The sequence below is a fragment of the Plecotus auritus genome, assembly GCF_963455305.1.
Source record: "Plecotus auritus genome assembly, chromosome: 1".
NCBI classification, from domain to species: domain Eukaryota; kingdom Metazoa; phylum Chordata; class Mammalia; order Chiroptera; family Vespertilionidae; genus Plecotus; species Plecotus auritus.
Genome location: NC_137770.1, coordinates 84401185 through 84508910, shown reverse-complemented (window position 1 = coordinate 84508910; position 107726 = coordinate 84401185). Strand labels below are relative to the sequence as shown.

The 107726-nt window shown below is 50.1% G+C and overlaps 4 protein-coding genes across 20 annotated transcripts; 3 read left to right on the top strand and 1 right to left on the bottom strand.

Annotated features, from left to right (window-relative positions):
• The first annotated feature begins 14049 nt into the window (after positions 1 to 14049).
• Positions 14050 to 23707, top strand: JPH4 (junctophilin 4). Its single transcript, XM_080651462.1, has 6 exons — positions 14050 to 14437; positions 14957 to 15506; positions 16242 to 17013; positions 20107 to 20225; positions 20544 to 21076; positions 22006 to 23707. Exons 2-6 carry the CDS (start codon positions 15128 to 15130, stop codon positions 22087 to 22089), a joined length of 1887 nt encoding a protein of 628 aa, XP_080507588.1. The 5' UTR covers positions 14050 to 14437; positions 14957 to 15127; the 3' UTR covers positions 22090 to 23707.
• A 250-nt stretch (positions 23708 to 23957) lies between these two features.
• Positions 23958 to 31696, top strand: AP1G2 (adaptor related protein complex 1 subunit gamma 2). 2 transcript variants are annotated; one of them, XM_080645848.1, is made up of 22 exons: positions 23958 to 24006; positions 24422 to 24626; positions 25053 to 25177; positions 25310 to 25451; positions 25571 to 25667; positions 25832 to 25908; positions 26027 to 26122; positions 26553 to 26633; positions 26930 to 27028; positions 27167 to 27222; positions 27389 to 27502; positions 27643 to 27783; positions 27867 to 27921; positions 28004 to 28126; positions 28766 to 28855; positions 28939 to 29066; positions 29325 to 29429; positions 29753 to 29876; positions 29960 to 30095; positions 30800 to 30963; positions 31164 to 31262; positions 31350 to 31696. In XM_080645848.1, the coding sequence occupies exons 2-22, from the start codon at positions 24423 to 24425 to the stop codon at positions 31449 to 31451; spliced, it is 2358 nt and encodes a 785-aa protein (XP_080501974.1). In that variant the 5' UTR covers positions 23958 to 24006; position 24422; the 3' UTR covers positions 31452 to 31696. The 2 variants fall into 2 exon arrangements, with proteins under 2 accessions (XP_080501974.1, XP_080501975.1); XM_080645849.1 differs by lacking the exons at positions 23958 to 24006; positions 29325 to 29429 and having other exon boundaries at positions 24326 to 24626.
• On the bottom strand, positions 31636 to 76355 carry THTPA (thiamine triphosphatase). Of its 16 annotated transcripts, none has more exons than XM_080645877.1 (4): positions 76091 to 76355; positions 74484 to 74662; positions 34042 to 34325; positions 31636 to 32479 (listed from the first exon to the last, which is right to left on the bottom strand). In XM_080645877.1, the coding sequence occupies exons 2-4, from the start codon at positions 74551 to 74553 to the stop codon at positions 32444 to 32446; spliced, it is 390 nt and encodes a 129-aa protein (XP_080502003.1). In that variant the 5' UTR covers positions 74554 to 74662; positions 76091 to 76355; the 3' UTR covers positions 31636 to 32443. The 16 variants fall into 16 exon arrangements, with proteins under 16 accessions (XP_080502003.1, XP_080502005.1, XP_080501999.1 ...); XM_080645879.1 differs by having other exon boundaries at positions 33777 to 34329; positions 76091 to 76185; XM_080645873.1 differs by having other exon boundaries at positions 34042 to 34329; positions 76091 to 76185.
• Positions 38244 to 68217, top strand: ZFHX2 (zinc finger homeobox 2). The gene is made up of 10 exons (XM_080671997.1): positions 38244 to 38305; positions 54178 to 56261; positions 56471 to 56988; positions 57733 to 57973; positions 59429 to 59503; positions 59942 to 60000; positions 61595 to 61795; positions 62205 to 62331; positions 62499 to 65963; positions 66220 to 68217. The coding sequence occupies exons 2-10, from the start codon at positions 54227 to 54229 to the stop codon at positions 67197 to 67199; spliced, it is 7701 nt and encodes a 2566-aa protein (XP_080528123.1). The 5' UTR covers positions 38244 to 38305; positions 54178 to 54226; the 3' UTR covers positions 67200 to 68217.
• Positions 76356 to 107726: the final 31371 nt, after the last annotated feature.

Genomic DNA, 107726 nt, shown 5'->3' with positions numbered 1-107726 from the left:
AGGGCAGGTGCTGACAGGTGCTCCAAAGAAAGGTGAGGGGTTCAGGGAGTATGCGATGGGGTGTTCGTTTCATACAGGGCCAGGTTAGAAAGGCAGAGGCTAGAAGGAAGTGAGGGAATAAAGAATGTTCCAGGAGGCAGGAAAAAGCAAGGTCAGAGGCCGGAGGCCATTTAGTGTAGCTCAGGGAACAGCCAGGAGGCCAGTGTAGCCAAGTGGACAGACTTAGGGAAAGACCAGAATTGAGTCAGAGAAGGTCAGGCTTCCACACCACGATGAGGGCTTAGCTGTTTCTCTGAAGTCTGAGCAGAGAAATAACACATTTGATTTTCACTATAAGAGGTTTACTGTGACTACTGTATAAAGAATAAACTGTAGGGGGGGCCCAAGTGACCCCTCCATTCTTAGAACAATGTTGCTATAAAAAGGGATAGAAAATAAAATCCTACAAATACAGGCTGGTGTTCAACTGGCTGGGTACAAGAATTAAAGAAGAAAAGCTGTAGGTCAGAGTGGACCACACCCTAAACATGAATTAGTGTAATGCCATATGACAAACCAAAAAGCCAGATAATCCTGGAATATGATGGTAGCCATCTGACACGCAGACTGGAACCCTGCTCTGTGCCATGTTTGGCATATATGAGGCCTTTGGCCATGCAGCTGCCTTAGGTTTAAAATGCTTCCCCCTACCCTGCAGCCCAGGCTGCACATAGGCCTGTTCCCTCCACAAGTGCTTTTTCCCAGGGTTTTCCCTTCTCCTTTGGCAGTGCCTCTTATGCTGTCATTAATTCAGCAACTACCATGTGTAAAACAATGAAGAGTGCCATGGGAGTGTCTCTGATAAGAACGTGAAACTTGAATCTTTTGTTAATTGCGCCTGGAGAGCTACTTCTGCTATTGGCACAATTCTCTCTTGTGAGCCCCTTCTGTTTATCCTCCAACTGAGGGCTTTCTTCCACCCCTCACAGCTGCACTCTTGGTGGATTTGCTACTTATGAAGCTGTATAGGACACATACCCTGCCAGACAAAGGTCTCTCTAAAACCAAGAATCACTGGATTTCCTTTGGGTCGGGAATGGCAACCTAGTCTCAGTCTGCACACAAATGAAAGCAATCAGGGCCAGGCCTGAGCAGAATCTCATAGGGAGTCGAGGGGTCTTCTTTAACTCCTCCCCTTCAAACAGAGCCCTTTCTTTCCTGGCAAGCTCAGGCCCTACCTGATCAGAGCAAGGACAAAGCTGGAGAGCCTCACAGCCAATTCCTGTGCCCTTCCATGGTAGGTAATGGAGAAGAGAGTCCCTGTATGGCCTTAGGTCCAGAAAGAATGAAACCCGGAAGTAGCTGAGTCCGGACAGGGTCCTGAGCCACCACCAACCCTGCAGAGGCAGAAGCAGGTCCCTTCTTCCTCTTCCCAAGCTTGGAGATGCCAGCCTTGAGGATTCCCACGGGGCCTATGGCTCAGTGTCCAGCCTCCTGCTCCAGAGCCAGGCAGACACCTGGGGACTAGACACAACCAGCCAAAGGCTCAGAGAGGCCACAGTGGCTGGGGACGAGACCCCTGGCCCAGAAACTGTGACAGAGCCTCGTGGAGCTCCCTGACCTAGAAAAAGGGGAGGAGAAGGAGGCCAGGCCCAAGAACGACTGGGCCAGTCCTGGTGGCACACACTCTGCCAGGCTCTCTCCCATTGTGCAATTTAATTCTAATAACCCATGAGGCATGACTACGCCCAATTCAACAAATAAGAAAACGGAGTCAGAGAGGTTATGCAACTTTCCCAAAGACACACAGACTACAGACTACAGAGCCTGCTCAGATCCCATGCTACCAGGGAAGGCCTCCCTGCAGCCTCTTCAAGGCCCCAGCCTTGAAGTGGAGCCCGTGGACAAACCGGGGCCTAAGTCACATCTATGGTGAGAAGATGGTTACTGGAGAGTTGAATGTCAAGTGATTTCACCCCCCTTTTCAGGGGCCCCCGGCCTTCTGCCCTTCCCATCCAAAGGCCTATCAGATCCCAAACCCATCTGATAGTAGTATTAATGAACACGAATTTATTTCGAAGGGAGAGTGGGCTCAGCTCAACTTGAGCTACCAGAGGCCTCTTTCCCACAACTGCTGGAGGCTTGTCCCAGCCTCCAGGGCTTCGGGCATCTTTTTCCCCCTCCCACCAACATTTCCTCTCCTTCCCACGCCTCTGAAGCCTAGCATAAGGGACAGTCCTCAGCTCCCACCACAGTTCTGTAGTGCACCCACACACCATCTTCCTTCTCCCTGCCTGTCTCCTCATCTCCAGGCTAGTGATTTGGCTGGAGTAACTTAAGATTTGAATTTTAGAACAAATGCAGAAACCCAGTGCTCTGGTAGTCCAGTGGGGCCTGAAAAGGGGCTAGCAGCCCCGGGGTCATGTGGCAGTCTTCAGTTTCTTATTGCTCCTTGTCAGGCTTTGCCAGAACTGTCCTAGGCCCTGAGTCTATGTGCTGCTTAAAAAGTGATCCAGAGCCCTGACCAGTGATGCTAAATGGTTAGAGCGTTGGCCTACGCACGGGAGGGTCTCAGGTTCAATTCCAGGTCAAGGGCATGTACCTGGGTTGCAGGTTCGAGCCCCGGCCCAGGTCGGGGTACATGCGGGAGGCAACCAATCGACGTGCCTCTCTCATATCGGTGTTTCTCTCTCTCTCTTTCCCTCCCTTCCTCCCTTCCACTTGCTCTAAAAGTCAGTGGGAAAAAATATCCTTGGGTGAGGGTTAACAACAAAAAAAGTGATCCAGAAACCAGAGAGAATGTAAGGAGGTGAGGGGGAAGTATGTTCAAGGGTAACCTAATGAAAACAGGGGCCCAGAAACCAAATCTGAACTGAGGGCAAGGACCAGAAGTGCATATATAGGTGTGTCGATAATAAAGGTGAAATTGTCCGTCTTTCCCAAGTTTTTAAGAGGTCTCCTGAACAGAGGCCCATCCCATTGCCACCAACCCTTAAAACCACCCTTCCTGTCAACAGCCTGAGGTCACCACTGTCACGGGTGTCTGAAGTCCAGCAAGAGAAATGAGTTACTTGGCCTTCAAATGTACTTTATCTAATGCTTGATTCATTACAGATGAAACAGTAGCTGCTGGATGTGGTATCTGTGTCCCAACATTCATGTAGTCCCTACATGGTGCTTTCTGCTTACAACAGGATCACGATACCCCTTCAGGATCACGATACGCCCCCAGCAGCAAAGATCACAGCAAGGCCAGCAGCCACATTGCCTTGAAGTCAAGCTAGCAAATGACAGCCATTGCTCCACCCGTCCTCTGGGTAGGACCAGGACAGCCCTAGAATTAAGGGCAGAGGAGAAGGTGGAATGGTGTTGGTTGGCAGATATTCCTGACAGGGTGACAGAGCCACAAGGAAAAAGAGCTGGGAGGCTGGGACAAGTCTTTCCTGGTGGGGAGAAAGCTATAGGTGTGATTTGGGTGCATAGAGAGAGGCTGGCTGCCCACCTCACGCAGTTCACCCCCTCCAAGGACAGGGTTCAGGGAATCTCCATGGAAAAGTCTGTATCGAGGCAATATGTGCAGTGGTTAAAGAAAATACAGGCTTTAGGGACCAAATGAATTGCTCTAAAGACATAACTCTTCACTTAGTAGCTGTGTGGCCTCGGGCAGTGGTTCTCAAAGTGTGGTCCTTGGTCCAGTAGCAGCAGCCTTGCCTGGGAATTTACAGAAATGCAAATTCCTGGGCACCCACCCCAGACTTCAGAATCTCACTCTGGAGGTGAGGTCCTGCACAGTATGTTGGATCGGCTCTCCAGGTGACTCTCCAACATGCTAAAGTGTGAGAACCACTAATCTGGGACATAGTTACCAACCATTCCAACGCGCAGTGTTCCCATCTATAAAATGCAGACAATAGTGCTTACCTCATAGGGCTATTGTGAGGATTAAAAGAGACACTGCAACTAGCCAGTGTGGCTTAGTGGTTGAGTGTAGATGCATGAGCCAGGAGGTCACTGTTCTATTCAGGGTCAGGGCACCTGCCTGGGTTTTGGGCTCAATCCCCAGTAGGGGGCATGCAGGAGGCAGCTGTTTGATGATTCTCTCTCATCATTGATGTTTCTATATCTCTCTTCCTTTCCCTTCCTCTTTGAAATCAATAAAAACATATTTTTTTAAAAAAGGAGAGACACTGCAAATACAGAACTTAGCACAGGGCTTGGTACATAGTAAGCCTTCATGAAGGTCAGTTATTATTACTGTTATATCCCATTTAATCTGTAAAACAAAAGAATCCAGGACCTAGTGTTGCCCTCTTCAGGGCCACCTAGTCAGTGTCATTTGTGAAGCAACCCAGTGTTGACAGGTAGATAGCAGGTGCACCTGCCCCTGCGGGGACAGAGGGTGCTCACTGTGTAGCCAGGGAGGGGGAGGTGCCAGGAGGTACCTCGGTTCAGGCCTCAGCTGGGAACTACCAGCTGTGTGAGGTGTCAGGTTAAAGCTTCCCTGTGTATGTCCCACACCACGAGCAGGGACATGTTGGCTGCTCAGTCTTCACTGCAAAGAGAAATTGACCTCGACTTCTCTGTGTCTCACCACCACTACCTATTCCAGGGTTGTTGGAAAGCTATGATCCAGTAATAGATTGGACAGGCAAATGTGCTTGTGCAGACAGAGATTTGTGCAAACACAGAGCCCATGAGGGGCTAACATCATGGTGTGAACGCCCTTTTTCTCCACCTAACATTGTGCAGGGACACATTCTGGTCTCTATGGTTACCAAAAGCAGCCTTGCCCAGGAGGACCTGGAGTGTAAACAGCAGTGAGTCTGTTGCCATGTCTGGAAGGAGGCATAGCACAAGAGCAAGGGGGAGAGGGTGAAGCACCTGCCGGCTCCCTGGGGCAGATGGAAAAGCCTCTTTACCTGAAAATGAATTTTTTTTCCAAATATATTTTATTGATTTTTTACAGAGAGGAAGGGAGAGGGATAGAGAGTTAGAAACATCGATGAGAGAGAAACATCAATCAGCTGCCTCCTGCACACCCCCTACTGGGGATGTGCCCGCAACTGAGGTACATGCCCTTGACCAGAATCGAACCCGGGACCCTTCAGTCTGCAGGCCGATGCTCTATTCACTGAGCCAAACCAGCCAGGGCTGAAAATAAATTTTACGGATACAGAAATCTCCCTGCATTTTTTCTTGGCACACAGAATTATTTTTATTTTTTTTTAATTTTCTTTATTGATTAAGGTATTATATATGTGTCCTTATCCCCCTACTGCCCCTCTCACCCCTCCTTGCTCATACCCTCACCCCCCCTGATGTCTGTGTCCATTGGTTAGGCTTATATGCATGCACACAAGTCCTTTGGTTGATCTCTCCCCCTTATCCCCACCCTCCCCTACCTTCCCTCTGAGGTTTGACGGTCTGATTGATGCTTCTCTGTCTTTGGATCTGTTTCTGTTCATCAGTTTATGTTGTTCATTATATTCCATAAATGAGTGAGATCATGTGATATTTATCTTTCTCTGACGGACTTATTTCACTTAGCATAATGTCTCCAGGTCCATCCATGCTGTTGCAAATGGTAAGAGTTCCTTCCTTTTTACAACAGCGTAGTATTCTATTGTGTAGATGTACCACAGTTTGTTTTTTTTTGTGTGTGTGTGTGTGTGTGTGTGTTTTATATATTTTATTGATTTTTACAGAGAGGAAGAGAGAGGGATAAAGAGTTAGAATCAGCTGCCTCCTACATGCCCTTGACTGGAATCGAACCTGGGACCCTTCAGTCCACAGGCTGACGCTCTATCCACTGAGCCAAACCAGTTAGGGCTGTACCACAGTTTTTAAATCCACTCATCTGCTGATGGCCACTCAGGCTGTTTCTAAATTTTAGCTATCATAAATTGTGCTGCTATGAACATAGGGGTGCATATATCCTTTCTGATTGGTGTTTCTAGTTTCTTGGGATATATTCCTAGAAGTGGGATCACTGGGTCAAATGGGAGTTCCATTTTTAGTTTTTTGAGGAAACTCCATACTGTTCTCCACAGTGGCTGCACCAGTCTGCATTCCCACCAGCAGTGCACAAGGGTTCCTTTTTCTCCGCATCCTCTCCAGCACTTGTCATTTGTTGATTTGTTGATAATAGCCATTCTGACAGGTGTGAGATGGTACCTCATTGTTGTTTTGATTTGCATCTCTCAGATGATTAATGACTTTGAGGATGTTTTCATATGTCTCTTGGCCTGCTGTATGTCCTCTTTCGAAAAGTATCTATTTAGGTCCATTGCCCATTTTTTGATTGGGTTGTTTATCTTCCTTTCAGAATTGTTTTAAAATATTTTTTTATTGATTTCAGAGAGGAAGGGAGAGGGGAAGAGAGATAGAAACATCAATGATGAGAGAAAATCATTGATCAGCTGCCTCCTGCATGCTCCCCACTGGGGATCGAGCCTGCACCCTGGGCATTTGTTCTTGACAGGAATTGAACACAGGACCCTTCAGTCTGCAGGCTGAGGCTCTATCCATTGAGCCAAACCAGCTAGGGCGGCACACAGAATTTTGAACTATCGTTCCTGTTTTTCTTCAAAGATGTCACTTTTAAAATATTTTTTCTGTTTTCATCAGGCACAGTCAACTTGATGTTAATCTGTCTTTAACACATGCTAATTTCCCCTTTAATAAGGAAGCTCTGTGATAATTAGCAATTGCAGCTGCAAGAGGTGAAATTCCTCCCTGGAAAAGAAAATGGGTGAGCTACTACGTCCACAGTGAACATGAGAAATGGAGAAGCGTAAAGCTGAATGTCCTGTATTCACATACATCATATAACTGTAGCTTAACCACTAGGTCTTGACCAGCAGCTTCCAAACAGGGGTGTGGGTAATGTTCGCAATTTGCTGTATCCTCCTGTTATCTTTTTGTACAAATACAAACCATTATTGTGAGATGAAACAGAGTACTAGTGTGGGATTTAGAAATGATCAGATTTGTTTCTTCATATCTGATGTTCTGGACGACTCTGGCCTTGACTCTCAGCCTCTCCAAGCCCCAGCTCCACTTTCTGCTATGGGGCCAGCCTGCACTACTTGGAAAATCTCGGGGTCCTAACCCCACCTCCTACCCACATGTGCACAGGGGCTATGACTTAGAGCAAGTTGTGATAAAATAGACTTACACCAGTGCCCTAGCCAAAAGTAACTTGGCTGGGGTCTCTACCTCTTGAACATCTTACCCCTGCCATCACCCATGGCTCAAAGGTATGGGCTCCTAGACCACTGGCCTTGGATCAGCCTCTCTTTCCCTGATCCCCTGATCTTCCGCTCCCCTTACCGGTCCCTTAAAGTACACAAACTCATCTGTGTGAGGCAGGGTATCTCAGTGCATACCCAATCTAGTACAGCCCCATGGCTGCCCGGGTGGTTAGAGTATTTACCCACCCTATCCCACCCCAGGGAGCATCCAGGCTCTTTCTCTCACCTCCATTGGATGATGCAGAAGGCCCAACCCCTTAGCTTAACCCCCAAACCACCCCTGTTTCAATCACCAACCTCCATAGGAAACAAATGGACTTAGGAGGGAGTAGGGGGCATCAGAAGATGCTGAACTTTGAGGGTCAGGGATACCCACTCCTTTCAGAATCTCACAAAGCTATTGTCCTTTCCCCCGGGGTAGGGTTGGGGGGGGGGTGGAGAATGGACATCCATGCCACATTTTCTGAGGATTCAGAGTCCCTAGGGCCCATCTTTGGGTCCCTCAGTCCATGAATCTCAGGTTAAAAATCCCTGTCCCTTCCCTAGTTTGACTCAGTGGTTGGAGTGTCAGCCTGCAGAATGAAGGATCTCAGGTTCGATTCTGGTCAAGGGTACATACCTCCGTTGCAGGCCCAGTCCCCAGCCCGGGTCCAGAATGCAAGCAGAAGGCAACCAATCCATGTGTCTCTTTCACATTGGTGTTTCTTTCTGTCTCTGTCTCTCCCCCGCCCTTCCACTCTCTCTAAAAATCAATGGAAAAGCCCTACCCGGTCTGGCTCAGTGGATAGAGCATCGGCCTGCGGAATGAAAGGTCCCAGGTTCAACTGTGATCAAGGGCACATGCCTGGGTTGGGGGCTCGATCTCCAGTAGGGGGCGTGCAGGAGGCAGCCAATTAATGATTTTCATCATTGATGTTTCTATCTCTCTCTCCCTCTCCCTTCCTATCTGAAATCGATAAAAATATTTTTGAAAAATCAATGGAAAAAATATCCTCCGGTGAGGATTAACAACAACAATAACAAAACCCCTGCTCCACAGTGGACCGGGTCCCACAGAGAGTGTAGCGGAAAAAGCAGAACCGAGTTCCTAAACACCCCTTCCTTTTTCAGCAAGCCAAACCTGGGTAGGGCTTTTCCATTGATTTTTAGGCCGGGGTGGGGCAGGGAAGGAGAGCCATCAGAACATCCTGGAGTCATGATCTGATTAGTGGAAGGGAGCTGTGTCCAGTCAGCAGTGGCCAGACAGAGGAAATGGAGTGTCTGGCTGCTAGCCATTCTTACCCTCTCTCCTACCATCTGGATCTCTGGCCCATCCTGACCCCTGGTGGCTGCCCATGGGATGAGGTGGGAGATCTTCCCAAGCTCCTCCCTGCTCTAGAGGCAAGGGGAAGCCAGCTGGTCCCAGCCCTACAGAAAGATGAACTCCCACCCCCACAGGTCCCAGCTAGGGTCCCCAGGAGGTACCAGCATGTTTTCTAGCGGTCCTTCAGGAAGGTTCACTCCACTGCAGTCACCAGATGCCTTTTCAATATAAGTGCAGCAATCAATCAAACACATGTACATAAGAAAGCATTTTTTTTTTACCTGTCAAGTTGACAAAAAGTGTGTGTTTGTGTGTGTGTGTGTGCGTGTGTGTGTGTGTGTGTGTGTGTGTGTGTGTGTGTGTGTGTGTTTTGTTACAACTGAAGATCAATGCAGGTCAGGGTGATAAAAAGTCAGGATGTAAAGTGCAGCACAGGAAATATAGTCAATAACATTGTAGTAGCTGTGTATGCTGTCAGATGGATAGTAAACTTATCAGGGGCATCACTTTGGAAGTTACATACTATGCTGTACACCTAAAACTAATGTTGTATGTCAACTGTAATTTTAAAAATGTTTAATTTTTTAAATAAAAAGCCCAGCCAGCATGGCTCAGTGGTTGGGTGTCAAACCAGGAGGTCACGGTCAGGGCACATGCCTAGGTTTTGGGCTCAGTCCCCAGTGTGGGGTGTGCAGGAGGCAGCCAATCAGTGATTCTCTCTGATCGTTGATGTTTCTGTCTCTCTCTTCCTCTCCCTTCCTCTCTGAAATCAATAAAAATATTAAAAAATAAAATAAATAATAAAAGGTAGGTCAGAACTCAATAAGACCAGCACTCTCATGCACATTGGTGAGAGTACAAATTTGCACACCCATTCTGGAAGTGATTGTAGCAAAGTAAATCCAAAATCTTACAAAGTGTTCCTATCCTCTGACCCAGTAATTCTGCTGTTAAGACATCAATAGACTGAAAGAGGGTTGTACCTGGAATTTGAAGTAAATGGCAGAAGAGAAAACAAGGTTAGCCAAAAGTGATCATTGCTGAAGCTAGGGAATGGCTACATGGGAGTTCTTTGTTCTATTTTTTGTCTATTCTGGCATATGTTTGAAATTTCCATGATAAAACCTTTTTTTAAAGGAAAGCATCAAATATGCAAAGATCTGTATAAAAGACATCAATTTTTAATAGTAGCAAAAACTGTGCAAATGGTATAAAAATGCTATGCTAGAATGGTTAACCGAATTATGCTGCATCCAAATAGTGGAATATTATGCAGTTGTTAAAATATTCAAGGATGTTTTAAGGACAGAAAGATGCTTACAATGTAATGCAAAGTGAATAAATAGGATACAAATTGTATATGCAACATTTAACTAATTATGTTAAATAAAAAGTACATAAAAGTGAAGACTACCAGGATATGAAAACACACTAAAGTGTGGTTTTTTTTAATGCAGTGAGACTATGGGTGATTTTTATTCTTAATATTGTGCTTTATTTTCCTAATTCTACAATGAGCATTTTACTTTTATAAATAGACTCAATAAGTTGCATTTGTTAAAGTAATACTAACGTAGAAATCTGATATATATTCAAAACCAAAGACCGCCACATATTAGCTCTGCAACACTGAGCAAATTAACTTCTAGGTCTCAGATTCCTCAACTATAAAACTGGCATGATGCCATCATATTTTTCACGCCACCATTTACTGGACATTTACTATGCACTAGGCAGGCACTATGCCAAGTGGTTAACCGCCCTCCCCCCCCCCCCCCATCTGTTATCACACATACTACTCTCAAATGAGCATCTCAATCCTCACGATAAGCTCTGGAGGAGCTTTAGTATTCCCGCCTTAAAAGTATACAAACTGCAGCTCAAACAGTGCTCAGGCATAGGTCTGGCCATCTCAAAGCCCAGCTTACAGGCACAGTTTTGTTGTGAGGACTGAGCGAAGGAACGTAGGTGGAGTGCCACACACAGTGCCTGGCCCCAAGCACAGAGCTGCGCCATTTCATGTTGCCTGCCTTTTCTATGACCCCTGAGCATCAGTAAATTGTGGCAAAACAAACCAATATACTCTCAGGAAAAAAAAGGGGATTCTGCCAAAAAAGAAGAGATTATAGCCCTGGCTGGGTGGCTCGGCTGGTTGGAGTGTTGTTCTGTACCCCAATAGGTTGCGGGTTTGATTCCCAGTCCCGGCATATTCCTAAATTGTGAGTTTGATCCCTGGTCAGGGCACATACAGCAATCAACCAATCCATGTCTCTCTCTCTCTCTCTCTCTCTCTCTCTCTCTCTCAAAATCAATAAAAACATCTCCTCAGGTGAGGATTTAAAAAAAAGAAGCCTTAGCCAGTTCGGCTCAGTGGATAGAGTGTCAGCTTGTGAGCCAAAGTGTCCCGGGTTTGATTCCGATCAAGGGCACGTACCTCTGTTGCAGGCTCGATCCCTGGCCCCGGTCAGGGTGCGTGTGGGAGGCAACCAATCAATGTCTCTCACATCAGTGTTTCTCTTTCTCTGTCTCTCCCTCTTCCTTCCACTGTCTTTAAAAATAATCCTTGGGTGAGGATTAATAAAGTAAAAAAGAAGAAGAGATTATAGGACCTGTAGGAACTGATGAAAGAGGAGCTGAAAGGCTACCTTACTCAGGGAGCTATGGGGGGCTGGGACTGTGTGCTCCACAAGTTCCAACATGGTTCTGACAGTTACTTATTCAGGGATTCATCAGACCCCACACCTTAATTTGCAGCTGATAATTCACTATTGAATTACTCTACTAACAAGGCATCACTCCACCTTCCACTTACCCTGCCACCCTTCCTCCCTAAAGAACAGGGCACACCTAACCGGTTTTTGGTTCAGTGGATAGAGTGTAGGCCCCATGAACTGAAGGGTCCCAGGTTCGATTCTGGTCAAGGGCATGTACCTTGGTTGCAAGCTTCATCCCCGGGGTGGGGGGGGGGGGGGCGGGGACGTGCAGGAGGCAGTCGATTGCTGCTTCTCTCTCATTGGTGTTTCTCTCTATCCCTCTCCCTCTCTGTGAAATCAAAAGAATATATATTTTTTTAAAAAAAAAAAAAAAAGGGCACAGGTCTCACCAGGCCCATAAACTGGTCTTTTTTTTTTTTCCCTTGTTTTCCCTTTTCTTGGAGAAAAGCAGAATATTAAGGGCTGAACAAGACAAGGCACTGTGTGAAGAAGGAAGGCTTGAACACGTAGGAGTAAGTGATGTGATGCAGCTGGGCCTGCCCCAGAATGCCCTCTGGATTCATCTTAAACGCCTCTTGCCCTGAGGAGCCAGCCTAAGTTAGGTTGCATCCCTATGCCCTATTTTCAGCCCTTGAACCCATCACAGCACTAACTGCATTAGAATTGCTTGCTAGTTGTCTGCCTTCTCTACTAGATAGTAAACTCCTTGAGAGCAAGCACCAGTGTTCACCACTGTATCTCTCTAGCCCCTGGCAATGTGCCTGGTACACAGTAAACAACGTAAATGTTTGGGGAAGGAAGGAAGGAAGGAAGGAAGGAAGGAAGGAAGGAAGGAAGGGAGGGAGGGAGGGAGGGAGGGAGGGAGGGAGGGAGGGAGGGAGGAAGGAAGGAAAGAAAGAAGGGAGGGAGGAAGGAAGGAAGGGAGGGAGGAAGGAAGGAAAGAAGGGAGGGAGGGAGGGAGGGAGGGAGGGTGGGAGGAAGGAAGGAAGGAAGGAAGGAAGGAAGGAAGGAAGGAAGGGAGGAAGGAAGGGAGGAAGGAAAGAAAGAAGGGCACCCCTTCACCTCCAGTCTTGTCCCAAATGGACCCATAGCTGCCTTGTTTCACACTAAGCACTAAGATGTAGTCCCTGCCCTAGAGGCTTAAAATGTACGTTTCTCCAACCTCATATCCACCTTTAGGAAAACAAATGTAAGGGAAAGTCCTGTTGATTCCCAACCTCATGCTCTTTATTTTACCAAAGTATTAAAAACGGAGCTCCTGAATCTAAGGGAGGTTCTCAAGCACATAGAATTCTGGGAGGGATTATGGGACTGAAAAGGTCTGAAGTCTAGTGTTCTAATCCTAGCTCTGCCACCTCTGCTGTGTGACCTCCAGTGAGTGACTTCCCCCTCTGGGCCTCAGTTCTCTTCTCTGTAAAATGATGGGGTGACCTTGTACAAAAATAAAGGCAATTGAGTGTGCCTCACTATGCATGCGGTTGGATGTAACTGGACTGTGTCCTCTTCCTAGATGCTTAGGGGCAGCACAGATGCAGCATCTAAGTCAGCCGAGGGGGCAGGGAAGACAGCATGTGCCTATTCCAGCTGTGAACAGTGAGGCCCACGATGCACCACCCCTCTGGAAAGTGGTCAGGGAGGGGTCGTAGGCTGCAGGGGACCCCGCGTCAGTAAAGGCCACCAAACATGCCCATGTGCCTTTGCCTCTATATTTGCAAAAAGAGAAGACTCTGAAGCCCCAGTACCTTCAAGGCACCACCAAGCGTGACCCCTGTTCCCCATTCAAAAACAATACACCCTCATGCCAGCCCTCCCCCTTCAGAGGGACCACCCAAGAGAAATGGTTGGTGGGGGTGAAGAATGTCGAGGTCTGGAAAAGCACTGGTGGTGCCAGGCTTCCTGGCAGGGCCCCATTGCAAGTTTCCTCAGCAAGTGCTGTGGGGGAGCCTCCTGGTCCCCCTGCAGTGGTTTCTTAGGGAGGACAGTGGACTTGGTGGACACAGACATCAAAGGTTTCCTGGCTTCAGTCCAAGCAGCTGGCAGGTTCATCCTCCTCCCCAGAGCCCCACAACACCACCTCCAGCTCTGCAGCCTCTGCTCAGACTCTTCCTCCTGGATTTGATGCTTCCCCTATCTGCCCTTCCCTGCAGAGCTTTCCCTCTCTCTTCGCCTTATTTCTCTCTCCTCTCTCTCCTCTCTCTCTCTCTCTCTCTCTCTCTCTCTCTCTCTCTATATATATATATATATATATATATATATATATTTGTAAATCGTTCTTTTTCTCCCTCCTTCTCCTCCCCCGCTTCTCTCCTCCTTGCCATCCTTCACCAGCCCCAGAATGGGTCTCCCTCCCTTCCTCTCTCCGCCAGTATCTTCCTCTTCAGCTCTCACCCCTGCACCTCTCTCTTTGTATTCCTCTTGCCCTCTCAGAGCCTTGCCAGCATCTCTCCTCCCCCACCAGGCTTCTGCCTCCCCCCAGCCTCCCCATCTTCAGCTAGTCTCCTCCCCATTACTCCTCTCCCCTCCCCTCGGCCTCGCCCCACTGCCGGCCAGAATCTCAGGGCGGGGGGGTTCCACCGTGGGGGTCTCTGTGCCTCTCATTCTAGGGTCTACCTGCCGCCTCCTCACGGCAGGTTTATCGGGCATCCATCCTTTTCTGCCTGTGCATCTCCTACCACCGCTGTCGTCGCCGCTATCGCTTCTTCTATCTCCTCTCCCCACCCTCCCCTCTCTTCTCTTCTCCCTGCCCCTTTAAATCTGCCTGGCCCAGCCTCCCCCGTGATGCTGGGATGGAGCAAACATTGATTTGTGCTGGGATGGAATCGGTATTTTGATATTTTTTCCCTCTCCCAACCATAAGAAGAAAAAAACATAATAAAAACACCCCTTCTTGGTAGCCCCCTCTCCCTTCCCACCCAGCTCCCAGCTCCTCTTCCCTATCTCCATCCGAGGCAGAATTTTCCCCCTACACTATTCTCCCCTCTTCCCTCGCCACTACCTCCCCACCCCCCCCCCCCACACACACACACACCCCGCCTGGTCTTCCAGCTGGGCTCCCCCACCTTTGCTCTCTGGGTTGGAGCAGTCTCTCCGGAAGGGGAGGGGGCTTGATTTGTCCTGGCGAGGTCGGAGTGGAGGTATCCAGCCATGGACGCCGTGCCTGGGAGGCAGCCTGAGCCCCAGCCCACATGGTGAGTAACCTACCCACTCCCTCCTGCCTGTCTGCCCACCCCCACCCTCGCGTTTGCCCTGCAGAGCCTCCCCCATCCCTATCCTTTTCCCCACCAAACCCTCTGCCCACCTTGCTCAGATCTCCTCCGCTACATTGCCCCGTTTGCCTGGGAGGCCAGAGAACCCAGATAGATAGGTCTGACAGCAGCCAAGTAAGCGTAGGGCCTAAGACTCTGCCCAGCCCCCTCTCAGGACCCTCCTCCCCAAAACTGCCATCCACACTGGACACTTTGGGGTTCTAGATTGGAGAAGTGGGACTCCCGCTTGGGGTTGGGACCCAAAGTCATGGGAGGGGTCCTCTACAAGGATAGAGAGGTGAAGGAGCCCCCATGCCTCCAAAGCTTAGGAGCTGCTGTAAGATGCTACCGAAGGTGGGGGGTTGGGGGCGGTGCTAATGCCCCCGAGCCACTGGGCCAAGGAGCCGCGGGCAAAGAGGAGGGGCCTCGCTCACCATTTCCCCCCCTCCCCTTTCTCCGCAGCCACTCAGGATGAGGGTCCGGCCCTGCCAGCCCGCGCTGGGGCCCCCCCGCCCGGCCCCAGTCTAACTGCCCCCGCCCCCAGGCCTCGCCCGGCTCCCAGGCCCCCAGCCGGCTCTCCAGCCCCAGGATGCGCTGAGCCGCCGGGGGGCTGAGGCCGCGCCAACTACATGCATGTCCCCCGGGGGCAAGTTCGACTTTGACGACGGGGGCTGCTACGTGGGCGGCTGGGAGGCGGGGCGGGCACATGGCTACGGCGTGTGCACCGGGCCCGGCGCCCAGGGCGAGTACAGCGGCTGCTGGGCACACGGCTTCGAGTCACTGGGCGTCTTCACGGGGCCCGGCGGACACAGCTACCAGGGCCACTGGCAGCAGGGCAAGCGTGAAGGGCTGGGCGTGGAGCGCAAGAGCCGCTGGACGTACCGCGGCGAGTGGCTGGGCGGGCTGAAGGGGCGCAGCGGCGTGTGGGAGAGCGCGTCCGGCCTGCGCTACGCCGGGCTCTGGAAGGACGGCTTCCAGGACGGCTACGGCACCGAGACCTACTCCGACGGAGGTGCGGGCCCGGCCCCTGCTGTCTGTCTGCTCGTCCGCGCCTCCCAGTCGGTCTGGCCCGCGTATGCCTTTCCCCGCCATAGCTCCCCCACCCCCATGCCCTGCTCTCTTCCCATCCCCATCCCCATCCCCATCCCCATGGACATGCACTCCTGCGCCCATCGCTCTGTCCTCTCCTCCCCGCATCGCACACGCCCTACTCGTTTGTCAGCCCCCTGCCTGCTTTTCCCTCTCCCCAATCTACCTGTTCCTCCCTCTCCCCCGCCCCCCTCCATCTGCTTGACCCTCACACACCCCGCCTGCCAGCCCCTTACACTCCTCTCTGCCGGTCCCATACACCTCCCCTCTCCACCTACCTGTCCCTAACACCCCTGCTCTGCCTGTCCCCTCACATTTCCTTGGTCGGCTTGCCCCTCCTCGTCCCGTTTGCTTGTCACATGGCTGTCTCAAACATTCCGTCAGCCTGTCCCTTACACCCTCCGGACTCTGTCCTCCACACACCACAGCCTGCCTGCGCCTCTTCCTTTCTCTTGTCTACCTACACTGGCAAAATTCACACCTCTGCTGCTTGTCCGTCTTCACTACGCTTTTCCACACCTTCCGACCCAACCTGGCCTGTCCCCAGCCCTAGTGCCCTTCCCTGACTTCCACGCTAAGGCTTCCAAGGGTGCTTGGGGCCTGGGGTCCAAGGAGCAGCAGGTCCTGATTCGTTCTCCCCCTCCTACCCCGCCCGCAGGCACCTACCAGGGCCAGTGGCAGGCTGGGAAGCGCCACGGCTACGGGGTGCGCCAGAGCGTACCCTACCATCAGGCGGCGCTGCTGCGCTCACCCCGCCGCACCTCTCTGGACTCCGGCCACAGCGACCCCCCGACGCCGCCCCCGCCCCTGCCCCTTCCCGGCGACGAGGGAGGCAGCCCGGCCTCCGGCTCTCGGGGCGGCTTCGTGCTAGCCGGGCCTGGGGACGCTGACCGTGCGTCTTCCCGCAAGCGCACCCCCGTGGCCGGCGGCTTCTTCAGCCGCTCGCTGCTGCTTAGCGGGCTCCGTGCGGGCGGGCGCCGCAGCTCCTTGGGCAGCAAGCGAGGCTCCCTGCGTAGCGAGGTGAGCAGCGAGGTGGGCAGTACAGGGCCCCCGGGCTCTGAGGCCAGCGGGTCCCTGGCCCAAGCGCCGCCCGCCCTCATCGAGGGCTCTGCCACTGAGGTATATGCGGGCGAATGGCGCGCGGACCGGCGCAGTGGCTACGGCGTGAGCCAGCGCTCCAACGGGCTTCGCTACGAGGGCGAGTGGCTGGGCAACCGGCGGCACGGCTACGGGCGCACCACTCGCCCCGACGGCTCCCGTGAAGAGGGCAAGTACAAGCGCAACAGGCTGGTGCACGGGGGGCGCGTGCGCAGTCTCCTGCCTCTGGCCCTTCGGCGGGGCAAAGTCAAGGAGAAGGTGGACAGGGCCGTCGAGGGCGCCCGTCGAGCAGTGAGTGCTGCCCGCCAGCGCCAGGAGATTGCCGCTGCCAGGTGGGCATCGGGTGCAGAGGCCAAAGCAGGGCTAAGGGGAGAAGGTACCCTGGGGACAGGGAAGGAAGTTGGTGCCTAAAGGAGGACCCAGACACGTGGCCTGGGGCCTAGTGGGGAAGAGCAGGCCTAGGGCCAGGCAGTTGTAGCGCTGGGTGTTTGGAGTGTTTATTTCTGAGGCTACAGGTGGCTGTGGGTGTAACTGTGGGTGGCTGGGTATTTGAGGGAAGCTGTGTTAGAATGTGAGTGTGTCTCAGTGTCTTTTGTGGGGACATGTATCATTGTGTGTGGGATTAGCAATGAACACTGCCTTGTGCAGGCCCAGAAACCTCTTAGAACTCAGATATGTTCCTAGTCTTCCTCTTCTTGCAGCTAATCTAGCCTCCAGGCCTCAGATGGGGAGCAGCAGCCCTGGGCAAGGAGACAGAGCAGGCATTCCTAACCACAGTTCAGCCTGCCCACAGTCCATGGGGAGGTCTAGTTTGTACAGCTGACCTATCCACCTAAAAGGACCATATTTTCCAAGTCCCTCTGAGCTTTGCCTCCTCTGCCTCCTGTTCTTTACCCACTGATAAAGATTTGAAGGGAGGAAGCTTGCTGGTAAATGAATTGTTTTCCTGCAAATCAGATTACATTTTCATCCCTCAGGAACCTTGTTATTTAAAGCAGAGCTGTCTGGTACAATGTAAGGCAAATACATGATTTTAAGTCTTCTAATATCATATGAAAAAGAAAAAGAAACAGATAAGGTGAACTTAAATAATATGTTTTTATTTAAACCAATACATCCAAAATATTACCTCTTTAACCCATGGTCAATATATAATTATAAATGAGATGTTTTACATCCCCTCCCTTTTTTTTACTAAATCTTTGACATCTAGTATGTATTTTACACCTATAGCACATCATTTCAATTCAGGTTAGCCATGTTTTAAGTGTTTAATAGCTACATATGACTTGTGATGACTGGAGTAGATAGCCCAGGTCTAAAGAGAGCCAAAAATCCATTTGTAATGGAATCCACAGGCCCCTGATTTATGCAACTCACACTTATGAATTTTTATATATTGGATTTTATTTAAAGGGGAGGGCACAGGTGAAGAATTTTGTTTAATTTTTAGACTGTTCCAGAGGATCAGAGATCAAGATATGTCTAAATATACTTCAGTGGATTTGTATGAGTGACACGGGATGTGTGTGTACATGTCATATCCATAGTAGATGCCTGAGCCAGAGAATGTCTCTCTGTATACATGTGTGAGCATCTGGATGGTTAGAGTCCAGGGCCTTAAGCCAGGGGAGGGGGAAGGCAGAGCACCAGGGAGCACTTCAGGCTAGATGGGGAGTGGGCATGTGCAGGGAAAATAAACGGATCTCAGTAGCTGGAAGATCAAGCAGTGGGAGGAGGCTGGTTGGTCTCCCCAGCAACAGGCCTGGCAAACCTGATTGGCTGTGAGCTGCCATGGAAACAAGCAGAGCCTTAGCAGCAAATGCCTTTGCCAGGTAGCCTGAGCCTGGCTTGATGCCAAAGCACAGACTGGGTCTACTGCCTGGACTTGATCATCCACACCCTCCCCACTCAAAAACATAGTCAGTTTTGCTGGGGGTTTTTTGTTTTTGTTTTTTTACCACCAACAGAACTCAATGTAACCCAAGACTGGTATCCTCATCCCCTGCCCTAAACCCTGAGACCAGCTCAGTTTTAGGACAGGACTGGTCATATAGAGTCTGAAAGCCCTAAGATGGACAAATAACATTATCTGAGGTCCCTCCAAGCAGGCTCTTAAGGGGCTTGACCCACCAGGTTTGATGGGAGAAGGCTGACCATATTTTCCAAGGTACAGGCAGAGCAGGTGGACATAAGTCTGCAATGGACACCACCATCCTTCTCCCCACCCCCATACTTAGACTGTCTTCCTAGGCCAGATTAAAGGGGCCTGGGGCCAGAGGGAATCCTGGGTCTTGATCCATTCAAACCCATGGCAAGTATTTCAGTCAGAATTACAGAACTAATTTAATGATTACAAGGCATCTACCATTAACAACAGAGGGTGAAAGGGAAGGGAAAATTTTAAAAAGTGTCTGATACCAGAGAGAGAACTGGGAAACAACAGCAGGGAACGGATCGATAATGCTTCAAGGTAATCTGTACCTAAGGAGCAGGGCGGGATGGGAGGGGGGCTGTAGAAGGGAGACCAGGAGCTTACCCAGAAGGTAGAATTACACAGTGGTGAGAAAGCATGCCTGTTAGCAGGGAGAGAGAATAGATAATAGCAAAAGGGGGGACCCACCCTTACTCCACTTCCGAGTTCAGAAAGGATGAGATGGGGCAGGGGGCAGTGGCAGTGAGGAAGCAGAGAACAATGTAATAAATGAAGAGGCTGGGGAAAAGCAAGATGTGAGATTCTCATGTCAGGAAATCTGCAAGGAGAGGCAGGATTCAATAAGGACTAGCAGTGGTGGGGAGGGACATAAAGGCTCCTAATGGGGAGAGGGTGGATTAGAGCAGCGGCTGCCAACCAGTGGTCCGTGGACCACTGGTGGTCCGTGAGGTCCGAAAGGTTGGCGACCACTGGCTTAGAGTAAAGGCTAGGTGCGGGGAGGGCAACGCTGTTAGAAGGGCAGAGTTGAGGTACAGAAAAACATCCTGGACCCCACAAAAAGCTGTGTGATCCCAGGGAGTGTGAGAGGAGTTGATAACAACAGGAGGGACTAGCAGTAAAGAGGGCAGGCAGGCATAGCTTATAAGCACCAAGCAGGTGGGACTGCAGAGGGATGTGCTAAAAGAGTAAGGTCTCAGTTCTCAGTAGGAAGCGAGCAGGACAGGAATGGAATAATAGGGTTGAGGGCAGCAGGGGAGGGCCTCGCCTGGCCTGTAGCTTGAAGAAGGGAAGTGTCACTACATAATGTAATGGTGGAAGGGTGTGAGAGGACCAGGAGGGTATGATGACAGCAGGCACAGCCCAGGTCTAGGAGAGGAAACCAAAGGCCAGCTGCCCTGCCAGACAGGGGATGTGCTGTGGTGGGGACATGGGCCAGGGGGCTGGAACATCTGAGCAGATCTGCTAAATCCCTGTCCCTGGAACTTGACAGGGCAGCAGACGCCCTTCTAAAGGCAGTAGCAGCCAGCAGCGTGGCTGAGAAGGCTGTGGAGGCTGCTCGAATGGCCAAACTGATAGCCCAGGACCTGCAACCCATGTTAGAGGCCCCAGGTAAGGCATGGGAAGCTGGGGATGGGGGTGGACCCCATGGGGAGCTGGAAGGGAAAGAGGAAGGGAATCCCCACAGGAGACTGGGGATGGGAAAGCCAAGATATGAGGGTTTGAGAGGACAGAGGGTGGCAGGGTTGGGAATAGAACTGAGAATTGATGAAATAGGGTAATAAGGACAAGGAGTTGTGTCTTGCAATGATTGGCTGTAAGTTTGGGGATACCAAAGTCCTGGGAGGTGCCCAGTTGGAGGGATAAAGCGGTAGCTTTTGCAGTCCAAGGCAAGTTGCCCCCTCTGATTCTTAGCTATCCCTGCCCCAGGCCGCAGACCCAGGCAGGACTCAGAAGGTTCCGACACAGAGCCCTTGGATGAGGACAGCCCTGGAGTGTATGAGAATGGACTGACCCCCTCAGAGGGCTCCCCTGAACTGCCCAGCAGTCCTGCCTCCTGCCGCCAACCCTGGCGACCCCCAGCCTGCCGGAACCCACTGCCTCCTGGAAGGGACAGGGGTCCCTTCTCCAGCCCTAAAACTTGGCCTGAGGAGTGGGGGGGCCCAGGTGAGCAGGCAGAGGAACTAGCTGGCTATGAGGCCGAGGATGAGGCTGGGATCCAGGGCCCACGACCCAGAGACGGTTCCCCACTCCTTGGAGGCTGCAGTGACAGTTCCGGAAGTCTTCGCGAGGAGGAGGGGGAAGATGAAGAGCCCTTGCCCTTCATAAGGACCCTAGGGGCCTCGGAGCCTGAGCCTCTGGCCACACCAGTCCTGAGGGGACCCTCCTCAAGGGGTCCTGAAGCTGGGTGCCTGATGGAAGAGCTTGAGGAGCCAGCTGCAACCGAGAGGCCAGCCCAGCCGGTGAGACAGACACCCTTCATCCCACTTTGTGCCCGAGTCTCACTCCTTTCTGACCCTCTTCTCCTCACAGCCTTGCCTCTCCTCCTTTCCAGACCTCCCTCTGATCCCCTGAGGATTTGGATTTGGCTCCAGCTTTCTCTGTGCCTGCCCAGTCTTACACCATATCCTACCTCAAACATATTTAAAAACTTGAGAGCTGGCAGAAACCTTAGAGACCTTCATGTCCAACTCCCTCTTTTGACAGAAGGGGAAACTGAGTCACTGAGCACTTAAAGTAACTAGCCCAAGGTTACAAATGAATACTTAATGGTAGAGCCAGAACATCTTTCCCTGTTCTCCTTCCATATCATTTCCAGCTCCCAGTTTCCTACTCCACCCCCACCCCACCTCCACACTTTCTCTCTTTGGTGCCCAGAAATAAAAAAGGAAAAGTTTGTTCCCTCCCTGCCCCAACTCTCCCTCCCTCTTCTGGGAAGAAGGGAAATAGGAAAGAAGGCAGAAAACTAGGAGGGGTGGAGTTTCCCCAGAACCCTCTACTCTGATTGGACTCCAGGCCTTCTGTTTCCTAGCAACCACATCCTCATCCCTTTCTGCTTTACTGCAGTACCAGCTGCTGCTGCCAATGTATGCTACTAAGGCCAGACACCTTCTGCCTGGGCCATGTGACATGCTGGTGGGAGTAGAGTGGAAGGAGGAGGGGGGAAGGGTTATTCCTGACTTAAAGGAGCCAGAGGGAAGGTGGGGCCCTGGCTGGGAGAAGAGGAGTGTTTTGTAATCCAAGACAAAAGTTGGTGATCCCCATGCTTTGGCCTCTAAGGAGACATGTCTGGAACTCTTCTGCTTTGCCACCTTGGCCAGGGCAGGAAGGTGGAACAGGTCACTGGACCTGGTGCTCAGGGACTGAGCCTGCATTTTCCCTGTCTCTCTAGGGAGCTGCCAACCCCCTGGTGGTGGGAGCCGTGGCCCTCCTGGACCTCAGCCTGGCGTTCCTGTTCTCCCAGCTCCTCACCTAAGGCTCCTGCCTGGCCTAATTCTGGCTTTGGTTGCTGCCTCTTCACTCCTTTGACCTGCCTTTTTTTTTTTTTTTTTTTTTTTTCCCTTTTCCTCCTCCTGCTTGTGTTTTCTCCTATATTTTTTTCCCTCTTCTCCCTTTCCTTTTCTGTTTTCCTTTGTTTTTGTCTCTTGCTTTTTCTTTCTTGCTCTCTTTTCAGATTCTCTCATTTATTCTGGATCTGTCTCTGTCTTCCTCACTCCCTGTCCCACCCCAACTCTTTCTTTCTCTAGATTGTTTACATATGAAGGGCTTTTCTTGCTCAGAGTTGCTCTCTTCTCTGAGACACACAAATCTAAGTCAGACCATTGCCCCACACCCTGCCCATCTTTTCTTTAGACCTGAGCTTGGATGCGGGTGGGGTTTTGGTGTCCTGAGGAGTCTCCTGGAAGGTGAGTGGAAAAGAGGAAGAAAATGAGGAGGGCCTATACTGGTCAAGGCACTGGTCGAGCTCTGTGGCTCCCTAACCCAGGGCCCTGATGCCCCTCTGAGGCCTAGTGAAAAAGCTGGAGGAGGTACAGTCACCATCTCTGACTTTGGAGGATCCTATCTCCCCTCCAAGCACTGAGATAGGTTCTTCCCTAATTCCATCCTTCCCTGAAAAAGAGATATGAAGGGAAATGAAGAGGGATGACTCCCTAGCATCTCCCACTTTCTTTCCTCCACTGCCAGCCAGCCCCTCATCCAACCCCCTAGGGTGGCATGCCATGTCAAGAGCAATGTGTAAAGGAAAGAAAGAGCCCAATGCAGCCAAGTCCACCCACTGACATCTCCCACCCTTCTTTCTCCCCTAAGAGTTTATTTGGTTGGTCTGGACTCACTTGTGGCCTTTGATTAAATTTCTAAGGGGCCTGAAGAAGACATTCCTACTGCAGAGGGTTAGAGGCACTTGAGCAAGGACACCACTCCCCAACTCTGGCAGTTGTGTTGGGGGAGGCAGTTTTGGGGAATGGAACCCGACCAGTTGGCAGGAACTCACAGGGCAGCATAAGTTGTGACAAGCTTAATTTCTAAGTAGGTTATATCTCTTCCCGCATCATATCAGAATCTTGTGAAATGGGTAAACAGAAAAAGGGGATCACAGGAAGCCAATGTATCATACACTTTTCCAGGCAGGGCAGAGGTGGGCGGAGAGCCCTGTTTGAGGTTGTGGCTGATCCCTGGTACTAACTTTTCCCCTGGGGGCAGGAAGCCCTAGGAAGAGGGGACTGTAAGGTCCCCAGGGGATCTTTCCTCCCTCCCCTGCATGAGGCAGAGGCAAGCTGCCTGCCAAACCCCTCCCTCAAGGAATGGCCTTGCCTGGGAATGCCCACCACACACACACACACACACACACACACACACACACACACACACACACCTCTTCTTTTTTTCTAGTCAAACTCTGTTTACTCCTTGGCCTGCCACCTTCCTTCCTTCCCTCTCAACCTTTACTTCTGATTTCTATTTCATGGAATTTGGGATTGAAGTTAAACTACAACAGTGCCGCCAACACCAAGTCTTGCAGGAAAAAAATACAAAGAAATTTAACAAAAAAAAAATATATTAATAAAAAAGTTCAAAAAAGGGGGAGACTGTCATCTCCTTTGTGGTGCAATGTTTTCAAACCTAAGCTCTCTGAGGATCCCCGCGTGGAGCCCTCTTGGGGAACCTCAGGCCTGTTAGCAGTCTCAAGGCTTCTATGTAGTTGAGAGTTCTTCTCCTAAACTCCAAAGCCTGAGGTCAGAGTACCCAAGACGGCTCAGCAGGGCGGCCCAAGAGGGGCGGGGTCCCGTGATGGGGGCGGGGAGAGGGAAGGACCAGACCAAGCACCAACCCCCGCCCGGCCCTGCACCAGGAAACGCCTGGGGGAGAGGAGCGGAGTGGAGACAGAAGCCAGGTGAGGCTGGCGTCTTGTGCTGGGGAAGCTGGGGCCCTAAGATGTGAGCGCTGGGAGGAATCCCGCGGAAGAAATAGCGCAGAGCCCTGGAAGGAAAGGCACGGCTGAGCCAGGGATGGGGAATCAGGTGGGGCGAAGGGGGGCAAATAGGCGGGGTTCCACCGCATGCTCTGTAGGAGCGGGTGCAGGGCGGGGCGGGGCGGGGACGCATGCGTAGTGGGGGTCGCCTCCGGCGGGGAGAAGAGGGCGGAGTTTGGAGACTTCCATGGGGAAAGGTGAATGTAGGCTCAGTTTTAGAGTAGCTGTGGGACCCCGGCCTTCGGGATCTTGGCACAGGGCAAGCCTGGGCAGAAAGGCCAGAGACGGTGAAAGTCCTCTCCATTCCCGGGCTATGCTCCCCCCACGCCACCCCCAGGATGGTGATGTCTTCGCTGAAGCTTCAAGATCTAATCGAGGAGATTCGAGGGGCCAAGACCCAGGCCCAGGAGCGGGAAGTGATCCAAAAGGAGTGTGCCCACATCCGGGCCTCCTTCCGCGATGGGGACCCTCTGCATAGGCACCGCCAGCTGGCCAAACTGCTCTATGTCCACATGCTGGGCTACCCCGCCCACTTTGGACAGGTACTGCTCAGGGATGCCTTCCTTCTGAGTTTGATGAGGGAGGCTGCTGGGATAGGGTCTTGGACCTGCTCACCTATTTGTGCTGCCCCTATTTTTTAATTCTACAATGTTCCAAGCCCTCACAGCATGCAGCACCGACCTCCTTCCCCATTACAGCCTCTATTGGTCATCAGGTGGACTGAACCCTTCATTCTCTGGCCAGCCCCATTCAGGGCACCTCCTCTCCTCTCCCATTCCCCTCAACTTCCTTTTCTTGAAACTACCCACCAACTCTGAATTTTCTAAGCCTCTCCTTTTGTGGAAGGGAGAGTGATGGGATATGGTGCCCTGAGAAGTTAACCTGGTGTTAAGGAGGAAGATAGAAAAGGGATGTTGGTGCCTCCAGTTTCACTCTTGTCCCTTCCTGGTCTGCCTCTTTCCCTATAGATGGAGTGCCTGAAACTGATCGCCTCCCCCAGGTTCATAGACAAGAGGGTGGGCTACCTGGGGGCCATGCTTCTACTAGATGAGAGGCAGGATGCCCACCTGCTCATTACCAACAGCATCAAGAAGTGAGAGCTTCTGGGAAGCACTTGGAATCAGGGAGATGGGAGAGTGGGGAACTGGGAACTCCCAGGGGGCTGCTTGCTGTAGGTACTGGAAGGACTGGAGGCTTGACTGACGGTCTTCCCAAAACTCTGCAGCGACCTGAGCCAGGGTATTCAGGCCGTACAAGGCCTGGCCCTGTGCACTCTGAGCACCATGGGCTCTGCTGAGATGTGCCGGGACCTGGCCACTGAGGTGGAGAAACTGCTCCTGGAGCGAAGCCCCTACGTGCGTAAGAAGGTGAGATAGCGGGACTCTAGAAACTTGTCCCTCCAGAAACTGTCCTGTTTGCCATATGGCAGGGGTGGGGGCCCATCCTGGCAGACCCCTGTCCTCTCTGAGCTCCCTGACCTCTGCAGGCTGTTCTGACTGCAGTTCACATGATCCGAAAAGTCCCTGAGCTCTCCGACACCTTCCTCCCAGTTTGTGCCAAACTGCTTCGCGAACGTCACCACGGTAAGACCCTGGGGCTCCCCATCCCCTCCTCAGCTCTGGCTGTGGCCAAAGGCGGAAAATGGGACAGGAACCTTAGCTCACTGGAGAAGGGTAGTATGTGCACACACACAGTAGACTCTCCTGTGCCCCTGGCCCACCATTCACTTCCCCTGCCCTGACACCAGGCGTCCTGCTGGGCACCATCACGCTGATCACAGAGCTCTGCGAACGAAGCCCTGCAGCCCTCAAGCACTTTCGAAAGGTGGGCTGGTGAAGGGACAGGCCCTGGGCCAGGAAAAGAGGGGCAGTGGGGTTGGAATGGGGCTCATGGTTGAGAAGATTAGGAAGACTGCCCAGATAAGGCTGTGCCCTCCCTCCAGGTGGTGCCCCAGCTGGTACAGATCCTCCGGACTCTGGTGACAACAGGATACTCCACCGAACACAGCATATCTGGAGTCAGTGACCCTTTCCTACAGGTGGGCTGAGCTTCTCTGCTGTATCCCTGGAACAGAGAGCTTGGCAGTAAGCCTGTGGCCAGTGGTCACCTCCCGGAGAACACTTTGGCTCAGTTAGTGTCTTGGGCAGGGTAGGGTGGCAGGCACAGGACTGCCCAGGTCATCTGAGGACCTGTGCAGGGAAAGGATGCCTAAAGGTCAGAAAATCCAGTTTACTAACAGTAAAAAAACAGCCTGTCCCCAAATCCCTTGGCCCCACATATCTCTGGGTCTCCTCCCAAGGCCTAAGGGACCTGTGGCGCGGAGGCAGAGGGACAGGGAGGCTCTAGGAAACCTGCCAGACACCCCCCCCCCCCCCCAATGCTCTCCTCAATGTCGGATTTTTCTCCTCGGCCCCTTGGCTCCTTACCCTAAGAACCTCTCCACCTCTCCACCTTTAATCCAAACGCAGGTCCAGATACTCCGTCTGCTTCGGATTCTGGGCCGGAACCATGAGGAGAGCAGTGAAAGCATGAATGACTTGCTGGCCCAGGTGGGGGACGGGGAAGGGCGCTGGTTACGTATGTTGCTCTGTGATCCCACCTGGGCAGCTCTCACATGGTAACGCACCATGAGGTGGCCATATAATCAGGTCTCCATTTCCCTCCAGACTGTGATATCCATGAGGGACACAGCCTGCCTCAGTATGGTGGCCCTGGTACATAGTGTGTGGGGGCTTAGGGAACTTTGTTAGCTGGTTGAGGACTGAATGACATTGTGGAGACCTTCCAGAGACTTGAGGAGAGGACAGGGCCCATTTTACATGCATCTTCTGTCCCATCCATTCAGGTGGCCACTAATACAGACACCAGCCGAAATGCAGGCAGCGCGGTCCTGTTTGAGACTGTGCTCACCATTGTGGACATCCGCTCTGCAGCTGGCCTGCGGGTACCATCTCCTATACCTCCCACTGTGGCCCCACCCACCCACCCCAGCTGGGAAGACAGGTCCTGTGGCAGGCAGTCCCCACTTCTGAAGGAGCAGATTGCTCCTTCCCTAATTGTCCCTGACCTCTGCCTCCCATAGGTTCTAGCTGTCAACATCCTTGGCCGCTTCTTGCTCAACAGTGACAAGAATATTAGGTAAAAATGCCATGTGTCTGGCTGGGTTGTGCCACTGAACCCTGGCCCTCTGCCCTACTCCTCCCAGAGTCTCCCAATTCATTCTGATCCCTGCACCCAGGGCAGAATGGTGCGGGGAGGAGGGCTGCTGGCCATGGCATGATGGGGTCTCTCCCATTCTGTTCAGATACGTAGCCCTGACATCGTTGCTGCGACTGGTGCAGTCTGATCACAGCGCGGTGCAGCGACACCGGCCCACTGTGGTGGAATGTCTTCGGGAACCTGACGCCTCTCTCAGCCGGTGAGCAAGACAGAAGGCCCAGCTTCTGGTGGCCAAGATGTGGACCAGCTCAGAGCAGCTGGAGTAAGGGGACTAAGACTGGTGCTTGGGGAAGAGGAGGGCCTAAATTACCTCGTATAGACACATCTTTCTCCTGGCAGGCGGGCCCTGGAACTGAGTCTGGCTCTGGTGAACAGCTCCAACGTGCGAGCCATGACACAAGAGCTTCAAGGCTTCCTGGAGTCCTGCCCCCTTGATCTGCGGGCAGACTGTGCCTCAGGAATCCTGCTGGCCGCAGAGAGGTGAGGTGACAGGTGCCTAGGAGGCAGAGAGGGTGGAATCTGGGAGGGTCAGTGCTGGGACTGAAATGCCCTGTGTCCCCTAGGTTTGCCCCAACCAAGCGATGGCACATAGACACCATCCTGCGAGTGCTGACAATGGTGAGGCAGGGGCTGGTGTGAGAGAGCTGGGCAGGAGTAGGCAGGGCTCGCCACACTGACTTGGCCATGTACACTGCTCCAGGCGGGCACCCATGTTCGGGATGACGCGGTGGCCAACCTGACCCAGCTGATTGGCGGGGCCCAGGAGCTCCACGCCTACTCTGTGCGCTGCCTCTACAGTGCCCTGGCACGGGACATCTCCCAGGTAATGTTTCCACCACCCAGACTCCAGGCTACCCAACCCTCCCAGCCCTTCCTAAGCCAACTACTCCTTACACCTGGTTCCCAATGGTTTTTCCCTCAAAGTTATAACTTTCTACTTAGTGGAGGACATTCTCAAGGGCAGAGCCCTGGACTTCTGTCCTGGTTCTGGTACCTACTGGCTGTGTAACCAGATGACTAATGTAACTTTCTTTATGCTTGGCACACTCAGCTTTCTACCCTGCCCACCTCCCGAAACTGTCTTGCGGATCAAATGAGATCAATAAAAGCTCTTTCTGCATGTATTTGGGTTTTTGTTTTTTGGGTGTTTTATTTTACTTAAATGCTGAGTGAATTAATGGATGCCAGTCAGTATCTATAGCCCTCTTTTCATATATTAAGTAGGGACCCTCACTTTATCCTTGCTGCACCCTTTGTGGTTAGACCATGTAGTTCTGACGCTTGGCCACCAGAGGGCAGAGGAAGCCCAGGAACCAGGGCAGTGGGGGAACAAACTAACATAACTTCCTTGTGCCAAGGCCCTTTCCTTTACCCACCCCTCCAAACCTAAAGGGATGTCACAGGGTTTGGAAGTGAGGAGGGGACCCAGACACTGGCCCAGCATGTTTCTTATCCTACACAGCAACCACTGGTGCAAGTGGCAGCCTGGTGCATTGGGGAATACGGGGACCTTCTGCTGGAGGGGAGCTGCGAGGAAACTGAGCCACTTCAGGTGCGTACACTGAGGAGGGACTTGTCGGGGAAGGCAGGGCTGGCCCAGGGTCACTACCTGTGCCTCCCTCCCTCCCCGCAAAGGTGGAAGAAGAAGAAGTGCTGGCATTACTGGAAAGGGTGCTGCAGTCCCATATGTCTCTGCCAGCCACCCGAGGATACGCCCTCACAGCCCTCATGAAGCTTAGCACCCGGCTTCGTGGGGACAACAAGTAAGAAGGGGTTCCAGCCCCTCCCAGAGACCCTCTTCTTGGTGCCTCCAGTGACAATGTCCCTTCACTGTGCCCACCAGTTTCTGAGTTCCTCTCCAGGCACACACCCCATTACCCCCAATTCTTAGGTTCTTCCTTTTGAGCCAAGTATCATGGGCATCGCCCTGCTCTGTGGGGCCTCTCCCTTCCCTGCCACATCCTGGAGTTGAAGGGCAAGGCAGACTGCCATTCCCACTCACACACCACCCTATGGCCCAGCCGCATCCGCCAGGTGGTGTCCATCTATGGAAGCTGCCTGGACGTGGAGCTGCAGCAGCGGGCTGTGGAATACAACACACTCTTCCGGAAGTACGACCACATGAGGTGCGACTGGAAGTCTGCCCCAGCATAGAACCTAAATCCCTGCCCTCTCCCCAAATGCCCTCTTCCCAAAGTCCCTTTCTGGGTACCAGGGTCACAACCTCACTTGTGCCCTCCTCATCCAGTCAGAGCCTCCCACCCACAGTTCATTGGAGCTAAGCTGGCTGCCAACCCTCCTTGCTCATCTGGAAACCATCAATAGTGTGCCACCTTAGGAGCACTTCCAACCCACCATGAGCTCCATGTTCTTACTCCTCCTGCCACATGCCTCTTGTAAAAAGTGCAGGGTCCACCCAGAGGGACATACCTGCGTTCCATCCTCGCAGGGCGGCCATCCTAGAAAAGATGCCTCTTGTGGAACGAGGTGGCCCTCAGGCTGATGAGGAAGTGAAGGAAAGCCAAGAAGCAAGCCAACTTTTGGAACCAGCCCCTGTCCCCACAGAGCCCCAGGTAAGGAGGCGGAAGCCCCAGCGGGGAGAGGACTTGGTGGGGCTTCCATACCTAGCCCTGATCCTTCTGCCCTTTCCCCACAGGCCTCAAAGCTCTTGGATCTGTTAGATCTCCTGGATGGACCTTCTGAGGATTCCCAGCAGCCTCCCCCTGTGGATCCCTCCCCAGAAGGCACTTTAATACACCTGCTCGACCTTCCCTGTGCTCCCCTAGCCCCAGGTAAGCCTCAGTAAAAGGGAGATGTCGGGGCCGGGGGGTGGGGGAGGGCGGGTGTAGAAATGTGTTTCTTCTCTTTAGCCAAGCACTGAGGTTCAGGTACCCTCTTCCCTGCTGTGTGCCCCCCATCTTAGTAGATAAAAGGGTTCTGGCATGTACTCCCTTCCTAGATACCCTTCAATGTCTTCCCTTTGTTCCAGATGTCTTATCCTGGCCTGAAGACCCTGTTTCCTCCCTGGCCCATCTCATATACTTTCTTACTACCCACTCCACTGACCCCTCTTAGCTCCTCAGACCCTCTCACCTCAAGCCCTTGGCAATTCATGTTCTTTTTACATGGAATATTCTTTCCCTAGCACATCAAATGACTAGCTTATTCTTACTCTTCAAGCCTCAGCTAAAATGTCAGGTGCTTCCCCTACCACTCCTATTTTAGTTGGTTCCTCCCAGTTATTCTGGCCTAGTTTATTTCCTTCTAGCGCCAATTATAGTTTGTGATTATCTTGCTTTTCTTGTTTATTCTCTCCCCAACTAGACTGTCAGCTCCCCAACCAGACTGTCAGCTCCAACCTCTTGCCCACTTTGTCACTAGCATCTCAAGCAGTGCCCTGCACCCAGTGGGTGCTCACTTAAATTTTGTTGAATGGAAGAATGAGTGAACTCATCATTGGTCCATACAGTAAGCTGCTTCTCTCTTCCTTCTCCAGCTCCCATCCCAAATCTCAAAGTGTTTGAGCGGGAAGGACTACAGCTGAATCTGTCTTTTGTTAGACCCCCTGGAACCCCTACTTTGCTCTTAATCACTGTCACTGCTACCAACGCCTCAGAGGGTGATGTCACCCACTTCATCTGCCAGGCTGCTGTGCCCAAGGTTTGTAGAAGACCAGGATTCAGAGGTGGCCTGGGTACTCCAGGAGAAAAGGCCAATAAGTAGAGGAGGTGGATGGGAAAGAGAATGAGATGAGAAGGGAGTGCCATGCAGAGACAATCACTTGGGGAGTTATGGGAAGAGGGTTTGAAACTATTGGGTGTGCAGGGCTTGCCTGAACCTGCCCAATCTCCTATGTTCAGAGTTTCCAGCTGCAGCTACAGGTCCCCAGTGGGGACACAGTTCCAGCACAGGGTGGCCTTCCAGTGACCCAGGTCCTCCGAATCCTCAATCCTAACAAGGTGAGCTCCAGGAGCCTCCTGTGAATAAGACCCAGGGAAGAGAGAAGTCATCTGTGCTAACCCTGGTTTCCACTCTCCTATTCCTAGGCCCCCTTGCGGTTAAAGCTGCGCCTCACCTACAACCACTATGGCCGGTCAGTGCAGGAGATCTTTGAGGTGAACAACTTGCCTGTGGAGACATGGCAGTAACTCAGCCTCCACGCAGCCTGAAATCCTCTTGCGTCCCAGACCCCTGGGTTCCCAGGTTCTTGGAGCCTACGTCTGAGGACTACCAGCAGGTGGCGCTCTGGTCCTGTGCTTGCCATTGCAAAAACTGGAGGGGGCCCACCCCTCTCTCAGACAAATAATGAAAGTCCAATAAAGCCTGAGGGAGTGAGTTATATTTGTATATATTTGAGGTAGAAAATATATGAATAACAACAAAGAAAAAGTCTTAACAGGAAGTATGTATCTTCCCTTGGTCTCAGGAATCTGTTTCAACAAAGAAGGGTTTTCTTTCTACCGCTCTCTGGGCTGGGGAACAAATTTGACCCCACAAGAGGCACTTTACCATTTGGGCCAGAGCAGGGCACAGTGGCAAAATCAAACCACAATTTCTAGATTTCCAATAAGCATTCCTACCCGTATCCCCAACCTGCCGCTATTCCCCACACCACAAGGCAGGGAAATCCCTGCTGCCTCCCCTCATCTCTAACTCAGCTGTAAGGTGGTTTAGGAGCCGCTGGCAGAATCAATGGCATCGACCAAGGGAAGGGGGGTGGCAAGGGATTTTCCTGTGCTTAACTACTGATCACGGCTAAGTGGAAATCCTATAAACACGAGCGGAAATCAATGGAGGCTGCTTAGCGGCCAGGGGAGAGGGGCGGCCCACAGATTGCATCTGACGGATGAGGGAGAGAGGCAGCCTGGGAGGGCTCCACAAGGATAACTGAGGGTAGCATGAAGGAACAGGCAGAGCTGGTGAGAGAGGAGTCACAGTGGAAAGGGAAGCCAGGAGAACAGGCAAGTGAGGAAAGGAATGAACCCCATTAGGCTCAGAATTCTCTTCTCTGTTGTTGAGGAAGTGACACCTTAGCCCAGGCTACTGTCAGCATCATTAGTCCCCTCTGGCTTCTCTCTGGAGCTGTGTACTTCTAGCAGGCGCTGATAGTCCTGAGGCCGGAAACGCTGTAGGTACACGCTCAGCTTGGAAGGTGCTGTCTCCTGTGCCAACACACCTATAGGCAAAAGGAGAATAAGAGAAGCAGAAAGAGCTACAAATGCTTGAGTCTATTCCCTGCCCACACAGCTGGACCCCCAAGTTGTTTCCAAGGCAGCCCTGGGATTAAGAATGCCAGCCATCCAACCAGCTTGTGTAACCCACAGCCCACTCCCTGGTTTTGGAAGTGGGGCCTAAAAGGGCCACTTCTGGCAGGAGTGGGGCTGGGAAACGAAGCATGAGCTCCTCCTCCAGCAAGGAGAAATGGTAAAGAGGCACTTATGCACCATAAAGACAGAGGGGCCTGAGTATCAACTTATTTCAGTATATGGCTCCTGTCCCCCAATTAAGATTAAAGTCCATCTAGACAGGCCAAAGCTCATTAATTTGGTAATGAGGCACATGTAGAGATGCACACAGAGAGAAACCGAGGGATGTAGAAAGAAAAAGGAGAGCCCTAGCCAGTGTGGCTAGAGCATTGTCCAGTGCACGGAAGGGTCACAGGTTCAATTCTGATCAGGGCACATATCCAGGTTGCAGGTTCAATCCCCGGTTGGTGTGCATATGGGAGGCAACTGGTCAATGTTTCTCCCTCACCCTCTCCCTTCCTCTCTAAAATTAAAAAAGAGAGAGAGAGAGAGAGAAGCAGCTATAGCCATGGGGTGGGACTCACATAGAATTTTAGCCTCTATGTAGTGGAGCCATGATAAGCCAGTGTCTTATTGGAAGTACCTGACGGCATACTGGGCACATAACTAGGAACTCAAGTGTTGTTTGCTGAGGTGGTGAGAACAGCTTTCAAGGGCTGTAAGGCCCCATGGGATGCACAACCCTATACTTGTGTGGACGAACTGTCTACAAGGGCACTAAGTTTAGGAACAGGAAAAACAAAAGTCTGCCAGTGCCTGCCCCAGTGGTCTCTCATAAATACATTATTGCTTTGTACTGAAAGCTAACAGGACAAATTAAGTGAAGATCTAGGTAGTTGTAAAAATGAGGGGATAGGAATTGGGAGAAGGGAGGAGGGACTGAAGGACTGAAGCAGAGAACTGACAAATGGAACTGAAGGCTAGAGGTCTGAGAACTAAATCAGAATGACTGAGATAGAGACACTTGGCAGAATTAAATCAAGATTAAAGCACTACTGCAAAAGAGGAAAGGGGATTTGATAGAAAACTAAGAAAACTCAGTCTTCTAGAAAGTTGCTAAAACAATTCGCATTAGAGAAAAAACTCCAAAACCCTCCCTGCTAACTGGCGTAATGGGTACACCCAGAAGAGGAACAGGGAAAGCACAGAAGGTTCTGTCTCCCTCACCAAGCATGCTGCTGAGCTTGTTGATCTTCTCTAGGGCAGCTGGGACTTCGGCCTCCTTGTGCACCAGGGCCTCTATTTCACCCACAGCATAGCCAAAGTCGGCTGTGTCCAGGTCCACCCTGAGCAGAAGCTCCTCTTGATCAGCTCTGGAAAGCACCAGTTTCCAGGCACTACGATTAGTCACAAAACTAGCTACTTCCTGCAGTCCCAGTGGGCCCAGCACAGCAGCCACACCCTCAGCCCCCAGGACTTCAGCCCCCAGCACCTTATAGAGCTGGGCCACAATTGCAGGCTCAGCTGTGAGTTCCATGTACGCAGTGTGGGGTCCAGAGACACCTGCTGTTCCAGGACTTTTGAGCTCCCAACCACTATTTTCTCGCTGTCGCAGCCAGTAGTCAGTCCGCATGAGGTTCAGCTCAGGGGTGTCATAGTAGCTGTCTCGGAAGGTGACCCGGTGCTCCAGGGTGCCCCCCAACTCCTGCAGCCGTTCTTCTGTTTCAGGCCCAGGAACGAACTTGCGCTCCACCTCAATCAATCCCTGGGCCATTACTACCTGCAATCAGTCAATAAAAAATCATTTGCTGACCTCCCAAAGGTGCTCAGCCTTGCAGCGTGACAGCTCAGCAAAGACACACCCACCACCACCACCACCACCACCACCACCACCACCACCCTTGGAAGAACTTATGAGACACAAACACTGTCACAGAATCTCGGCTGGTGCTGCAGCCTTTTCTCCCCGCCCTGTGCTGGAAGCCCCTCCTTTCCCCCTCCCCCGCCCCGCCCCCTGTCTGTCTGATGTTTTAAGACTGTGACAGTGACAGGTCTCCAGTAAGATCCCTTGCATCGCTGAAGATGTCCTCAATCCAAAGGGCTCCCTCAAAAGCAGGCCGCATGGCCAGTGTCCCTTCAGCGCTCCCCACACACCTCCTTACCCTGCAGGCCGGTGGCTCACTGTCCGGGTGACCCCGCCGACCAGCCCTCCCCAACCACAGCGCGATCCAGAAGAGCCTCGGGTGTCACCTCGAAGCCCGAAAGTCTCCCTCTCGCGGGACCTGGAGGTGGGGACGAGAGCCCACGCCACGCCGCGAGGGATGCCGGGAACAGTCCCTGGCCCTCGACCTCGGCCCGGCTCTGCACTCCGGACGAGTCCCAGCGCGAGCGGCCATATTAGGCCGAAGTAGTAGTGCCACGGGCAGGCCGGCCCGAGAGGCCTGCTAGGGTTTAAAGGGCCGGGACCTCCGCATTGAGAAGGGAACAGGGCCGTCCCCCTGTGCTTGCTCTTCACCTCCGACCTTTCCTGGATCCCGGGGAACGGCCCGGTCCGCGCTTCAGGCTGAGCCTGGCATCCTGGGGCCTGGATGCATGATGGGAGATGTAGTTCCAAAAGGAGACTTTGCCCCCACAACCACCACCATCACCGTCGCTATGGTGGCTGCGAATAGTGCCAAGGAAACTATCTAAAGTTGATCGGGGGCTGTGAGGAGAGTAGGGTGGGAGGAGCTGAGGCCCCAGTCTGGTCTCCAAACCCCTCCCTCTATAAGCAGATGGGCCTGAAATACACGCCACTCATTCAGACACTGTCCAGCAGATATACTAGTATTATTGACTATTGCGGGGGGCGGCCACTAAATGCAGGCCACTGGCAGTGGACTAATAAAAGCATAACTAAGAACCCTAACTAGTTTGGCTCAGTGGCTAGCATCGGCCTGTGGACGGAAGGGTCCTGGGTTCGATTCTGGTCAAGGGCACATGCCTGGGTGTTGGGCTCAGGGTGTGTGGGAGGCAGCCGATCAATGATTCTCTCTAATCATTAATGTTTCTATCTCTCCCCCTCTCTGAAATTATTTATTTATTTGTTTGTTTGTTTATAAAGCATAACTAAGACAAGCTTAGTTATTCTAGAGTTTTTCATACCTCAGCATGAATGTCCAGGGTAAGGGTGGCTGGGAAACTTTCTGTCTGAGGAGGAAGTGATATTTTGGATGGGAATTAAAGACATAATGGGATTTCAACAGTTGGAGACTCAGATGGAGACAGGAACAGCCTGAGCAAAGACCCAAAAGCTGGAAAGCACCTGGCCAGTGTGGAAGGAGATGAAGCTAGAAATAAGCTGTGGAGCAGGTTGGAAAAGGCCTTGAGTGCCAGACTGAGGAGTATGTCACTGAGTTTCCAACGGACACTGAGCAGGTTTTGTCAGGAATAGGAGAGTACTCATGGTCATTTAAAATACAGGAAGACATGGGGGTGGCCCTTTGACTGCTTTGGGAAATAAAATAACCCTCCTGCTTCCTAGTCCCTGTGAGGACTGTGGTTACCTGGAGGAGTCAACTGCATGCTGGACCCTCTGGATGTGGTGGCTTGCTGAGGAACAGTGGCTCTTACCAACTCCTGGATTCCTTCTATGATTGGCAAGAAGTGCTAGGTTCTCAACACCTGTGCTCTCCCAGCATGCTTCTGAAAACACATGAACCCTCTAAGTACTGGGGGAGGACATTGGTTTACAAACATGGTATTTGTAATGTTTTCGATGCATCCACCCCCCAGTCCCCCCTGCCATGACTAGTACCAATGGGCAGGGAGGGGAGGACCCCCAGCCACTAACTCCTCTCACTGGCCTGCTTTTCATCTGTCCTTTGCTTTTCAGTTTTGTTGTCAAGGGGAAGAAGCCCTAATCTCTTCCCTGAATTATAAAACCCAATCCCAGTGGGCAGACGAGCTTAACGGAAAGGAATGACCAGGTTTGGGAGCCAGATAGACCTGGGGTAAACTCGCAGCTTCACTTTTTTGTTGTTGTTGTTAATTCTCACTCAATGATACTCTTTCCATTGATTTTTAGGGAGAGTGGAAGGGAGGGAAGGGGGAGAGGGAAGAAAGAGGGACAGAGAGACAGAGACATGGATGTGAGAGAGAGAGAGAGAGAGAGAGAGAGAGAGAGAGAGAGAGAGAGAGAGAGAGGTGAGAGAGACAAATCAAATTGATTGGTTGCCTTTTGCACTGACCCCGACTGTCCCTCACCATCCTACCGGGCTGGGCCAAGGATGGAACCTGCAACCCAGGTACGTTCCCTTGACCAGGAACCAAACCCACAACTCTTTGGTGGTCAGGCAGACACTCATTTGGCAATACTGGCCAGGGTGCCAGCTTCACTTTCGAGGCGTTTGTCTCTGGGCAAGCTACGCTGCCTCACTAAACCTCTGTTTCTCATTGGCAAAATGTGGACTGCCTCACAGTTATGTGTGAGGATTCATTGACACACTGTCACATGCTTGAGATTCTGAATGTTAGTTTCTCCTGGTTTTCTCCTATGAACTCCAGGGGTTTTATTTTATTTTTAAAGAGTAGACTATAGCAGCTAAGGCAGGCCCTGGAGCCAGACCATTTGTCACTTATTAACCCACCATGTGACCTGGGGCCAGCTAATTAACTTGTTTGTGCCATGGTTTCCTCAACTGTAAAATGGGGACTAGTTGTGAGGATTAAATAAGTTAATATATGGAAAGGTGCTTGGAACTGTCCCTGGCACTCCATAAATCTTAGCAATTATTGTTATTATAATAACTCTGGCGACTGTGATGTGTGTGTATGTGAGAGAGAGAGAGAGAGAGAGAGAGAGAGAGAGAGAGAGAGAGAGCGCTCTCAGAGACTTCAGAGTAATTGTTGTGGAAGAGGATGTTCTAGTATCCAGTGGGAAGGGAGGGGCTCATAAGGCAGGAAGAAGGAATGGAAAAAGAGGCCTCAGGCGGTTCTGGGAAGCTGGTAGAAGCCAGGGCTTGCTCCAGAGATGATTTAAAACAAAACAAAACACACATATGGTTTCGTAACCCGAAAGAAGAAGAGAAGATGTAAAAGAGTTTAAAGGAGCCTGTCCTCTTTGCAGGCACTGGCTTGGACCTGGCGCCAGAGTCCAGCAGGTGGCCAGGCCCACTGGCGGGCCTTGCCATGCGGCCTGGGGCCCCTCCCACGGTTCAGCGAGGCTGACGGATTCCGCTCGGGCTGGCGGGCGAGCGGACTACAACTCCCGGTATTCGCCGCGGCGGGCGGACCGCTGCACCTGCTCAGTGGGGTCGCCCTGGGAGCCTGGGTATTGATTATTCCATTGTGTGGGACGCCTCGGCTCCAGCCAGTGAATGAGGCGGAGGAGTGAGGGCGAAGAGGAGGAGGAGGTGGGCGAGGAGGAGGAGGAGGAGGAGGAGGAGGAGGAGGAGGAGGCGGAGGAGGCAGGGAACGAGCGAGTGCCCTGGGTGAATCAATGGAAACCCCCTCACGAAGCCGGGAAAACACTTCAGCCGCAGCCAAATAGCATTGATTATTTTCCTTCACTTCCCTCACCGCCGTGAATATATTTATTTATTTTTTCCATCTCCATCCCCGACGCCCCGGAGTGAGCGCTGGAGGGAGGGAGGAGGAGGGGGAAAAAAGGAATCAACACATCGGAGAAGTCCCTTCCAAGAGCCGCCCCCTCCCCTCCCCGCCTCGCGCTGCTCGGCGGCCGCGGTTCGACTCCCGTCCCTGCTTCCAGCTGAGGTGTAAGTGCATCGATTTCCGATGCTGCTGGGTTGGTTGTTTTTTTTTTTTTTTTTTTTTTTTTTCCTCTCCCTCTCTTCTCCCCTTCCTTGCTCTTTGGAAGCTTGAGACGGAGGAGAGAGGAGGCGCTCGGACACTGCCGCTGGAGGGCACGGAGAGGGACTGGAAGGGGCTGGGGGAGGGGACACGGACGGACGGACAGACAGACCTAGAGCCTGAGGGAAAAAAGGAGCAGGGTTGTGGGAGGGAGAGGCTTGCGAGCGGGGATGGGGGAAGAGAGAGATGCAGGGGTAGAGGAGAGACGGGGAAGGGAAAGACATAGAGGTTGAGGCTGGACTGGGAGCCAGCCGGACAACGGAGGGTAACGCGAGCCTAGACGGACCGCGCCGAGCAGTGTGGGGAGCAGGGATCCCTGAGGGAAGGGGAGGCCGGGTGAGTGCGAGGGCTCGGAGCTGTCAGCTCGGAGGGGCCTGGGTCTCGGCGGCCCCCCCGCCGGCGGCAGGATGGGGGAGAAACCGTGGCAGGCGGGTGGGCTGATGGATGGGCTAGCGCGCTGTGGGTGGGGGTGGGTGTGAGGGGGACGTAGATACCCTTAATCTTTGATCTTCTTTTTTGCCTGAAGTTGAGTTGGGTTTTTTTGTTTTGTTTTGTTTTGTTTTTTGGAAAGGTGCGAGGTGAGGGGAGGCCACTGCTACATTCAAGGTGAAGCGTGCCTCTCCTGCCCCCTAAGTCTCCATCCGCTCTGTCTGCCCCTCTCTCTGAGTAGCCCTATCATTTTTGAGTATTGACCACGCGTTGTCTCGCTGTGCCTGTAGCACAGCTGATCCCTGTCCATGTGTCCCTACCTCTTGATTTTGCCATTCTTCACCTCATTCTCCACACCCATCCATCTCTGGGTCTGTATGTCACTGTCTCCGCATGTGATTTTTCCATCCAAGTGATCCTCTCCCTGTTCGTCCCTGCCACCATGTGTCATGCCTTGGCTGCCTGACTGTTCTGCCCATTTAGGACTCCATGCCCTCTCCTTCAGGGTCCTTATGGATTTCTCTGGCCTTTTCAGGCTACTTGAGAGTTTGCTTATCAGTCATGATTGTGGTAGTCTCTGCTCAGGGGCCTAGAAGAGCAAGGGATGGAGCAGACATACCTCCCCTAAGGACTCCTTCCAGTGGCCTTTCAGCAGGGCCAGAACAGCCTCCATGTCCACCTTCACTGGGAAGCTTTGGAACTTGCTATTGCCTTGTTGACTATCCCTTTGCCATGTGTCTGTCTCCCCCATCAGGACCTCACCTCTGGCCTGTCATCTGCCTCTCCAGGTGCTCCCCACCACACACCTTGCTGACTTGATTTTCCTCCATACCCTCACTTTACCATTGTATGTTTTTTCATTTCCCCATTTTGTTTCACCCTTTTTTTTCCTTCTCCGTCTCCCATGATCTCTCTTGCCTATTCTCCACCTTTGTTCCCATAATCTGTGGTCTTTCTGTCTTTTCTCCTTGGTTACTCTAAGTTCCTTTTATCCCTTATCCTCTCACCCAGCATCTTAAAAACCCCAGCCGCAAAAGGTACCAGAGAGCAAGGGTCTGGAGGTTGGGAGTATGGTTTGTGAAGGCACATAAACAGGCCAAGAAATCAATTTAATGGGTTTCCAGGGGCATATAACCCCTTCACCAGTCAGGGCCATTATGTCCGTTAACTGTCAACTATGATTTTGGCAGGGGACATTCTCTAAGACTCTGAGCTCCACCCTGCTTGGTTGCCCCTTATCCTTCAGTTTATTCTAGTGGCTTCTTCACTTTTCAGTTTGTCTTCATCCTGCAGCCCTGCTATGATCATGTTTGGATTCAGCATGATTTCTTCTGGAGGCAATTTTCATTAGTGTGACAAAAGCTCTTATGCAGAGGGCCAGGTTCATTCAGCCTAAAGAATGGGAAAGGTGGATAAAGAATCTGGAAAGTTTACCTTGTTTTAAGCCTATCATTGTTTTTCAGACATCAGGATCTTAGAAGGATAAAAGGAAAAGGTAGATATGGACAGAAGATGGAAGGTTTCAGAGATGAATAGAGTTTCAGAAAGGAAGGAGAGGCCGGCTGCAATAAATGCGTGGGGTAGAAAAATGCATGCCATGAGGAATGTGCAAAGGAAAAGAAGAAAATCCATGTGGAATGAGAGGCAGGGGAGGAACCAATGGGTGATTAATGAAAAACTAGGAGAATGAAATGAAAAATGATTTAATAGCAATACAGAAGGAAAATGGGAGAGAAATGATAGAATATTCCTAAAGAGGAGGTCACCAGAAAAAGCAATATGAAATGAATACAATGGTAAAGTGGGGGAAGGGAGAAATTGGAGAATAAGATGAGTGTAGTACAAAGAAGGTAAATGGAAGGCAAAGGAGGAGTGCTGGAGCAGATCAGAGCTGTACAGAGCTTGGTAGGAGGAAAGAGGAAAGGGTGAGGTATCAAAGGAAACAAATGCTTCTGGTGTGAGAAGGACACAGCATGACGGATGCAAGGAGAGCACTACAGGAGGGGTGATTTGGAAAAAAAGGGCTGAGTAGAAATACCACTGGGCCAAGCCCCAAAAGAGAGAGATGCCAAAGGAGAGGGAGAGAGAGGACACAGAGCTATCTGGTGAAGAGAAAGGGAAACAGAGCCTCACAAGCATTATTCCTTTGGCCGAATCATTCAGACCCCACCAAAGGCCTTTGCATTTCATTCCTAAGCCAGGGGAACACAAGCAAAGAGATGAAAAAGTAGAATTTCTATTTACTTTAGCTGACAGGAACTTGAATCTTTCTAACCCCCTGAGAACCAAAGACCTCAAGCCTCTGATGTCATAAATTGCTGGTGTTGCCTTGACAACCTGACAGGGTTCCTCCCTCCATGATGTCAGAGCGGCTGGTGTTATCTGGAGGCACATAGAGGAACAACTTGCTGCTTTGCTGGGGAGCTGTACACTTACAGGGCCGGGGCCTGAGTCAAATCTGTAGGATTTCTGAGTCTGGTAGCATGACCTTGCCTTCCTGGAGCTGTTCCTAGCTCAGAATGAGGTCTTGTTTGTGAGTGCTTGAGGTTTGCTGGGGGGACGGGGACTTGGAAAATGGGATAGTAGGATTGAAAGACAGGCAAGGAAGAAAACTGGAAATGGCCGTTACAGAATGTGAAAGCAGGGCTTTGTGAGCAGGGAGGAGACTTATCAAACATATAAAATGCACCTCTTTGGGTTTAGGGATGAAGACTGAAGCTGGAAATGCAGAGGAGCAGGGATCAGAGCTGTGTGAGAGTGTAAACTGATGCAGGAATAGAGAAAAGGGAAGGATTCTGAATTACCAGGAGGCACAGCGTGGTGGAATTTGACGGTGGAGAAAGAGAAAAAAATGGGACTCTGAGTCAGACAGACAAAGCTGTCTGGTGAGAGACCCGGGGTTAGTCCTGATGGCTATATGAGCAGGGGCTGCATCTGTCTAGTTTCTTACTGTTTTCCAGTACCTAGCATGGTGTCACCTGGAAGATGCTTAGTAAATGTCTGTTGATCAAATATAGAGTTAAAGGAAGAGGCTAAAGGAAAAAGTTGCTTGCCTTCCTCTCAATCCACCCTTCAGGCCTAAGTCTGCATAAATGGGCAAGTTGGGAAATCAGAAACTGGAGGAAAGGGCTGGAGGAGAGTTAACTGAGCAGCAGTGAGATCTGAGAGGGCAGACTGGGTTAGGAATACAGTTGGAGGCAGCCAGAGTGGACTCTAGGGGCTGATCTGGGAGTCTTTATAGAAATAATGGGAGGAAACATGAATGAACAGTCTTAAGAGCCCAAGAGAAAGATGCAGAGGAGGGTATAAAAAGAAGGTGGTTTCCAGAAAAGGTTGAGAGTTATTTCCAAAGACAGAGTCGGCAGATTTGAATTCAGAGTAGCATCCCCACCCCACCCATCCCCAATCATGGAACCATAGTTGAATCAGTCATACCCATATTTACACACTGGTCATAAATAAAGAGTTCATAAATTAATACTAAGCCCACCCTAAACACTCTGTCCCAATCCAGGCAATTACAAGGAAGTCAGCATTGGCCAAGTGGGCCAAAAGGCAGAAAGAGGCACATCCCTGTGAGGGATGGGCTTGACACTGACTGCCTGTTGTTGAATGAGTTCAGAAGTATCTAGGAGAAGAGGGGGAGGCAAGAAATGTAGAACTCACCACAACTCAGTGAAATCTGAAGACAGAGGGGAAGTCTAAATAAACAGAAGCCAGAGAGAAGAGAGCTGCACTGAGTGGGGGATTATAACCTGTCCTGTTTCTCTGGTGATGAGTCAGAAAGACCCTGAATGGGTTGAGGACTCTAGGAAAAGCAGGAAGAGAGTGAGCGAGCTGGGGCAGCTAGAGAAGGGGCTGGTGGTTGGGGGCCTGAAGGGAGGACAGTAGCGGCTGGATGCACTGTCAGCGGCCACCATGGACTTAGGCAACTCATATTTTGCAGCAGGCGACAGGCTGTCGACACTGCAGTCCTTTACCTCACCGTTAGAAACTCATTTCATTGATTTTTCCATCTTTCTTCTCTGGCTTCTCAGTCATCCCACCACTCACTTTCCCAGAGCCCCTTGCTTCTCTGGGGAAAGCTCCAGGGGACCACCTGCCCCCCTTTCCTCCACCCAGGCTAGCCAGACAGGAGTAAAAGATTTAGAGGTGCCTTCTGGCACTCTGAGATAATCCCATTGGCTCTCAGTGTCTCCCTCATGTAGGAACTAGTCCAGAGCCAGGGCTTCCGTGTATGGTTGTTTAGGGTGTCCAATTAAAGGGTGACAGGGCAGAGGTCCACTTGCTCTCCTGTCACCAAGGTGTACCACTGGCATGTGAGCTGCATACACCTGGAGGAAGACATCTTTTTCTAATTCCTTCAGCACCACTCAAAATATTTTTTTTCAAAGTCAAATGAGAGAGCAGGAGCTCGCCTGTGATTTGGGCAGGGATATGGGATTATGCTTCCAGCCTTGAAATTACAGCACGGCCACCCACTGGAATGGTCCTTATTAGCAGGGCATAAGCAACAAGAGCTCTCTTCAGAGAGAAGAGGTTATAGGTATGCAGCTTCTTTCCTGGGTAGCATGTGCAGTCACTGGGGCAAGGTAGGTGTGGGGCAGAGATTTTTCCTTCCTGTGTGGACATTTCCCTAGTGCCTCCTCCAGTCACAGCCAACAGCCCTCAGCTTCTCCCATTGGGGCTGGGATTGGGCTGAAGGTCAAGAGTCAATTGCCAGTCATTTGGCTTCTCAGTGAAGGAAGGCAGAGGGTGGGACAGGAGTGTTGGATTGTGTTTCCCTGAGGAACTGCTGTTCCAGCCTCAAATTTTTCATTCCTTGTTTTGTTTGTAACTGCGCCCCACCTCAGTCTCAAGCCCAAGGCCCTCTGGTTCTGACCTTTTCCTCTGGTCGTGGGGAAGCTGTTTAATCTGGAGCCCAGAGTCTTGGGTCTTGGTTGTCTGAGTCTGGATTCCGTTGCTTCCCCTGACATCGCAGTTATTTTCCTTTCTCTCCAGCCACTTCCATGTTCTGCGTCACTGGCCGGCTTGGGTTATAAATGCCTCCAATCTCTAGCTTTTTTTCAGGCTACGAGGTTTCTGAAATCTAGAGTTAAATCCTGGTGCTTTAGGGAAAGGAGTGCATTTGAAGTTAAGAAGAGAGAAAAAAGGAAGGCCAAGAAAGAGGTTCAAGATGGATGGGGCAGAGAGGAGTGGGAGAAACCAGACCCGCAGAGGATGACAAGGAGAGGGAGTTTAAGGTAAAAACCATGTGACTTCCGGCCGGGAGAGAGACTGAGAGAAGGCCACAATTTAAATGAAAAAGGAGAAGGAAGGGAGGCTGTGAGGATTGTGAACCACTGGAAGAGAGGGTCCCAGAGCCTGAGCCCCTGCAGGGAAATGAAGACCAGGAGGAGGAGGACCTGTGTTTGCTGGGGAGGCCTAACGCGGCAAAGGAAGGCGGTGGTCTCAGCCTCCTTGTCAGTCCTGAGTTCAAGCTGTGCTGGCTTTGACCTTTGTGGGAGGAACCCAAGTGGCAAATTAACGACAATAATGAAGTCACTGCTCCTTGTTTGTCTTTGCTGGTTTCCCCCTTGAGATTTGTCCTTTGCCTTGACGGGGCAACGTGGGGGTGGGGAGGGACAGCCGCAGAGAAGGGCGGGGGAGGGGCACGGAGATGGGGTCGGGGAATGAAGATGGGGAGGACTGACAGACCTGCCCTAGGAAGAGGGAGGTGCTGAGTGAAGGGAAGAGGGACAAGGGATGGAGGAGAAGAGAGACAAGGGAGATGCAGAAAGAGGAGGGGAGGGAAAAGAACAATGGGGAGCAGGAGAGGGAAGCCTGGAAGGAGCAGAAGAACTGGGGGAAGAAGAAGAGGTGGACTGGGGAAGTGGCAAACGGGAGAGAGAGAACGTGGCCTGGGCTGAAAGAGCTGCAGCTGGCGGGGCCAGGGGGCGGGGCCTCATCTCCATCTCTAATGGCTGTGAAATGAGGTTAGCTCCATTAGAGGCAGTGAGAGTGTAACGAGATCACACTCATTAGGGCTGGGCCATCCCAGTAATTACCACCACCCCAAACACGCCCCCGCCAGCCGGGCCTCTGAGCACAAACAGGCACTAGGCCGCACACTCACACAGGACACCCCAGGGTACCCCACCGCTAAACGGAAGCCCAGAGCCCACACGGGTATAACAGGCCTTCGGAGGGAGGCCCAGCCCCATGTCTGAGAGACAGCACCTTCCTAACCTGGAAGAGGTACTAGACAGGGCTACACCCAGGCCCTCAGCCACAGGCACCATCAAAAAGCAATAAACATACACGGACACCCTAACTCAGTAAATAAGGCATGTGGTTGAATAATTATTGTTTTTATTAATCACATACAACATGCCAGTCTCAATAATGATCATCTCGGTGGACACAGCTCCATGAGGAACTATTTTCCCATTCTATATATGAAGAAACAGGCTTTAAGTAACCTACCCGAGGTCATTTACATAATAAGGAATAGAACTAAATTTTATTCCAGATCTGTCTGGCCCTTAAGGGCTGTAGTTTTTTTATTTTATTTTGTTTTTGTTAATTCTCACCCGAGGATATTTTTCCCATTGATTTTTAGAGAGTGGAAGGGAGGAGCAAAGACAAAGAGAAACATCCATGTGAGAAAGACATATTCATTGGTTGCCTTCCACATGTGCCCTGACCAGGGCCAGGGATTGACCCTGCAACCGCTGTATATGCCCTTGACCAGAATCGAACCCACTACCCTTCAGTCTGTGTGCTCTGAGCAAACCGGCTAGGCGGCCTAAAGGCTGTGTTTTTTATACCACACCACTTTGATGAGGTTCATATTCTGTTATGGATACCCACCTGTAGACTTTCAGCTTTAAGAGACAGCACAAATGAATATACGCATCATCAGTCAAATAACTCAATCTTTTGTATCTATCTCTACTCACCTCAACCCCAACACACACACACGATGGCCATGGCCCCTGCATAAACTATAATGTGGATGGCGCCCACTGGAGTTGCACAAAGTGGTAGGCCTGTTCTGGCCAATCTTACACTAAGAAACTAACAGGGAGACTGCCATCTAACACCTTCAAGCTCAAAGAGTAGCATGACAGTACATATGCATAAGGGCAGAGTAACAAACTCAAAGTCTTCATTCAAAATGCATGCCAGCCAGAGTTTAGAAGCTTACAAATCAACCCAAGAGCAGAGCCCTGGGGTCAGGCTACCTGAGTCCAATCTTTTTATTTTATTATTTATTTTTTGTTCTGAGTCCAATCTTTTTTTTTTTAATTTATTTTATTTTTATTGATATCAGAGAGGAAGGGAGAGGGAGAGAGATAGAAACATCAATGATGAGAGAGAATCATTGATCGGCTGCCTCCTGCACATCCCCCAACTGGGGATCAAGCCTGCAACCCGGGCATGTGCCCTTGACCAGAATTGAAACTGAGTCCAATCTTGACTCTATTTCTTTCCAAGTGTGAGACTTCAACATTACTTAACCCATCTAAGTCTATTTCCATGTTTTTAAAATTTGAATGAATAACTATCTATTTTATCAGATTATAGTGGAGGATTAGTTGATATGATGCTTGCAGGGGGCTCAACACAGTGCCTGGCATATGGTAAACATTTAAAGATGTTATTTTATTACTAATACTAGTTATTGTTGTAAAATATTTAAAAGGAGTCATTACCATCACAAGAGGTCTTGTAGAATCAAAGAACCAGAAGGATTTATTTATATACACGGTCACTTACAATGGTATCCTTCCAAATAATTCTAGAAGAATTGCATGTGATGCCTTTGAAGCTCAGGGAGATCAAGGTCTTCTACAGAGGTCCCTGTGCCAGGATCAAATAAGATCCTGAATTTGAATTCAAGAGTACAACTTCCTGTCCCTCACTCCTAAATGCTTATGTAGAAGAAGGGTTCAGAGTTGGCTTTGTGTTGTTGTCTAAGCCTGAGTCTCTCCAGTGCTCTACACTGCTGTCTTAATACTGCTGGCCTCATCCAGGGAGATGCATGGGCAAGATTCTCCACTCCTCCCTGGAGCATACCTCAACAAAGCCATGCAAATGTGGAGGGATGTTCAGATCTCAGGTTGTGGTTTTAGCCCATAGCTTCCCTTTTACCCTTGTCTGCTTCCCTGTCTACTCCCTACCCATCACCCACAGTCTTCCTCTCAGCCTCTTCTCCTCACACCTCATCCAGTTCCCTCTTACCTTAAGCATCTTGCAAGGTGTAAGACACAGCCTCCTTGCTCCATCCCTCTCATTGGGGACAGATAACTCGTCCAGTCTTGTGCCAAAGCAGGGAGGCTTCAATGAATTTCAGTAGTTAAATATGCAGATCAGGATCCAGCAAACCTCCATATACACACACTTACATACCTCTCTCTCTTCCTCCCTCTTCTCTGCCTTGTCTTTCCTTACCCTCCGTGACACTCCTTTCCTGCCATTCTCATTTTCTCTCTTTTGGACAAAATTTGTCTTGCACAAAGTAAGCACTCCCCAAATATTTTGCAGGGAGAGGAAGAGGTCTAGGAAAGATAGGTAGAATTAAAATGGAGGAATAGGAGTACTATCTTACGTTTTCTTTTAAATATAGAAAGTAAGATTTAGAGTCAGAGAAAATGGTAGTCTGAAATGCAGGGAGAGGTCATACTATATTTTTCAAATATTTTATTGATTGATTGATTTTAGAGGAGGGGAGAAATAAACATCTATTTGTTGTTCCACTTATTTATGCATTCATTGGTTGTTTCTTTTTAATATCTATCTATATAAAAGCCTAAGTGACCATTGCAACCGAACGGACGACTGAACAGGCTGTGTGGGGCAACCAGGCTGGCAGGGGGGTTAGTGAGGGACAACCAAATGACTGAGCAGCAGGCTGCGTGGGGTGATCTGGCCGGCAGGGGGTTAGTGAGGGGCGTCCAAACGACCAAGCAGCAGGCTGTGTGGGGCGACCAGGCCGGCAGGGTTAGTGAGGGGTGACCAAACGACCGAGCAGCAGGCTGCATGGGGCGACCAGGCCGGCAGGGGGGGTTAGTGAGGGGCGATCAAACGACAGAGCAGCAGGCTGCGTGGGGTGACCAGGCCGGCAGGTGGGGCAGTGAGGGGTGATCAGGCCGGCAGGGGGGCAGTTAGGGGTGACCAGGCCTGCAGGGGGGGCAGTGAGGGGTGATCAGGCCAGCAGGCGGAGGTGGTTAGAGGTGATCAGGCTGGCAGGCGGGGGGGGGGGGCAGTTAGGGACATTCAGGAAGGCAGGCAGGTGAGCGGTTAGGAGCCAGAGATCCAGGATTGTGAGAGGGATGTCCGACTGCCGTTTTAGGCCCAATCCCCGGGATTGGGCCTAAACCGGCAGTCAGACATCCCCCAAGGGGACCCTCGTGCACCGGGCCTCTAGTATATATATAATGATTTCAGAGAGGAAGGGAGAGGGAGAGTGAAACATCAATGATGAGAGAGAATCATTGATTGGCTGCCTCCTGCACGATCACATATGCCCTGACCTGCAATCGAACTGTGACCTCCTGATTTATAAGTCGACACTCAACCACTGGGCTACTGTGGCCTGGATTTTGGTTGTTTCTTGTATGTGCCCTGACAGGAGATTGATTGAACCCACAACCGTGGTGTATGTGGACTACCCTTCAACCAACTGAACTACCCGGCCACGGCCCAGGTCATACTAGTTTTGATGCAAGTATTAGCTGCTTCTGCACCCAGGCAAAGTGTGAGCTTGGTCAAAGCTTTCAATCTCTGCTCTAGGATAATGGGGGTGTCTATAAGTCCAGCAGTCAGGAGGGCCAAGTGAGAAATGAACTCTGTTGCTCAGTAGACTAGATTTCAATCCTGCCCACCCAAGAATCTGCCTCGATTGAAAAGGGCAGCAATTAGAGGATGAATCCTGATCAAGAAGGGGCAAGGCAGAAGGAAAGTTGTCAGCCTACCTGCAAACACCTTGCTCCATTATGTGGGAGGAGATAGTCAAGAGAGAAGGAAGAGAACTAACCCGATTGAACACTCAGTATGTGCACATTCACAGGTTGCCTAGTCTAGTCTTCACCACAGCTGGTTAAGGAAGTCATCCTTATTCCCATTTTCCCACGTAAGGAAACTGAGACTCAGAACTAAACAACTTACTGAGGTTACACAGCTGGTGAGTGGGGGAGCCAGGATTGACCCCAGCTGAGTCTGCATGAATCCAAAGCCCACGTTCATCCACTGCCTTAAAAAATATAGCTCATCTAGCCCAGCCGGTGTGGCTCAGTGGTTGAGCGTTGACCTATGAACTAGGAGGTCATGGGTTTGATTCCAGGTCAGGGCACATGCCCAGGTTGCGGGTTCAGTCCCCAGTGTGGGGCGTGCAGGAGGCAGCCAATCAATGATTCTCTTACCATTGATGTTTCTATCTTTCTCTCTGCTCCCTCTCCCTTCCTCTTTGAAATCAATATATATATATAGCTCATCTATATATATATATATATATATAAATAGCTCATCAATATATATATAAATAGCTCATCTAGCTAGAGTTTGTTTGCTCTTTATACCAAACAATCCCCCCTACGCAGTGTGCACACTTTTTTCTGTTTCTCTCCCCCTCCTCTCCATGGTGGCCTCCTCTTGGAAGCAACAGGCTGAGTCAGAAAGGGGAGAGAGGCAAGGGCAAAGTGAGTATGGGAGAGAGCAGTACCTCAGGCAAGAATTTCAGCGAGGATAGAGAAAAGGTCCTAAAATTTGGCTCTGCTAGAGAAAAGGTCCTAAAATTTGGCTCTGCTAGAGAAAAGGTCCTAAAACTTGGCTCTGCGTTAGGGAAAGAGGATAGACTGAACAGTTGGAAAAGTGAAAGGCAGAAAAATGTTTGGAAGGCTCTAGTGTGGAAATCATTGTGTGCAAATTTTAAGCTAATGTGTTGGTGCCCTCTGGCAGACTTTGCTGGGAAAGCCTTTGCCTTGTCAGGTTTGGAAGAGGGTTTTGTTTTTTGTTTTAAGTGGAGGCCAGAGGAGAAAGCCCATCTGTCCCCATTAGGCCTGTCCTCTCCTGTTCTTTTCCTCTCCCTGCGGCCAGAGGAGAGGGGGCTGTACTCAGTGGTAGTCCTGATCTTACTGGAGGCTCCAGAGGGTGAGCTCCTCCCTAGCTTTGCCTCCTGTTCTACCGGCCAACCTGAACCCATGCCCTGGCTCCTCTTAAGTGAGGGGCAGGCTCCTTCCTCATCCCTCATGTTTTTGATCCTTCCTTTGCCCTTTCCCCTTTGGCTTCTGTAATTCTCTGGTTCTGAAGTCTCACAGTGATCTCCCTGGCTTGTGTGGTCTCAGAGCCTGCCTTTCAGCTGTCCACACATTGAGCCTTTCTCTCTACCTCATAACAGCTCTATTTCGGTAGCTTTCTGGGTCCTGCTGTGCATCTTGGAGCCTTCTGGCTCCCTGGGTTTTCCCTGTTCTAAGTACTGTGTATCTGCCTTCTGAACAGGGAGTGCATATCAAGAAATAGGGATTCTCAGCCCGGCTGGTGCTGAGCATCAACCTATGAACCAGGTCACAGTTCGATTCTGGTCAGGGCACATGCTTAGGTTTTGGGCTCGATCCCGGCGGTGGGCAGGGGGGCGCGGGGGAGGCAGGAGGCAGCCGATTGATTATTTTCTTTCATCATTGATGTTTCTATCTCTCTCCCACTTCCTCCCTCTCTTAAATAAATAAAAATAAATTGTTTTAAAGTTTAAAAGAAATAGGGATTCTCGACCAGCTTTTTACGGGGTACCTTTCTGTCCACCTCCAAAGAAGAATATTTGCAGTTCAGTGAAAGTAGCCCTTCCATACTTCCCATCTGGAAGGTGGGAATATACCAAAGCAAAATAAAAGTATCTTCTATTTCTCTATAGCTTTCTCCTCCCTCCCCCTGTGAGGTAGGGAGCATTAGGGAGGGAGACGGAATGAAGGTACAGCAAGGGTGCTCTGGAGACGAGGGCCTTTTAGGTTAGGAGTTGGAAGATTCATCTTGGGGGATGACTATACCCTCAGAACTCTCCACCCTCCCTTGGCTCCAGGCCTGCCTCCTCCCATCCCCCTCGGTGGCAGCAGCCTTGTAATTTAAAGCTCTCTCTGTCGCCTCTAATGTGATCCTCTCGTTTTATTGACTCTCTCTGCCGTCTGTGGCGCCCCTTCACATCAATCTCCGTTCTAATCACACCGCCGCCACTGCCTGCTCCGTCTCCCCTCACCCTCCCCTTCTGCCCACCCCCCAGTCCTTGCCTCTACCCAGCTTTCCTTTTGACTGCCTTCCCGCCCCCCCCCCCACCACCCTACACCTGATCCATCCTCTTCCTCCTTCCCTCCCAGAGGCAGGAATGCCAGGGCCTTTGAGGGGTTGCCTTTTCCCTTTTCCCCTGCTAAGATGTGCCCCGAGGGAGAAGAGAGGCCCTTAAGGAAAGCCCAGAACTAAGAGAGAAATGCCAGAGGTCTGAAGAACAGGATTCTATGTGAGGGTGACTTAGTTTTGTCATCTGGGTCTGCATCATCTCCAGAAAGAGATGAAAACTGGGTTCAAGGTCGGAAGGGCAGAGAAAGGGACTCGGAGATTCAGAGAGGGAAGGAAAGAAAGACTGAGAAGGAGGGAAATGGAGGGAAAAAAGTGAAAAAATAATTGCTGCAGTTAAAGGTTTGTAATAAATAGTGGGTGATGGGAGAAGCACAGAGAAGGAAGAGGGAGGAGGAGTTGGGGTGGGGGGGTGAACTGAGGCAGAGATAAATTTGCAATTGAAATTCTTTCCTGAAGAGGAGGAGGGGCAGGGTGGGAGATGGGGAAGAGATTTGCAAGTTTAAACAGCTGCCGATCTATCCTAGGCAATCTGGGTCTCACACACAGGCCACAGGCTCAGCTCCTTTGCTTTCTAGCTATGAATCAGCTGGAATCTGCGCCCCTCCCTCCCCCTCCCCCCCCCCCCCCCCCCCCGCCCAGTATTGGGAAGTAGCAGCTTTGGAGAGAGGATTTGGGGCTTAGGTCTTCCTAGCTCTCCTCTGAAGTTTGATCTAGAGTTGTAAATCGGGGGCCAGGGAGAAGGAGTGGAGCTGGTCGATGTGATACAGGCAGGGTGGGCCAGGGGAAGACGATACACTCGGTTCTGGCCTTGGTGACAGGCCCCTGTTGCCTGGCCTCGGTTCTTCCCATTAGGTGGGGCAGTGAGTGAATGGCACTGGGCCCTGCTGTGGGAGTGGGACAGTGCAATGTCAGATCCTCACACACTTATCCCCCTGCTACCCGCCCCCCGCCCCCCCGCAGATTCTGTAGGAAGAATACCTTTCTCCCACAACTTCAGGGCTTCTTTCTGGTCATTTCTGGAGGATAGACTCCCCTCCATCTAATTCCTTTACTTCCTTTTTGGTTCTCCACACCCCGCCCCCATTCCTCCACCCCTGCCCAGGTGCTTATTTGCATTTTCATTAGCATGCGGGTCCAGCCCCGCTCGGAGCTTCTTAATGGCTTCGACTTCACACCTGGCTAGCCCCCCAGGAGGGGGACAGAATTGGGCCTGCAGGCTGGTGGGGCCAGACCAAGGACCCATTCCAAATTCAGGAATCTGGGGGTGACGGTTAGAGGTGGCCCAAGGAAGGAGAAGGCCATACACCTCATCCCTTCCTTGAAGCACTCTGGCCTGAGCGCTAAAGGTTTAATCATTAGAGATCTGCTAATATTAAGAACTAGAGAGGTTGTAGGCCACTTGGGACAGGGAGAGAAGTATAGGATGGTGAGGCATGGGGAATTGGTGAGTTTGGGAGGTGGGGTGTGGTATCAAAATAAAAAGGTTGGGAGCAGCATGCTGAGGCTTGGTACTTCTAGACCGCTAGAGGGAGCCCAGGAATCCTGATTTCTAGACCTTTGGAGGCCCATTTTGCCTGTACTGTGTCTGAGGGACAGTCTGACTGGATGGAGGAGCCCAGGCCACAGCTTTGGGATATAGCTCTGCCCTCCAGTCCTTTTCTAGTTTTACCTCTTGGAGCTGAGTGACCATCAACAGCTCGCTCAGTCTCTCTGTTTCTTGGCTGACACATGTGTAAAATAAGGTTATGAGATTAAATGAGATGATGTAAAGCATTTAACACAGTGCTAGGACCAATCATGGTATACGTAGCTTAATAGCTATTAGTAAGATTACTACTATTTTTTATTATCTTTTATCTCTTTGGGGAGGAGGAGGCTAATCAGATAAAAGCTGTTGTCTTTCAGCTGACCAGAGATGGGTCTGGAAGGTATCTCCGAGCAGCACGGTGCCTACAGGCCAATGGAAATTTCACTGTAGCCTCTCTGGCAAGAGGACCTTAACTCAGGGAAGTTACCTCTTCAGGGGGGTTGTTTAGCTTCTAGAGAGAAGGCCTGTTGGAAGAGGCTGTATTTAAGCAGAGACTTGAATGACAAGGAGCCACTAGGAGAGCATTCCAGGCAGAGTACACAGCTTAGGCAAGGCTCTAAGATAGGAATGAACTTGGTGTGTTTGAGAAACAAGGTTAGTGGGCTAGAGCTGGCCAGCCAGGCAGTGGTGGGAGGATAGGCAAGCAGGTGTCAGATCAGATAGACCCTTTTGTAAATCAGGGAAAGAAATTTGGATTTTATTTACAAAGCAGTGAGAAATTGATGGGTTTTAAGCAGAATATAGTATGATGTACATTTTAAAAGATGATTCTTTATGATGCCTGAAATTTGCTTTAAAATCATACAGGAAAAGGGGAAAGTGGGTAAGGATATAAATGAAACGAGATTGGCCATGAGGGCCATGAGGTGGTGACTGTTGACACTGGGTGATGAGTACAAAGATGTTCCTTATTTTGTTTGGTCTACTTTTATATATGTTTGACATTTTTCATAATTGAGAATTAAATGAAAGCTCACCTGGATGCTGGGTGGGAGGAAATTGGATTGGAGGGGCAGTGGTAGAATCCATTGCATTAGCTCAGGAGAGAGATGATGATGGCTGGGGCCAGGATAAGCTGATGTAGATGAAGACAAATGGAGGGATGGGACACATGTTTGAGAGGTTGCTGTCAATTGCATATTGTGGAGCAAGAGAAATTTTTGGGTTTTTAGCTTAAGCAACCAGATAAATAGTTGTACCAAATTCTGAGATAGGAAAGATGGGGAAGAATAAATTCAGGGGATGAATAAAGAGTTCTGATTTTACACATGTTAAGTTTGAAGTGCCTGTTAGACACTAAGTGAAGTTTCATTGTGGCACATGGGTACCTGGGTCTGGTGCTCAGGGAAGAGGGTGGGGCTGGAGTAGCAGGAGAGTCAGCTGCTGTCTCCCCGGCTACCTGACAACACCGCTCTCTCTGTGTTTCCCCTGCAGGGTACTGGCTGTCACGCTGAGATGAACACCCAGCACTCCTCCGTCTGCCATGGCCACCCTTAGCTCATCCTCTACTGCTGGCACCACCCCACCCCCTGGGCACAATGCCCCGTCCCCGCCTCTGGACACCTCCTCCCCCAGCATCCCCCCTGATCTTGTCACCAAAGATCTCCCTGCTGCCCCCTCCACCTCTGAGAGCATGAGGCCCTCAGAACCAGGGGGACAGCCTCTGGAGTCGGGCTGTGGCCTCATCCCACCAAAGGAGATTGGGGAGTCCCAAGAGGTGCCTGGCTGTGGTGGCTTCCCACCAAAGGACTTGGGGGTGGAAGAGGACAAGGAGCAGGAGGAGGAAGGAGGAGGACTCCCTCCTGTGGACCTAAGCAACCATTTATTCTTCACAGCTGGCGGTGAGGCCTGCCTAGTGGCCAAGCTGTCCCTGCCAGGTGGCAGTGAACTGCTGTTACCAAAGGGCTTCCCCTGGGGTGAGGCGGGCATCAAGGAAGAGCCCAGCCTACCCCACCCGCCCCCTGCACACCTCACTGCCCTTCACATCCAACATGGCTTTGACCCAATCCAAGGCTTTAGCTCTTCTGACCAAATTCTGTCCCATGATACCTCAGCGCCATCTCCGGCCACCTGTGAGGGAAGGGATGGAGCCTTCTGGAGCTACCAGCTAGCACCAAACCCACCCGGAGATCCCAAAGATGGCCCCATTGGGAGCAGGGGGGGAGACCACCGGGCACTGTTCTGGCTCTGCCTCCTATGCCGCCTGGGTTTCAGCCAGTCCCAGGCCTTCATGGGTCATACACAGTCTCATGGGGTGAAGCTAACCTCTGCTCAACACCAGGGCCTAACAGGCAACCCAGCTGTGCTCCAGGAGGGGGATGAGGGCTGCATGGTTCTCCTGAGCTTCCTGGAACCAAAACCACCTGCTTGCCCCTCTTCAGAAATGCCTCTTGACAATAGCAGCACAGTGAGCCTGGAGGCGAATGTAGCCCAGACTGAGGATGGCTGCCCTGAGGCAGAAACCCAGGCCCCTGTTCTGCCTACAGAAGACGTCCTAACCCTCAGTCCGCCTTCCCCATCCACTGCCCCAGCCACTTGGGATCCCAGCCCAACCCAAGCCAAAGAATCACCAACGGCAGCAGGGGAGGCAGGCCCAGATTGGTTCCCCGAGGGGCAAGAAGAGGATGGAGGGCTCTGCCCCCCACTTAACCAAAGCTCACCCACCTGCAAGGAGGGGGGCACTCTCCCCGTCCCAGTGGGCTCCCCCGAAGACCCCAGTGAGCCACCCCAGCCCTACCGCCTAGCCGAGGACTACACGCCAGCCCCTGCAGCCTTCCAGGGCCTCAGCCTGTCTAGCCACATGTCTCTGCTTCACTCGCGCAATTCCTGCAAGACGCTCAAGTGTCCCAAGTGCAACTGGCACTACAAGTACCAGCAGACCCTGGATGTGCACATGCGGGAGAAGCACCCTGAGAGCAACAGTCACTGCAGCTACTGCAGCGCTGGGGGGGCCCACCCCCGCCTGGCACGTGGAGAGAGCTACAACTGTGGCTACAAGCCCTACCGCTGCGACATCTGCAACTACTCCACCACCACCAAGGGCAACCTCAGCATCCACATGCAGTCTGACAAGCACCTGGCCAACCTGCAGGGCTTCCAGGCTGGGCCTGGTGGGCAGGGAAGCCCCCCAGAGGCACCGCTTCCGCCCTGCTCTGGGGACAAGGAACCCAAGACCAAATCGTCCTGGCAGTGCAAGGTGTGCAGCTATGAGACCAACATCTCTCGCAACCTGCGCATCCACATGACCTCTGAGAAGCACATGCAGAATGTCCTCATGCTCCACCAGGGGCTGCCGCTGGGCCTGCCACCTGGGCTTGTGGGGCCAAGCCCTCCGCCCCCAACAGGTGCCCCTGCCACTCCGCCTGAACTCTTCCAGTACTTTGGGCCACAGGCCTTAGGGCAGCCCCAGGCTGCCTTGCCTGGCCCTGGGCTGAGGCCAGACAAGCCCCTGGAAACCCAGCTGCTTCTCAACGGCTTCCACCACCTCGGAGCGCCTGCCCGAAAGTTCCCCACACCTGGTAAGCTCCCTGGCTCTGCTCCTCTTCCCCTTCGCTCCGCCTTCCCGGGTCAAACTCGATTCCCTGCTCTCTCCCAAGGGCCAGCCCCCTCTTAGGTAACACCAGCGCCCTCAGCATTATCCTCATTTACCCACCACCCACATTCCCACAGACCAAACTGACCCTGCTCCATTCCTTCCTTGGGCCACTAACCTGTCTCTGTCCCCTAGCCCCTGGCAGCTTCTCCCCGGACGCCCACCTGCCTCAAAGCCAGCTCCTGGGCTCCTTGTCCGAGGGCCTGCCCACCTCGCCACCCCCAGATGACAGCCCATCTCTGAAGGTGTTCCGCTGCCTGGTGTGCCAGGCCTTCAGCACAGACAACCTGGAGCTGCTGCTCTACCACTGCAGCATGGGCCGCAGCCTCCCGGAGGCCGAATGGAAGGAGGTGGCCGGTGACACCCACCGCTGCAAGCTCTGCTGCTATGGCACCCAGCTCAAGGCCAACTTCCAACTCCACCTCAAGACCGACAAACATGCTCAGAAGTACCAGCTGGCAGCCCACCTGAGGGAGGGCAGTGGGGCTACGGGCACTCCCTCGCCCATGCCCCTGGGAGATGGGACTCCTTATGGGTCTGTGCCCCCCCTGCACCTGCGCTGCAACATCTGTGACTTTGAGTCCAACAGCAAGGAGAAGATGCAGCTACACGCCCGGGGCGCAGCCCACGAGGAAAACAGCCAGGTCTACAAGGTGAGGGGGAGGAAGGCCTGAGGTGAGGGGCAGAGCAGCTGCCTCGGGGAGAGGGAAGTGGAGAGGAATGGGAAAGCCCAAGGTGGCAGAACTGGAGAAAAGGGCATGTATGGCCCAGCCAGCATGGCTCAGTGGTTGAGCATCAAGCTATGAACCAGGAGGTCATGGTTCAATTCTCCGTCAGGGCACATGCCCAGATTGTGGGCTCGATCTCCAGTGGGTTGTGTAGGAGGCAACCCATCAATGATTCTCTCTCATCATTGATATTTCTATCTCTCTCTCCCTCTCCCTTCCTCTCTGAAATCAATAAAATTAAAACAAAATTTTTAAAAAGCATGTACTATGCACAGGATAACACACTGTTGAGGAAAAAAGACACGGAGAAAAAGGCCAAGGATGGTGGACTCAGTCGAACAAAGTGAATCCAATATTTTACTCCGCTTTTCTGGTGTTTGGGGCTGGAGAGAGGACTCAGCCTCTGTTCAGCCCGTCTTATCACCAGAAGATTGAGAACAGAACCAGATTCCATTTACACATCAGGAGAGCCCAGGATGGGTAGGAGGAAGAGGAGATTGGGAAGAAAAAGCAGTAATACTCAAATGGCCTTAGGAAGGAATAGGGGAGCTCAAGAGGGTGGAAGGGCTGGGTGGGGGTGCTGCTGGTGAGGCTCCCTTGGGGAAGGTAAAGGAAATGTGAAGGTACCTGTTCCTTCTGGGCCTGAGCTGCCTTTTCCCGTTTTTCCAGTTTCTTCTGGAGATGGAGGGGGCAGTGGCAGGGGCAGAGCTGGGACTGTTCCGCTGCCTGCTGTGTGCCTGGGAGACGCCCTCCCGCCTGGCCCTGCTGCAGCACCTGCGAGCACCGGCCCACCGCGATGCCCAGGCCCAGCGGCGCCTGCAGCTGCTACAGAGTGGCCCGGCAGCCGAGGAAGGGCTCTCAGCTCTTCAGAGCATCCTTAGCTTCAGCCATGGGCAGCTCCGGACTCCAGGTGAGGCGGCGGGGATTGAAGGGGAAGGGCTGGGCAGAGAGGGCAGCTGGCATGGAGCTGAGGGCTGATGAGAAAGTGATACAAGGGGGAACAGGTCTGCTCCAGATTTCAGGAACAGTGGGGCTGCCGAGTGAAGGGGGGAACAAGAGGCTATTGGAGGGAGGAGGCAGAGAAGGCCAGGGACTTTGCTGGGTGGAAAACAGAGAACAATCCTAGCTGGTTTGTTCAGTGGATAGAGCATCAGACTGTGGACCAGAGAGTCCTGGGTTTGATTCTGGTCAAGGGGGCACATACCTTGGTTGCAGGCTCCTCCCCAGCCCGGGCTCTAGTCGGGGTGCGTGCAGGAGGCAACCAATCGATATGTTTCTCTCACATCGATATTTCTGTCTTTCCCTCTCTAAAAATCAATGGAAAAATATCCTCGGGTGAGAATTAAAAAAAAAAACAGAGAACAGGAAAAGAGGTGAGGAGGAGTCACCCAGTGGTTCCAAGTACTGACCAGTGTCCTAGCAATGCTGAATAGGGGGCATGGGCAGGAGCTGGTCAGGAAGGACAGAGGCAGAAAGAAAAGAATGGGCCAGGACATATGGGAAACTGATGGGAGCTGTGGGCACGGTCTGAAGGTAGCCTAGGTGGGAAGCCCTTGACAAGCTCCCCAGCCTTTTCCTGTCTCCTAGAAGGTCTTCAGCCTGAAGGCTGGGTTGAGGGTCCCCCAAGGCAGCTGTTTGCAGGGTGTAACTGCAGAAACTGGGAAGGGCCCACCAGGTGCCAATGATTCAGAGGGTGCAGGAGAGGGGCCTGGAAGGGGCTGTCAGAGGTGAGCACAGCGTCTGGGATTCACAGAGACCAGTGGTGGGCGAGGGTGGGGCTCGGGCAGCAGGAACCAGGAACAGGCAGCATTGACTGTGCTAATTGAATTGCCAATATGCTGGCTGGAGTTAAGTGCCGGAGGGGCCCAGATCAATAGCTAACGATCCTGGCGCTAGGCTGAATGGAGTTAAGGAACTTTAACACTTTAATTAGGCCGCCACCGAAAATAAATTCCTACACATCTGTCAATTCTTACTTGAGTGGTAATCTCCTCTCCCAGTTAGACCTGCCGCCTCCTGCTCACTGCAGCTGCTTCCATGCAACCTCACCTTTCTTCTTCAGCATCCCTCCCTCTACATTTCTGGGCTCCTTGCTTCCAGGATCAGTCAAGACAAGGAGCTGAGTTTGGTCCTGTTTCTGTCACCTACTGCTGGACTTGTTTGCTTATCTTCAAGTGACAGGGGCTGGACTCCCAGGGATGATTTAGGCTCTCCTCCTCAGTATTTCTTTTTTTTCCTCCCCTGCCTGTTGATTCATCCATCCATTTTCTCCCTCATTGCCTGGCTGCTTGTCCTGCTTTCTTTGCTCTATCTCTTCCCTTTCCTGATGCTTCATCTTTATAAGCTGACTCTCTCCTCTACACAGGGAAGGCTCCTGTTGCCCCCTTAGCTGAGCCACCCACCCCTGAGAAAGATGCCCAGAATAAGACAGAACAATTAGGTGAGTTGCTCATCTGGTTAATTTCCCTCCATCCCTTGCCCTCCCCATCCCTAATCCTAATACATTCTGAGATGCTCTTGGGAGTTTGCAGTATCCACACAGCCTGCAAGGCCTGGGATAAAGGAGCCAAAGTGATAAAAAGAAAGGACACATCAGAGGGGAGGAAGGCAGAGCCACAGAAGGCTGGGTGCTTCTGTTCTTTTCGAGGACCCAAACCTGGCCCTCCCACTAACCTGGGCTCAGCCCTGCTGAGCCAGCCTCCCCTCGCTGTACTCAGTATAGCTCTGTATGTTCCTGCCCTTTCTACCTTTCCCCAGAGCCCAGCCCCCTACCCTGGAAGCTCTGTGCTACAAATCAGGTTACCTTAAGAGCTGAGGGTCTGTGAAAGGAAGAGGGAGGTCTGGGGAGTCTCTTAATCTCCTCTCCTTTCATCTTCAGCTTCTGAAGAGGCAGAGAACAAGACTGGCCCTCCTGGAGACAGTGCCAACCAGACCACGGTCAGAACTGGGGTAACTGGGAAGAGCTGAGGGGGGTCTAGTTTTACTGAAATCTACTCATGTTCTAAAAGCTGAAATTCTAATCAGCAGAGCTTTACAGAGATTCAGACCAAGGGTAGACCTAATTTTGTCGTGCTTGTGACTTATTTAACTCAAAATACATGATTTAAGAAATCCCACTTGGGCCCAGTTATGGATGTTCTGGACCAACAGGGGGCAGAGCTGGCCCCCAGGATGGAGCACAGAGGGAGATGACAGGAAGGATGGCAGGAATTTGAGGGAAAGGTGAAGAGAGAAGCTCTACTGAGGCCAGGGAAGATTGGAGGGAGGTGGAGGGAGGAAAGAAGTGAAGAAACGAAGCAAGGCAAAGACAAAAACTAGCTGCCGCCCGGCTCTTTATTTCTGTTATGAACAAAAAGGCAACTAGACGTGGCTGTTCATCTCCAACGGGAAGCCCTGAGCCTGGAGGGGTGTCCTGGCACCCCCTCCCTGAGGGTAGAGGCACCAGCCCACATGATTCATCCAGACAGCAAGCTCTGCAAATCCCTGTCTCTGGACCCAGGCCTCTGCCTGACCTAGGCAGGCCCCAGTAGTCTAGCTCTGTGGCCTGAAAGTATTGATTTTGAGTGCCTCACAGCTCTCCCCACTGGAACTGCAATATGCAGTATTTATCATGACTGCCTTCCTTCAAACTGCTGCAGTAATAGCTTATGTCCTCAGCTTCCCCTCCTCCTAACCCCTACTGCCTCAACAGACCCACTCCAGATGTCTGCTCCTAGGCCTAGGTGCATTCAGATGAGCATCCCCTTCCTGCTGTGCAGGCCTGGACTGATGGCACAGGGGGCAGGAGAGGGCGTGCGCCAGGGAGACAAATGCAGGCTGGAGATCAGGCACACAGGTGACTCGGGGAAATAGAGGGGCCCCCGGGCTCCCCAGTCCCATCCTCCAGAGGTGTGGGCAAGAATGCACTAACAGAGTCAAGCCAGAATGTCCTGAGCCACAGAGGGAGCTATGGTTATTGTTTGCATTAAGAAGGGAAGAAAAATAAAAGGAAAAGAAAGCAGGAACTGCTGAGCCTCTGAGGGAGAATGAGCTGGCTTCCGAGCAGCCAGGTGGAGAAACACTTAGTTCAGGGACCTCGGGGAGCACAGTGGGCCAGGACAAGGGAGACTCTGGGTGCAGGAAGTGCCAGAGGGAAGGGGAACCATTTCAGGGAGAAGATACAGGCAGTATGAGGGTGGTTAAGGAAACTAAATCCCAGGGAGGGAGCTACAGGGCCATACTGTCAGCTGGAGAACTGAGTAGGGCAGCAGAGACAGGGAAAGCCAGGCCAAGGAAAGACAGACCAGGATGGAGCACGAGGGCCAGACAAAGAAAGAAGGCAAGATGGGGGCTGCCTTAGGCCTTTGTCCCAGTCCATGGGAAACCAGGGAGGAGCCAGCTTTCAGGACTGTGGCTGAGTCCACAGTGATGCCTTCCCCTTGGGCTTGCTTCTTTATTGGGAGTGGAGATTGTGCTGTGTGCAGGAACGTGAAGGCTAAGTGATGGCAGGTCCCACCTGTGCCTGACACCCCCTCCGCCCATGTGCCCCCAGGTGTACTGCTGTCCATACTGCAGCTTCCTGAGCCCAGAGTCCGAGCAGGTGAGGGCTCATGCACTCTCCCAGCATGCAGTGCAGCCTAAGTACAGGTGCCCGCTGTGCCAGGAGCAGCTGGTGGGCCGGCCTGCCCTGCACTTCCACCTTAGCCACCTTCACAACGTGGTGCCTGAGTGTGTTGAGAAGCTGCTGCTTGTGGTGAGTACAGGTTGGGTGAGGACCCGTCCAGGGAGCCCTGTCAGGCGGGGCAGAGAGGAGGCAGAGGCAGGGGTGCCGGGCAAGTGTGTGTGTTGGGGGGTGGGTGTTGGTGAAGGAAACAGCATTTCACAGATTTGCAGGTGGATTTTGGAGTTGGAGGAACCGAGTGGAGTTTATCTAGCTGCCTTACTCGCCTAAGAGGCTAAGCAATTCCTTCACTCACATTAGGTCCTGAGAAGAGCTGTTCAACAGCAGGCCCGGCTGCCAGGCCCTCTCCTCTGTGGGAAAAGCAGAAGTTAGGTGGGAGATCTGTCCAGAGACAAGACTGGAGCCATGCAAAGGGGCTGGGCATAGGCACAGCAGTAGCCAGAGGGCGCGAAGGAAGTCACTGGGATCTCTTCCATTACAGGCCACAACTGTAGAGATGACCTTTGTGACCAAAGTGCTGCCTGGGCCCTCTCTAAGCCCTCTGGGAGATGGCCCCAGGCCCCTGGCTCCCGGGCCAGAGCCTGCACCCGGCAGAGACCAGGCAGCAGGTAAGGAAGGGGATGGCAAACCTCCCAATGTGGCAGGAAAGGGGACCTGGGCTTCACAGACCAAGAAGGTCTGAAGGAATGGAGGCAGGGATCAGTTGCCCTTGATATTGAGTGGGTGGGGTCTGACTTAAAGTTCCCTTCTCATTGCAACCCCTTCTCTCCCCTAGAAGGCCTTCACCCGCCTCCAGAAGCCAGTCCCGGTCCTCTTCCTGAGCCTCCCTTGCCCTCAGCCGAGGCCCCAGATAAGCCCACAGGAAGCCCTGACCAACCCCCCTCTCCAGCCCCATCTCCAGCCCCTCGACCTGACACCCAGGCTGAAGAAATGGCTCCTCTACCCGCCATGGCTGAGGAGGAAGAGGGGACTGCTGGGGAGCCCCGCCCTGCAGAACCGGCTCCAGCAGACTCACGCCCCGCTCTGACCTATCGGAAGACGACCAACTTTGCACTGGACAAGTTCCTTGACCCTGCCCGGCCCTATAAGTGCACTGTGTGTAAAGAGTCCTTCACACAGAAGAATATCCTCCTGGTCCATTATAACTCTGTCTCCCACCTGCACAAGATGAAGAAAGCTGCCGTTGACCCCTCTGGCCCTGCCCGGGGAGAGGCTGGCTCAGCGCCTGCCACCACTGCGGCTACAGACAAGCCCTTTAAGTGCACAGTCTGCCGAGTCTCCTACAACCAGAGCTCCACCCTGGAGATCCACATGCGCTCAGTTCTACACCAGACTCGCTCACGGGGGGCCAAGACTGATGCCAAGGCCGAGGGGCCAGAGCGTGGCCAGGAAGAGCCCAAAGAAGGCGAGACTGAGGGGGAGGCGGGCACTGAGAAGAAGGGCCCCGACCCCAGCGGCTTCATATCTGGGTTGCCCTTCCTGTCCCCTCCTCCCCCTCCCTTGGATCTGCACCGATTCCCAGCCCCTCTCTTCACCCCACCGGTCCTGCCCCCCTTCCCTTTGGTGCCCGAATCACTGCTTAAGCTCCAGCAGCAACAGTTGCTCCTGCCCTTCTACCTCCATGACCTCAAGGTGGGGCCCAAGCTGGCATTGGCTGGGCCTGCGCCCCTGCTGTCCCTGCCAGCTGCCACCCCTCCGCCCCAACCCCCACCCCCAAAGACTGAGCTGGCTGAGCGAGAATGGGAGCGGCCCCCCATAGCTGAAGAGGGAACCGAGGCAGGGATAGCCTCACCCCCCGAACCAGCACCCAACGAGGCAGCCCACACTGCAGCCAAAGCCCTTCTAGAAAACTTTGGTTTTGAGCTGGTGATTCAGTACAATGAAGGGAAGCAGGCTGTGCCCCCTCCTCCCACTCCACCCCCACCAGAGGCCCTGGGGGGTGGGGATAAGCTGGCCTGCAGGGCCTGCGGGAAACTCTTCTCTAATATGCTCATCCTCAAGACACACGAGGAACATGTCCACCGCCGCTTTCTGCCCTTTGAGGCCCTGAGCCGTTATGCTGCTCAGTTTCGAAAGAGCTACGATAGCCTGTACCCACCCTCTGCAGAGCCCCCTAAACCTCCTGATGGGCCTCTGGATTCACCTGCTCCCCAGCTGGGTCTACCCTTCCTGGTGCCAGAGCCTGAGACAGAGGTGGCCCATCCCCCTGAGGAACGAAGCCGGACAGGACACTGGCCCCCAGAGGAGGAAGAAAACGCCAGAGGGAATCTTCCTCCCCTGGTGCCTGCAGGCCGCCGATTCTCCAGAACCAAGTTCACAGAGTTCCAGACCCAAGCCCTGCAGTCTTTCTTTGAGACCAGTGCCTACCCCAAGGATGGAGAGGTGGAGCGGCTTGCAAGTCTCTTGGGCCTGGCTAGCCGTGTGGTGGTAGTGTGGTTCCAGAATGCCCGCCAGAAAGCACGCAAAAATGCCAGCGAGGGCGGGCCTGCACCAACCACAGGAGGCACTGGGGGAGTCTCTGGCTGCAGGCGCTGCCACACCGCCTTCTCCTGTGTTTTTGAGTTGGTGCGACACCTTAAGAAATGCTATGATGACCAGCCCCTGGAAGAGGAAGAGGCAGAGAGAGGGGAAGAGGAGGAGGAAGTAGAGGAGGAAGATGCAGAGGAGGAACAGGGCCCAGAACCCCCAAAAGGTCCCAAGGGCCCATCACCAGAACCTCCAGACAGGGAAGAGCTGAGCCAAGCAGAAACAACAAAGCCAGAAGGCAGAGAGCCTGGAGGGAGGGCTTCTCCCTCACCTTCCCCAGCCCACACCTGTGACCAGTGCGCCATGTCTTTCTCCAGCCAGGACCTCCTGACCAGTCACCGCCGACTACATTTCCTGCCATCTGTGCAGCCCGGTGCTGCCCCCCACCTCCTAGATCTACCCTTGCTGGTGTTTGGGGAGCGAAACCCCCTGGTGGCAGGCTCTCCACTAGTGCCAGGTCCACCCCTCAAAAGGAAGCACGAGGACGGTAGCCTGTCTCCCACGGGCAGTGAAGCAGGGGGTGGAGGGGAAGGCGAGCCCCCCAGGGACAAGCGCCTGCGCACCACCATCCTGCCCGAGCAGCTGGAGATCCTGTACCGCTGGTACATGCAGGACTCCAACCCAACACGCAAGATGCTGGACTGCATCTCCGAGGAGGTGGGGCTCAAAAAGCGGGTGGTGCAGGTCTGGTTCCAGAATACCAGGGCCCGAGAGAGGAAAGGCCAGTTTCGAAGCACCCCTGGGGGAGTGCCCAACCCAGCGGTCAAGCCCCCTGTCACACCCACCCCTGCACCCTTCCCCAAGTTCAACCTCTTGTTGGGCAAGGTGGATGATGGGACTGGAAGGGAGGCCCCCAAGAGAGAAGCACCTGCTTTTCCCTACCCAACGGTCACCCCTACTGCAGGGCCCCTGCCTTTCCTGCCTCCCGGGAAAGAGGCCACCATCCCACCACCTGAGCCACCTCTACCTCTCCCTCCTCCCCTTCCCCCCAGTGAGGATGAGGGCCCAGAGGAACCCACAAAAGCTTCTCCAGAGAGTGAGGCTTGCAGTCCCTCTGCAGGTGATCTAAGCGATTCGTCTGCTTCCAGCCTTGCCGAACCAGAATCCCCTGGGGCTGGAGGGACCAGTGGGGGACCAGGTGGGGCTGGGGTTCCAGATGGAATGGGGCAGCGGCGCTATAGGACCCAGATGAGCAGCCTGCAGCTGAAGATCATGAAAGCCTGTTATGAAGCCTACCGCACCCCCACCATGCAGGAGTGTGAGGTGCTGGGGGAGGAGATTGGGCTGCCCAAGAGAGTCATCCAGGTCTGGTTCCAGAATGCTCGTGCCAAGGAAAAGAAAGCCAAACTGCAGGGGGCAGCAGCTGGCGGGGCTGGGGGCAGCAGTGAGGGCCCCTCGGGAGCCCAGCGCACTGACTGCCCCTACTGTGATGTCAAGTATGATTTCTATGTCTCCTGCCGAGGCCATCTCTTTTCCCGCCAGCACCTGGCCAAACTCAAGGAGGCGGTCCAAGCCCAGCTGAAGAGTGAAAGCAAGTGCTACGACTTGGTCCCAGCACCTGAGGCATCTCCGGCTCCCAAGGCCCCACCTGCCACCACACCTGCCTCTGTGCCCCTTGGGGCTGCCCCAGCCCTGCCTCGCTTGGCCCCAGTCCTCTTACCCGGCCCAGCGCTGGCCCAGCCCCCACTGGGCAGCTTAGCTCCTTTCAGTCCAGGTGAGTGGAAGGTTGGGAGGAGTTGGAATTCAGAGAGCATTTCCCTCTAATGACATGCCCTTCCTTTTCCTTCTTGACTCTTCCCATCTCCAATCACCTGTGGTGTTCCTTTGCTTCAGGTTCTTGGGGTAAAGAAGGGAGAAAGGGATCATGGAAGCTGGTTGTGGGAATGGGTGGGTGAGGCTGGAGGTGGCCTATAGCAGGAAAGAGGAGGGGTCAGAAGGTGGCTAATCCTTCATCCCTTTCATCTTCCTAGGCCCTGCAGCCTCCTCAGGCCTCCTTGGCCTCGCCACTTCGGTTCTGCCTGCTACCACAATGGTCCAGACTGCTGGCCCAGGCTGCCCCTTACCTCAGAGATCTGTGCCCGACCAAATCAACACCTCCACAGCAGGCACCACTGACCCTCCCCCAGGACCGCCTACTGAGCCCTCTGGGGATAAGGTCTCTGGTGAGCGAAAACCAATTGCAGTCCCCACCAACTCCTCCACTGATGCCCTCAAGAACCTCAAAGCATTGAAGGCCACTGTCCCAGCCCTGTTGGGGGGCCAGTTCCTGCCCTTCCCACTGCCCCCTGCAGGAGGGGCCACACCACCGGCTGTCTTTGGCCCCCAGTTACAAGGAGCCTACTTCCAACAGCTTTATGGCATGAAGAAGGGGCTATTTCCAATGAACCCCGTGATACCTCAGACCCTCATTGGACTACTCCCCAATGCCCTCCTCCAGCCACCACCCCAGCCCCCTGAGCCCACAGCCACAGCACCTCCAAAGCCTCCTGACCTGCCCGCTCCAGGGGAGGGGGAGACTGGGGAGGCGGATGAGCTGCTGACAGGCAGCCCTGGCATTTCCACCGTGGACGTGACCCACCGCTACCTGTGCCGCCAGTGCAAGATGGCATTTGACGGGGAGGCTCCAGCCAATGCTCATCAGAGATCCTTCTGCTTCTTTGGGCGGGGTTCTGGGGGTTCCATGCCCCCCCCACTTCGGGTGCCCATCTGCACTTACCACTGCCTGGCATGTGAGGTGCTGCTGAGTGGGCGTGAAGCCCTGGCCTCCCACCTGCGCTCCTCGGCCCACAGGCGAAAGGCGGCCCTACCCCCAGGGGGCCCACCCATCATCGTCACCAACGCCACCACTGCTGCCACCGCTGCTGTGGCTTTTGCCAAAGAGGAAGCAAGATTACCTCACACGGACTCCAACCCAAAAACTACTACTACCTCTACACTTCTAGCTTTATAAACAGATAAAAGATAAACCAAGATCTGGGGAGAGTGAGGGCCTCAGAGCTCCCTCTCTTACCCCAAGGGGTGTTTAGTGGGATCTCAAATCCCTCACCCCAACCTTTAGCTCGCCCACCTCCTGGGGATCTCAATTCCCACCCTCAGTGGGCTTCACACACCCACTTCCAGCAGAGTCCTGCCTCCTCCCCTGCCCAGACACACTCCTCCTTGCCCTGTGACTTCACAGACATCTTCATCTTATCATCCTTATTATTCACTCATGTCTGCTCTGCTCAGCATACACAGAATCTGTCCTTGATCTATTTCCCACAACTTTTTCCCCACTGAATTCCCAGTCACACCCCAACTCCTATAAACACACACGAGTACATGTTCTCCCGTGCTGTTCCACTGACTGAGAAAACACCAAAAAAAAAAAAAAAAAGAAAGAAAGAAGAAAAAAAAAAGATGAAAGAAAAAGGAAACCCCAAGACAGAGAAGGGGGAAGGAAAATAAACTGTCGCTCCTTCTCCTTCCTGCCCCCTTGTCTAGAGCGCCATACCGCTCAAAAACTTTCCAAATACCCAGTTGGCTCCCAACGTTGGAGCCTGGGATGGGCAGGGAGCCCACAAAACTAACCAAACTTTAGGTTGGCGGGGAGAAGTGCTCCCAGCTCACTCTCCTCACATCCCTCCTAACCTTGTCTGGCAGGGGAGCCCCTGTGGCCTGGACTCTAGGGGAAGCTGCCACCAGGGGTCCCTCTGCCAACCCCCACCCTGCACCCTGAGAACTGCAGTAACTTATTCTCAAAGGCTTTAAACACAGAGATCCTCTCAGCAGCCGTGGGCCTGCCCCTTGTCCCAGCCCTGCCATGTGGGGGTCCAGCCTCTGGGACCAGCGCTGCCCACCAACGGCAAATCCAAAGTTCTTTAAAAAACAAAAACTGAAACACACACACAACCAAAAAAGAGAGAGCGCACACATGTGCACAGGAGTGAGAGATGGAGAGACCAGAGGAATGAACTAAAAAGAAACAAACTTGGAAAATACAGAAAAAAAAAAAAAAAACCTGAAAACTCTCCCACCAAACAAGTGGTTTTTTCCTGTTTGTGTCACCTCCCCCCATTTTAAGGGTTTCTTTAAAGCACCTCATCTTTGGAAGGTCAATGGCTTTAAGTCCTTGCATGGGTACGGTGGGTGACCCTGGGGACAAAGTAGTGCAGCCTTGCCTTGGTCGTGCAGGGTGGGGGCGCTGGTAATGGGGAGAAGCCTGGAGATGGGGAGACACATCCTTGCCCCTGAATTGAGTATTTGTCAGGAGAGGTAACATCCCCATCCCCAGATGTGGGTTAGAAAAGCTGGTGCTGCCAAAAATACCTTGGTAGTGTCAGGAAGAAAGGGGTGGACGGGCAGTTTGATTTCTGAGTCTTGGGCATGCTTCCTTTTCATGTAGCTAATCACCATTTGTTATTCACAACTTTCATAAACCCCTACTCTTTTTCCCTCCCTAGTGGCCCCTTCACATTTTGGTCACTTCTTAAACCTCCTTGCCTTTGGGGACCCTTGTTCCCCATCTGTATTCTTCTCCCTTGTATGCCCTGGCACCTGTTCCCTTCAGCCCAGTCCCTCTAGTAAGCATCTGCTGGGAGCACCCCCAAAGGAGTCAGGGTCTGTGGTGAGCCCCATGGGGGCCAGAGCATGATTGCAGGGTGATGGGTGGGCAAGGAGATGACTAAAGCACAGGTGAATCTCTGATAGGGTGATATCACCAAGAGGAATGAACTGGGACAGGTTCCCAACTCTATCCTAATTGTTTCTGTAATCATCAGGTGGTAAGTGCAGCAACCCCAAAGCCCAGCTAAAGTGAAATAGGGTGGAGAAGCAGGTATTTTATTTTAGCACAGAAAAGCCCCCAAAACTTGCTCCTACTACCCTTGCCCCTAAGAGCTCCCCTTTCGAGGGAGTCTGCTTCCAGACTTTCTCCTTCCGGCTTCCTCCACTCCCATTCTCTGTTTCAGATGCACACACACATTCAGCCAGCCCTGTATTTAGATTTCCCAGTCTGTCACTCCACTCTGTGGACATGTTAATACCGAAGCAGTGGCTTATATGCAGAAAAGATGGAAGGGGAGAGGAGGAAGGAAAATGGCTGTCTCTAGTCCCTGTCCCCTTCACTTCTCAAATTAAAAGCTCCGATTCTAACAAAGCAGGGTGGGGTGGAATTAGTTATTCTGACGATGCCAAAAAAGCCAGTTGTAAATGCAGGCAGGAGGATAGAAACTGGCCTACTGTGGTCTTGCTCTTGCTGCCACCCTCTCTCACCTCTCAACATCTCTCTCGCATCCTTCCCTTCCTCCCTATCCCCTTTCTCTCTCCTGTTGAAATTCTGTGTATAAAACTATTTTCTTAGCAGCATGTGTATGAAGAAAGGAACTTTTTTCACTCTTTGCTTTCTGGGAATGTGATGTGTGTATAAAAGTTGAAAACAAACCAAAATTTTTTTTTGAAAAATAGGAAAAAAAGAGGAAACATTTTAAAGAAAACCTTGGCAAACACCTGGCATGGGATGATTAGAGTTGTGCTGCCATGCATTTTAGGGATTTGCAGCCAGCGTAGCTTGGCTTTAGTTAGAACCAGGAATGTTTTCACCAGGAGTTAATATAGCCAGAAATCCCTCCTCCTCTGGCTATATTACATCATCTTTTACACCCAGATACCCTGGCCTGGCGATACCAGGGACATTCACAATTATAGACAGGAGCATCTGTCTTTACCAGGAACCTGTGACTTGGACAAGAGCCTGGCTGCATCTGCTGACTTGGGTCAATCAACATGCTTCTGGAGGGTACACCACTCCATGTTCCCAGTGGCTGGAAGCATTCACCCAGCCCCTTTCTCAGACCAGGAGGCCTTAGTGCTCCCACTCCAGAGATGTGTAGTGAGCAGTTCTGATGGACAATGCTAGAGGTGAACACCTGGGTCAAATCGTGTTGCTTCTGTGCAGTAGTAAACCCAGCTCAAGTGCTTGACACAGCAACACCTATTTTGTAGATAATGCAACAGCCCTAAAGTGAGCCTGAATTGGTGGTTTCTAAGATTGGTCTTCCACGGCTTGGGGCATAGGCCTAGGGTTTCTGACATAGTGGGTCCTAAAACATCAAACTTCTGGTCCACTCTATTTACTGCCAAAGTCAGTACCAGAAGACGGGGTGGAAATGATCTTGGCTGTCTTTGCCCTAAATCGGTCTGGGTAGGGATGGCTTAAGGTGCCCAACTCTTAAGTGGGAACAAAATCAAAGTCTGTCTACAGAAGAATATGAGAATATTAGTGGCCAAATGGGGCAAAGTCTGCAATAAGACCACAAAAAGACACCTGTTCTTCCCCCGACCCTCCCCCTGAGTGGACTTAGGAAGCATGCACAAGAACAGAAAAAACTGATTATTCCAGGCACAATAGCACCTACCTCCTTACTTCCTTGTATTTGTTCCTTAACCACTTTCAGGGCTTATAGACCAGATCACTGATTCCCCAAATTGTCACCACACTGATCTGCTTTAAGAGACATTCACTCAGGCAATCATTCAGTCACCCCTGTGTAATATTCCCACCTGAAGTACAGAGCTCTGTGTATATAACTGCACCAACAAAACAAGCAAGCACACCCTCAGAAATAGCAGAACCATGTAGAGATCTGCAGGGTTACCCACAAATGTAGCAAGTATAGGGCACAAGGGACATGTCCCAAACCCATCACCAACACTCCCCTAAGTAGAAACACCCCCCTATACACATTTTCTTCACACAGCAGTAGGTAGGAAAAGGTTACACAAGGAAGTGTAACATGCCAGGAAAAGTAACCAACTGTTGAACATGGGGAAAGGACCTTGCATTCCTATGGAGTGTGACACAGGGAGGAGAGGGATGTAGAAATAAGAAGGAAACTTTGGGGAAAACTTATATGCAACACTGGCATAAACTAGGCCAGGTACTGGGGAGCATTTCTCTCCAGGTTGTGGTGGGGAGCTTAAACCACCAGTGGGGAGCAATAGTGAGAAACTTGTAAGCAGGAGGATGACATTTCTAGAGGACTGAGTAAGGAAGAAATGCCCCCAATACCAAGAAAGCTCTTGCTACAACAAAGGTATAGACTCAGCCCTAGCTGGTTTGGCTCAGTGGATAGAGTCTGCCTGCAAACGGAAGGTTCCCAGGTTTGATTCCAGCCAAAGGCACATGCCTGGGTTGCAGGCTCAATCTCCAGTAGGGGCGTGCAGGAGGCAACCGATCAATGTTCTTTCTCCATCACTGATGTTTCTATCTATCTCTCCCTCTCCCTTCCTCTCTGAAATCAATTTAAAAAAAAAGAAAAAAAAGAAAGAAAGGCATAGTCCCAGCCTCAGGGTCATTATAGCTTGGATACATTGTGAAAAGATTGAGATGAAAGAAAAGCAAGGGAGAGGTCGTGGGTAGGAGACCTAGATTACGCTCATCAAGTTTTCAGAAAGATGGGAAGTGATCCCCAGGGAACTCCCAGGGAGAGACTAACTTTATGGGAAGAACATATATGCGGTATGTATTCTCCATAAAGACGACCCAGAAAGCCTTCCACATAAATGACAGACAGGGGTAAATGGCAATATTCCTTGTCAGTGAGCCTGATGTTTCTTGCAGCTCCCCAGCCATGGAGAGGTTACCTGGCTTGAAGCTAGTGGGGAAGCAGATGATTATAAGTGGACCAGAAAGAAGGTGAGGGGGAAAGGTGACCCAAGATCGACTCATAATCCTTCCCAACCATACACACATTCCTACACAAACAATGGCTAAAACACCAGGACAAGTACCCAGCAGGCTCTGAGTACTGCCCCACATATACCTGCACCATGTCTTCTCCACTGGAAGGAGCTGCACTGTGCTCACTCCTGGACAGTCCACCAAGTGCTCAAACGACAGTATCATCTGCAACTTGCTGAGTATCGGCAGCAGGCTAGGCCCGGCACTATGCTCACCTACTTCTGAGACCGGGACCCTGACCTGCCTCGAGAGAGAAGTGTAACCAGGACCCATCCTGTACTGAGCGATAGAATCCACACCAATCTGACCAGATCCCCGAGAGCAGCTTCCTGATAACTCCTCACTAGTGGTCCTTAGTGGTGAGGTTTCAGAAACACATAGTAGTCAACCACCAGAATCCGGGGTGAGGGGAAGAAGACATTTTGAAAGAGTTCCATAGGGAGTCTTCTGTGATAATTACTGTCAATGGGAACTATAGTTCTCACAGGTTAAATCTGCCTGATTTGACCTCACAATCACCCCTTTCCTCCTGCTGCCCCACTTAAAACACACATCTCACAGCACATATATATCACATGTTGGTGAGGAAGAAGAAATATGCAAACGGCATGGTAACTCCAGACTAGATTAACTGTCCTACAAGGTGACTGACATCCCTTTGAATAGTGTTTCTCGGCCTTTTGGCCCCATGGCATGGTCACTTGAGTGCTTGTTTAAAATGCACATTCCAGGACCATGCCCACACAATCAGAAACTCCCGAAGGGATTGTGTGCTCTCTGGAATCTGAGAAACACTAATTTAGACTACTCAGCCCCATACACATCTTTGACCTGCCCCCAACTCTCAGTACCCAGGGCCCAGCCCTGCTACACCAGGGGCTGTCACCCAGGAGCCTCACATTATCTTCTTCACTGTCCTGACATTAGCCCCACCTCCAATATTTTGGAAATCTGAGTGTCTTCTGCTTATGTCGGCTGTTCTTGAGCAGGAGAAAAGTTACCACCATTGTCCACTCATTCCCTTGGCTGAACGCTTCACTGTGTCCCCTCTGCTATGGAAACCCCCTTGCTTCTTCTGAAGTTTCATTCCACTTCCAGAGATGCTGAAAGCAGAACTCCTCCAGCTCCAAGTAGCTCAGCCCAGCACGAGCAATGGCTTTACTTCTCTCTGGGCAGGTCCTATCCCTCATCAGAGCCACCCAGCCTTCCCCTACCCGAAGAGCTTCCCAGTCACTGCCCAGTCTCTGGCTACCCAGGAAGCAAGAAAAATCCAACAGCTAGAAGTTCTTCCAGGTGAAGGCCCATGGTCCAGTTTTGTGGGACTGCCGCTGGCATGCCTCTGGAGGCACATGTCTGATCTGAGTGACCAGGGGCTGGGGATTCTGTTTCGGGGCCTTCCTCTCTGCCAGGGCTCATTGCTGATCCATGTTCTCCCTTCCAGGGGTGGATTTCAAAGATATAGACATTTATCCAACTCTAATTGGGGTTCCATTGAGAAATTCCTAAACACAAAATCTCCTTAAACAGTTTTTCTGGAAGGACAAGTCCGAGGTACCTTTGTCATTCTAACACCTGCCTGTCTCTCTAGACCCAGAGCACCTCTCTATCTTTCTAGGACTGTTATGGAATATGGGCCTTTGAAAAAGGGAGAAAGAACTGGTCCATCTCAACCACAGCTCAGCCAATTACAAGGCACAGGGCAGAACGAAATCCGTGCAGGAACAAACCACCTCACACCCAACAGCAAGGCCTGCAGGTCTCTCCTTCCTACTTCCTCCCTTCCACTCTCTTCTGGAACCATCTCTGTGGCCACAGCGGGCTGGCCTCTCTCCAGGATGTCACTTCGCCCCCCTAGGATTTTCTCCTATCCTTGTTGACCACAAATGGATAGCCACTGGCCTGGAGCCTTGGGTACGGCTTTCACCTATGCCCTTGTCCCCCCGTGCTCAAACTTCTGTTGGACTAGCTGCTTAAACCGAGTGTGGCACCATCTAGATTCCTTTCTTGGGGGCTGTGAGGGTAGGCAGGAGGTGGCTGCCTCGTTGGAGGAAGGCGGAGTTGGGATGGGCTGGAGAGTGCTGATTCAGCCCCTGGATGGGGCATCGACCTCTGATGCCAGGCCCCAGCAGAGCTCCACCCAACGACTGGCAGTGCTGCCCCCTCTTTCACTGCCACCAAGTGGCGGTCGTGAGCATGTTTGGTGGCTTTGGGTTTGCCGCAGTGCCAGGATCTGAGACACTGTTCACGTGCCAGTGCAGCACTGCCAAGCGTGGCAGCATCTAGTTGGTTGGGTGCCAAGCAATAGGACTCAAGTGGTGACAGGGTGATGAAAGCGGGGTCGAGTAGAGGGACCGGGAGGAGAGAAAGGCCCCAGGGAGAAAATCAGACACCTCACTTGTTAGAGTGGAAAGTCCAAATGGGATCCGCAGAAAGGTGCCCTTCCCATTCTAGACGCCAGTTCAGCAAGCAAGCCCTTCCCTCCCCCACCACGCCCGCATAGTAACAGATACAGACCAGGCAAGAGGGTCTGGCCATCTTCAGCAGGAACTGGCTGGGGGCCAAGCAGGACTGCCAGCTTCTCCATCCTTCTTCCTTGGGGTCTTGGCAATGGCGCACTTCCTCCTTTGTGTCCTCAAGCCTCTCTCCTTCTGTCGCCCCACTCCCCATGCCTAAGAGGGATTGGGAAGGAGGTCCTGGCAGAAAAAAGTCTGTTTCTCCCAAATAACTCTCTCTCTCTCTCTCACACACACACACACACACACACACGTGTGCACACACACACGTGCGCGCGCGCACACGCATACACACACACGCGCACACACACACTTCGCCTCCTCCCTTCTCACTTCTGGCACAACCCTCTCAAGCAGATTGGCAAGAGGCACTGCCACCGTCCCCCATTCCTAACAATGCCAGAGCCTATGCCAGGCTCCTTGGGCAGTGCCAGCATCCACCCACATCACACCCAGGTCCTCTGGCCTCTCCTTAGTGCTCTGATGAGGGCCAGACTGCCACCCTATTGGGCTCTCCCTGGGGAGCCGTGGCACAGTCTCTTCTCCTGGCTCTTAGGTGCTTTCTTGGCACTTCCCTGGCTTCTCTCCACTACTTTACTTTCCCAGCCTAGAAGAGGACTAACTACCCCACAGTCCAACCGTTTCTCAGAGCTGAGCTGTAGAGGACACCAGCCAATATCCCTGCCCCTCCTTTCCACCTCCTGGGGCCCATTTCCACGGCCCAGCTCAAGGCACCAACCTGATGGCTGTGATGCCAATGGCTCCCGGGTGCCAGCCTTCCTCCCAGAGCACCAGGACTCCTGCCGCTGCTCCCCTCCCCACTCGCCTCCTTCCATCTCCTCGGGCACAAGGGTGGCAGCTGTAATGCCAATGCCTATAAGCAGGCAGCATGAAGCAGCTCATGTTTCCTCTTCCGCCCTCCCAGGCCCCACACCTCTCCCCTCCTTCCACTCCATCCCTCTGTCCTTCTGGTTGGACACTAGGTTGGCAACCGCAGTGTCAACCCCCACCCATGCCCAGGAGGCTCACATACAGCACGCACTTATGCATACATGTACATGCGCGCACACACACGCACACACACACGGCCCCATGAGTGCCAGGCAGCGGTGGCAGACACACAGCAATGCATAGTGACTGGTATACCCGAGGAGTCACCCAGATTCAGCACCTGATCCAACACCCATTTGAGATTGGGTGGGTAGGCGGGCGGGCAGGCGGGCGGAGGGGAGATGGAGGCAGACGATGGCCCTAGGTTGGCAGCCGATGGAGCCGGGAGAATGGAGGGAACAGATGCTCTTTGCCCAGCCTCCCTCCCTCTCTCTCTGAGATCAGTGCCAAGCTGGGGGGGTGGGGAGAGGGGAGGTTGGGGGAAGGGTGGCATTTGGAAAGCTGGCAGGCGGGGGGTAGGTGGGTCCGCCCAGGCTGGGCAGTGCCGGCACTGGCTGCCGCCTCTCCACTCTGCCATCTGTCTCACTTCTCTCCCCACCCCTTTTCTCTCTTTCTCTCTCTCCTTCATCCACAGCAAAACGAAAGAGGAAAGCAGGGTCCTCATTCAGCACACCCCCAACCTCTACCAGACCCCCTCTCCTCCTTCCCACAACTCACCACACCATACCACCACCAAGCCATCTGTGCTCTCTCCTCCTGGCTCAGTCACCTTCTTTCATTCGCCTTTGCCCTCACACCAAAACAGGTGCAATATTTTAAAAAATATATACATATATATTTTAAAAAGCAACTTAAAAGAAAAACTCTTTTCTTTGGGGATGTCTGTCCTTCTGCGTCTGGGTCCTCGGTGCCAATGTTTGTGGCAGGCAGTGAGGGGACCCTGTCCTCAGCTGGTGCCCATGAATCCCATGCCAGGGAGGAGGGGTGGCTGGGGTGGGCTGGGGGTGGGGTGGGGTATCGGGAGAGCGCTCTTCTCTCTGCGCCTGTGGTGGCTTCTTTTTTTTTCTCCTCTTCCACTTCCGGAGCAGATTCAAATAGACCTAGAGCCTTCCCCACCCCCAGTTCCCAGGGCCCTTGTGCCCTTCTCTCCCTGCTTTTGATTTTATTCCTCGATCACCCTTTCCTTTTTGTGTGTGTGTGTGTGTGTGTGTGTGTGTGTGTGTGTGTGTATGTGTGCGTGCCTGTGTTTGCATCCATGGCGGTGGGCACCGTGCCAGCCACCGCACAGCCATCTGCGATGCCTTCTGCAGTCTCCGCTATTTCTCCCTGCCACCTCCAGCCCCCAACTCCCTGCACCCCAGATCCCCACCCCCAGTCCCCAATCATTAATTAGCTACTGAATTAATTAAATCGAGAATGCTAATTAACATTCCTAAAGGGCAGGCTGCCAGCCTGGAGGGGGGGGCGCACATAGAGGGGATGTAAAGAGGAGATTGGGATGGGGGAGGAGGGAGAGCCTGTCTGCTGAGGAGAAGAGGAAGAGATGTAAAGAACCCAAAAGAATGAAGGAAAAAGAGGTAAGTGTCAAGGCAGGGGCATGGAAAAGGGTAAAAACTGCCTGAGTCCAAATGAGTGCAGCCCAGCCTTTCCCGCCCAAAGAAGACACAGCCAGTTCCTCCTCCCCAAGCTCACCTTCCCTCCTGGCCCACCTGGAAAAGGATATATTCATAGGGTGGGGAGCTCCGGCAGCTTTTCCTGTCTCTCACAGAAAACAAACCCAAGCCAGAGAGACAACAGCGAATCCCCATCAATCCAGCCAAGTGACTCTCAGCCCAGGTCACAAAAGAAGGGTCCAGGCTCAGAGAAGCCCATTGCCTGGCCGGTTGCTACCCCTTTGCCAAGGTGAAGAGGGCATTCTGTGAGCATCCGCTGCAGAGAGACACAGGGGATCGATATGGGGAACCATGACAGGTATCAATTCAATAAGGACTCAATAACAATTAGTAGAAAAATCACTGACAATGCCTGCAGCTGCCCAGGAAGATGGTGAGTAAAGAAGTCTGCCTCTGGGACTCCAGAGTAGGAAAAGTGAACACTCCTACCCCAGCTGGAAGGCCAAGGACTTCAGGAAAAGTGAGTTGTTGTTTTTCAAGAAAGTGAGGTGCCAGTAGAGTAAAACTTATTTTGGGGGGTGCCCTATGAAACACTAATCTGATGAGATGCTCCTCAGAAAAATGGATCCCACGATCAAATTAATTTGTGAAAGCCCTAACCGGTTTGGCTCAGTGGATAGAGCATCAGCCTGCGGACTGAAGGGTTCCAGTTTCAATTCCGGTCAAGGGCATGTACCTTGGTTGTGGGCACATCCCCAGTAGGGGGTGTGCAGGAGGCAGCTGATCGATGTTTCTCTCTCATTGATGTTTCTAACTCTCTCTCTCTCTCCCTTCCTCTCTGTAAAAAATCAATAAAATATATTTTAAAAAATTGAGAAATACTGTATACAGTATTCCATCTCTTAATTAAGAGATTCAAAATGTGTATTGGTGTGTTAAAGGCTCTGAGAAGTGTTGTAAAAAAAAAAAAAAGAAAGAAAGAAAACCTTGTGTTTAGCCCACTGATTCTCAAAGTCATTGGGCCACGGAACCCTCATTTTTTCAATTTCTAATTTAATTAATTCTATTCCCACAGAAGCAGTGTTCTGCTATGAGGAAAGCTCTCCTGAGTGATCAGGGTGGTTCTGGCCTGGAAGCTGGCAGATGGAGGAGCTGGCTCCAGGTCAGCTGAAGTTTAATGCTTCATGAGCAAAGGGACAGCACCAGGCCCTGGTCTTCCGACCATAATGCAGAAAGGCACCAAACCAGCTCCTGATGGAGAAACCAGAGCTATACTTAGAAACACAGACCTATACTTTCAGAGCTGGGAAGAGACCTTGGCAACCATCAATTTTACAGTAGAAGTAACTGAGACTCAGAGAGGTGAAGGGATTTGTCCAAGGTCACAGAGCCACTAGATGACAGCACTGACATTAGGACCAAGATTTCCTGACCTCTAGCCTAGCTCTGTTTCTCTATTTTCTGTTATTAAAACTCCAGGACAAAGCCAGCATGCGATTTATCAGTTACATTGGCTTTTAAAGAACTTTATGGAGACCCCCTTTCCCTCTGCTGACTAAGGCTGGGCCTGGCCTTTTCCACCCCTGCCCTTTGCCTCCTCCACCTTTGGAAGCCTGAAGCATCGACCTGCCTCTGGAGAGTCTATTCTGTACTCCCTGTGGGCGTACGTGGAGAAGGGGGCAGGAGTCTCACAAAATCTCCTCAAGTGTCCCTGATACCTGGATTCAGAACTTCAGTTCTAACGCAGCTCCGCCCTCTCTTCTGGGATGACCCTGCCCCAGTATATACTAGTGTCATTGCTATCAACCCAAAAGTGTCCTCCCATTGCAACCTCACCCCCTTCTGTTCAGGGAACTCCAAATGCCTCATGGGCCAACTCCGCAGTATTCCTAGACTTTCCCTTTCCGATCCTCTTTTTGGCATCTGCAGCCCGAGGCCGCTTAACTGCTCCATCAGAATCCTCAGGAGGATAGGCTTGTAGGCACAGGTGACTCACAAGAGGGAGGAGACTGGGGAGTCAGCCTCAGAGACCTGCCTGAGCTGCTAAACATCCATTTTCCTGCCACAGCCCGAGGCCATCTTTTCTCACCATGCCATTCGGGGAGCTGGAGAACAACTGAGATAGATGGAGTCTAGCTCATTTCAAAGGTTAAAGAACATTATTCAATTGCTTTTGCTTTCTGGATCCCACTGTGTGAGCCTACACCACTTCACACCCACCATCCCAGTATGCAAACCCCCCACAACTTCATAAGAATGATGACTCTCTTCACAAGATAAATGGTCAAGAGAGAATAGTTTTGCCCTCACTGGTTTGGCTCAGTGGGTAGAGCATCAGACTGCAGACTGAAGAGTCTTGGGTTCTATTCCGGTCAAGGGTACATACCTGGGTTGCGGACTTGATAGCCCAGTGTGAGGCATGCAGGAGGCAGCCAATTAATGATTCTCTCTCATCATTGCTGTTTCTCTCTCTTCCTCTCTGAAATTATACATATATATATATATATATATATATATATATATATACATGTATGTGTGTGTGTGTGTGTATACACACACACACACACACACACACACACACACACATATATATATGTCTAAGCGACCATTACGACCAACCGGTCGCTATGACACGCACTGACCACCAGGGGGCAGACACTCAATGCAGGAGCTGCCCCCTAGTGGTCAGTGCGCTCCCACAGCCAACCTCCCCTGGCCGCTTTTATCCTTGGGTGACACCTTTGTTAAATTATCCCCTCTCAGTGGTCAGTAAGAGAGGCCAAAGTCCAGATTAACAGGGTCATGGATTCCAACCCAGTTAACTTTCCCTTGTAAAGCCCCTTTCTCTCTCCAACACCCAGGCACTGAGCTACTGTCAGTAGCAGAGGCCCTCCAGAGCGGCAATATAAATGATGATGATTCTATTATCAAATAACATTGCCAAGCCTGGCCGGCTCCCCACAATGGTGGCAGCAGAGGCGAGCTACAAAATCCAATATTGATAAACTGTATATTGTCTTCTAGAACCATCACTCTGCCTGACAGCCACTCTCTAAGGCTCCCATCATTAGCAGCAAAAAAGAGGGAGAGGCTGGTTAGTAATGACCCTGGGGGTGGGACTAGGCAGAGAGAAAGCCAAAGGCAAGCCAGGAACCCTAGGGGAAGATGGAAAGTCCTCCATGCCCACCACTTCCACCGCCTTTCTGTCCCCCCGCCCCCGCCGCCCGCCCCAACATGATTCAGGCTGTGCCTTATGAGGGGTTAGTCTCAAACAAAACTGCCCAGAAAAATCTAACACTAATGAGCAGGAAGGGACTTGCAGTCTGGTCCCATCTCTGCCATATCTTTCAGCGTGGAATTCATTTCCGTGAATTTCCGATAAAAAGAAGGGAATGTGCCTAAGGTCCCTTCCAGCGCCAACCTTCTCTGATTCTGTACCTCAGCCCGTCTTCTAAGGTTACTGTCAGATTTCTTTAAGGCCCTGGACACTGAAAGAAGTAGGGTCATGGCAGTAAGTTTTCTAAGAAAATGGTTTAAGGCCTTGAGCCTGATAAAGGTACACAGCCTGCTCCCCTCGCCAGGGCCTTTGTGCTGTGTGTTCTCTGGGCAGGTGCACATTTCCCCAGAGACCTGTATGACCAGCCCCCTGCCCTCCTCCTGCTCTGTTCTCAGGAGGCCGACCCAACCGCCCTATTTAATACTGACACTGCCGCCACCCAGCCCCTTTACACTGCTCTACTCTTTTTTTTTTTTTTAAATATACTTTTATTTCAGAGAGAAAGAGAGAGGGAGAAAGAGATAGAAACATCAATGATGAGAGAGAATCAATGATTGGCTGCCTTCTGTATTGTGATTGAGCCCACAACCCGGGCATGTGCCCTGACCGGGAATTGAACCGTGACGTCCTGGTTCATGGGTCGATGCTCAAACACTGAGCCATGCTGGCTGGGCATACCCTGCTCTACTCTTTCCTGAACATGCCATTCAGGAAAACCAGATGTTTATGTGAGATATTTTCTTCCATTGCATGAATTACCTACTAACGTACAGAGAGAGATGGGTCATCATTTCAGTGCTCTCTACCTTCTGGCAAGATGGCTGGTGAATGCCCCACATCCTCTTCCGTCTCCATCACAGCCTCTAGAACATGCCATTCAAGGAGAACCAGATGTCTATGTGGGATATTGTCTGCTGAACCCAAGCAGCTGCCTGACTTCCCTTCAGTGAGGTTGCTTAGCCTTCCTCGGCCGACTTCAGTCCCCTACCGCAGGCTATTTGAGACTAAAAAACCAACTAAAGCCATGATTCTCCAACTTACGTAAGCATGAGAATAGCCTGATAAGCTTTTACAATGCTTATTCGCAGGCTGCCTTCCAGAGACGGATTCAATAGGACAGTGGAAGGACCAGAAATATGCATCTGAACAACTCTCTCCACTCCTCAAGGAGATTGTAATAATCGGCACTGATTAGGCCACACCTCAAGGAACTTTGGTGCAGACACAGTGAGATGACTTAAGTGAGCCTACTGTTGTCTCTTCTCTGAATCTATCTATCCAGTGGCTCTGCCCAGGATGAGGACCAGAAGGAATGGACTTTCCAGTGGGCTTGTCATTTTCTTTTCCACCAGAAGTGAAAAAATTAAAACAGCACTGGAGAAACATGGAAAGAAAGCAAGGAAGTAGAGGGCAATGGTGTAGAGCTAAGATGAACCCCAGCTCATAGATAAGGCTATATCCCAGAGTGTCTTGATGCTATACCTTATATTTTTGACAGCCTCTTTAGAAACTAAGTTTAAATATGTCGTCTTGAAATGTAAACAGATAAAAATGAGCATGTCTAGAATGATGAAAGCATCTCCTTCTACCCATTTTATCTGGAGAAATTCAGCATATATCAGGGGAGTAGCCTGGGACAGCTCAGTTGGAGTGCTTTCAAGTGCCAGGTCCAATACAGACTCTTGCCCTGACAGGCTCTAATTAACAGAATGAAAGGGAATCAATATGCCAACCTCTAAGGACACCACCCCTTGGGGCAACTCTGTTTGTCCAGGAAGGGCAACTACTAAGCAGATGTTCCCAAAGGGATGACACAATGACTATCAGTTGGACTCCAGCACAGAAACGCCTGGAATCTATACTAATAAAATGGTAATATGCAAATTGGTCACGACGCCCTCACAGTAACAACCGAACAGCAGGCTGCGTGAGGCGAGCAGGCCAGCGGGGGGGGGAGGGGGGGGGCGGTTAGCGAGGGACAACCAAATGACTGACCAGCAGGCTGCATGGGGTGACCAGGTCGGCAGGGGGGGCAGTGAGGGGTGATCAGGCCGGCAGGAGGGGGCAGTTGGGGGCAACCAGGCTGGCAGGGGGGGCAGTTAGGGGTGATTAGGCCAGTAGGAGGGCAGTTAGGGGCAACTGGGTTGGCAGAGGGGGCACTAAGGGGCAACCAGGCCAGCGGGTGGGGTAGTTAGGGGTGATCAGGCTGGCAGGCTAAGGCAGTTAGGGGTGATCAGGCTGGCAGGGGGGACAGTTAGGGGCGATTAGGCAGGCAGGCAGGTGAGCAGTTAGGAGCCAGTGGTCCCAGATTGTGAGAGGGATCACAGATTGGAGAGGGTCCAGGCTGGGCTGAGGGGACCCCCTCACCCCCGTGCACAAATTTCGTGTACCAGGCCTCTAGTCTCTAAGATAAAGGCCTAGGAGAATGGAAACAAGTAATGAGCAAGAAGGGATATCCTGTCTGTCCCAGGGTCATAAGAGCAGCTTGCTAGAGGCAAGCATTATTCCTACCCCATTCCACAGATAGGAAAGAGTGAGTTACTCTTTTAATTTTCTAGGTCAGTGGTCCGCACACTGCGGCTCGCGAGCCGCGGTTTGCCACTCTGTTGACTAATGAGTTTGCCGACCACTGTTCTAGGTCGAATCCCAGGACTAGGGGTTGAAAAGGAGCCCTGGGTTCTCTCTACCTCTACTAGATTAAACTCATAATCATCAGTTATCTGGAAGTCTCCCAAAGCCAACTGTATTTCTATAACAACAATAGTAATAGTGACCAACATTTACTCAGCACTTCCTCTATATCAGGCACTATATTAACTCATCTGATTTAACAACTCTTTGAGATAGGGACTATTATTAAACCCATTTTATAGATGGAGAAACTGAGGCAAGGAGTGGTTAACTATTGAGAGGAGTAACTGGGGTTACAAGCAAGCCGACTGGGTTCCAGAGCCCATTCTATTAACTGCCTTGCAGTGATTCTGGGCCTAGAGATGGGATGGGAGTTGACCTCAGGTGACAGATTTAAAACTAGGTATGAGTGTCCTGAATCCCAAAGGGACTCGAGTTCCTTACCACAAAACCAAGAGCAGAAAAGAATTCTATCAAGTCAGTAGGGCTCACATTAACTCTCGGTCAGGGGAACTTTTAGGCTCACTATCTAAGTTGTTCCCTAGTATCCTATTCTAAAAGCTCTGAACCTGGAATACTTGTAGTCGAGTGGCTCTCAACACTTATATATCCCACTATCATTCAACTAACAGGCACCTATTCTATGCCAGGAACTGTGCTATGCCTGCAAAAGAGCAGCGGTGAGCACAGGAACCATGAACAGACTGTTGCTGCACAGCATAAAGTATAAGCCAAAGATATGCAGGTGACAGATCTGGAAGGGCCTTCTGTGTAAACCACTTTAGGAAATGTGAACATTACTCTGAAGGCCATCACAAGCAACTAAAGGATTTCAAGCAGGGGAATGATGGTAAGATTTGTGCTTCAGGGAGATTACTTTGGTGGCTCACTGGAGGCTAGATTTGGATGGGGATGAAACCTGAGGCAGAGATAACAGGAGGTTGTGGCTGGTTGAGGTTAGAAACTGAACAAAAACAGTGGTAATAGGAAAGGGACGTAATATCAGCTTTCCTTAACTGATGGTATATAGGGGTGAATGGAGAAAAAAATCCAGAATAATGCTCAGCTTTGGCACTTGGAAGATCAGGAAGATAATTAAACCACCTACTAGGAAAGTGAATAAAAGAAGTAGATGTGGTAAGAAAATAATGGAATTGGCTTTGGAAATGTTACGCTGAAGTTTGTTAGATCATCCAGGTGAAGTACAACCCATCAAGCAGATGAATATGAGTTGGAAGCTCAAGGAAGAAATCTGAGCTGAAGATAGAGATTTAGGAATTACTAGGAAACTGGTGAAGATGAAGCCTTGGGAATGAATGGTATCCCCCAGAGAGAAAAAGCTGAGTGAGAAATGAACACTAAAGGGGTGGGAAGGTGTTTGAGCCAAAAGGAACAGAGAGATACAAAGTCAAATGGGAGAGTGGGGTCATAGAAGCCAAGGGAGAAGAGGCTCCAGGGAAGAGATCAATAGGTCAAGTGCTGGGCCTACTGGGTTTGTGCAAAGCCTGAGATTTTGGCAACACTCTAATCTATTTCATCCAGATTGCTGACACAACACTGCTTAGGACTGCTGTGTTTCATGATCCCCTTTTAATGCCACTGAAAAACAAAAACAATTTATTCATTCATCTGGAAGCTCAGTGGAGACTTGTGCCAGGACAAGCAGTAGTGCTCCAAGGGACACCCAGGGCAAGGTCACCTGGCAGTCTCTTGAGGGCCAAAGACCCTGAGGAAGGAGCTCATGCTATAGACTCAAGACCCTGAAAAAGTTACTGACTCTGGGGACAAATCCCCCTGAGCCTCAGTTCCCCCATCTATAAAACGGTTGTGAAATGGTCCAAGTGGTTGTGAAGGTTACATGAAATAATTTTCCTGATGAAAATATACTGTGGCTGGCACTTAGGAGTCATTCAATAAATGCTAATAAATTTTCATTTCCTTCCTTCCTTTACTGACTTTTAAAGCTATGATTTCACAGGATTCGTACAAACTAGAGAGAGACAAGAAAAGCCAGCTTTAAGAGAAGTGCCTTGTCAATAGTTAACCAGAAAATTAGCTCCAAAGCCAAGATTGGGACCCAGGACTGCTAAGTCTTAGTCCAGGGTTTTGTCATCTATAGCACATAAATGCCCAGAATCTTTGTATAAGTGAATAATCTCTCTTTCAGCAATCATTATATCTTGCATAAACCTGGAGTTTTAATACAGTAGCCTTAGTCACAACTGGGTAAACCTATAGGATTTTCTCTAGGGCAGCGGTCGCCAACCTTTCGAACCTCACTGACCACCAGTGGTCCATGGACCATTGATTGGCAACCGCTGCTCTAGGGAACCCGAGCACTCAGAACCCTCTTGGCCTCCCCCAGCATGACAGAGCCCAGGACCAAGCGTAAGAGCAAAGGAACCCAAGAGTTCTATTTCCCAGATCTCTCCTTCCAAACATTATCTACTATTAGCTTTATCCTTGATCTAGAAACCAAACCCAGCTAAGCAGACTTCTAAGATTCTTTTACTTGGCAGAATCCCTTCTCAGCCAGAAGAAAGGGCCCAAGACCCATAATGTCCAGGGCTCACTCTAATCATTATACTTCACTCCTCTGCTTCTGAAATGCCAGCCTAAAATGTACCATAAGGCAATCTCCAGTAGGTAAGCCATCTCTAAGTATATATATATGTTAAATGGTGATAATGCTAAAGAGCAAAATAAAGCAGGGGAGATCAGGATGTGTATAGGAGGGGTAAAGGGCAATTTTAAATGGGGTGGCTACAGAGGTGACATTTAAGTAAAGATCTGTCTTTGAAACAAAGATAAGATCAGCTCAAAACATTAGCTGCAAGTCATTTAGCCTTTCTCGACCTCAGTTACTTCACCTTGTCCCGCTATGAGATGTATGCCACCTGTGGCTTCATTCCAGGCCACATGGGGTCAAGAAAAGCACCCTGGACCATGACCTGGGCTCCACTCCCACTTCTGCACTTACCAGGAGAGTGAGTTTGAGAGAGTCAGCCTGTCTTTCAGTTGCTTCATCACATCTATAAAGAGGGAATAATATCTACCCTACATTAATGTATAAATATATTATAAAGTGGGACACAAGTTTCCCAATGGCATGGACCAGACTAATGATGGCATTTTGCATTTAGTTCGCCATCTCCCTCCAAGGATCCTAAAGCACTATATACTGGTATTTATACACATTTAAGAGTTGAGATGGAGGAAAAAGGGGAACATATGTAATACTTCCAACAATAAAGAATTATTAACAAAAAAGTTGAGGGAGTTTTATTTCTTCAAGTGATGCAATAACACTTCAAGAGCCTCAGACATGTCTTTTCTTTCATTGATCAATCTTAGTAAAGTATTTATCAAGGGTTTTGCTAAGTAGCTAGCTCTAAGCAAGGAGTTATGAGAGTACCTATTTTAAAATAAATAAATAAAATAAAAAATATGTAATTATTGGTAGCTCAATTTCTGCACTAAGTTGTTTTAAGAGTAATTTCTGAATCACCTGTTCTTCCCTGTTTTTGGCCCTACAAGCTTTGTTTTGGAACTTGACCATGGGCTTTTGGGGTCAGGAAAGGAATCTATATGCCTGATTCCCATATCTTCCCTGCACATGGTTGGTGCTCAAAAAGATTATTAACTAATCCAGCTCTAGTTCTAAGTAAGAGAAGTGGATAAAAGCACATGATGATTGTCCCTTCTCCTAGTGCTATCAAGGCTTTTGCTCCATCAAGAAAATTACTCTTAGATACGAGTCTGTGTTTATTCCAATAACAAACTCTCAAGAGTTCTGACTCCACCACAGTATCAGGTTTCCATGAGATCCTGAGTCTACAGACAACTAAAGTGTGCAGGCCCCCCACAGCTATTACTCAGGCTGGGACTAAGGCCCTGAAATCTCCACATGTCCAATGGATTTGCTCAGTTGATGTTACTAAAACCTTATACAAATGGTCTGCCCCACAGCACAACCTCTATTATAATGACTATTTGAATATGCCTGACTCCCTTCCAAACTGTGAACTCCTACACAAGAGGCTCGTGTCTTATCCCAGCACCTCACACAGTGCCTACTATCAAAAGCAGTGCTCAGAGTTAGTGCACGCCAGCAAATGCTACCTGTTGCAGATACCATGCTGCCCAAATTACCCATGCCCAGAAGTGCTTCTCTTACCTAGGTTAAGGCATTATCTGGGAAGGAAACCATGAGAAATCAAATAAGGGAATGGAAGTAGAAAAAGATAAAATATGGTCAAGGAGGGCAGGTAAAGGTCCAGAGCACAGGCTGGGATCTGGCAGCCATGCTATTTAGCCAGGATACAAGAGTCCCTGACAAAGCTCAAGGAGAGTGGGTGTTGCCAAATTTATCTATCCAGGGCAATATCTGCACAGAATTTAACAACAAGGGAGCCAAGGATTCACAAACATTTGCATCTCTTTTCTTTTTAATGTTTTGTGTGTTTTTTAAGAGAGAGATAAAGGGAGAGGGAGAGAGAGACATTGATCAGCGGCCTCCTGCATGCGCCCAACCCCGCAATCCAGGCATGCACCCTTACTGGGAATCGAACTGCAACCTTTCAGTATACTGAACCAAGTTCAACCAACTGAGCCACACCAGCCAGGATGACTTTTGCATCTCTTTGCTGAGGCTAGCCTCTTAGCCTTGGACCTTCCAATTTCACCTCCTCCTCCCTTCTTTCCTCTGCAGATTGCAGAAAAATCCCAAAGGCGAACCAGACATTTTCCTCTCAGTAGCTCCTGTTAGGAGGAAACAGTTGGCTAATAGGATACTGGTTCAAATCAGCCTCATCCATTTGGAAGTCCTGCCCAACCAGAGCCTGCGAGCACAGTAGAAAATAAGGGGGAAGAAGAGGAAAGTGATTGCAGCATGATTTTTCTTTTATTTATTTATTTTACTTTTTTTATTCCTCACCCGAGAATATTTTTCCATTGATTTTTAGAGAGAGTGGGAGGAAGGGGGGGAGGAGAGAGCGAGAGAAAAACACTGATGTGAGAGAGACACATCAATTGGTTGCCTCCTGCACACGCCACAACTGGGCCGGGGATCAAGCCTGCAACCAAGGTACATGCCCTGGACAACCTGGGACCCTTCAGTCCGCAGGCCGACGCTCTATCGACTGAGCCAAACCAGCTAGGGCTCTTTTCTTTTTTAAATACAGAATGAATGAAAAACAACTGTATGGTAGGGTGGTAGAAAGAAAACTAGGCTAAAAGTCAAGAAATCTGGAGAAACCAAGATGGCGGCATAGGTAAGCACCTAAACTGCTGCCTCGCACAACAATTTCAAAACTACAGCTAAAAGACAGAACGAACACCATCCAGAACCACAGGAAAGCTGGCTGAGTGAAAATTCTACAACTAGAAGGAAAGAGAAAAGCTCACAGAGAATTGGAGGTACGGCAAAGGGTCTTTGTGCGCGCAGAGAGGAAGGGCGGCTGAGAGCCTGGCTGACTTTCTCTGGCGGAAGGGGGAAGGAAGCCCCCGACCACACTGAACCCCAGTTCTGACTGCACTGAACCCCAGTTCTGGGTGAGCCCCTGGGGACCCACGCTCTTACGGGGGGAGTCTGGACTCTCGGACGGAGACTCGGGAAGGCAGAAGTCTGAAGGCACGTGCGCCAGTGCGCACAAAGGCTGCCGAGGTTGCCACAGGCTTTCCCTAGTGGAAGGGAGTCGGAGGCTCCTGACTGCACTGAGCCCCAGTTCCGACTGCACCGGACCCCAGTTCCAGGCGAGCCCCTGGGGACCCATGCTCTTGTGGGGGGAATCTGGACTCTCGGGCGGAGACTCGGGAGCCAGGGAAGGCGGAGGACTGAAGGCACAGGACTGAAGGCGCGCGCGTGCCAGTGCGCACAAAGGCTGCGGAGGTTGCCACAGGCTTTCCCTAGTGGAAGGGAGTCAGAGGCTCCTGACTGCACTGAGCCCCAGTTCTGACTGGAGTGAACCCCAGTTCCAGGCAAGCCCCTGGGGACACGCTCTTGTGGGGGGAGTCTGGACTCTCGGGCGGAGACTCGGGAGCCGGGGAAGGCAGAAGTCTGAAGGCGCGCACATGCGCGCAAGGGCAAGGCTGACGGGAAGCCAAGACTGAGACTCCACCCCATCCAAGCTGAGCACAGAGGCTATTGCAATTTGGCAAGTATAATCCTATAAGGCTGTCTCCAGCACCGAACTTCTCCCAACATAGACACAGCTGATCCTTACAGCCAACTGGCCTGGAGGTCAATTCTTCCCAGTGATACCAACAACAATAAAGACTTAATTACAACAAGGCTGTACACACAGTCCACAAAGGGGTGCACCAAGAGTGTCCACCTCAGGTTAACTGGGGAGGCAGACCCACTGGGCCATATTGGAAACCTAGCACACAAATCTACCTTACCAACTCAGGGAAGCAGTGAAAATGCGGGGTCAAAGAATCAGATCACAAACAAAAGAAATGGAGGAAAACAAACGACTGGATATAGAATTCAAAAACCACGGTTATAAGGCTTTTTAAGAATATCCTAGAAAAGGCCGATAAATATAACGAGACCCTCGAAGATATGAAAAAGGACCAACTAGAAATTAAACATACACTGACTGAAATAAAAAATATTATACAGAGACCCAAAAACAGACTAGAGGAACACAAAAATCAAGTCAAAGAATTGAAATACAAAGAAGCAAAAAACACTCAACCGAAAAAGCAAAAAGCAAAAAAAAAAAAAATCCAAAAAGTTGAAGATAGTGTAAGAAGACTCTGGGACAACTTCAAGCGTACCAACATCAGAATTATGGGGGTGCCAGAAGAAGAGAGAGAGCAAGATACTGAAAACCTATTGGAAGAAATAATGACCGAAAACTTCCCCCACCTGGTGAAAGAAATAGACTTACAACTCCAGGAAGCGCACAGAACCCCAAACAAAAGGAATCCAAAGAGGACCACACCAAGACACATCATAATTAAAATGCCAAGAGCAAAAGACAAAGAGAGAATATTAAAAGCAGCAAGAGAAAAACAGTTAGTTACCTACAAGGGAGCACCCATACGACTGTCAGCTGATTTCTCAACAGAAACTATGCAGGCCAGATGGGAGTGGCAAGAAATTTTCAATGTGATGAATAGCAAGAACCTACAACCAAGATTACTCTACCCAGCAAAGCTATCATTCAGAATTGAAGGGCAGATAAAGAGCTTCACAGATAAGAAAAAGCTAAAGGAGTTCATCACCACCAAACCAGTATTATATGAAATGCTGAAAGGTATTCTTAAAGAAGAGGAAGAAGAAAAAAGTAAAGATAAAAATTATGAACAACAAATACATATCTATCAACAAGTGAACCTAAAAATCAAGTGAATTAAAAACCTGAGGAACAGAATAATCTGGTGAATATAATAGAATCAGGGGCATAGAAAGGGAGTGGACTGATAATTCTCAGGGGGAAAGGGGTATGGGGGGTTCATGAAGAGACTGGACAAAAATCATACACCTATGGATGAGGACAGTGGGGGGGAGGTAAGGGCAGAAGGTGGGGTGGGAACTGGGTGGAGGGGAGCTATGGGGGGAAAAAGGAGAAACAATTGTAATAATCTGAATAAAGATTTATTAAAATAAAAAATAAAAAAATAAAAAAAAGTCAAGAAATCTAAACCCAGCCCTAACTGGTTTGGCTCAGTGGATAGAGTCGGCTTGCAGACTGAAGGGTCCTGGGTTCGATTCTGGTCTAGGGCACATGCCCGGGTTGCAGGCTTTATCCCTAGTAGGGGGTGTCCAGGAGGCAGCCGATCAATGATTCTCTCTCATCATTGATGTTTCTATCTCTCTCTCCCTCTTCCTTCCTCTGAAATCAATAAAAACATATTTAAAAAGAAATCTAAATCCAGGGCCTGGTTCTGCTACTCACAAGCTGGTAAACCTGGGCTGTCCATTTCACTTCCCAGAACTGGTTTCCTTATGCAAATTAGGATGCTGGCCCATGTGTTAACCATAGGTACTAAATACCTTTTATACGCTATGTCTTATACTTATTTCCATTCCTCATAAAAATCCTACGAAGTAGTTATTATCTTCATTTTGCAAATGAAGTAACTGAGGTTCAGAGAGGTTAGCTGACTGGCTGAATTTCAAGGTGAGTTCTTTTTTTCCAGAATCCAAAACCCATTAAGGCATATGCCATTGTTAAACAACTACCAAACTCCCTTTTAGCTCGAATGCTATGGAATTTCTTAAATGATCCCTTACTGTCGCTTTTTTCTTTCTTCATCAGTTCATGGCATCAAGATCTAGATGCTAAATCACCCAACTTGTACTTTGTATGGCCCCAGAGTCAAACTCTCCAAATTATTCAAGGATCCTAGGTCCCTGGCACTGGAGGTCTCTTCCATATTTATTCTTTCATCACTCACACAGGAGAAAAATCAAGGGAGGCCTAAAGGAATAGAAGGCTTCCCAAATTCATCTATCTCCTTTCTTTTTTCTCAAATAACTATTAAGGCAACTGAACCTGTTAATGTAGCAAACAATGTTTACTTCTTCTGATACTTTAATTTTAATACTGTTCATTTATTTCTCCTTCTTTACTTATTCCTATGTATGTGATCCAAAAGTCAGTAGGGCTTGAAGTTGCCTGTGCCCGTATCATCAGGGCAGGTAGGCCCACTTTCACTCTGGTTGCTAGCCAGCAATGCCCTGTCACCAGGCCTCTTGATGATCTCACCCGTTAGTGGCTTTCACTTAACGTAGCCTGACACATATTCTGAACAGATAGCAAAGAAGGGAAAATAATAGCTACTAAACAAAGTATTAAAACAGAAAATAAGCACTATGTTGTAAAACAAAGTATTATATAATTCTTCAACTTGCCTCTCCCTGTGCCAATAAATAATTAAGAAAAGTCATTCTGGCTGTAAACAGGGTTATACCTGTCATTCCAGGCATATTAGCGACTGCAAAAGGGAGATGTGCCTGAGAGACAAGATTTAGACAATTAGACTCTTAAAAAAAAGTCTATGTATCTCAGAGAACAGGTTCAGGACAGAGGTCAGAAATAATAGGGGGAAAGTTACCCTAGAGTTTAATCAAAAGAGATCTGTCAATATTTGGCTTGTTCTGCGAGAGACCATCCAGAAGAAGCAATTAACATAAAGCAAATTCAGGGGAAGAGCTGCAGTGTGCCTGTGCTGGCGAGGAAAATGGCACTCTCACATACGGCCGGGGAAGCATAAAGTGGGTTAGACTTTGGGGAAGGCACCCTTAGTCTCCATTAACACTTCAAACTTCTATCTAGGCATTTATGAGAAAAATCACTCACTATTCTTTACAATAGCAGTGTTTATAATTCACATCATTAGGGAATTAGTTACGTAAACTATACACATTACATAGCAGTTAAAAAACTGAAGAAGATCTTTAGGTAGAGACATGGCAAGATTTTCAAATTATGATAAATGAGCAAGTTACAGCCCTAGCCAGTTTGGCTCAGTGGATAGTGTCGGCCCGAGGACTGAAGGGTCCTGGGCTCAATTTCAGTCAAGGGCATGTACCTCAGTTGCAGGCTTGATCCCTGGCCCAGTTGGGGCATGTGTGGGAGGCAACCAATCAATGTGTCTCTCTCACATCAGTGTTTCTCTCTCTCTGTCTCTCCCCTTCCACTCTCTCTAAGAATCAATGGGGGTAGAGGGAGAGAGCAAGTTACAAATCCCTATGTATAGTATGTTCCCATCATTGTAAAAATAAAACAACTACAAACACTCACAAAATCATATATTTCTGTACATACATAAATGCCTGAAAAAAGGTCCAGAAGGTACACATGAATTTGATAACTGGTTATAAGAACTGAAGGAGTGAGGATCAAGGGGGTTTCTCTTATCTGTACTGTTTGAAATTTGTTTTAGAAATGTATTCATGTGTAGTGAATAATGACAAAAATACCTCCAAAACCCTAAAAATGAACTAAAATATAAAGGCCACCTTTATATGTGAAATGAAGTTCAAGATAGGTTTTTTGTGAAAAAAGCAAGTTACCAAACACCAGGCATAGTATAATCTCATGATAGGATTGGGGGGAGGAAGGCAATGAACAACAGTCTGGAGAAGAGACCTGAGTTATAATCTTTTTGTTGTTGTTGTTGTTTTGAGAGAGAGAGGGATAAGTAGAGAGAAACATTGATATGAAAGCACAACACTGATCGGCTGCCTCCTGCATGTCCCTTACCGTGGATCCAGCCCACACCCCGGGCATGTGCCCTGACAACGAATCAAACTAGCAACCCTTCAGTGCACGGAATGATGCCTAAGCAACTGAACCACATCAGTCAGGGCCTGAGTTATTATCTTCATTCTGTCCCTTAATGGTCCATTGATCATGGGTTAGCAGCTTAATTTTTCCAAAGCCTCAGTTTAAGAATTACCTAGCACATAGGGTGCTATTGGGTTTAAATGAAAATGTATAAAGTACTCTCCACAGAACCTGACACAGATAAATACTCAATAAATGGTAGTGTTAATAATAATAAATTCAGTGTCAAAAATTAGATCCCTGAGATCATTTTAAAGAGAATCTTTATGATACCTGATTCTGATTTAGTCTTAACACTAATCATTATTATTTTTTAAATTACTAATTCTGTGAGTTTCAGTCATTAAATTTTAGAGCTGGAAAGGATCCCAAGAGTTCATCTAACTTGGTGGTTCCTAAATCTGGCTGCACAGAATTAGCTAGAAAGCTTTAGAGGTTAAAAAGGGCTTTCTAAGGTTCCACTTAGACTGGATTAGAATTTCTGGGAGGTGAGATTGAGTGAGCTCTTTTTTTTATAATCCTATATCTCAACAGGCATAGAACACCTATGGGGAGGGAAAATGAGGGACAAAGGTAGAAGAAAATTTCCTTGTATTCCCTTCGTAGTGTTTAAATTTTTCACCTATTCAAAAAATAAATCCTTTTAAGAAATTAAATAATAAACTCCCCTAGGTGAATCTAATGCAGTCAATCCACAGATCAGAATAGAATGGTGGGTCCTCATCCTTTGCTCCAGAAATGCCACTTCAGAAAATTACAAGATGTGGGTATCCGTCACAGAAGGAACAACAAAAAAACCTGGAAACATCTTAAATGTCTAACCAAAGAATGGTTTTATAAATTATGGTATATCCATAATGAAATATCACATAGTCATTATTTTTTAATCTGATATGTTAATAGCATCCTATCTAATAAAAGAGTAATATGCAAATTAACCATCACTCCACGACAAAGATGTCAGCACCCATAGTCGGAGGAGTGGGGAGGGTGGAACATTCCACGCCCAGCCGCGCAGAGGGAGGGGCCTCTGGCCACAGGCCAGGTGCAGGACGCTGGGCTCGCAATCGTGTGGAGGGAGGGGCGACACAAGCCCAGCGTCCCATGCCTGGCTGCGTGGAAGGAGGGGTGGTTGCCCCGGCGACGTGAGCCCAGCGTCACGCACCTGGTGCGTGGAGGGAGGGGTGGTCATCCCTGGTGATGTGAGCCCAGTGTCCTGCGCCCAGCCGCACGGAGGGAGGGGCCGGGGACCCAGCATCCCATTCCCCGGCTGTGCAGAGGGAGGGGCCTCTGGCCACAGGCCGGGCACGGGATGCTGGGCTCGCAGTCGCGTGGAGGGAGAGGCGGTCGCCCCCAGCGACACGAGCCCAGTGTCTCGCGCCCGGCTGCATGGAAGGAGGGGCCTCTGGCCAGAGACCAGGGCATGGGACACTGGGCTCACAGTCACCCCCAGCGACGAGCCCAGCATACTGCGGCCTGGCTGCGTGGAGGGAGGGCCTTTGGCCAGAGGCTGGGGAGCGAGATGCTGGCATCGTTGCAGACTGGACTGAGGGACCCCCCCCCCATGCACGAATTTCGTGCACTGGGCCTCTAGTCCTATATAATAAAGATGTAATATGCAAATGGTCGTTACACTGTGAAGCATAACGACCGACTGCGCAACGACCGGATCATGGATCAGCAGGAGGGTGGGGCAACAAACTACAAGTGGGTGGCGGAGAGCTACAGGAGGGGGCAGGGCAGCAAGCTATGAGGGGGGGTGGGAGGCGGAGGGATCTACAGAAGGGCGGGGCAGCGGGCGGAGCTACAGGAGGGCGGCAGCGAGCTACTGGTGCACAGATTCGTGTGCAGGGCTACTAGTAAGAAAATATGACACAACGTTAAGTGAACAAAACAGGACATAGCCCAGCCAGTTAGGCTCAGTTGAGCGTCCACCCATGAACCAAGAGGTTACTAGTTTGATCCCCAGTGAGGGCACAGGCCCAGGTTGCCGGGTTGCAGACTCAATCCCCACTAAGGAGGTATGCAGGAAGCAGCTGATCCATGTGTTTCTCTCATCAAGGTTTCTATCTCTCTATCCCTCTCCCTCTAAAATCAATAAAAACATATTTTTTTTAAAAAAACAGGACATAAATGTCTATGAATGACCTAATCATAATTTTGGAGTGGGAGGATGGTGGGAAATGGCTATAAAGTGAAAGGAGGGGAATGCACTTCCTGGGATGCTGAGAGGGAGATTCTTTGCAAGGCTCTTTGGTGTGGGCGAGTGAAATGCCTTGGATGTGAGACAAAGGCCAAGATCATTTCTACTCTTTGTTCAGATGTGCATATATTTCTTCTAAATTGATTAAAGTTGTTTTAGAACTATCAAGTACCTCAAAGAACAGCTATGGATTTATGTCGAGACTGCTGTCACTTTTGCCAGGATCCTCATGACTTATTATTTCTGTTAGAGCTGTTAGGACACACTAAGGAAATTAGCAACCCTCTGTTTCTGGTGCAGTGGAGGAAAGTTTTGTCTTTCATATGTATATGGGGTGTCAGTTAAGTTCGGTATTTTGGTTAAGCTGTAAAGTTGACATGTTTGGATTCCTGATGCTTTTGCTCATTGCAATATTAATTAAAATATTCATTTGGTATTGCTGCCTCTTTCACTATTACCTGCAGGAGTATGTTCATTTCATCCTTAGTAAGAATGTACTTGGGGATAATATCATTGAAGAAAATACTAAGCTAGTTATCAGAAATGTTTTACCTTTTTAATGTAATAAAAGTAATATATATAAGGAAAAAAGTATAGAATCTTATAAAATGAAAAGTTTAAATTTCTCACCCTCTCTACCTCTGATATCTCCTCCCCAGAAGTCATTTTTTTAGTATGATTTTATTTGTAGTTCTTCTTTTGCTCAGCTCTATATATTTGAACAATATGGTTACATCTCCTCTTCATGATTTATTAACTTTAGATGTTTTCTATCGACTCCTCATCATGAAAGCTGAGAAACTTATCTTGCATTTTCTATATTTTTTTGCTGTTAGTGGATATCATCATTTTATTTTTGAATTTTAATTATTAGCTCTTAAGATTACTAATCTTTCTTCTGTTGGTTATCTTTTTAACTTTTGAGTAATATCTCTGTTTTTATACTTCTCCCATTACTTAAGATAAGGAAATTTGGAATCCTATATGTCCTATTTATCCTCTCTTCCTCTATCATCTAAACTCTTTAAACTGTCTCACTCATTTGATCTTTTCAAGTGTATATTTACATTTTATTATGTAACTATATTTATATCTTAAAGTGTTTATAGTTTGAATCTAAAATTTTTAAATGAATAAAAATAATGGAACATATAAAAAAAAAAGTGAAAGGAAATACAGTACATCTAAAAACAAGCCTGGGACCTTTTTTTTTCTCCACTCCACTCCATCTCCTGAGCTCTGGTCCCTCTTTAGGACCTGGTTTCAAATCCCACTGAGGAGCCTAAGCACCATTATCCTGTTTAGTGACCTACTTTACTCATCAAATAATTCATCTTACTCTCCATCATGCTTTTTGTAACTTTAAAAAATAAGAGCTCTCTTCAGAGGACAAATATTTGCCATTATTAGTCTGTCACCGATTCTGAAGCAACATTTATTCCCTGATATATGGCTGTATGTTAATCAGCACAGTTCAATAGTTGTAAGCCATAAAGCTTTGGGCTAGTGAAATGTATAAACCATTCTAAGACATGAGTTTCTGCCTTCAAGGAGCTACCATCTCTGTGGACAGGTAGGACACTTATATAAGAAAGAATAAGTAATAATATAAGAGGGCACAAAAGCAACACAGGCAATAAGTGCCACAGAAGTTCAGGCACATTTGCAGATATACACAGAGTTACTGCACTTTAGTCAATACATCTTTTTATTCCTGAATCAAAATATAAACCCCTCAGATATAGTTCTATCTTATTTCTTATTTTTTTATCTAAACCTAATGAATGCCTAGTGTGTCTGGCAGACAGTAGGTACTTCATAAATTTTCTTTAATTAATGATATTCTGCTCTGCAGTTAAGTGCAATTATTTTTTGAGTAAATTAATATTTCAGTATGAATAATGGCAGAGAATGCTATCTAAATGAATGGTGGTTAGGAGTAGAGACAAGATAGCTCTCACTCCTAGTGTACTTCAAACTAAAAAAGGTTGGGAAACACTGGGGTAGCTGCCATCAAGAGGCTCTGCTAACCTAATGCACTCCTCCCAGACTTCAGTCTTAGTGAGGGGCTAGACAGGAGAGTTTAGATCTGTACTGAATATAGTCTTCTTTTCTTTTCAGAAGAGAAAAGCCATGACAAGCAAGCTGTCCCTCTTTTCTCAGTGACTTTAAAGGAATCCTTGGTGACAGCTATACACTTGTCAATCCACACCCCAATCTCCTTCTTCTGCTCCATATATAACTCCAGCCATTCTCTGGTCTCCCCATCCCAGTCAAGGACAGAAGCCTTGCCAGCCATCAGACAGTCTTCTTTCTGAAGTCCTGGCTAGGAATCAGTGCTCTAAACCTCCCAGGAAGCAATTAACTGATTTGAGGAGAAGATTCATCCCTAAGAAGTTGACAGGACCACAAAGAGCAAACTCAGAGTTCACCCTGAAAACAATAAGAAAAAGGAACTGAAAATGAATCCTGAATTTTCCCATCCTGGATTTTCTTGGTTCTCCAGGACACAGTACACACTTAAGGATTAATATTTGTCTATGTAGGAAAAAAAACAACACACAGCTTCAAAGTTCAGCACTTCCCCTGGCTTTGGGCAAACTTTAACCATTCCAGACAGATAAAAATTTATCTCCCAAAGAGTTCCTCTGGTAGAGCATGCCTTGGCCTTGCAAGTAGGAAGTTCTCCTTCATTTCTAACCTAAAGCACTCCTATTAAAATGGAGATTTATTTCTACAGAAGACAATCAAGGCAGCAAATTAGCATCCTCTGTGTCATTATTTCTCAGGTTATTCATGCATACTAATGTTGGAGACCCACAGCTCTACCTCTAATCTTCAGAGGCTTCAAGACACTTTCATTTCTCCAATGTTAATAAGTCTAATTATTTTCCTTTTTAATAGATTCCCTCTCCATGATTTCCATTCTTTGTCTCTTCATATCTCTCTCTGGTGTCTTTCACTCTTAGATCCCTCTTTCCTCGTCAATCTTTTATTCCCCTTTCCCCTACCTTCCCACCCTAAATCTCCTATTCTAAATGGACAGAAGCCTTGCTTTACCACCTCCTACTTTTCTGACCTGGTATTCTTCCCTGTAGGAATGTTAATTAGCATGTGGGATTTAATTAATTCAGCAGCTAATTAAAAATGGGAGAGGAAGGGTAGAGGATGGTGGGAGAGAGAGCCCGCCTCAGTGCAGAAGGCACCACAGATGGTTCTGGGTTGGCTGGCACCATGCCACCATCCTCCAACCCCCTTCCCCCCAACAGCACGCACAGCGAGGGGGGAGGGGCAAAAGTGAGGGGCATAGACTGGCAGAGCCTCTAGACAGACTTATTCAGTCCTGCCGCTGCTGTGTACTGAGGAGAGACAGAAAGAGGGAGCAAATGAGAGAAAGGAGGGAGAAACACGACCGGCGCACACTCAGAAAGAAGCGGGCATCAGAACCGAATGACGCCTCTCCTCTTCAACACTGGAAGAAGAGGAGAGCTTTTTCATCCCCAAAGCAAGCCAGCATTTTGGGGTTCCCTGACTCCTAAGGACCACTGAAAACAAGATGGGAAAAGATAGCCACTGATCCTCTGGGAAAAAGGAATAGCTTACTCTGACAACCAGGAACTCACTCTGCAGCCATTCTTCCCACCCATACTGCTTCCTCAGCATGAGCAGGCGATGAGGAAGATGGCCACTGAATATGAAAGATGTGGGGATGGCAGGAGTGGGCAGAGATGGGCGTCGGTGAGCAAGTGGACAAGAGGAGATTGAAAGGAAGAGGATGAAGGGTGTACGTAAGGGAAGGGAGCAGTGGGAGAAGGTGAAGGAGAAGAAATAAATAATGGAGCGGGAAGAGGAGAAGTCAGGGGGAGAGTCATGCTTTGTTTGCCAAGATGGATAAAGAGGGCTGGAGTGTCTGTGCAGAGGACTTCCCCCTAAGGATCCCGCCCAGCCTAGGCCAGGCAGAGGGGGGAATGGCAGCACTGCAGGGAGGGGGTAGGAGCAGATCCTTCTGAGGGTCAACTAAAGTGCCGGTGACAGGGAACTCAACCTGCAAGATCTTCCTAAATACTGGATATTTCTACCAAACCAGGAATTTATCAAAAGCAATGGAGAAAACCTTTCAAATGAACAGAAAAGGAGGCTAGAATGACAGGAGGCTGCAGAATCCGCTTCCAGGAGCTCCAACAGGGAGATGGGTGAGGAATGGGATTTTTAGCAGGACCCAGCTGATTCTCTAAGGGTGTCTCTGAGGGAAATACATCAATAAGGGGATTGATTTAAGAATTTGAGAGATGAGAAAGAGAGAAAAGACTGGGTTTAAGAAAGCACCCCTTTGGTGAGAGGCATCTAGGAAGCTTTGGAGCTTAAAGCCTTGGGAGGGGATATAGGAGGGCAAGAAGGAAGTCTGCCATCAGCAATAGATTACCTAAGACTTGACTGAAAGAAACTGAGAGGAGGGTGTGAAGCCAGAGGAAGCTTTTTGGTGTTAACTGCCATAGAGCTGAATGCAATGGCAGACAAGGGTCATTGTAGCTAAGAGACAGGGTTTTCCTGGCTAGGAATTCTGATTTGATCTCTTTACCACCTAGGGCTTCATGCAAGAGCTAGCAGTAAGTGAATCAAAACTGGGAGAGGAAGTAGAAACTCAGGGCTTTTTATTCTGCAGAGCTCGCCTGTGGGGCTACACCCAAGGCTGGCAGATGAGACAAAGCAGTTCTCAGAGTTAAGTTGCTACAGACTCAGTCAAATTGGAAATATATGAATGTTTTTGGAGTTTATTTTCTAGTGTAGGTTTTAATGAATAAAAACTATAAGAACGTTTATTCATATAGCCACACTGATGGCTTTACACTAGAGAGAAATTCTGTAAGATTTAGGATTATCAGCACTAGTAGTAGGAGGAAATATGTGTTCCATAGAGCAATCGTTAATTTTTGTGGTCCTAGGACTGAAGAGTTCATTGCAAATGAGCAGAGTCCAGAATTTCCAGCATCCACCGCCATGTCCATGTGCTATCCAGCCCATGATACTTTTGAGGGGAAAAGGCTTAAAGGAAGGGGTTTATTAGTAGTATTACAGTCAAACTAAATCTGAAATAGAAAATAGAAGCCAGGGCTTTAGAATTTCTCCACCTTGGACTGGTCTCAGCCCTCCGATAGGCTGGACAGTGTGACCCTGGAGGGGAATGTTGGCCCCTTTTCAGTGAGCCAGGTACCCTGCCCGCCCGCATCCCTCCCCTGCCTTTCCCACTGCCGATGCTCCCCCTCAGCAGGCCTACAAGGTGGCTTAGACACAGAGCCTGGCCTGCTGCTGGCTGCAAGCTTCAGTGACCCTGGGGATGAAAAGGGAACACTGGTTTCCCAGGGGTAGTCAACAAAAAGTCTAGATGTCCAAGTGGATAAAGATTCTAATGCCTGCTTTGCTAATGATGTATTTGTACAATTTTAGATAAATCACTCCCCTCATAGGGCCTGAGAAGAAGAAAACAAAAATCAACCAATTTTAACTACAGCTCTACAGCACGTAGCAAAGAAAGAGTTAAAACTTTATAAGCTTCTTCTGGAGAAGAACACTAAAGCTGGAAAGCCCTACCGTTCACTGCAACAATTGTTTATTGTGCCTTGCTTTTAAGAGAGGCACCTTAACAGGGACCATTGTCTTTATTACATGAGTCCATGACCCTAACCAGGGCCCCCTGAATAGGACAAGAGAGGTCTCTAAAAAGGGCAGTAGGAAAATCGGCTGAGGAAACAAAGAGACACAGGCCCATGTGCCTCCACAATATACACACCTTAGGAAGGCAGGAGCGGCAGACAAAAGAGGTTTCACAGGCATCGTAAAGGCCCAGATAATAAAATAAAGGGAAGGGTCTGGTGTTCTCGCCCATTTTTCACTGTGGCTTTTTCCAGGGCCCTACTGGGCAGGCCAACTTTACCTCTCTTCACAATCCAGAAGTCAGCTGACACACATATGCTAGGGAGATGGAAGCCAGTCATTCTGGGGCTGCCACTTAAGCTAAGGAAAACACACCAGGGAATAAAGGAAAGAGGCCACACTGTCCATCTTGCAGACAATTCCAAAGCAAAGACTCAGCACTATCATCTAGGGAGTTACTAGGATGCTACTAATCCATAAAAATAATTCAATAAGAGAAAATTAGCCATCCTAGAAGTTGATAATTTTACAATCAACAACACAGGCGAGTTAGCTGAGGGGTTGTATTGGTCACACAGTGAGCAGTCTCCAGATAAAATTAGGAAGCAAAGTGGGGCAAGAGGTAGGGTAATGCTCTGATGAGTTTGGGCTACATTCTGGAAAGACTAAACAATAAAGGGAGCTATGGTTGAGTGGGATAACCATGTAAACGTGGCTGAGATAAAGGACAGACAGGGAATAACAGGGGAGGCAGGCTACAAGAGCTAACTAAGGTCCTGCAGCCAGAACTGGGCTCAGCAGTGTCCAGACAGCCAGGGTGCCCATCAAGCGTCACAACTGCCCTGGCAAGAGCCTTCTGAGTACTCAAAAGATCAGTAACAGGACACTTCAAGAGAAACCACAGAACAGTTTTAGAGCATGGTTTTCCTCCAGTCTTCAAAACACAGGACAATAAAAGCAGAACTATCCTTAGCAATCGAAAGCAAAAGTTTTTGGATGAAGCCCTTATTTTCTGAATTCTTGTGACTCCCTACCTCCCATTTTCCCAGCGTGTGGAATGAAATGCCATAAATTCAGATAACACAGTGTCCCTTGCCAGCTGAACTCTCACTATCCAAATCCAGGAACTGAATAGATTTGGACAGCCAAAGATTCCTTTATTTCCCCCTCTCCACTCATTTACCTCACAGAGCCTTATCTTTCCCTAACCTAGCCCTCAACACTGACCCTGAAGTTCCCCTCTCCCTGTTCTCTTCTAACCCACTCTCACTACAGCCCCTTTTCATTAGGAGTCATCTGTAAAATGCCAAAGGTGGAAGAGCTAAAGAAAAAGAAAGGGAATAAGGGAGAGTATAGATTTTAGATTGAGGTGTGAGATGGGAATCTTGCAGAGAGAAACAGAGACAGAAAGCAAAAGAGCTGGAGCAGGGGGGAGGGGAAGAAGATGGCACTGCGGGAAAAAGAGCGCCACAAAATTAATTTGAGGAAGGGAATAGTAGAGGAGACGTTGGTGGAATAACAATCAGGCTGAAGAGGGCAGGGGCTAGGGGGAGGGTGCCAGGGGGTGGGGAGGAATGGTGCTGGAGAGGAGGACCCTGCATGCAGAGCAATAGCAGCACCACCTATGGGCGTGGTGAAGGCGTTACAAGCAGCAACAAAAGAGGCCCCCACCTGGGCACGAGGGTCTGGGGTGCAGGTGGGGAGGGAGAAGCCATGGCTTCTGCCCTTCAAACCTCTCAGTAACACAACACACAAGCTAGAAGAATAAATTATATATGGCTCTCCTGGGAGGAGAGGGACTTAACAAGGTAAGAGAGGGAGGACAGAGAACTCCTGGCTTTTTCCATTGCAAGGGGGTTTCCCCCTCAAAATTCAGGCAGTAGATAGGAAAAGGGTTTGAAAAGGGAGCAATGCTAGGTTCAGAAAGGAATGTGTGCACATGCTTCTTCTTTCATTAGCTGGAGAAAGGACTTCATCTTTATTTCCAAGTGATTTCCTTTCCCCATTGGATGCTGGAGTACAGCTCCCTTTCTGGAGCAATGGATGCCCCTCATTCAGCTGCTTTCTCCCAGCACTGCCTTGCAACTCTCAACCATCATTAGAAACCCCCAGGGAGCCACCAAGCTCGGGGAAGGAAAGGGAAGGGTCCCCCCACCAGTCAAACAGACCTGGGGGGGAGGGGGAGGGTGGAAAGAATGAAAGAATGCAAAAGCTCTGCAGAGGGAGGGGAGAGAGAAATGTGATCAGTGATATTTGTTGTGCTTCCAGGGAGGAAGAATCCTTCACATTTTTAATAATAATAAATACATAAAGACAGATTTGCCAGCATTGCTCTGGCTCCTTGGAAAGTGTGGGGGAGGGGAGCCAATGCAGCCGCAGCACAGACCAGTATCTCCTCCTCCCCTCCCCTCATCAGATAGGCTCAGTATTGCAGCAGCCTCCCCCTCCCCCTCTAACTGCAGTCCTCCCCACCACAGCCCACCCTTTCCAGGGTCCCTTCACACAGCTCTGCCTCTCCCTCCTCCACTTCTCTCCATCTCTCTACTCCCCCAATCTAAGATTCTATTCTTTTAGCACTGGTCCTCATTTAACAGTCCTACTCTAGCTCTCAGAAGCCCTTCTACCCACATGGCACTCCCCTAATCCTGAGGCCCTGCTCTTTCCTACCATGCCCTTCACCGCTGACAGCAATCTCCCCCCTCCAACACCCTCACAAGTAATCCAGTACATTTCAGTATTCTGGATTCCAACAAAAAGGATTGCATTTCCCTCATTTTCATTGCAATGTGACCTCCTTTCCCACAACCTTAAATATAATGGCCATCAAGTGTGCTTGTGTTCAGGGGATGTCAGGGCCTCAGGACTAGGTGACTACTGCCACCTATTGACCTAAATTTGTTCAAGATAGACCTTTAATACACTTCTTACACGGCGACGCTCTGTTATTTCAAAAGCATCAATAGCTTAAACATGCAAAGGCATGGCTCTTGGGGTTTCTCTGAGACCCTCTGAACAATGAGATCAAAGAAATACAAAAGCAAGACTGGGCAGAGAGCCAGCGCAATGATGCCTTTCTCCATGCAGAGGCAGAAAAAGAGGCTGAGCCCAAGGAATGAAAAAGCAACTCTAAGTCTTCTCAAGGGTCTATAAGCAAAATAGAATAGGAGACAGACAGTTTTTCTCAAGGACTGTTAAAAAACCTTGTGCATCATTATATGAATACTATCAATAGAGCAGAAGGCAGGATTTCATTCATATGCCTCTGTTAAGTTGACCAAATCCTTGGATAAACATGAATCTGAGGTTTACACATCTCACAGGTCCCAGGGAGGATGCGGACACTCAGGACTGCTGCTGACTCTCACTCAATCTGTACCAATCAGAACTGGAGACTGGGCAGATAAACTGAGGTCTGCAAAAGGGCAGGTCTACACACCCAGCTCTATGGGTTGCACATTCCACCAGCCCCTAACAAGGAATGATTTTGAACTCTCCATGGTCCTGAAAACGGACTTCATCACATCACCCTTTTCTTACAGACAAAAAGTATTTTTCTAGTAAGGTATCCATGAAGACTACATGAACTCCTGACAGACAAGCCTTCATAAAGTCATAACAAAAGCTTCAAAGGCAAAAATAGGTCTTGGTCAAACCCTCATCCCCACCCCCCCAGGATGTAAATACTAAAGCAGAGGTGCTAAATTACTAGTCCAGAACAAAGCCAACACTCTTTACCATCACATGATAAAACTGAACAGGTGCTCATGTGCATTAACGATGGACATTACTTAGTAAGCATTAGAAATGGATCATCTGCTGTTAGTACTGAGGAAACCTGACATTCGTGTGGTCTCAATGATCAGAGAACTGAATTTATGAGTAGGAATGAGAAGGAAAACAATGGCCATTAAAAAAACCTCAAATCCTAAGTCTTAGTTCCCTTGCTCTATCCAGCCGTGGGTAAACTACAGCCCGCGGGCCGGATCCGGCTGTTCTATCCAGTTCTCTTGCTCTCCCCTCCACTCCTTTATTTTGAATTTATGTTAGTTCACACAAACACTCCATCCATGCTTTTATTCCGGCCCTCCGGTCCAGTTTAAGAACCCATTGTGGCCCTCGAGTCAAAAAGTTTGCCCACCCCTGCATACAGTGGTTTTCAAACTACATTCTATGGAATTCTAAAGAAACATGGGAGCTCCTCAGAAATCTTGGGAAAAGAAGGCCATGACAACATGGAGCTCCAGGACCCCTCATTCTCACTTTAACGAAAGTAACCTCCCTTATGCCTGTTTTACACATTGAAAATCCATGTAAAACTTTGTGAACAATGTACTCTAAATATTGTTTGATGATACCGGAGCAAATATTCTCAGAAATTATTCAACTCTTTGTTGAAAACCTCTTTCAAATAATGCCTGTCGTCTATTAGGTGAGGGATAACAAGATGTCCTGAGTTAGAAGACTGGGTTGAATTAATGTAAGACCCACGAAGACAGGGACTTTTGTCTGTTCAGTTCACTGCTATACCACCAAGAGGCCAGAACAATGTCTGGAACTTGTGGTTTCCTTAAAAGTAAGGCCTGGAATGGAAATGAGCAGCAGAGAGGCGGAAGCTTGAGGTTATAAACTACCTACCAATATTATTTTTTAAAAACAAAAAAACAAAAATTCTGAAGACTTTCATAAATCATAGGACACTTGAAGTCCTCCATCCTCCAAGTTCCATAAGCACTGTTTCTCTAACTTATTAGCCCGGTAACCTTGGCCAAATAACATAAGTGTCTCAGTTTCCTCACTAGTAATATAGAGATGACATATTTTGTAAGGATTAAGTGTAAAGCACTTAGCTCAGGATGTAACACAAAGAAAGATCTTTTTTTAAAAATACATTTTATTGATTTTTTACAGAGAGGAAGAGTTAGAAACATCGATGAGAGAGAAACATCAATCAGCTGCCTCCTGCACACCCCCTACTGGGGATGTGCCCGCAACCAAGGTACATGCATGCCCTTGACCGGAATCGAACCTGGGACCCTTGAGTCCGCAGGCTGACGCTCTATCCACTGAGCCAAACCAGTTAGGGCAAGAAAGATCTTTAAAAAGAAAAAAAAGAGAAAGCACCTCCTTTCCCTTGGCAGTTCCCATAATCCAAAAATTTTAATAAATCAGAAGCAAATGCAATAGTCCTAAAGCATTTTTTAACTGAACCTCTTGTTGAGTTGGTTCAAACAGAAAGGAAAAAGAATCTCTAAATCTGTTCTTGTGCCTCTTTGCTTAGATTTACTCAAAGAAATAGAAGTATGAGGGCCCTGGGTATGTCAGGTTCTCTCAGATCTACCAGGACTAAAAGTTAGAGGCCCCAGAAGTAAGAGCATCTTGGTGTCATCCATGAGAAACAGCTCTAGGCTCTTTGGTTTGGAGGGAATCTCAGAGATTGTCTAACACATTCATTCTTCAGCTGAGGAAAATTAAAGACCAGAGATGTTAAGTGATTCACCCAAGATCACAGAGTTAACAGAAAACATTACGAGGCTGTCTCCTAACTACTTTCTACCAGGGTGCTGCTGACTGAAAACAGGCCCCCGCCCCAATCAGACCAGTAGAGATCCCAATTCATAGGAATCAATGACCCAAATTATATCCCTCTTCATGACACTGCCCAGGAATGCCAGACTTGAAAATTAGATGTTCATGAGACCCCCCATGCCCTTAAACTACAATGAATTAACTCTACAGACTCAACCTCTCTCTTTCCATTCCTCCTTTCACTTTATTATCCAAGGCCTGAGGGATCTCTTACTAACAGGTCATTCTCTGAAAATAATATAAGATCTCAGATATGTAACTCCCATCCATCTCCTGACTTGGCAGATAATTCTGTGAGATTTTCATTTCTTTGGTCTTTAAGCTAGGAACTTTCTTTCTGCCTGCTTGCTGGCATTCTTTTGCAAGCTCTTTGTAAAAGGGCTGGCCTTTACTGACTAGTAAACTGAGGCCTTAGTTGAAGGAGGGTCAAAGAGGCTGAAAAACACAAGACTATACAGATTCATCATACTCTAGTCTTCTCATTCACTGTTCTCTCCAGATACTCAATAACTGAGCTAAGATCAGCCCTGCATTCATGCTATTTTATTTATTTTTTTTTTAAATATATTTTATTGATTTTTTTACAGAGAGGAAGGGAGAGGGATAGAGAGTTAGAAACATCGATGAGAGAGAAACACCGATCAGCTGCCTCCTGCACACCTCCCACTGGGGATGTGCCCGCAACCAAGGTACATGCCCTTGACCGGAATCGAACCCGGGACCCCTCAGTCCGCAGGCCAACGCTTTATCCACTGAGCCAAACCGGTTAGGGCCATTCATGCTATTTTAGAAAGAAAAGAAAAACATCCAGAGAAATGGAGACAAGAGTAACTGACTGATGCGGAAAAGTTCTATCTTGCTTTTGATTAGTCAAGCATCAAAAGGTTTTCTGAACCACTGATGCCACCTGGTGGCCAGCAAGATACATTTAAAAAACTTAAAATTCATGTAACACAGGAACTTGGGACAACATGGGTTGAAAAGTTGACTATAATATGCTAATCTCTCAATTTTTCAAAATTTTTGTTTAATCCTCACCAGAGGATATTTTTTCCACTGCCTTTAAAAAAAAAAATTAATCCTCACC

What these genes read in the sequence shown, in the direction of transcription:
- ZFHX2 (XM_080671997.1), top strand. Translation starts at nt 54,227, where the DNA reads ATGGCCACCCTTAGCTCATCCTCTACTGCTGGCACCACCCCACCCCCT. An exon ending in CCGAAAGTTCCCCACACCTG is followed by an intron (nt 56,262 to 56,470) that starts GTAAGCTCCCTG and finishes TCTGTCCCCTAG; the next exon opens with CCCCTGGCAGCTTCTCCCCG. An exon ending in AAAACAGCCAGGTCTACAAG is followed by an intron (nt 56,989 to 57,732) that starts GTGAGGGGGAGG and finishes CCGTTTTTCCAG; the next exon opens with TTTCTTCTGGAGATGGAGGG.
- AP1G2 (XM_080645848.1), top strand. Translation starts at nt 24,423, where the DNA reads ATGGTGATGTCTTCGCTGAAGCTTCAAGATCTAATCGAGGAGATTCGA. An exon ending in GCTTCGCGAACGTCACCACG is followed by an intron (nt 25,668 to 25,831) that starts GTAAGACCCTGG and finishes CCCTGACACCAG; the next exon opens with GCGTCCTGCTGGGCACCATC. An exon ending in TGGCACGGGACATCTCCCAG is followed by an intron (nt 28,127 to 28,765) that starts GTAATGTTTCCA and finishes TATCCTACACAG; the next exon opens with CAACCACTGGTGCAAGTGGC.
- THTPA (XM_080645870.1), bottom strand. Translation starts at nt 74,771, where the DNA reads ATGCGTGTGCGCGCGCGCACGTGTGTGTGTGCACACGTGTGTGTGTGT. An exon ending in TGGCCAGACCCTCTTGCCTG is followed by an intron (nt 34,330 to 74,483) that starts GTCTGTATCTGT and finishes GACTGATTGCAG; the next exon opens with GTAGTAATGGCCCAGGGATT. An exon ending in CAAGCTCAGCAGCATGCTTG is followed by an intron (nt 32,480 to 33,776) that starts GTGAGGGAGACA and finishes TTTTGCCTATAG; the next exon opens with GTGTGTTGGCACAGGAGACA.
- JPH4 (XM_080651462.1), top strand. Translation starts at nt 15,128, where the DNA reads ATGTCCCCCGGGGGCAAGTTCGACTTTGACGACGGGGGCTGCTACGTG. An exon ending in CGAGACCTACTCCGACGGAG is followed by an intron (nt 15,507 to 16,241) that starts GTGCGGGCCCGG and finishes CCCCGCCCGCAG; the next exon opens with GCACCTACCAGGGCCAGTGG. An exon ending in CAGGAGATTGCCGCTGCCAG is followed by an intron (nt 17,014 to 20,106) that starts GTGGGCATCGGG and finishes GGAACTTGACAG; the next exon opens with GGCAGCAGACGCCCTTCTAA.